This window comes from Pristis pectinata, chromosome 16 (genome assembly GCF_009764475.1).
Source record: "Pristis pectinata isolate sPriPec2 chromosome 16, sPriPec2.1.pri, whole genome shotgun sequence".
NCBI lineage: Eukaryota > Metazoa > Chordata > Chondrichthyes > Rhinopristiformes > Pristidae > Pristis > Pristis pectinata.
Window position 1 is genome coordinate 18,085,214 of NC_067420.1, and position 144,179 is coordinate 18,229,392.

The 144,179-nt window shown below is 39.8% G+C and overlaps 1 protein-coding gene across 3 annotated transcripts; it reads left to right on the forward strand.

Moving 5' to 3' along the window:
• The first annotated feature begins 3,559 nt into the window (after nucleotides 1-3,559).
• On the forward strand, nucleotides 3,560-72,435 carry LOC127578752 (ubiquitin-conjugating enzyme E2 variant 1-like). 3 transcript variants are annotated; one of them, XM_052031169.1, is made up of 8 exons: nucleotides 3,560-3,759; nucleotides 11,043-11,162; nucleotides 14,227-14,318; nucleotides 18,714-18,858; nucleotides 26,317-26,529; nucleotides 64,492-64,640; nucleotides 66,087-66,212; nucleotides 67,461-72,435. In XM_052031169.1, exons 1-8 carry the CDS (start codon nucleotides 3,588-3,590, stop codon nucleotides 67,605-67,607), a joined length of 1,164 nt encoding a protein of 387 aa, XP_051887129.1. In that variant the 5' UTR covers nucleotides 3,560-3,587; the 3' UTR covers nucleotides 67,608-72,435. The 3 variants fall into 3 exon arrangements, with proteins under 3 accessions (XP_051887129.1, XP_051887128.1, XP_051887127.1); XM_052031168.1 differs by lacking the exons at nucleotides 3,560-3,759; nucleotides 11,043-11,162; nucleotides 14,227-14,318; nucleotides 18,714-18,858; nucleotides 26,317-26,529 and adding an exon at nucleotides 40,439-40,562 and having other exon boundaries at nucleotides 67,461-72,431; XM_052031167.1 differs by lacking the exons at nucleotides 3,560-3,759; nucleotides 11,043-11,162; nucleotides 14,227-14,318; nucleotides 18,714-18,858; nucleotides 26,317-26,529 and adding an exon at nucleotides 40,567-40,741 and having other exon boundaries at nucleotides 67,461-72,433.
• The last annotated feature ends 71,744 nt before the right edge of the window (nucleotides 72,436-144,179 follow it).

The following is a 144,179-nucleotide window of genomic DNA, read 5'->3' on the forward strand; positions in this document are numbered from 1 at the left end:
GAGAAAGTAGTAGGTCACATGAGTACCAGATGCAGGAAGAGTACAATTCATTTAAATAGAAAAGGCAGTATGCTGTTAAGGAAGTCACATTGCCTCAGAATACCAGTGCAGCACAGCCCGGTGTTTTACTTGCCACGAGACAGGTCACACTGCAGTGGTGTTCAAGACCTTTAAGAAGCCAACACCCAGAAAGGACAGTAGTCTCTGTTTACCTTGGACGTTCAGTGTCAAAAATGTAGATTAATTAAGGGCTGGAACTGGAGAGCTAAGAGGTGGAGTTGAATATCTTAAATGGAACTTGATGTACACCTGCAGAGGGAAATGTCAACAAAATGATCCCTTCTCAGTAATCATGTGCATTGTGAATATTGGCTTGTAGCAGTATCAAAGTTTCAACACTTTTCATTGAGGTGTTAGGAATATCTCCAGGTAATGGGGGAAGATAGACTATTGGGTTGTCAGTTAAAAGAAATGGAACCAGTTACCTATGGTGATGGGGCAGGGCTATGTCCCTGCAGTCATGGGTAACAATTAGATTGAGTAATTTGAGTTGAGGGACTCTGCCCTGCAAAAAATTGCATCTTTGGGCAATGATGAAATTCCAGAGCCATTAAAGGTATGGAGTGCACTGACTTCACCAAGGAAACCACTGGTCAGATGGGGTGGGTGGCGCCAAGTGGTCTGGACCTTACAGATGAGGCCATAACAGGCTCACCAGTTGAAGTTCTGACATGATGATCATGGAAAATGGAAAAGTGGTAACCTGTTTGGCAAAGCAAGTGAAGATGGCAGGTGAGAAGCTCAATGCAGGGCGTTGCGGTGAGGTCATTTAAGTCAATAAGGGTGCTACCTTAGTGCAAGAGAGTGCACAGATCTTGGAAAAGCGTGTAGCATCTATTAGACTTCTGCTGCACACAGAGTGGCCAAATGAATTGAATTCAGCCTTGGGATAGGATTGTATTCTATCTAGAGGAGGTTTGGAGTCTAAAGATCCCACACATGATGTTTCCTCAGGTTTGAATGTACAACTGTTGACTCAATACACTGTAGTTAGATGCAGCGAGGGAGACTGAGAGAGAAAGTCAGAGGTGATGACTTGCTCACTTTAAAAGGTCCTGCAGAGAAAAAGAACATTCCAGTGTCCCAAAGAGCTTAAGTGAAAGCTGTGATGGGAAATAGAGTGTGCACAAAAGCAAGAAAATGGGAAGCATTAAGACAAATTTAAGTTAGAAATCGTTATTATTGGGTATGTAATATTTGGAATCAAGGGATATAGGAACGAGAAAGTGGTGCTCATTTAAAATATCAGGCATGATCTTTTTGAGTGGCAGAGCAGGTACAAGGAACTGAATGTCCCATACCTAATTCATATCTTATGTTCTTAATCATAAAGTGAACACGGTTGATAATTATACCAGGACATGCTGGTATAACTCAATACACATTTTAAAATCACATATTCTGAATGCCAAGAATAAAGTGCTTAGTAACTAGGGAAGGTACAGTATATTTAATTATAGAAGAATGGAGCAGTGTTGAGAAAATATGTTTTAACCCAAAGAGTAGCAGGGATTTGTACCCTGTGCCTGAAAGCAAATTAAAAAGCTTTCATTGTTTTCTGGAAGCATAGTTGAACAGCTATAACCAAAACAAGGTCTAAGAGCAGGGAAAGGGGAAAGGGGAATAACCTAAATTGTTTGATTTTTGGTTAACAGAGACAAGACGAACTGAATGTCCCCCATTTATGCTGTAAATCTCTGTGATTTTACGAGCAATCATTTTATGAGATGTGGGAAATGGAAGTTAATTGGATAGTAATTGAGGCCGATTCACTAGTAGCATTCAAAAATGAGTTAGATAAATGTTTGTAATGAAGGAATTTGTAGGGTCCTGGCATGAGGTCTGGGGAATGGGACATGATGTAACCATTCCATGAATCTATAATTCTGTGGAAAGGCACAGGAATGACTTAATAATGGTCTTTAAAATTATGCAGAATTACAATAGTGAACACAGATAAACTGTTTCCATTTCAAAGTAAAGTCAAAGTTGAGTTTATTGTCATATGCACAAGTACATGTATGCACAGGTGCAATGAAAAGCTTACTTGCAGCAGCATCACAGGCACATAGCATCATATAAGCTGCATTCACGAGAAAAACATAAATTAAATAAACTATACACAATTTTTACAAGAAAAAAAACACAATTAGAACAAACAAAACAAAGCGATTGTTTTAGTGCAAAGTGATCAGAGTGGTCATAGTGTTGCTAAGCTGTAGTGGTGATTAGGGTTTTGCCAGTTGGTTTGAGAACCGAATGGTTGAAGGAAAGTAGCTGTTCTTGAGCCCAGTGGTATGGGACTTCAGGCTTCTGTACCTCATGCCCGATGGTAGCTGCGAAAAGATGGTATGGCCCAGATGGTAGGGATCTTTAATGATGGATGTTGCCTTCTTGAGGTAGCACCTCCTGTAGATCCCACCGATGGTGAGGAGGGATGTGCCCATGATGTATCGGGCTGAGTCCACGACTCTCTGCAGCTTCTTATGTTCCTGCACATTCGAATTGCCGTACCAGACCATGATGCAACCAGTCAGGATACCTTCAAAAGTACATCTTTAGAAGTTTGTTACAGTGTTCAGTGACAGGCCGAACCTCCTTAACATCCTAAGAAAGTAAAGGCACTGGCACGCTTTCCTTATGATTGCATCTATGTGCTGGGCCCAGGGTAGGTCATCTGATATGTTAACGCTAAGGAATTTAAAGCTGCTGACTCTCTCCACCGCCGATCCCTCAATGTAGCCTGGTGCATGTTCACCCTCCGTCCCCTTCCTGAAGTCAACAATCAGCTCTTTCAATCAGCGCTGCCGATGTTGAGCGAGAGGTTGTTGTTGTGGCACCACTCAACCAAGTGTCCTACCTCACTCTGGTAGGCTGACCCATCGCCACCTGTGATTCATCCAACAACAGTGATGTCATTGACGAATTTGAAGATGGCATTGGAGCTGTGCCTAGCCACACAATCATGTGTCTATGGAGAGTAGAGCAGAGGGGAATAGTGTCATCGTTGAAAGACAGTCACCCAGAAATCCATTTGGGAAATCAGAACTAACTCCCCTATCTCAAGTGTGGTTAGATCATGGGACTCACTATCATAGGGAGTGGCTCATTTGTAAAGTATAGATAGACTTATAGGGAGGCTGAGATTTAAGTGTGGAGACTGCGAGCAGCTTGAATGCAGCACACACTTCAGCATGGATTGGCCCAGCCGAATAGCTGTTCCTATTTCCTATGTGAATGTGGGATTATTTTATGACCGAATGGCTCTCGACTACTTACCATCCAGACAGCTGGTACCAAGCTCTCATTGGCCAAAGCGCTAACGGCGCCGCCCGACAGGTCAGCCAACCGGTCAACTCTGATTGGTCATAAAGATTCCGGAATAGGGAAATGTCGATTGGCTGCACTGAAGCTACCTCAGGTGCAGACATGCTGATTGGCTACAAGATCCGGCGTCGGTCCCTTATTCGACAGCGACGTTGCTGATTGGCTAGTCCGGCGCGCTCGGCGAGTGGCGGAGGTTGAAGATGGCGAGTGCGGGGCTCAGCTGCTCTCCGAATGTCAGGGCGTCCATGGCGACCGAGGATCCGGCTTTCGCCCCTCTCGAAGGCGGTCGGCAGGAGGAAGGCGAGCTCGCCGTGCCCCGCTGGGGCCCTCAGCATCCCGGGGCTAAAGAGCTGGCGCAGTTGTACTCTCCCAGTGAGTGAGTGAGCGAGCGACAGGAGATGGGGCGGCGGCGGCTCCCCGGCTCGGAGCCCCAGCCCAGGCCGGGCGGCATCCGGTCGCTGACTCGCTGCTGGGCCCGTGATGGCAGGGAGCCGGACGCGGCTGGGAATTGGTGGGAGGGTGGAGGCCGTCTGATGCGAGGAGAGACCAGTCAGGACGGAGAGCTGTTGGAAGGGGGGGGGGGGGGCGTCCTACGTGACTAAGGCGACGATTGGGGGTGGGGTGTCTCCCAGGCAGTAGGGTGGGTGGTCGGTCGGTCAGGGATGGAGATCATTATACAGTGGAGGATAGCCTCCTCCGAAATAGAGAGGCGGAAGCAATGTTGGGGGGACGAGGGACGCCTGTAAGTGGATGGGGAATAGGGGATGTGGGGTGGTTAAGGGAGGAGGAAACTATCCCTGGCGGTGGGGGAAGTTGTGGGCATGGGGGGGTTGGTATGGAGGATTTGAGGATAAAAGGGATTCTCCTTTGATAGGAACAGATGTTGGCGGTAGAAAGAAACTCTTCCAATAGACAAGTAAACATTATACTAGGCTTAGCGAACAACTTAAGTAGGAGTAATGGAGAGTTAAATGTGACCTTTTTGAACATGTCTGAGAACAATTGAACATATCTGAGATGCAGTAAAAGGGAGGGGAATAGGGTGGAAGACAGGGTAAATTAACAAAGTGTTGATGGTGTAAATCCCCAAAGGATAGTAATGTGAGAATTAAAGAAGCAAATAATGATGCTGAATGAGTTGCAAATTGGAACAGCAGACTGTTGAACACAGTGAGTTTGGCGTCTGGAAGTGGGGAACTCTTCCTCATGCTTGCATCGGAATGGGAATGATACTGTGGGTGAAGGATTAGATTATCAAATGACTGACAAAGAACTGCTTATGAATAGAAAGGTAGTGTTCCTTAAGCACACAATGCAGTTTCCTCTACAACAGGAAGCTGTGAATGTTGTGTACTGCATAGTTACTGGGATCACTGCTGTGCAGGCAATCTGGCATGAATCACTCAGTCTGGTGTGGAGAGGCTCTCTGAGGGCGGGTTGTTGGGCAAGCAGTGTGGCCCTTGGCACTGAGATGTAGGGCTTGGAACTCCACCTTGGTTAGCATCACCAGTGTAGGTAGTTACTAGGGACTGGCAACTTCTACTGTGTCAACAGATGGCTTGGATCCTACAGTGTTACTATTGCTGAACTTCTTACCATAGAGAAATCTCTGGACTAGGAGAGCTGTACAAGGAAAGAGAAAGCAGGATCCATCATATCCAACAGGAGATGAAAGACTATAGCATATGGGCATACTTTATACACATAAACAAGCAGTCCCAAACAATGGCACAGACCTGAGCACCATACCATTTGCCCTATCCCTCGCAGGCAGCCTCTCCACACCAAGCCTTCAGGTGATTATGTTGGGGAGTACCAGCAGAGTGCAGGGATTCGTGTGAGGTTCCTGGCACAGCACTGAGCAACTCAAGATAATGTCTCTTTCAGTAGATGGGTGTACTTGGTGTGTTTGGACTGGAGGATTAAGGATGCTGTAACTAATCAGTGCCTGCAAAGTACCAGTGTATCAATTAGAAGATTTCTTGAGGCTTCCCTCAAAGGCAAGGAATTAGTCCTTACAAGGGAAGACAAGAAGACTAGATTTGGAACACTTCATGTTGAGGGGTAGGAATTTTAGCTTATGGTGGCAGAATATGTCATATCGTATTTATTGCAGATGAGCCAGATTTTTATTTTAGTGTTTTGAGTCTATTCTCTTGTGTTCAATAAATGTAAGGTCATTAAAGTAAATGATTTTAATCTGGGATTTTACTTCTGTTTTGGGAATTGTTCCATTTTCTGTTTTTCTTTTGCTTGTGCATTATGAAATAATGATTGTAGTTGTAAAGCTAATGAAGCGAGGTAAGCTTTATCTGTTATGACTAAATTAATTTTCATGATTGTGGGGGTGGGTGAGGAAATGACCAATAGTCAGGCCTTTCATTAATCTACTGTCTGTGCCATTATTTAACTTTAGCCTAATCTAATTTGAACATTCTTGCTGACAAAATTAATTATCATTTTTAACCCATCTGATTTCCTGCTCCTACTGTTAATTTTAGTTGGAAGCAGTTTTAATTTGTTCTCAGCCTTTAAATCAATGTAACCTCTAGATTTTAAGGTTGATTACCACAGTCTTTGATTATGAAATTGTTAAAGTAGATATGTGCTTATTGCCCAACTTCAGAATAGAGATGGAGATTGTCTTTCAGAAGCAGAGCTATAGTGGTATGTAAAATGAGTCCATTTTAAATGTATCTTGACCAATAAATGATGCAGAATTGCCATTGCTGATTTTGAATTTAAACTGTTTGCTAATGACCTGCAAAATTAATTCTGATGAATTTTGTTAATATGTAGTTATTTTCTACATGAATTGTGGCTGTTTTATTGTTCAAGGAAATGTGACAAGGCTTTGAGCTGAATGAATCTTGAAAACAAGCTTTGAGCAGCTTGCACAAAACGAGTTTGCCTTATTTAACATCTGAAATGACTTCAGAACTTTTTTAAACAGTATGTTTTAATAAGATTGATGCAGTCAATTTACACAGCAAAGAAAATGGTAATCAGCTTAATGTAGGTTTTGGAATTTCTTGCTAGATTACAGATGAGATCTTCCTTGAATTTCATTAGTATCTGAAATCATTTTCTGCCCACCTAAAAGATATTTTGAATTTTAAACATTTAACAGTCCTTTCCTATAAATTGTGAAGATTTTCTAGTTTCTGACTTGTATTAAAATTTGTCACACTCCATCATCAGCCATTTGGACATAAATCTTTCCCATAATCGTCTCCATTTTGCTGCTTCTACCTTAATCTTGTTTAAAAAATTTTAAAGAACGGACCTTTCAATGGCCAATCTAATATTTTCTTTGGCTTTGTTTCAATTTGTCTAATAAGACAGGTAATCAAATTGAATTGCTTGTTTTAATTGAGATGCAAGGCAAACAAAATCACTGAGTGATTGAGGTTCAAGCAGAAGTCGATTGGGAGAGCCTGTTTGAAGGGAAGGGAATGAATAGCAAGTGGGAGGTTTCTAAGACTGTGATATCAAGGGTCCAGGAGCAGCATGTTCCTGTTGGGGTGAAGTGTAAATCTGGCAAGTTTAGGGAACTTTGGCTGTTGAGGGATATTGAGCCTCTGGTAAAGAAAAAGGAAGCATACATTGGGTTTAGGAGGTCAGGGGTGAGTGAATCCCTTGATGACTATAAAAAAGATTAAGAATACTCTTGAGGGAAATTAGGAGGGCAAGGAGGGTATGAGATGGATCTGGCAAGTAAGATTTAGGAAAATCCCAAAAGGTTCTGTAGCTATATAAAGAGTAAAAGGGTGGTTAGGGAGAGTAGGTCCCCTTGGGGATCAGCAGGGCCATCTATCCCTTGAGCTGCAGGAGATGGGTGGGATTTTCAACAAATATTTCTCCTCTGTTTACTGAGGAGAAAAGTCATGGTTGATCAAGAGATGAGGGAAAACTAGTGGAGATGTTTTGGAGGAAATTCATTACCAGGGAGGAGGTATTTGGAGGCTTGCAGGGCATTAAGCTGAATAAATCACCAGGGCCTGACCAACTTCATCCTTGGACTTTGTAGGAGGCTGGGGAAGAAATTGCAGAGGCCCTTGTGGAGGTATTTGCATTGTTGTTAGCCACTGGTGAAGTTCCCAAAGACTGGAAGGTGGCTAATGTTACCTTTCTTAAAGAACAAAACAACATGGACAAGCCAGGGAACTGTAGGCCAGTAAGCCTGATGTCAGTAGTGGGGAAGTTACTGAGGGACAGGATCTGCCAGCATTTGGACAAAGTTGATCAGGAGTCAGCATGGCTTTGTGCATGGAAAGTTGTGCTTGACAAATCTCTTGAAGAGGTAACCAAAATGGTAGATGAGGGTAGGGCAGTGGATGTTGGCAAGGCCTTCAACAAGGTCCCGCATGGTAAGCTGGTCTGGGAGGTTAAGTCCCATGGAATCCAGGTAGAGCTAGTTAAGTGGATTCAAAATTGGCTCGGAGGTAGGAAGCAGAGGGTGGTTGAAGGTTGTTTTTCAGAATGGAGGCTGGTGGCAAATGGTGTGCCACAGAGGTAGGTGTTGGGACCCTTGTTATTTATTATTTATATAAATGATTTAGATGTGAATACACAAGGCTTGGTCTGTAAGTTTGCAGACGACATGAAATTAGGAGGTATCTTTGATACTGAAGAAGGTTATTGTAGATTACAGGGGATCTTGATCAGTTAGGGAAGTGGCCTGAGTGGTGGCAAATGGATTTCAATACAGATGAGGTGATGCATTTTAAAGTCAAACCAGCATAGGACTTGTATTATGAATGGTAGGGCACTAGGGAGTGTAATGGAACAGAGGGACCTAGGATTATAAGTGCATAGTTCATTGCAAGTGGCATCACAGGTAGATGGGGTAGTGAAAAAGGCATTTAGCACACTGGCCTTCATCAGTCAAGGCTTTGAGTATAGAAGTTGGCATATTGGTGAGCCTGCACTTGGAGTACTTTGTATGGTTTTGGTCGCCCTGTTTATGAAAGAATGCAGAAAAGATTTACAATGATCATGCCAGGACTAGAGAGTTTTGAGTTATAGGGAGAGGTTGGCCAGGCTAGGTCTTTATTCCTTGGAACGTAGGAAACTGAGGGCTGACCTTATAGAAATGTTTAGAAATATGGGAAGCATAGATAAGGTAGATGGTAACAGTCTTTTCCTCAGGGTAGGGGAGTCCAAAGCTAGGGGGCATAGATTTAGGGTGAGAGGGGAAAGATCTTTGCACAGAGGGTGGTGAGTATATGGAAATGAGCTGCCAGAGGAAGTGGTTGAGGCAGGTACAATAGTATCATTTAAGAAGCACTTGGATAGGTACATGGAGGGGTGTGGCTTGGAGGGATATGGGCTGAATGCAGGAAGTTGGGACTAGCTGGGTGGGTGTCATGGTCAGCATGAACTCGTTGGGCCGAAGGGCCTGTATCTGTGCTGTATTGCTCTAAACTCTGACTGATTCAGATTGTGTATCAAGACAAATGGAATATTAAAGTAATAGATCCCCAGGAATGGTAGAAGGTGCAAAATTGGTCCTTCTGTTAAGAAAGTAAATGCTACAAAACACTGACTCAACTCTTTAAATATCTGGAGAATTCTGCACATTGTGGTTGTCAATTTTAGATTACTACTCATTACAGAGCAGTATTTTGGGATTGAATTATAAACTTTCTGCATGGATGCATCCTGCAAGTTGATCCTGAAATGTGGTATTGGTTTATTATTGTCACTTGTACTGAGGTACAGTGGAAAAACTTGTTTTACACACGGTCAATTCATTACACAGTGCAGTTACATCAAGTTGGTACTGAGTGCATTGATGTAGTACAGGTTTAAAAAAAACAATAACAGTACAGAGTAAAGTGTCACAGCTACAGAAAGTGCAGTGCAATAAGGTGCAAGGTAACAACAAGGTAGATCATAGGTCATAGTCCATCTCATTGTATAAGGAAACTGTTTAATAGTCTTATCACTGTGGGGTAGAGGCTGTACTTAAGTCTGGTGGTACGTGCCCTCAGGCTCCTGTATCTTCTACCTGATGGAAGAAGAGAGAATGTCCCAGCATTCTCTGGTTGATGACTGCTGTGGTCTTGGTGGGCCAGAGGGCCTGTTTCCAGGCTGTATCTCTGATTAAAAAATCAAAGATCTTCTAACCGTCATTTGTGCATATTGGCAGATATATTTAAGAACTTGCCATTAGGGAAGCTTTTCAAGTTTTATTACACTTCCTGTTTCCTTGCCCTTTATGATGTGGAGATCAGAGCTAAGCATACTTCCATATGATTTGTATAAGTTTCGCATCTATTATGCTGAAATGAATCATGATGGTTTCATGGCATCGCTACTTCTCATTGAAATCCTTTATCCCAATCAGGCATTTATTATCTAACATGGCTTCCTTGTCCCTCCTACCCATGTGTATCACTTCACATTTAATTTGTGTTGAAATTGATATGCTGTTCAAATACCTAATGTTTCCTTGTACGTTGTCATTTTCATCAGTGCTATCTGTAGCTAGTGCTTGAATTTTCCAGTTTTAACTGATTTATGATCAAATGCCCTGATGATGACTCAGTTTTTCTTAAATTCATTTTTACACTGCTACAAAATATATCAAGGTTTTATTTCCAACCAGTCATTTTTGCTTTAAGAATGTGGCTTTCAAAATATGTATATTGTGCATAAAATACTGACTATGTTGTTTGTCTGTAAAAACCTAATACTATTTTGGTGACTTGTCTAGATTCCCTTGGTGGAAAGGGAAGCCCCAAATAGAGAAAATGCAGTTGGCGATGAACTACTATGTCATTACAGTTTTAGTTGCAATTTATTTTGGAAACTTGCACTGGATTAAAAATGTTATTTGCTAGAAATATTTTTTTAAAAAAAGTCAAAAGTACCTATAAACCAGGAATTTAAAGTTCTACCCCTAATAATGCCTTCAAATTTTGGTGTCTGAGTTTTGATATTTCAAGTTGTAAAAGTTCTTTGTCAGGTAACAGCATTTTAGTCAAATATAACAGGAATTAGAGTTGAACATGCATGCACTGATGTCCAAGGATTTCATATTTATATTTGTGGCTAGTATGAAGTTTTGTCCAAATAAAGTCTGTGCAGATTATTTGAGTCAGTGCTGTGAATATTGCTCTATGTAGTAATCGGTCAACATTTAGAGCACATAAAGACGGTGCAAATCCATGAAAGCCACTAACACATGACTGTGGTCTTGGGTTTCTTTGTGGCTTTCCTGAAATTTGCTGGAGCCTGGTGAGATGTAGTTGTTGGACTTCAAATTGGACAGTGTGGTCTGATTCTGTATTAACCACATTTGAGATAAATGGTCTATGCTCTAAATCTTGGAAAGAATCAAATGAAATGTTAATTTTGGTATGACTTAATCTCAAATCCTACGTGTAAAATGTTAAGTATTTTCCCTTTATCTAGAGTCCTTTTGAGGCAGTAGACAAGTTTCCCAAACTGGAATTGGGGGGGGGGGGGGGGTTAGGGGTGGCCCTAGTAGGTGGTAAATATTAAATGTAGAAGGGTGGGTGCAGTTCTAACTTGCGTAATATTTTTTTAATTACAATGAGGCATGATCTTAAGATGTGATTCGTATTAAAGAAGGATTTCTAATAAGTAATACTTTGCTCATTAAATATTTCTATTTTTTCCCTAAGTGAAACGATTCCAGGAATGGTTGTGTGTTATTTTAAACATTACTCTCATGAATTACAACTTGTATCATCTGGTCATAAACTTCAGTTGGGACCACATTCATCTGATTCTTATTGGAATTGGTAAGCAAAAGTTTTATTGGGTATAAACTTAGTTTGTAAACATTTAACAATGGAATTATGGTTCATGAAAATGCATCTAATTATTCTGTAAATGGAACTTCCCATCAAGATTGTTACAAAGACAATTGTTTCCATTATATTGTCTGCCTTCCACCTCAAGCAGTCATCCTTGTTACTGCTGTAGTTACACATTGATACTTGAGCTAACTGACTTGCTTAAACTTTGCCTTGGATCTGTGCAAACGATAGTGCCATGAGTCTGTTTTTTTACACAATTGTGTATGCAACTTGTTGCTCATTTTCATTATTGGCTACCTCAGTAAGTAGTAGTCATGTGAAATGAAGTTGGTGTCTGAGGAATTGGATTCATTTGTCTGTTAATACAGAACCTGGAACAAGCCCTTCGGCCCACAATATTGTACTGAGCTAATCAAGCTAGTAATTAAATGCCTAACTAAACTAATCCTTCTGCCTACACATTGTTCATATCCCTCCATTCTTTGTACATTCATGTGCCTCTCTAAGAGCCTATTAAACACTACCATATTTGCCTCCACTACCACCCCTGACACCTCTGGGGAGGGGTGGGGTAGAAAAACTTGCCCCCATTCATCACCTTTGAACTTGTCATATTACTGCAAAGGTAAATGGCTACGAATCTTGTCAGTTGTTGGTAGATGTGCTCTTTTATCTTGGCTGTGCTAGAAAATGTTGCTGAAGAGTGCTGTTTGGGTGGGATATGTGATGTACAACTTGGGATCCATGGCTTGTGTGTTTTGGTTTGCAAATCTATTTCAGGAGCTAATTTTCTTAAATTTGAACTGGTATAGGTAAAGACTTTAGCTTGTCAAATTGGCAAAAATAAAAGTCAATTTTAACACTGGTTAAGAGCAACAAATAAATACAAAAAAAAGTTTGTATTTGGATCCCACTCCTGAGAAGTGATTATAGTAATCTAATGACATTTCAGTGCAGTTCTTCTTCCTTTTTGGGCTAAGAGAAGATTTAAATGAGAAAATGTTAAACTGAGCAATGCTGGGTTAGAGCTATGGTAGCATAACTTGGTAAAGACGGGATGAGTATTGAGTCAGTGGGCAGTGTAGAATATGATGTAGATAGTGGAGTTCATCCTTATCTGAAGTATATGGAGGCTGCAGGATGAAAGGATGGCCTGCAGTTCATTGTGTCTGGGAGTAATGAAAGCATGGATGAGTGTTTAAGTTGGAGATGGAAGTGTCCAAATTGGGCTGTACATTGCCAATTATTTATGAATACATAATACTTTTGTGCTAACAAAAGTAATTTATGGCCCACATCTTCTGGTCAGAGCTGAGCCACCTTTGTTCACTGCTAAATTATATGCTACCAATACTTTGTGTGGATTCTCCCAATGAGAACATTCTTTCAAAGCCTTGCCAAGGTCCTGTGGGGTTGGAATGAAGAGCAGGGCAGAAATTACAGAACAAACCTCTTCTTCAAAACTTCCGAGCTGGCTGTCAAAACTCGCATTTGGAAATGTTCACTTTTTAACCTGTGACCCTGATTCATTGAGGGGCTGGAGTTGGTGGAGAAGTTGTAGGATATATTCTGGATGGCATAAATTATGGCTTTAGGCTCACTGACTTTTGCTGGATGAAATTGCAGCTCAGTAATGCTGTTGAAAGCCTCAAACCAAGGTGAGTAACGTAATTGAAGACTTGTAGATTAGAAATGTTAGAGTTTGGACTTGCTTGGATGTGAATTATTCTAAATATTTGCATAAAGCACTAAGCTATTTAAATTATCTGAAGCTTTACAAAAGTGGTCAGTACTCATCAGTGAAGTTGATTCAAATAATCACAGCAGTGTTCAAGGCTATAAAACTTAATGCAAAATTTCTCTTCCAACACAGATGGGAATTCTTTCTTAACTAAACAAGCTTACTCACCAGATAAGGTGACTATGGCACTAAGTATGACCCCACCAATCAATTATTAATAATGCTTGCTTACACAGTCCATCTCATCAGAGATGACTTGTTCTCTTAAAGTAACAGCTACAGCTTTTTTTCCTCCCCTGGTTAATGAACATTTACTTAACAGATCTTCACTACAAAGAAGGTTTTTACTTAATTTATTGCTTGATGAAGGTTTGGTTTTGGTGCAACAAAGAGTAGAGAACACAATGGGAGACCTCCAAATGCAGGTTCTTTTTTTAAATTTTTTTTAACATTTAACAGTCTTGATTGGATCAATGGAAAGGAATCTGCTAAATAAACTGGGGAAAATAAAACTCTTGAGCATCTGGCAATAATAGCAGTTTGATGAATGACTTGTAAGCTTCAGCTTGTCAAAACAAGTGTGGCTTTGCTTTTGATTTACGGCATCCTTGCTGAGAGGAGATTTTGACTTTCCAAACCATCCACAGCAGCTGGTATCTCCTTTGAGTTAAGGGTTTGCTGTACCTTTCACTTTACCTTTTTGCATAATGTAAGGTTCTTTAGGAACCTAACTCCATCAACAGGGGAGAGCAGTGCACATAAATATTTCTTTCTTTATGGAAAGACATGGGTACTTCCAAAAGTAATCGGGTAGCAATAGAGATGTGGCCTGGTTGAAAAATGACATTAAGAAAGAGACGAGTCCATTGCTGGAAGTCCCCAGACGACTTCAGGTGTGTGTATGCATACGGTTAAGTTTTTGCTATTTGAACAATGTGATTTGGTGACCAACAGTGTAAACTGTGGTGATGCTGTGCTGATTCCCTTCATCTCTAAGTCCAGAATGGTGGGATTCTGTCCCTCAGTTTCACCACTTTTAAATCCTCATTAATCATCCTTGAGCTATGTCACTTCAAAGGGTTAGTAACTTTGGAATATGCCTCTAAATTAAGTGCTATAGAAGTGAGTTAATAAAATGGAAATTGATTATTGTAGTAAGTAACTTAACATTCCCATGGCTATTCATTTTATTTAAAGGACATTTTTAAAATTGTTTGCCAAATGGTGTAAGTGTGTCATACCATGTGTAAGTTAAGAATTAAATCATTAAAGAGATTCGTTCTAATTGTAATTTTTTTAAACTAGTTGCAGGGATGGTTACTGCTGACTTTGCTTCAGGATTGGTCCACTGGGGAGCAGACACCTGGGGTTCTGTTGATCTTCCTATACTTGGCAAGGTATATAATAGGACTACATTCTTCAACCTTTTCCTCATTAATGAATATTCTAGTGTGCATCTCATGTTAATACACATGTATCACAAGTCGGGTTTGTCTGTAGCTTATGGACTTGCATACTTCAAACCAGTCAAATGTAATGTGTGGAGTGAGGGTATAGACTTATCTTCCAAATGTTTGTGGATATATTTACATTTTTTAACACGAGTTAACATTTTAGCTGGGCGTGCATCATTACTTTTAATGAGGGGAAAAGGCATAATCTTATGAAATAATATTTTAATTTTTTTATTTGGGGAAGGTTAAGTGAGTTGTGGCTTATTTTGTTGTGCTGTATTTGTTATAGCTCACAGGAAAGATTACATGTCTGTACATCTGTCATTGACTATGTGTCACTGCATATATTCAGAAGCTAGTTTTATTCAACTATTGATAATGGCATAATCAATCCAATGATTGCTGGACTGTCTTGGGCCTTTTATCCACTTCTATGAATTCTGGTTACATTTCTTTCCATTGACACTTATTGCAAGTGAGGGTTAAGTGGATAAGTAGAGCAGAAATTAGTAGAGCTGTCAGTAGGATCAAAATCAGGAGCTTGTGCCTGAATCATTCTTGTGGAAACAATGGCAAGTAGAAACTGTTATAAATAAACTCTTACCTTAAATATTGGGGAAGCTGAAATCTTTGTTTCTTAATCTACAAGATTTTTTTCTTGATTCTTTCCCAGCTATTCATTTAGGGTGAGCAAGATGGTTCTGCTGAAATTTCATTGATCTAAAATGTTAACTCCCCCTCCCCCCTGAATATTTCCACTATTTTCTTTATGGCACTGCTTGGTCAGCTTAGCTTCAGGTGCTGTGTTCTGTTTGTGGCTAAAAGAATATTCTCCTGTATCTGCAACTTTCTATCCAATTTCCTCTGCAATTTAAACCCTTAATGTTTCTCTTGCCTCAAAACTGAGTGTCCTTTGTCTTTTTTAGTCATTATTTTTAAATCTCAAGAATATGCATCTTCTCATCGCTGATGTCCTTACTGACCTTGAATGTCTTTTTCCTAACACACTAAATGCTTGTCTTTTGATGTCTTATTGTTGTATGCTCTCAATATTTAACCTAAAATCTTTTATTCCAACTTGTGCCCAAAGGTCCTCCACATCTGAGCTCTTGTGCATCTTGCCCTTGCACACTAATCAGTGTTAATTTCCAGCAAAGCTTTCAGCTGTTTGGGTCTCTTAAACTTGTCTGCCTTGTCAATCTGTCCGAATGCTCTTTTTGCTAGCTTTATCTCTTTTGTGTAATACATTTGTGGTCTTTTATTGTATTAAGGACACTAAATCTGTATGATGATGGTGTCAAATTCCAACTACTTGGTATTATGACAGTAGGTGTATTGTTTGCATTCCCCATCACCCCTTACCAAAAAAAAGTGCCCTGCAATGGTGTGGTCATTATTAGCTGGTTGCAATGAATTATTCCCACTGCAGACTACAAACTGGTATATCCACCAGTTGTTTCTATAATTGCAATCTATACTTTAGGCCCATTTTATGAAATCCTGATTTCTTCCACCTGTCTAAAGAGCAGCTGGTTGAACAAATGCCCTGCAGCTTTTATTCTCCCAGTCATCTTTGTAATTCACTGGAAATGGTAATTCTAGATCTTCAATTCCTGTATAGACAATGAGCTGGCTGTTGCTCAACTTGAAAATTGGTTCCGAAAGTTTCAAATTGTGTTGCTATCCAGAATCTTGATGTGCACAAATAGATTTTGAAAGCTATATTTTGCTGGCTATTGAATCACAATACTTGTCAATTTAATCTTTTGAGCAAAATTGATTAAGTGGCTAATTATTGCAAACATCCAGAACATGCCTTCTGCAGCTGTTCAAAAGCAGGATGCTATCCCACTTGGAGTGGATATTTTAAAAAAGTAAAAGTTAAATTAAAATGTTCGTTTTGTGTGAGGTATAGATATTAATCTGTGCAGCAGCTGCTTTAAAAAAAACTAAACAGTTCTCCAAATGAGAAAGCAAGGAAGGAGAATGATGTAATTGTGGGCTGTTGGATATGATCTCTTTAGGACTAGTTTCATTTTGACAATCATTAAATCATATTTATATTTTCTGTCAGCAGTGAAGGAACATGCTTGGGGTTCATTGTAGCCACCCAGGCATGCATTTTACTGGGCTTTTGAGCAACAACATGGAAGATCCAACTTGGTGCAGCAATGAATTGGAGGAGGATCTAACTCTGGCAAATTAGAACTGGGGATTCGTAGGCAAAAACTTTGTTGCAGTGGTGGCTTTAAGATAATTTGTATGGAGACTAGGTACAGTCTCCAAAGTTGTCCTTCTGAATGAGAAAGTAAGACAAGTGGTTAATGGAAGGACTTGTCCTTTATGAAACACTCAAGTACAATCAGCCAGTGCTCCAAGGATCAGAAGATTGTGTGTGATTGTATTGAATCATTTTAAGACTCTATGGAGACTTAGCAGGGTAAATGCTGTGAGCTATTTCTGTTGATTGAGGGAGTGGGGTCCAAGACTAGGATGCATACTCTTGGCATAGAGGGTTGGCTATTAAAGACATCTGGAGAAACTCATTCTGTAGGGATTGTGAATTTTTGAAATGCTTTATCCCAAGGACCTCTGAGTGCTAAGTCATTAAATATACTTAAAGGCTGAGATAGCTTTTGGCCTATAGTTGTTTTGAGGGTGACACATAACAGGGAGGAATGGAGTAAAAATCCTATTGAATGTCAGAGTGGTCTTGGGGGGCATATTGGACTAAACCTGCTTTTGTCAGTATATATACACAAGGGAAAAACAGGCTGAATTTTTTTTAAAATGAAAAATAAGAACACTGGTTCTATAGGTGTATCAGCAGTTTAAACAATGTGCACAACCTTTGGCTGTCAGACCACATCTGGCTAAATCTTTCAATGGCCCATCCCAATGTAGGGCTGCTGGGGAATTGTCACATTATCAAGAGAGATCACCTGTTCCTTCAACCCTATTCCCACTAACCATTGATCTGGCAACTTCTCTTCCTTGTCACTCTGATAGTAATGGCCTCTGCTTGGGTACTGTCCTCTTTTCCCCATCAAATCTGCATCACTTCACACAAACAAATCTGATCATTATAACCTTGTGCCTCATCTTTTACACAAGCATGTGTACAACAGTGCCCAAGATTGGTGTTGAACCAGAGTCCTTTGAACTGAGGCTGTGGCATGAACTGCTGTACCATCACAGCTCTGATCAGTCATCAATGAGTTTTTGTGCGATTTGTAACAATCAATCCATTTTTTTCTCATTGACTTTTTCGTAGCCTTTGATATGATAGACCACCCACTGGTCAGAGACGTATTATATACCAACTGGAACGGTTTATACTTGCCTAGTTCCATTCTTATTTGTCCAATCATAACTAGGGATTTGCCTGCAATAGTTTATTTCAATGCCCCTGCCCTGCACAATAATCTTATTTCCCAACAATTACTAGGGGTTTCTACATGTTTTGTTTTTCTCATCTATATGCTGTGTCTGTGATTTCACTTTGGGAAAAAAAATCAGTATGCCAGTTTCAACCTGGATATTGATGACACTCAGCTTTGCTATTTTTGAATCTTCCACAGCCAGTAAATGCTGACTCTGTCCAGCATTCTTGTCCTTAATAAGCAGAAATTAAATACTGGGAAGAATTAACCTATGGCTTTTAATCCCTGTCACAAACTCTGCTGCCTCGCTGCAGATGTATTGCCACTTCTGTACCATACTATATCTACAAACACTTACTTCCATCTTTGTAACACTTCTGACTAGCATTGATCAGCTGATTTGCTGAAAACCTTGAGTGTGCCTTTGTTATATCCAGATTAGACCATTTCAACCTACTAGCTGCCTCTAATGTTCTCTCCATGGAATTGAGGTCCTCCAAACTCTGTATCCTAACTTGCATTGAGCCCCATGTGTACATCATCTTGTATTTGCTGATCCACCCTAGCCCTTGGGTAGCAATCTAACTTTTTCTGGGATACTTAGTGGACAAGTACTGTAACTTCACATTTTTTTAAAATCCTGGAACTATCTGCTAGGAACTGCTGTAGTGTATTTGTAGCAATGCAGGGTTTCTTGGAGAGCAGTTTTGAGTTTTCAGAATACTGTGCATCTATGGTCTCTGAAATTATTGCTCTCACTCATTAAAAGAGAATGCTGGTAACCTTGGTATTATTCCTTTGTTAAAATAAGGTATATCTGTGCTTTTATATGCACCTTTTAATTTTGTTAGCATACTGAGCATTTTTAAAACAAATGCAGGTATGATTTGGGTGCTAAAAAGGTTTGCATGGTGTTGGTATATTGCTTTGTCTGTAATGTTTCTTTCTGTTCTAGGCTTTCATTAGGCCATTCAGAGAACATCATATTGACCCCACTGCTATAACAAGACATGATTTCGTAGAAACAAATGGTGATAACTGCATGCTTACTGTGATTCCCCTGGCTCACATGGCATACAAGTTTCTTACTCTGTCCCCAGGTATGTTGATCTGCTGCTTTGACTTTCCTACATTCTTACTCTGTCCCCAGGTATGTTGATCTGCTGCTTTGACTTTCCTACAACTGCAATGTAATTGAGCCGAGCTGGTGTTGTGTGTGCTAATACTGGAGGAAAACAGAAATGTAAACCCAAGGGATGGTGGGCATTTGGACCATTCTTCCACAAATGGCAGATTAGTTAGTTGATGGATATTTGATTGCCACAGTATTGATTTGGGTGGTGAGTAAGAAAGTTGGGTATAAGGAGTTGGATTGTGGATAAGACATGATATTAAATGCCGAAACAAGCTCAAAAAAACTAAATACTTGCAACCACTTGCAGGCAAAAGGAAATGCTTCTCCTTTGAAACTAGGCTAAGACAATACCTGTAAAATAAGCTTTCATTTATTTGTAACCTCCCCTTGTTTCTTCATTTCACTTTCCAGCAGGTCTCCAGGGAGTTTAATGAAGCAATCAACTATTGTGGTCCATTGCTAATGAAGTTGACATTTGTTCTAAAGTGACATTTTAAAATCTGTACATTGCATATTTTTCTTATTATAAAATGAGAGGGAGTAAGGAGATGCAGAAAGCCAGTGCCACACCCTATTTTTCTTTTTTAGAATGCTGTTTCATGCCCAGCTAAAGGAATAGTTGATACCTTTTGCAATCTAAATCTAATCTGTTATGCAACTATTAAGTTGGCTTCCAAGTGCTTATTTTAACCACCAATATGGGGAAAGGTGCCTGCTCAACAGTAACTTTTTTTGATAGTATGAGCAAGATTTGGAATAGGTTGGTGTCTGAGCACGAATCTACTTCCTACATTTTCTTAAACTATAGTTTTAATTGGTTTATTTTTGCAAAGCTTTAAGTGTGACTGTTACATCAACATTCTAATGTGAAGATTCCTGATAGGTAGGAGGCCTGTAGAAGGTGCACTGTGGATGCCTAGGATCCATATGTTGAACTGACAATAGGCACTACCTAGCAATGAGCAGTTCTGTTATAACTGCAATACTCTGCTAATGCTTGAAATGTAATCAGTTATATACCAGGTGAAAATTGTGATAATAGGATGTTCATAGGAAATATTATTAAACATTAGTTTGTTTTTTAATACCTTGGATGTCATTTTGAAGGTTCTCATCCTCCCGTTTTGTATAGAGCACAAATTAATGAAAAACACTACCTTCAGGGTTATTGGGTTTCCATTCTACTTTTGCTGAACATTATTACAATGAGTGAACAGAGGTTCATCATGTGGTACTGGGATATCTTTCTGGGGAAAGTTAATGAATTTTAAATGTAAGTAAATTTTGAAAAGCCTGATTTATTAAATGGGTGTAATTTACAACTGCTGAAAATGTGGTAACACTTCTGCAGAAGTTGTATTTTGGTTATGCAAGAGATTTTTGAAGCTTATGGTCAAAATCTCCACCTTGGTACGAGCCACTCAGAGTGAGAGCAACTACTTCGTCTGTGTTTATAGCTGAAAGGTTTCTTATTTCAGAAGGCTAGTTAATATTTCTTCTCTGACTTGGCTTTATAGAACATTCTTGCAGATGAATGAAGGTTATACTATATTTGTGATTACTATATATGGTAGTTCAATAGTTTGAAAATAATTCTAATCATCTAGGTAATTATGATAGGCCATCTTTAATTGATTATAATATGGTTCCATTGGGATTGAGTGATTTTTTTTAAACCTGATTAGAAGAATTTTCAAAGTTTTGGTAGCATCCATTAAACTCTTGGCATTAATGTTGTATTTGAATGTAAACTTTTTTCAAAGGTTTTTTTTAGTTTGACTCTGTCTAGAATAAATCTTTCTTGATTAAGATGTCGTAGCTTGCAAACCTATTTGAGTATAATTTGAAAAGGCATGACAAATGTCACCCAGTGGAATTGTGGGTATTGAAATCAGTTTATAGACTTGTACAAGTGTGGGAGACTGGAATATGGGTGGTGGAACAGGGTCATGAAAGAATTTGTATGTGGGGGTAGTTTTGATCTGGTGCAGTATGTTTTAAATTTCTACAGTGGATTTTAGGGACCTAGTGTGAGGAGAAAGTAGAGCTGGGATTTCCTAGATATATTGAAGATTTTGAAGAAAGCAATTAAGGAAGTTGTTAAGCAAGACTTTGTTATAATCAATCCTTTTGAAAATGCAATGATTCCAGCATTGAAGAGAAGGAATTTATAAAAATAGTAGCTTTAGTGATGAAATTCAGCTTGACTGCATAGGGTACAAAGAGGTGAAGCAAGTCTGAGTTAACAATCAGGGTTTCATGGAACAAAGAGCCCAAAATGCACAGGTAGTGGAAGAATTAATTAAAATGGTTAAAGCCATATTTGTATTGAAGATTTGTCTGGATATTGCCATAGTGCCACATTCTAGACTGAAGGGAAAATGAAAGGTAGAATAATAGTGGCTATCAATAAGGACTGCATAGAGGTCAAGAATAGAAATCAATGTGGGGCATGATGCCAGCTACTGTGTATATCAAAGATATTGTGACCACTGGTAGTGAAACTTGTGGGGGTGGGGCATGGCAGATTATACCCAGCACTTTGAAGACAGATTTTTACAAAAGCTAACATCTCCTGAAGAATCTCTACAGGACAAGGTGTATTCATTCTTTCCACATCTGCAATCTAAAGCTTTTGATTTGACCTGTTTGCTTAACTGCTACATAATGTAACAGTGCTATGGATGAATGAACTGGTTGGTGAGGAGTAACTTGCGTTTATACTCCCAAAGTTTAAATCAGCTGATAGTGTTGTGGTTTGCAGTTTCACTGTTGACATTTGTTCTACCCCATCTTTCATCTATTCCAAATGCAAACTAAACTTCACCTGGCATGTTGTTTTCCAATCAAGAAGCTGAATTTTTCAGCTAAGATGAAGATGTGTTGATTCAAGTTTTGTCCTTTATTTTTGAACAAGATAAAATAATAGAACCATAGAACAGTACAGCACAATACCAGCCCTTCGGCCCACCATGTTGTGCCAACCTTTAAACCATGCCTAAGACTATCTAACCCCTTCCTCCCACATATCCCCCTATTTTAAATTCCTCCATATGCTTATCTAACAATCTCTTGAACTTGACCAATGTACCTGCCTCCACCACCACCACCCCAGGCAGTGCATTCCATGCCCCAACCACTGGGTTAAAAAAAACAACTCTCTCTGTTATCTCCCTTGAACTTCCCACCCATTACTTTAAAGCCATGCCCTCTTGTACTGGGCATTGGTGCCCTGGGAAGGAGGCACTGGCTGTCTACTCTACCTATTCCTCTTAATATTTTGTATACCTCATGTCTCCCCTCATCCTCCTCCTCTCCAAAGAGTAAGGCCCTAGCTCCCTTAGTCTCTCCTCATAATCCATACTCTCCAAACCAGGCAGCATCCTGGTAGATCTCCTCTGCACCCTATCCAATGCTTCCACATCCTTCCTATAATGAGGTGACCAGAACTGGACACAGTACTCCAAGTGTGGTCTAACCAGAGTTTTGTTGGGCTGCATAATTACCTTGCAGCTCTTAAACTGGATCCCACGACTTATGAACACTAACATCCCATAAGCTTTCTTAACTACCCTATCCACCTGTGAGGCAACTTTCAGTGATCTGTGGATATGAACCCCCAGATCCCTCTGCTCCTCCACACTACCCAGAATCCTGACATTAACTTTGTACTCTGCCTTGGAGTTTGTTCTTCCAAAGTGTACCATCTCTCACTTCTCCGGATTGAACGCTATCTGCCACTTCTCAGCCCAGCTCTGCATCCTATCAATATCCCTCTGCAATCTTCGGCAGTCCTCCACACTATCCACAACACCAATGACCTTGTGTCGTCTGCAAACTTGCAAACCCACCCTTCTCCCCCCCCCCCCCCCCCCCCCCCCTCATCCAAGTCATTAATAAAAATCATGACAAGCAGAGGTCCCAGAACTGATCCTTGTGGGACACCACTAGTCACAGCCCTCCAATCTGAATGCACTCCCTCCACCACAACCCCCTGCTTTCTACAGGCAAGCCAATTCTGAATCCACACAGCCAAGCCTCCCTGGATCCCATGCTCTCAGACCTTCTGAAGAAGCCTACCATGTGGAACCTTGTCAAATGCCTTACTAAAATCCATGTAGACCACATCTACTGCACTACCCCCATCAATCTTCCTGTATACCTCAAAGAACCCTATCAGGCTTGTGAGACATGATTTGCCCTTCACAAAGCCATGCTGGCTGTCCCTAATCAGACCATGATTTTCTAAATGCTCATAGATCCTCTCTAAGAATCCTTTCCAACAGCTTGCCCACAACAGATGTAAGGCTCACTGGTCTATAATTCCCTGGACTACCCCTACTACCTTTTTTGAATAAGGGGACAACATTTGCCATCCTCCAGTACCATTCCTGTGGACAACAAGGACTCAAAGATCCTAGCCAAAGGTTCAGCAATTTCCTCCCTTGCCTTGCAGAGCAGCCTGGGGAATATTCTGTCAGGCCCTGGGGACTAATTTTCTAACAGCTCCAACACATCCTCTCTTGATATCTACATGCTGTAGAACATTAACCTTACCAACACTGTCCTCGGTGTCATCAAGGCCACTCTCCTTGGTGAATACTAAAGAGAAGTATTCATTGAGAACCTCACCCACTTCCACAGCTTCCAGGCACATCTTCCCACCTTTGTCTCTAATTGGTCCTACCTTTACTCTCGTCATCCTTCTGCTCTTCATATAAGTGAAAAAAGCCTTGGGATTTTCCTCAATCCTACTCACCAAGACCTTTTCATGTCCCCTTCTTGCTCTCCTCAGCCCCTTCTTAAGTTCCTTCCTTGCTACTCTATATTCCTCATGAGCCCTACTGATCCTTGCTGCCTACACCTTGTGTACACTGCCTTCTTCCTCCTAACTAGTTGTTCCACCTCTCTTGTCACCCATGGCTCCTTCCCCCTGCCATTTGTTCTCTGCCTCACCAGGACAAATTTATCCCTAACATCCTGCGAGAGATCTCTGAACAATGACCAAATCCCCATAGTACATTTCCCTTCAAAAATGTCATCCCAATTTACTCCTGCAAGTTCTAGCCTTATAGCCTCAATTTGCTCTTCCCCAATTAAATATCTTCCTGTTCTTTGCTCCTATCCTTGTCCATGACAATGCTAAAGGTTAGGGGGCAGTGGTTACTGTCCCCCAAATGCTCACCCACTGAGAGATCTGTCACCTGACCAGGTTCATTACCTAATAGTAGATCTAATATGGCATTCCCTCTGGTCGGCCTGTCAACATACTGTGACAAGAATCCTTCCTGGACACACTTAACAAACTCTGCCCTGTCTAAACCTTTGGTACTAAGCAGGTGCCAATCAATATTTGGGAAGTTGAAGTCTCCCATGATAACTGTTATTTTTGCACCTTTCCAAAATCTGCCTCCCAATCTGCTCCTCACTATCCCTGCTGCTACCTGGGGGCCTATAGAATACTCCCAGTAGAGTAACCACTCCTTTCCTGTTCCTAACTCCCACCCATACTGACTCTAGAGAGGATCCTTCTACATTATCCACACTTTCTGCAGCTATAATAGTATCCCTGACCAGTAATGCCACCCCTCCTCCTCTTCTACCACCCCCCATCCTTTTTTAAAACACTGAAATGCAGGAATATTCAATATCCATTCCTGTCCTGGTGACAGCCAAGTCAATATCTTAGTCCCATGTACTTATCCAAGCTCTCAGTTCATCACCCTTATTCCTGATGCTGCTTGCATTTAAGTAAATGCACTTTAGCCCATCCACCTTTCTACTTTTATACCCTATACTCTGATTCTCCTTCCTCAAAGCCTCTCTACATGTTAGATCTGACTTTACCCCATACACTTCTTCCACTGACCTACCCCTCTGGTTCCCATCCCCCTTGCAAACTAGTTTTAAACCCTCCCAAACCACAGTAGCAAACCTGCCTGCAAGGATATTGGTTCCCTCGGGTTCAGGTGTAACCCATCCACTCTGTACAGGTCCCACCTTCCCCAGAAGAGATCCCAATGATCCAAAAATCTAAAACCTTGCCCCCTGCACCAACTTCTCAGCCACACATTCGTCTGCCATCTCCTCCTATTCTTACCTTCACTATCATGTGGCACTGGCAGCAATCCTGAGATTGCTACCCTTGAGGTCCTGTTCTTCAGTCTTCTGCCTAGCTCCCTAAACTCGTTCTGCAGGACCTCGTCCCTCTTTCTACCTATGTCATTGGTACCAACATATACTACGACTTCTGGCTATTTTCACTCCCGCTCAAGACTGCTGTGGACCCGATCAGAGACATCCCAGACCCTGGCACCTGGGAGGCAACATACCATCTGGGATTCTTGCTCACGTCCACAGAACCTCCTGTCTGTTCCCCTGACTATTGAGTCCCCTATCACTATTACCCTCCCTTTCTCCTCCCTTTCCTTCTGAGCAGCAGGACCCGTTCCAGTGCCAGAGACCTGGCTTCTGCGCTTGATCCCTGGAGGTCATCCCCCTCAACAGCATCCAAAGTGGGAAAACCTGTTACTGAGGGGAATAGCCTCCAGGGTCCTCTGCGCTGTCTGCCTGTTCCCTTTCTCTTTCTCTCCCCTGACAGTCACCCATCTATCAGCCTCCTGGACCCTAGAAGTACCTGCTCTAAGGGAGGTGACTGCTTCCCGATGCACAGCATCTACACATCTCTCTCCCTCCCTGATGCTCCACAGTGTATGAAGCTGCGACTCCAGCTCATCCATTCTGAGCAAAAGTTCCTCCAGCCTAAAGCACTTACTGCAGATGTGGTCACCATGTACCACAGCAGGGTCCACTAGCTCCCACATCATGCAGCTGCAGCACATTGCCATGTCCTCCATCTGAACTATTCTTTCCCTACCTAGCTTTATTCTACTTAAAATTTATAACAACGACAGTTAAACCTTACCGTATCAGCTACTCACCTGCCTTGCCCCTTTACACCTAAGCCCATTGAGCCAAAGCCCAATCACACTGCTCCCTCTCTCTGCTGCCTGCTCCAAACACTGCCTGCTGGATGTGGCAGTCTTTTTAAACTGTTTATGTGCTACTGACTGACATGTGCCTGCACAGTCTCTCCCTGCTATCCACGAACCATAGGAGGAAAACTTTTTGTAAGTCCTTGGCTGCTTCCGCTCACTCACATCTTGCTCCTGATCGAAAACGAATGCACACCTATTAAGCACCTAAGTCAGTTAAAGGTTTTGAAAGTGGTTACAAATTTCAAGAACAAGCAAATTGATGTTTAGTAGGATTTTTAATATAAGCCTGTTGTAAGATATGACTGGGAGGTTGAGGGAGAGAGTATTTGTGATATGGAGTAGGTGTTGCATGCATAAGACTTTGTTGTATAGCTGTGGTTTTTCTGCTGAGATGATTCTAACTGAAAGATATTTACTTTTTACAGAGGCCATCTATGCTATTTATCCTTGGGAATGCTATATCTTTTCTCTTGGATTATTTGTGACACTGACGAACCAAATTCACAAGTGGTCTCATACATATTTTGGATTGCCTTCATGGGTCTGCTTTTTGCAGGAGTGGCATGTCATTTTACCACGAAAACATCATCGCATTCATCATGTATCTCCACATGAAACCTACTTCTGTATTACCACAGGTTAGTACTTGGAATTAGTTGTGTGTAAACTTGGAAACCTGCATTTGTTCAAATGTTGTTAATGCATTTGTAGTCATCCATTTGTAACCAATTTTCTGTTGCTGCTGTGGTCTAACAATCTGACCTGGAGTGGGGGGGGATAAAAAAGAAATTAGAACAATTTATCCATGGCTCTTGTCTAATCTAGGCTTTAAGAAGGTCCTGCTTCCTGCTGTAAGTGGTAAATATCCAGCCAGAGAAATGCAATGGCAACTGACTCAGCCACCCCATCCAGGCTTTCTAGCTGTATGTGAATGTTTAAATACAAAAATATTATCTTGGCACTCTTCTTGCAGCCATTTTTTCTCTATGGAGTCACTGGACCAAGTCTAAACTAACACCACTGCAAGTTCATCAGGTAGATTTCCCAGTCTGCCAGTGAGTGGCAGTATGCTGGCATTCCATCACTAACTCCATGAAGTGTTCAGATTGCTGTCATTGACAGCAATGAAGGCCTCACAGCAATTGGGGCATCACCTTTGCATGCACTTGAGTGTTCTGAATAGTTCCCTGGGAAGAGAGTGACTGTTCCACACAGAATTGCTGGCATTCCTTCAAAAAAAAAAGTCAGGCCAGCAGCTTGCTGCTTTGGAAGAGGTAGGTTAAATTGCTTTACGTCTGCAATATTTCCATTCTTGACCAAATGTGGTGGCTGGTGTTATGTTGAAATGTGTCGATGAGAACCTTGACTAATTTTTAGCCTGCTGTAGAAAATGTGGGTTATTGTGGGAAAAATGTTTGTGTAGTTCTTTAGTATTGCTCCTCCAAAATGACCAGATTTTCATAGCAACCCACAATGCACTTTCACCAGACCAGCTTTTCATAATCAGTTAGACACTCCTGGCTATGCCAGTACTTGCCTTTTTGAGAAGGTGGTTCTCAGCTGCCACCTTGAATTGTTGCAAAGTTCAGTGAGCTTTGCCCTTGTTACCCATCAAAAATCAATCTTACCAGGGCTTCTTGATGCTGCACCTAATCCAGTACCTCCTTGTCAAAGGTGTCCAGCAATAGCCAGAATATAAATGATTCTGTTGCCTTTGATTAGTCTAGTGTTCAGTCACTTTTTTTGAGATGCAAAGTGAATCAAGTTGGCTAAAGACTGGCTTTTGTGATGGTTGGGTCCTTGGGAGAAAGCAGGTGTGAAATGATGCAGTGCTAGGTTTTGTATATGGCCAGGTTCCAGAAATGCAAAAAGTAATATGAAAAATGATTAATTAAATTTAACTGTGAGGCATGTCTACCATTTTTAAGAAAAAACCTTGGAACCTTTTAATGTTTTATTTTGAAGGTTGGCTGAATGAACCCCTGGAGAAAATAAGATTCTGGAAAACTCTGGAGGACATTATCCAGCGATTAACTGGAAATAGACCAAGAGACGATGATTTAAAGTGGGCTCAGAAAACAAAGTAAACTATGCCAATATTTTGACTGTTTAAACCTTTTGCCAACTAATTGCACCAGCCAAATCTATTACTGCTTTCTGAAGATGCACTCTGGAAATGCACAACACTACAAAAAAGGACGCTCATAAAACATGATATTTGAAGGAACTTCAATGTATTTGGATAGTAATCATTAGATATAAACATTTTGTGGTTCAAATTAACATTCAAGTGAACGCAGAATGTGCAGTACATCTTAATGCAAATAGTCACTAGAAGTATTCTTGGGACACTGTTAAAGTTATGAGAATGAGAGGCATAAGGGGTAAATATTAAGGATTGAAATGGTCAGAATTGCAGGGTCCATTTGGTGCTTGCTTGTTTTGTATATTATATTGACAAAGCCTTAAATTTTTGTTTGCCAGAGATATTTAACTAATTATTTTGAATGTATATGTATAAAAACTGCATATTATTAAAAATTGTACTTACAAGTGCTTGGGTATAGTAATGAACAATTGCAATGAATTACTTTAATTGTGGCTGTTTAAAATGCAAGAAGAATTTCATCTCTTCAGAGAATGGCTCAATATTAATGTTTCTTGTGTCTCCAATCAGCCAGTTAGTATTTTCTATAACAGACTATTCTGGGCACTTAAAAATGGAATTCAAAAGGCTCCATACCATGGGTTTCCAGAGCACTTGCGAACCTAGAAATACACTGCACTTTCTGCATCAGGAATTTGAATTTGTTTAGTTTGACTTTCAAGGGCCAGTTCTTGAAATGGCTTAATGTACTTGCCAAATAACAAATTGAACCATTCATAATACCTCATATTTGTGAATCCAATATCTGGAATTAAATATTTGCCTTTTACTGGACATAGAATACAAGCTCTTTAGTTTGATATTCCTGAATATTAGTGCAGTCAATTTAATAGTCAGAGGCTAAGCATTCTGACAACTTTGAATCTGCGTCATTAGAAACATTGCTGTTATCTGAATTAATAAAATATTTCCACTCCTAGGTTTAATAATTTTGTATAGTCCAATTATTATATTTACTTGTTTTCTCAACCCATTGAGAGACTTTCTTCCCACTCCATCCTCAAGAACCTCTCCAGTCTATTCCCAGCTTTTTGCCATGGTGGGGGAGAGGAGTCTCAATTTCAGCTGTCACTCTGAATGGCAGCCCATTGTATATTTTCTGTCTTGTCCCCTCTTGGTTTTTTCACATGTCCCTTCCCCTTTTTTGTCTCCTGTTTGCTTTATCATCCATTAATGTGTTGGGTACAAATGAGATGACAGCCTGTGACATTGTATTGATTTCTCTACTTTGTAAGATTAAACTTGACTGCTTTCATTTTTGCAAAGCAATTTTATTTTTGTATATTCAAGGATCGGTATTTAATGTCATAAAGATTTTTTGCCAATTATTCAATCTCCTAGCTTTAACCAACTGTTCTTGGCTAAAGTTATGTTGTATCACTTCATAAAATTCCTCAGCACTCCAAATCTGGTCAATCATCATGCTTTTGTTTTTAAATTTATATTCCTGGTAAACTCAATCGTAACCAGTAATGAATTTAAAAGAAAAACTAAATGCAACTCCTGTATTTGATTTGTAAGGTGGTAAGATTTAATAAATGTATAAATTAACATTAAAATTGTGTAACACTGGTTTTGACTAATGTTTTTACATTTATTACAAAGCATGATTCTATGAAATTGAATGTATGGTTAACAGTTGAACTGAATCTTTTGTTTTTCCATGTTATCAGTCATTTATAAGTTGGTGCAAAACAGTAAGGCACTCCTATGCAAATCAGGACAATTCATTGGTTAATTTTGAGAATGGTTTGAGAAACTAGATGAATAGATATGTTTTCTAAAAAAAAATGTATTGCAAAGAATAGTACTGTAACACAGCTTTGATTTGTGCAAGCTATGTCCAATGGGGAGAAGCCTTGTTCTTGTGTCTGGTTTTAAGTTTTGTCACAGTGACTCTTCTGTTCCTAATCTTGATCCTGTTTACTTTAACTCTGAACAAATGACAAAGTTCTAAACCTTCACTGGACATGTACCAAACCTCTCTATTGTTTATTTCATAGGCTATCAAACCTCGATATGAGAGATTTGAGTTGGCTAATGAGAGGTTTTTTTATCATACACAAAATATTCCTAGAAGATTGCACAGTGAATGTGTTTTGGAATTGGTAACAGTCTTGTTAATAAACAGACCAATAATTTTGTAGTGAGAAATTACTCGAAGGTTGGAAGTCTGATCAGACTTGGTTATTGCTTGCATTCAGGTAGAATGGTAGAGCAGGCTTGAATGTTTTCTGTCTTGTGTTCTTCCGCCAGCCCTCACATACACCCTGGGGTGTGCGGGGGAGAAACTATTGTTACAACCCATATTATGCTGAATCTGATCTTCGTAACCTAATGCATTTTTCTTGTTATTAACTTAAGTATTCTATATGTAATATGTACACCTGAACTAAGGTACAGAAAACAAGTACTGTAATTTTATAATTCACTTACACTTGGGGGGAAAAATAAACCCTGGGCTCAAATGGTAATGCATCCAGTGATTTTGCTTATGGGAATAAGGTTGCTCGTTATCTATAAATATTAATATGCAGCCAGATAAGAACAGCACCATATGAAATTGAACTTCTCTATGAATTCTTCTGCACGTTTTTGGTGAAACATGACCAATTTTGGTTCAAAATACTTTTGATGCTAAAAATTTGAAAAATACTGGCTATATATGGGCCATTGCATCTGTAGAGAAAAACTATGCTACCTATCCCTAATCAGTCATTACCTTTCCAAATGCAAATAAATGCTGTAGTTTCCTGGTTCCACAAAATTCAGTGTCAGAAGTTTGCAAAGGAACATCTAAACAAGCCTGATGCATTTTGGAAACGTCCTGTGGACTGAAGTTAAAATAGAACTTTTTGGCCTCGATGAGCAAAGGTATGGTTGGGGGGGGGGGGGGGGTGGAGAGAAAGGAGAGGAGAGCAATTTCAAGTCTAATTAAATTAACTTTATTTTTAAAAAGTTGGATTGTACAAATGAAACAATAGAAATTGCAAAATAAGATTACATGTGTTACATCTTTTCAGACAATTGTATAGATTGGAATTTTGTTTTAATGGAACCAGAGTAAGGACTCTGGTCTTCAATGCTTCTTGGAGTTCAGCTTCCAAGGGAAATACAAGACCAATTTTGAAGCAAAACCTAGAGATTTTTGCATAAATTGAGTAACCAAAAATCACTGCAGAAAAAAATGCATAGAAGGACAGTGACAGTGCATCATTATCCTCCAGCCTTCTGGTACTCTCCCGTGGCTGATGAAAATACAAAAACCTCCGCCAGGGCCCTGGCAATCTTCACCCTTGCTTCACAAAACTTAAGATGCACTTGGTCAGGACCTGGGGATTTATCCACCTTTGCATTTTGAGATCTCCAATACCACCTTCATAATGTTGATAAGTGCCAGGATATCACTGTTCTAGATGGCATGGATTTAAGGTGAGAGGGGGGGATGGTTTTAATGGGGGTCTGAGAGAGAAATCTTAAATGCAAAGAGTAATTGGAATCTAGAATGAGTTGCCAGAGGAGGGAACAGTAACAGCATTTAAGAGGCATCTGGCAGGTACTTGAATGAGCAAGGCATAGAGGGAATTAATGCAGGCAAATGGGGTTTGTACAGCTAGGCATGATGGTCAGCATAGACACAATGGGCTGAATGGCCTATTTCTATGCTGTACAACTATATGACTAAGACTCTACAAGACCTGCAGTTGAATTTGCCTTTCAGAATCATTTTTGGTAATAGAATAAGCGGATGAGGAATGTTATGCAGTATGTATAATCCTTTTGTACGCAATCAAATTTTCCTGGTATCCAAAATTTCTTTCAAAGGAATTTCATCGCACCCTGGTGTATAAGAACAGTAAACTAATCTGAATCTGAGGCCAGACATACTGCAGCTTGCAGCCCTTGGTTTTAAGATGGAGATGAAATGGGATTGCAGGAAAAAACAATAGGAGAAAAATTATTCCCAATGCTGTCTATGCTTGCTTTTAACACATCTTTTCAGCAGAGGTATTGGAACGATTTTCACTGTGGGGTTGCTGAAAGTCATTTGTCATAATGCCATCTTTGTTTGCCTGCACCAGTATTCATTTCATAACTGGAAGTGCTGCAGCCCCGCCACACTCCAGCTTCTTGCACTATTGCTTTTCAATATAACTTGCAACTTTCAATTAAGACTGCTGACATGTCAGTTGGTGGCACACTTACCAAAGTGAAGGGGTTGTAGTTCAAGCTGTACTGCAGAATTTCCTAGATTGACAGCTATGTGCACTAATGAAGGAGTGCTATGTTGCAGGAGTAATCCAGCATCTGTGGTACCAAACCAATGGGTCTTCTGACTCTTCAAGTGTATGTTAAAGATGCCATAACATTATCTGGGTATTCTTTGTTTGCTTTGGCTTAATTTCCCTTCAAATTCATCAGTATCCACCAAAATCTATCTATATTCATTATAAGCCCTACAGTTGAGTTTATCCCCTCCCATCCCGCACCCCATAAGGACTAATGCATTCTTTCAGTTTCTCTATCTCCTTCATATCTGTCCTGATTATGAGACTATCTACAGCAATGCCTTTAAGATGTCTTCCCTTCTCCTTGATTGTGGATCTCAATGGTGCTGCCTCCACTTTCTACACACCTGCTCTCATACCCTTTCTCCTCCAGCCAAAACAAGAATTCAGTTCCCCTTGCCCTCACTTTCTACCCTGGCAGCTTCTACATAATTACTGTCACCTCCAACAGAATTCCATGACCAAGCATTTCTTCTCCCCTGCCCTTTCAGCAATCCAAAGGGACTGTTCCCTCAGTGACTCCTTGGTTTAGTCTTCATGAATCTCTCCCCTTCTCTGCAGAACTTTTCCACACAACTGCAGGAGATGCAACATCTGCTCTATTAATGGAGTCTCGAGAGACTGCAGATGCTGGGATCTGGAGCAAAAAACAAACTGCTGGAGGAACTCAGCAAGTCAGGCAGCATCTGTGGAGACAAAGGGATGGTCGATGTTTCAGGTCAAAACTGCATCAGGACTTTTTTTATCTGCTCTTTTACTTCTGGCCTTACCACCATTCAGGGACCCAAACTTTCCTTCCAGGTGAAGCAGCAAGACTTTGACTCTTCTGGTTTAATGCACTGCATTTGGTGGTCACAATTTGGTCTCCTCTACGTTGGGAAAAACCAAACATAGATTGAGTGACTGCTTTGCAGAACACCATTCAATTCACAGGGATGACCCTGAGCTTCTAGTCTCTTGGCATTTTAACTCCTTGTGTCACTCTGACTCTTACCTCTCTGCCTTCTGCCTCCTACATTACTTCAACAATACTCAATTTAAGATTAAGGAACTATGCCTCATCTATCATCTGGGCATGTTATAGACTTTGGGGCGTATTTGAATTCAACAATTTAGGTACCCCTTTTTTTCTCTTTTTCTCTTTTTATTTTCATTTGTTTATTTTTTTTCTTTTCTGTCTTCAACTGCTGCTTCTTAAGGTAATTGTGAGTTTTACATCTTTGTTCTGCACTCTACCATTTTGTCTGTTCTCTCCCCCAACTCTTCTCTGCAACTTAAAACAGAGCTGTTTCTCACTTTTCCAGCTCTGATGAAGAGTCTGACCCACTAATGCTGCCGGATTTGCTGAGCGCTTCTATCATTTCTTGCTTTTGTTTCAAACACCATCAGGTTAGCTGATCATTCTTCTCATTCAGTGCTTGAGAAATTTGCAATAGGAGCATTGGCAGAAATGTTTGTTCACATAACAAGTGACAAGGCCCTACCAGATTCATTACTACTTAAGTATGTTGGGATTGACAGTAGACAAAATGAGCTCCCATAACAATGAACTATTTTATCTTTTGAGCAGGTTCCCCATCAATGAAAGGTGTGCTTGATAGAAAAAGATGCAACTTAATTAAAGTTCCTGTTTCAGTTTCTTGAGGTACACAGAAAATGTCAAATTTCAGAATCATGTTATCCTGCTTCTGCTATTCCATGCTGGTTGAATCTCGGATGTAGCATAATTGTGTTGAATCTAGAAGCAACATTTGTTCATCCCTTCTTAGTAAGTCTTGCATTATCAAACATATTTACATTGATAAGGAGGACTGTTCCACAGCTTTAGATACTGGTGATAATTCAGAGTTCTGAGCAAAACATTTCTAGTCAAATTATAAATGTGTAATTTGTTTTGAAATTAACTTTTACCTTTGCTAAGGCATATTGATGTCACTCATTAATTTGGTAATTTAAGTTCAAGTTCTTTGTTGTCATAGGCAAACATACACAGGGTATAAATGCCATGAAAATTAGTATTTTGCTGCTGCAGTACATTACAAACATGACAGATAAGTAAACATAAACTTAAATTAACATAAATTATACATAACTTACACGTGCACAAAAATAAACAACAAAATAAACATTGGTAATTGGTTTATTATTGTCACATACCAAGATACAGTGAAAAATTTTGTTTTGCATGCCATCTGTACAGATCATTTCAAAACTTGGGTACATCATGGTAGTGCAAAGGAAAGAGCAATAACAGAATGTAGGATGTAATGCCACAGTTGCAGTTACAGAGAAAGTGTAGTGCAGGTAAGACAATAAGGCGCAAGGTCATGATAGGTAGATTGAGGTCAAGAGTTCATCTTTATTGTACAAGAGGTCAGTTCAAAAGTCTTATTACAGTGGGATAGAAGCTGTCCTTGAGCCTGGTGGTGCGTGTTTTCAAGGTTTTGTATCTTCTGCCCGATGGAAGGGAGGAGAAGAGAGAATGTCTGTGGTGAGAGGGGTCTTTGATTATGTTGGCTACTCTCCTGAGGCAGTGGGAAATGTAGGCAGAGTCCATGAAGGGGAGACTGATTTTCGTGATGGACTGATCTGTGTCCACAACTCTCTGCAATTTCTTGCAATCTTGGGCAGAGCAGTTGCGATACCAAGTTGTGATGCATCAGGAAGGATTCTTTCAATGGGGGATCTATAAAAATTGGTGAGGGTCAACAAAGACATGCTGACTTCCTTTAGCTTTGTGAGGAAGTAAAGGTTCTGGTGTGCTTTCTTGGCCATAGCTGTGATTGGACCAGGACGAGCTATTAGTGATGTTTACACCTAGGAACTTGAAGCTCTCAACCATTTCCACCTCAGCATCATTGATACATGCAGGGAATGTGCTTCACTCCTCTTTCTGAGATCAATGACTAGCTCTTTTGTTTTGCTGACATTGAGGGAAAGATTGTTGACTTGACACCATGTCACTAGGCTCCCTATTTCCTTCATAGATAATGACATTAGTGCAAGATTGAGAGGGAGAAAAAGAAATATAGTCCAAGGTAGTGTTAGGGTTTTCAGGTCTGTTCAAGAACCCATCGGCAGAGGGAAAGAAGCTGTTGTTGAACCTTGAGGTATGGGTCATCAGGCTTCTGTACCTCCTGCCTCATGGCAACATCGAGAAGAGGACATGGCCCGGAGGGTGGGGGTCCCTGATGATGGATGTTGTCTTCCTGAGACATCGCCGCTTGTAGGTGTTCTCAATAGTGGGGAGAGCTGTACCCATGATGGAACCAGCTGAATCCACTACTCTCTGTAGCATTTTGTGTTCCTTTATGGTTGGAGTTTCCATACCAGGCCGTGATGCATCCAGTGGGAATGCTTTCCACTGTACGTTTGTAGAAGTTTGTCAGAGTCTTCGATGACGTGGTAAATCTCCTTAAACTTCTTAGAAAGTAGAGATGCTGGTGTGCCGCCTTCGTGATTGCATCTATGTGCTGGGCTCAGGATAGGTCATCCGAGAAGTTGACACCCAGGAACTTGAAGTTGCTCACCCTTTCCGCCACAGACTCTTCAATGAGGACTGGTGCTTGTTCACCTGGCTTTCCCTTCCTAAAATCTTCAGTCAGTTCCTTGGTCTTGTTGACACTGAGAGCAAGGTTGTTGTTACAATACCACTCAACCAGCTGGCCTATCTCACTGCGGCATGCCACCTCATCACCATCTGTGATTGTGCCAACAACAGTGGTGTCATCGGCAAATTTGTATTTGGCGTTGAAGCTATGCTTAGCCGCACAGTGATAGGTATAGAGAGATATATTTCACTTGTTGAAAAAGGCTTTCATTTTTCCTCTTTTGTTACCTAGTAGTTTTTCTTCAAAGCATTTTAGGTTTTCTAAACTTTTCCTTCAATTGTATTTCTACTTTCTGCTTCCTCTTTATTTTTTTCATAGTTTGGATTTGACTTAATGTTTATTTCAACCTTCTTCGGGTTCTAGTTCATATCTCCAGCATTTGCACTTTTTTTTATTAATATTTGTCCAATTGAGGGAATCATGATTAAATGTTCGTAACAAATACTGTAAAGATTATTCTAAAATTGAAAAGGAAGGGGTAAAAGGTAAACATACTTCACTGGGTAAACAAATAGATTTGAAATGAAGCTTGGCTCAAATAAACTGGGGGAGAAAAGGTAGAAAACACACAGTTAATCATGCCGTACTTAACTTACGCTTTAACTTTCTACCTGAGTCTCAAACACTATCTGTAATGCTTGGGGCTGGTCACAGGCACCTTCACTGGGCTCCCAGATTCTAGGATTCTCTGCTCTTCTTGAAGGTTGGTCTCCTGCCCAGGTGGTGCTGGTGCCATCTTTGCTCCCTTGGATGGAGGCCTCAAAGTTGGCCTTTGCTGGCTGTGGTCTTTGCTGGCCTTGCTTGCTGCTGTTGAGGTTTTTCACTGCTGACCTCCAGGGTGGAGTTATTGCTGCTCTGGCTTGCTGATAGGGATTAGAGCATAGAACATAGAACAATTACAGCACAATTCAGGCCCTTCCGTCCACGAAGCTGTGCCAAACATGTCCCTACCCTAGAAATTACTAGGCTTACCCATAGCCCTCTATTTTACTCAGCTCCATATACCGATCTAACAGTCTCTTGAAAGACCCTAACGTATCAGCTTCCACCACAATTTCCGGCAGCCCATTCCATGCACTCACCACTCTCTGAGTAAAAAATTTACCCCTAACATCTCCTCTATATCTACTCCCCAGCACCTTAAACCCATGTCCTCCTGTGGCCATCAATTCAGCCCTGGGGAAAAGCCTCTATCTACCCTATCAATACCTCTCATCATCTTATACAACTCTATCAGGTCCCCCCTCATCCTCCGTCTCTCCAAGGAGAAAAGACCGAGTTCCCTCAACCTGCTTTCATAAGGCATGCTCTGCATCCCAGGCAGCATCCTTGTAAATCTCCTCTGCACCCTCTCTATGGCTTCCACATCTTTCCTGTAGTGAGGCGACCAGAACTGAGCACAGTACTCCAAGTGGTGTCTGAACAGGGACCTATATAGCTGCAACAATACCTCACGGCTCCTAAATTCAATTCCCCGATTGATGAAGGACAATACACCATATACCTTCTTAACCACAGAGTCAACCTGCACCGTCACTTTGAGCGTCCCATGGACTCGGACCCCAAGATCCATCTGATCCTCCACACTGCCAAGAGTCCTACCATTAAGACTATATTCCGCCAACATATTTGACCTACCAAAATGAACCACTTCACACTTATCTGGGTTGAACTGCATTTGCCACTTCTCAGCCCAACTCCACATCCTATCTCTGTCCCTCTGTAACCTCCAAACTATCCACAATACCCCCACCCTTCGTGTCATCCGCAAACTTACTAACCCACCCCTCCACTTCCTCATCCAGGTCATTTATAAAAATCAAAAATAGTAAGGGTCCCAGTACAGATCCCTGAGGTACACCACTGGTCACCGACCTCCACTCAGAATACGACCCTTCGACAACCACTCTTTGCCTTCTGTAGGCCAGCCAGTTCTGGATCCACACTGCAATGTCCCCTTGGATCCCATGTCTCTTCACCTTCTCCATAAGTCTCGCATGGGGTACCTTATCAAATGCCTTGCTGAAATCCAGATACACTACATCTACTGCTCTCCCTTTATCGACGTGCTTAGTCACATCCTCAAAAAATTCAATCAGGCTCGTAAGGCAGGACCTGCCCTTAACAAAGCCATGCTGACTATTCCTAATCATATTATACCTCTCCAAATGTTCATAAATCCTGCCTCTCAGGATCTTCTCCATCAGAATATCCAGCAGGATTAGTTATAACCCTGCTGTGCTCTTCCAAAAACTTCTTTTGGCTTGACCAACTGGATGGTCAAGGTGTGAGGGGCACTGCTAGTCACTTCAAGGGGTAATAGGTTTGGGGGAAGCTTTGAATACGACTCTCCAAATGAGGTAGAGGCAGGAAACCGAGGCTCCATTCAGTCTGCCTCTCTATTGTTTCTCTTTCCCTGGACTGATACTTATGTTAAGTATTCAATAACTAATCAATTGGACCTGCATTGTGGTCATTAACACCTGTTCTTGCCATACTATCACTAACATGTGAGCTCGATTGAATGTCTGACCCAGCTAGTTTTGTGGATTTGGATCTTCCACTAGTCTAAGGTCAGTTTACCCAACTTCCCCATGATTCCCAGCTCCCTGTTCTGAAAAGCTGCTCGGCCACAACTAAGAGGAGCAAGGGCAGAAACAGCATGGGAACACAACTACCTGCAAGTTCCCTCTAATTCGCACACCATATTAACATGAAAATGTACCACATTAACTTCATTTTCATTGAATCTAAATCATGAAACACCGTCCCCAACAGCACTGTTGGGAATATCTTCATCAGAAAGACTACAGTGATACAATAAAGTGCCTCACCATCAACTTCTCAAGGACAACTAAGAGTGTGTAATAGATCCAGGCCTTGTGTGTGATGCCCACATCTTACAATATTAATTTAAAAAAAATGAAATCTACTTTTTCTCCCCCAGTTTATTTAAGCCAAGCTTAATTTCAACTCGATTTTTTCCAGTGAAATATCTTTTAGCCCCACCTTTTCAATTTTTTGAATAATCCTCACAATATTTAGCAGGAACATTTAATCATGATTCCCTCAGCTGGGCAAATATTAATAAAAAATGTGCAAATGCCAGAGATATTAACTTAAATCAAAAGAAGGTTGAATAAACATCGTCAATTTGGCTGCTTAGGGAGCAATGTTATAAACTGAGCCCTTAAGCTGACATTTCTGTTCCCTGAGGCTGAAAGAGCAGCTGTTAAAATGTGGCATTTTCTACAGCTTTTCATTTTAGGTGCTCTCTCTGGATTGAGAATTTTAATCAAAATAAACTTTATTCATAATAAAAGACAAACTATATACAATTATAAAACAGTGCAAGCCTTTACATTCTTGTACAGATCATTCATTAGTGTGCTCTCTCTGGATTGAGAATGACTTGCTCCTGCTCTGGTTCTGCAGGTTCTGAGGTCAATGTGGGAAATGCAGACTCTTCCATAGATGAGGCAGGAGGTGCCAGGCAGTGATTGTGGTAATTTGTGAAGTGATGTGCTCCTTTCGTACTTTATGCAGGGCTTGTACGTACTTCCAACGCACAGACCTGAGTGGTTATTGGCCAGGGATTCCCGAAAGTAAATGTTGCATTTTTTCAAGGAGGTCTTGAGTACATCCTTGAATCTTTTCCCCTGTCCGTCCAGCAATCACCTCCCATGACAGGGCACGGAACAGTGAATGTTTTGAGAGTCTGGTGTCGGCATGGCAGTGTCATCGTCTGCTCAACTGCACAGGATGAATGTAACTAGGGCCTCACTTGCGGTTATGCTGGTCTGGGAAAAGACATTGACATTTGGTTTGTTTATCCTTCCAGTGAAATTGAAGGATCTTGCAGGGATGGTGTTAGTAGTATCCCTTAGTAATATGAGATGCCTGCTGCGGGTAATTCAGGCCTCTGAAGAATATTGAAGGGCAACAATCACTACTGCCCAGAAGACAATGAGGTTTGTCACAGGTCTGAGGCTCTTGACCCTTTTCCTCAATCGACCAAAGGCTACTCTGGCACATTTTAGGCAATGGTGAATTTCATATTCCACGTCTGCCTTTGCTGTGAAGTGGCTCCCAAGATATGGGAAGCAGCCACATTTTCCATGGTCTTGCCATGAACCTTTATTGTCAGACGGTTAGTGTGATGCAACAGGGCTAGGTTGGCAGAAGACCGATCTCCTGTGAAGTTAAGGGCCATTCTCTCGAACGACCATGTTGCCCGTGGCTTTGGAAATCGCCCTCTGAGCTACAATGGAGCAGACTGCCCTTAACGCAGAAAAAAAAACAAAAGTTTTAAATGCATTTAAACAGCTTTAAGTACATGCAAGTTAGTCTGGAAGAGGAAAGCTGGAAAAATGGTAAAATGCTCCTTGCATTAGTGCAATGCTCCTTCCGCTGAGAACTCGCTGGACGCATGCAGACCCCAGCTTCCATAAAGGGCACACGCCTGTCAGCGCAGTGCGCGCACAATCGCCCTCGGGGCTGTGGTGCGCGCCCCCGCCGCCAGTTCCCGCGTTTAATGACGTCACGACCGGCGGAGGTCAGCAGTGACCGGTAGCGACACAAGATGGCGACCACCGGGAGTAAGGGTGAGTCGGGGTAGAGGGTGTGGGTGCTCTTTTTGTTAAATTCCCCTCCGCTCGATGAGCTCTCCCATTCGGAGGCTGCTGGGGCGAGGGAGCCGGAGCCCCGATCCGAATGCGGTCTCTTTCCTCGCTGCTGGGAGCCGCTGGCTCCTGGGGAAGGGCCCGGGGAGCCGCGTCCGCAGGTTGGTCCTGGAGCCTGCGCCGTCGCTGTTGGTCTGGGGAACTCGCCTTGGTTTCCTTTCCATTGAGGAAACTGAAACCCGTCAACCGCCCGAACGGCCTGCCGTATTTATCAGCTGCACAGAAGGGGTGTGGAGAGCGGAAGCGCGTTTAATCAGCGATAAATCGTTCAGCCGGCGGGGTTTTTACTTTGTGAATGCCATCGTATTTTGTCGTGTTTTGTGGCAGACTGGCTCATCTCGGCAGAGGCAGGTTGCTGCTGCCTTCCCCCTGCCCGCACTCACTTTCCTGTGGGTGAGGCAACGCTGCTTTTTTTTCTTTGCCATTTTCTTGGGGTTCACGCTTTTGCCTGCAAGTACGTAGCACACGCAGGCCAGCGTTCTGCTTCCTCCACCGCCCTATTCTGGGCTCCCCTCCCCCTCGGGACCTCTTTTCCTCTTTATTAGTTTAAACCATCTGCTTAAATATTTCAAATGTAATTTGGACGTCCAATAGTAGTTTCTCTCTTCTGTTGCAATGATTTTGTTCTAGATACTTGCACTCATTCCTGCTATTGTGAAAATGTCTTATTCTGCAAGATTAATCAGTTAAATTGTTTTTGGCCTTTTATGATTGCTAATTTATATTTTAAATATTGCATTATTTGGAATTCAGCTTGAAATGTTAGTATTTAACTTATGGTTGCTGGCAAGATGTGATTTTTGTTTTTAAGCTTAAGTCAATTTTTCACTCTGGAAGTGGTCTGCTTTAGAAGCCAGGCCTTCATGATCTTACAATTTACTGTTTGACAATATTTATTATTCTGGGAGTTTTGCTTCCACGTATTTGAAACTGAGAAGATTGTTCTAGTTGGAATACAGAAAGGAGATGATACAGAAATGACAGTGCAGTTCATGTAGTTTGTTATTGTAGTTGATTATTTCATTGAATGCTAAAGAAACTAGAGCAAAAACTTTCCCCTCAATTTCTAAACCTCTTTGGAGATGCATTTTTATACTAGATGACTATTGAGTTGTCAATTTAACATTTCTGATCAAGAAGTAAGAAAGATAGTCAAAATAACCTGCCATAAGCCAGTTTTTCTGCCATTTACTGGTGGGCAAAGTTACAAGATTTTACTAAAATAAAATTAATTGCACTTTAATGTATGTGAAGAAATCTCTCTGCTGATAAAAGCACAGTGGTAATGTTTACCACTTGGGATGCTTGTAAATAAAAATACAGGTATGTGAATGTGAAATTGTGGATAATTTAGCTGGAGTATATAGTGATGAATATAACTGAATTTTGTCTTCCTGTGGTCAGTACTGTGTATAATGGATGTCTACAGTTGTTTATATTGGACAAACAGAAGGAATGTGATTATCCAACAAGGACTCTAAATAACTTCATAAGAAAGTCATTTAGCCACATGCATGGTAGTTGAAATTGAATGCAATTGAAAGGGATGTGAGTAACTCAGCATCAAGCAGAGAGACTTGGTTTATGCACAGATTTTAAAGTGGAAGAGAAAACAAAGTGGAAAGGGAAGTTGAAACTGGGGTTAAAAACACTGGAATGGTAAACTTCATTAAGGGCATAGCATTGAAGTAGAAGTACTGCTCAACTTGTTCAAACAGTTGCTTAGGCTGTGAGTAGAATACTTTAGTTTCAAATTTTGGTGCTGTATTTTAGGAAGATTGCTAGGATGAATAAATCTAAGGCAAAGCTATAGAGGAATGGAGTTCTTAATTACCATAAAAGGAGCAGCCTGCATAGCCACTTCCTGTGTTGTCTAATTCTACAGCATGTGCTTTTGGTGATTTTCCTCCCTCAGTAGCTTCCTTTCAAAACCAGATAAGTAAGTTTTTTGGTTATTTTCCTGCATTTGTCTTCTCATACTGGAGATCAGTTTTGTATTTCTTTTCTACATCACCTCTCTCCCCCCCCCCCCCCCCCCTCCGCCCCCGGAATTGATTTATCTTTTTCTGATGATGTGGTATTCCTAGGATGGAAAGAATAGTTACATACATGTACTGGAAATTTGTGAGAACAATATGCTGAAAATAACCAGATCTGCTGTTCACTGTATGGAACATTGATTGTTTCCACTATGGAGTATGGTTATCCCATTTTGGCTAATGCAGATGTTACTGGTGCTATTTATTCTTGCATCTTCTGTTTTTGTTGCATCATGCTGAAGATATGAAGTGGGTTAACCAGATTATAACTTGCTCCATTTTTATTTCTTGTTGTTTGATTAAATAATTCAGCATTTGTTTTGCAGATAAATGCTGAGTCTGTTAAAACTCCAAATCTTTCAGCTTCAACCTCTGCTATTTCTTCTCCCACTCATGCATTCTCTGTGGAAAATTTTGAAGTCTTATTTGTAATACTTTGTACCTATGTCTTTATTAATAATTACTGGTTTATATATTTTTGCCTACTTTTGTTTTGTAGGCTGTTAGCTATCTCTAAAGATATAGTTGGATGGTCTCCTAATTTTGAATTTGACTTTTTTTTTGCTTTAAGATTTTTGAACTTGTTAATTGTACTGGTCAAATACTATTTTATTAGGTAATTCCAGGATGGTTAGTGTGCAAAAAGTGAATAATCTAGAAACAGATCTGAATTATTTACCTTTCATAACCCTCATCTTGAGATTAAACAGGCTTCAATTTCAGATACAATATTAGATACAAGGTATGATGGAAACATTGTAAATATGCTCATTTTTGTTTGTAATAAAATAACTACAGTAGGTGCTTTTTGAAGGTAAGCTACAATGGGAGAAAGCAACTGCAAAAGATTCGGAGGTTTTTTGTTAGCATTTTCAGTTGTAAAACAACAGTCAATGAAATTGTCTTACAGATCAGTCATTACATGACGGATTAGGCTGTTGGGACTGGTTGTCTATAATTCTTATTTCTGTGAAAGGAAAACAACTTGGTTATTTGTTAAAGGCAATATAGACTGAGCTGTTTAAAGGTACTCGTTTGTTATTTTGGCCAATGAATTGGTATTGGCTTGGTGGATGGTTCTGAATTGGGATTCTGTTACAGCAAAGAAAATGCCTAATGTTTGGAAGGAGTATGCCGTATACATGCATTGTAGTTTGTTTTGGAGATCCAAGTTGCATCATAGCTTAATTTTATATGGCAAACTGAGGTAAGCTTAGTTCTTCAGCTCCTTTAACTAGAAAGCTTGGTAACTGTTTAAGTCATTAAATATCCCAACATAAACCGCTCCAGTTTCCTACATTACTTTGATTGCACTGTAAGTGGATAGATTGTGTTAGAGTACTGTATTTCACTCCTTGCATTTTAAATGTTGGTTGCTATTTATAACAGACTTGGCTCGGAGATAGTGCACCATTGCTGAGTAAGGCCATGAGTTCATGGAGATGAGTGCATAATGCAGGTTGATGGAGTATTGAGGGCTGCACTATTGGAGGCGCTATTCTATTTATGCTTGCTTGCCTGTCTGCTCTACTCTGCTCATTCCTTTCAGTCAGTGTTTATCCTGCAACAAATATCAAAGGGGTATTTGGTCATTTACCTTGTTGCATGCTTGTGGGACATGATAATTAAAAAGTGACTACTACATTTCACCACATAACAAGTACTCTTCATTGGGGATGAAGTCCTTTGAGTGTCCTGAGATTATGAAAGATCCTGGATAAGTGCACTTCCTGCAATCTGCTGGTGGTTTGCTGCTATATTAGAAACTTGTCTCCAAGAAATATAAATCTGGAGGAACGGAATAATGAATTGGGCTTTGGAATATTCTCAATGCATCATGATCGTATGTTCCAGTCTTCAAATGTCTTGAGGAATTTCTGGCATAAGGACATCTGGTCAAAATTTTAACCGATTGGGAAGTTGGCAGTTTCACAGGAGTAAGATGTATTTGTGTGATAAGTAATTTCAATATTGTTAAGATGGGCTTAAAGGTAATTTATGGATTTCCCAGCATTAATTCAATGACAGAAGTTGAGTAGTTTAGAATTGATTCCTTATTCCACTTTCAAACCGTTACATATGATGGTGTTAGTAGAAACTCCAAATTTAAGGACAAACCCAGATACCAATAATGAGGAGGCTTAAGAGTTACAGTGATTACATGAACTTTAGTATAACACTGTTACTGTAGGGCAGAACAAAGTTTTCAGTGTTTTTTGAGATGTTGAATGACCAGCAGTAGGAAAACATGCAATTGAATAGTATGACATGTTTACACCTTTATAGTACCTTGTTTCTGCTACATTATATAGATGCCAGGTATTTTCCAAAGGATGAGAATCCTCTTTTTCATCTAGCAAACATCATAGTAGTCATCTACAGACACCTGAGTCTGATCTTTGTTAGCCAACTTAGTTGTGGCAAAGAGAGCCCCAAAAAAAATTTAAAAGTTCAGTGCATTCATAACTGTAATTTTGAAATGTGCATTTTAATATTATGATGCAAAACTAACTTGTCCTTCTGTGTCTCTGTATATCAACTTCCTTCTTTATGGGACAAACCCCAAGAGTTAAAATTAATTTCTATTTACCTGGGAGGTACCTGGAATCATTCATTTGATAATATTTAAACATAGTAATTGGTGATATGGCTAGGTGAATTATTATTAGGTGATGACCATTGGGATTTATGTGCTTGCTGACCTGCATAATAGATTCCTATGGTTTTTTTGGTGACTGCTCATGGTTTTTGATAGTCCAAGTCTCAAACATCTACTGAATGCACAAACTTTTTATTAAGTGCACTTATTGAACAATTAACAGTGAATTATAAATTTTGATTTTGAAAATGGTGGCTGCAACTAAACCTAAAGATTTGTTCTCACTCTTCTAATGGTTGAATGTAAATTAATGCTGCTCAGAAATGCTTGGCCTTAAGATCAAAAATTATCATCATAACAGGTGTAGCGGCTTTTTTTTAAACTTTTCATCCATCCTTTTTGCCATTTTTGCTTGGAGTTCTTTCTTTGCTTCTAGAATATAGTTTGTAGTAAGAAAATGGCTTTTTAGTCTTTTCATACTGATGCCTTGTTTTATCAGAGAGACAATGCAAGACCTCCATGGCAACATCCACAAACCAAGCACTGGCACCTGTTAGGTTATGTCATTCAAGTGACAGACTACAACGATTTCTGCATTCCCCCGTGTGACTTGGACTGACCACCATCTAATTGACTCTGTTATTTCCATCTGCCTAATCAAGAAACAATTGCAGTAGCAGAAACAGAGTCACAAGAAAAATCAATTTAAAGTCTTGGGGGGAACCTGCAAATATGGATGCCTCGTGGACAATCTCGCAGCTCTTAACCAATAGGAGCTGCAAAGTGTCCACTGGGTCTATCTGTCAAGAAGCACTTTGCCTCTCTACCCAGAAGCACTAGGACTGATTTGATGGTAATGATCAGGAGACCTAGGAGCTAATTAAACACAATATGGGTGTTCTTGGATTGGAAGCTCCAGCATAGCTCAAGGGAAAAGAAACAGCTGAACAGGCAGCTGAAGGCAGAGGTCCAACAGAAAATCTATGATCTGGAGAACAGATGATTAGAAAGTGTGCAGGATGTTTAGTAACTCAAGCAGCCAATGGCCTGTCCCACTAATTCAAAATAAAAGGGTGAACTCTGGGGACAGATAGTTAACAGATGCTTGAAGGAACACTTCCATAACCATGACTCTATCCTTGGCATGACCACACTTGACTCCATTGCACAGTAAGCTATCAAGTCCAGCCTTGTCATCACAGCTGAATAATAAGTTAACATGAGCAGATATTAACAAATAATAACAAAGCCTTGGAAGAAAATATATTTGCTGAAGTATGTTGAAAGGCTTTGGTTCCAAATAGACAATTTCTTATACATATATAATATCCCATGTCTAAGGGAATGAGAATGTGCCAAGAGATCTGAGGTGCTGGAATCATGACAATCTTCAAAACTGGAAAAATCCAATGAGGTAACTAGAGTGATCTTCCTACTGTTTGCCACAGGGAAAGTTGTGACAAGAGTCTTCCTTGACCTCCCACTTCCCAGTGAGCAAAGAGCTTCTCCCTGAAATGTAATGTGGATTCTATTCCTCTCTTTTGATGGTGGGGGGGTGGCAAGAGCTGTGTTAACTATGGTACACTGCCTTTTTAATCTGTTAAGGACTTTTGACTCTCAATCCAGAGGTCAGGTTTTGCTGCCCACAGATATTCATCTCCCATCTTATCTCCGTCATTATAGACTGCAATGTGTACCGAATCTATCTCAGTACAATCTAGTAATAGGCAAATATATATCATTGATTCGATTTAATCTTACTCACCTGCTTCTCTAAAAAGCTTCCTTCTGGAGCAGAGCAAACCAGACTCCAAAACAGATATTCTGTTTGGAGCTTCGTCATCACAGCAGATTACCAGGAGGACAGCTGAAATAATTTGGAAGTGCTGAAATGCATCCTTGGGGGAGGAGGGGGAAGGAGTTTGACATCACCACCACCACCTTGTAGAATCTCTGATCAGTGGCTCTTCAAAACAGGAATATTCTGAATGGAATTGAGAAACCCATCCATGTGCACAGAAGCCCACGATAAATGAGAAGAATGCTCCGCATCCCAACTACCCATATGTCTGCCCTGTCAAGCACCTCTGCCTCACTTGTGGCAGAATCTGCAGGTCCCACGGTGGCTTCTAGCCACTTCAGAACCCATAGAACAGAAATAGGAGCAAGTCAGTTTTGATCCTGCAGAACTGCCCAAGAAGACTGGTTTATAGTGGTGCCTACTAAACTAAGTGAGGGTTTGTAAGTGCACCACACTGGGCCTTTTATCTTTTTACTTCAATATGGACTGATGCATGCTTGTCAGATATAGAACTCCTGCTTTATGCTTCACCCTCTCCCAGTTTGCTAACTTGTTTGGTAATACTAAATAGCACTGGTTCTAGTTGCGTGAGCTTATCTCACTGCACTTTAAGGATCAAATGTAGGAAGAAAACTGAGCTTTAGTTCCACTTTGCTAATTAACTGGTGGTGCTGTGTTGCAACTTGATTGGGAAAGATGTGTGAACCAAGTGCCCTGAATTACTTGCTCAGTGTTACCCAGAACTCAAGCTATGTAAACAAAAGCACTCAATACTTTTGCATAAGTTTTATCTCTATTTATTATTGAGGGACACCAGTGCTTGTCTTCCTGGGTGCTGTCACTAATTAGAAGGGAAATGCATGTTGTGGCATTAATGAATGACTAATGTTCATTGTTCTTGAGTAAGTTTAGCATAGCATTTTGTTAAGTTTTTCAAAAAAAAACTTCCACAAAAAGCTAATGAATATTTCAAGCTGGCATCAATTGTATTTTGACAATTTTTGGTCTTTTGTTTTGCACAGAGGTTTAAAAACAAATCTCAACTGTGCGGTATACTAGTTGTAAATATGTAACACTGCATGTTTGAAGTGGAATTTATACCTCTTAGTGTTAAATTTATGGAGGATTTGAAATAAACCATGGTGATAATAAATACAGTTAACCTTGATTGTGTATTTTCTACTTGGCACAATTGAGGTAGTTTTGGTCTTTCAGTGTGGGACTGGATAGATATGCTCATTAATGTGACTGAAAGGAAGAAATAACTCTTGGGTATGATGGTACTTTGTTTGACAAGCTGAGTTGCCTGCAACAAAAGATTGGATAAATGGCCAGTAACTTATTTTTGGTGTTAGCTGGCAAAATTAGAACTCTATATCCATTGGAACAGTCAGTATCGTATCTTTTGGTTGAGATTTAAGTGCCCTCCACCCTCCATGTGTGTCTGGAAAATATTAAACAAATGAGCCTTCCCAACCTTGGTTAGGGAATTCCAAAGCTTCATTACCCTCTGAAGAAATTTCTTCTCATCATTTGTCCTTGAGGGCCAAATCCTATTATGAGAATATAGTCCTTCTAGACATGGCAGTCAAGGTTACTACTGACTTCACATCTATCTTGTGAAACCCCTTAACTCTTGTATGTTTCTCTGAGTACCTTTTCATTCTTCTAAACTCAAGTACAGGTCTTTGCCAGTTAATGGTAGAGTTCTGTTCCTGTGACCGGTTTGCAAATCAGAAATGCAGCTGTGAACACATGGCAGAAGATGCCTGCAGCAGCTGGTAAATGCATTCTGCTGGTCTCCTAAATGCTCATTCATATGTTTGGGCTTTACATAGGTTGGGCATTCGTAATCTGACTTGGGGTGTGGGGAAGGGGTGGAGTCTCAAGATGGGAAATTGAGGTGTTTCTTTTTTTGGGGGGAGAAAAGTAACTATACTTTTAGAGCTCAAAGTTGGTGAGAAGAGAATTTCAAAGTTTTAGTTCTTCTGCAGTTATTTATGGAAACTTGGAAATTTGGTATTTACTGGCTAATACACTGCTGTCAATAATTAGGGTGGGATGTGGCCTATCACTTGCAGCAAATCGTCTGTTTAAAGAGTCATAGTCACACAACATGGAAACAGGTTTTTTTTTTGGCCCATGCTGACCTGTGGCCACCCAAGAATCTTCCAGCTCTAGTCCTGTAGCTTTCTATGCCAAGTGATTCAACTTTTCGTCTAGACACTTGAATGATGTAAGTGACTTTGCTTCCACCACCCTCCGGGTGAAAAAGGTATCCCTCAGATCCCTCTAAATCGTTTGCCCCTTACCCTAAATGGATGTCTTCTAGTTTTATTCACATTTGATGCATCTTTATGCATCATGACTAATGATGTCACAAGCTTTGTTACTGGAGAATTGCCTGATCTTCCCCACTCTAATGTTTTCATTGTTTGCAACCAAAAATATGTAAATGTGAAGGAATGACCCCACAAATTTTAAGGTCTGTATTTACAGTAATTATGGATTGGTAAACCACTTTTGTTTTAAAACCCACTGGCATTTTGTGCAGCATCCTAACCTTGGTTCATTTTTACACTTTAAAAAAAATCTGTAAATATAAGTTCCTTTAATTTTCATTGGAAGCAGTGTGCTGCAGTCTTTTCCAGAGGACTACCTGGGAGCCACTAATAACTGTTTCTGGATTTCAGTGTTTTGCATGTGCTTACTCCAGAATTTGCTGTCAGGTTTTCCATTATAACAATGAATACTGAAAATTTCATTTTTTTTCCAAAACCATTTACTTTCATTTAATGTATAAACAAATGTATGCAAACTAGATGCCCACAAATTATTTGCATGTATGTACATATTTACAACTATTTTATCAGTGCTTTCTGCAAGATGAAGCTGCTGGATTTTTCTCTCTTTCCTGGTGCCTGCTTCCTTCTAGACAAGCGACAGCAAGTGCTTAGCATAACACCACTTAACTGCAAGAATGCTGGCTATACTAACCCTTGTATTCCGTTTAACAATATCATAAGGATACTCCATATTGTTAACACGGTGCTCCAAGATGCCTTGCAGCTCCTGGAACCTGTTTGGTAGTGTTTAAAAATAGCAAGTTAGCCCATATTCCACAATTTTCATTCTGGAATTACAAAAGGTATCCCATATTTCCTTGTGCATGGGAAGCCATTTGGTCAATTTGAGTCTATGCTAACTTGCTTAGCAATTCCATTTTCCCTCAATGTTGCCTGTAACCTATTCTCTCTTCTCTGCTTTCTCCTCCTCCTCCCCTGCTTGAATTCTACCACTTACCTATACACTAGGCAATTTAGAATGGCCAGGTAACCTACCAATTTGCACACTTCTGGGATGTGAAAGGAAACCTGGAGAAAATCCACATGGTCACTGGCAGTCAGAATTGAACTGATTGCTGGACTATGAGGCAGCTGCTCTACTAACTGCCACTCACCCTGTTATGATCAGTAGTCCTTCATAGCTGATTTTCTGTAATAGAATGTGAGGAAAATATGCCAGTTGACTTTTGATATTCTTGAGCTTGTTCACAATAACTGAACACTTGATACCCTCAAGTGTTGGTATGTTGTGCAATCCATTGGGTTCCTCAGACCTCATCTGTTCACTTTATTCTGATTGGGGTCTTCGTTTCCAAGCTGTATATTTTAGGACAAAACAAAAAGTGCCACACTATGACCCTGGCAGTTTGCATTTTATACAGACCTTCAAACTGGGATCGAGTTGGTTGTTTGATTAGGTGGATTAACCTGTAGCCAATAGAGACACTTTGTGGTCTCCAAAGCATTAGTGGCTTCAGAGTTGGAATTTTTACTTGAAAGAATGATGGCACATCAGTTGTGCACTAAAATAGTTGAAGCCTGGTGGGTTCATTGAAAGTTGCCATAGCAATTCTGGACGTCGTGAATTGCATCATGCTTGTAACGGTCACAATAGGTGCGTTGATGGGAAATGAATTTTCAAAGATATTGCAAGGGATCTTTGCATATCTTTGTTCTTCAGTCCACACCAAACAAATTTTGAATGCTTGCACTGTGTCCTGTTGCTAGAAGCTTCCAGACTCGGCCAGAGCCACTCCCCTGCTCCAAAATGGATAATATGCCAAGGGCTGACCAAATAGGATTGTGGAAGCTCTTGCACTGAGATAATGCAAAGACCATTAAAGCTGATTTCTCTAACTTCTGGTAACCCCCACCCCTTTTTCTCTCGCACCGCCCCCCACTCTATTCCTGTGGTTCCCTTTCCCTGCCTTGATGACCTGCTCATCTCCTCTCCTCCCCCATCCTTTATTCCATGGTCCACTGCTCTCTCCTACCAGCTTCCTTCTTCAGCCCTTGGCCACTTCTACCTATAACCTGTCAGTTTATTAAATCTTCTGCCCCTCTCCCATCCACTACCTTCCCCCTCTCACCTGGACTTGCTTATCCCCTGCCTGCGTGTACTCCTTCTCCCACCCACCCCACCTGCTTATTCTGGCTTCTGCCCTCTTCCTTTCCAGTCCTGATGAAGGTTCTTGGCCCGAAATCTTGACTGTTTATTTCCCTCCATGGTTGCTGCCTGACCTCCTGAGTTCCTCCAGCGCTTTGTGTATTGCTCCAGATTCTAGCATCTGCAGAATTTCTTATGTCCCTATTAAATTAAGGTTTCTGGCTGGGAGCAAAAGACCAATGGTCAGAATTGTTCTTGCCATTTACGTCACCATGATGTACTAGGAAAGAGGATGTTGGGAAGCAGTGTCAAATGGAATACAGTGCATGCAAGAAAACAAAAGCGGATCTTAATCAGAATTTTGAAGCCTGATTTGGTGTTAAAAGAATCAACTCTATCTTGGCTAACATTAGAGAGTCTGGGGCATCCTGCCTCGGGTTGTTTTTCTAAGCTTTGTCAGTACTGAGCAATGACACCAACTCCCAACACTTTTCTACCAATATTTTCACACCAGCAAGATTGCACTCCACACCCATGCAAAATACTCTCTCATTTCTTTCTTTGATTTCCACAAAGATGAGATTGCAAAGGACTGATGCATACTAAGGATTATATCTTGGAGTTTACATGTAGTGATGTATTGGAGATTTTTAGAAGGTTAATCCAAGTGACAATATCGGTTACTCTTATTTGGCATGTGACCATGGTATGACCATCCCTTTGTTATGCTAACATTGGCACGAACCATAAGAGAATATGCTTTAGTGGAATCTAAAAATGTATTTTTAAAAGGAAAAATTTATACGCAATTACACTTATTCATTTGTTATCTCTTTTCATCTAGATGTTCCTAAAGCAGTTTTGGCTATTGCATCAAAAGATCTATTGATTTGATATCAGATGAGAAGATGTATTCATACTGGCCCATAATTTCATGTGGTACACCAGTCATTTGTTTGCATTAATGCCTTTTGACATATGTCAACACAAGCATAAAAGATTGGAATGTAAGTTGATGTTGGCAGACATGCACCTCTAGAAGATTCCTGCTTTATCCTTTACCCAAAAGCTTCTCAGCAATGCTGAGATGGGCTTTAATCAAAACAATGCCCAAGTCCTATATTTTCCTTCTATGCATTTTTTTCTGTATTAGTAATTTTTGGTTTCTCAATTTATGCAAAAATCTCTAGGTTTTGCTTCAAAATTGGTCTTGTAGTTCCCTTGGAAGCTGAACTCCAAGAAGCATTGAAGAAAAGACCAGTCCTTGCTCTGGTTCCATTAAAACAAAATTCCAATCTATACAATTGTCTGAAAAGATGTAACACATGTAATCTTATTCTGCAATTTCTATTGTTTCATTTGTACAATCCAACTTTTTAAAAATAGGATAAAGTTAATTTAGTTAGACTTGAAATTGCTCTCCTCTCCTTTCTCCTCTTTCTCTTCCCCACACCAAATCCCCATCACCCCCCCCCAAAACATACCTTTGCTCACTGCGGCCAAAAAGTTCTATTTTAACTTCATCAGTCCACAGGACTTGTTTCCAAAATGCATCAGGCTTGTTTAGATGTTCCTTTGCAAACTTCTGATGCTGAGTTTTGTGGTGAGGACACAGGAAAGTTTGGAGTAAAAAGGGTGCAGAATATCATGAAAAGAACACCTCTCCAACTGTTAAGCATGGGGGTGGATTGGTCATGCTTTGGGTTTGTGTTGCAGCCAGTGGCACGAGAAACATTTCACTGGTAGAGGGAAGAATGAATTCAATTAAATACCAGCAAATTCTGGAAGCAAACATCACACTAGGTGATAAGAGGATGGCTTCTACAACAGGATAACAATCCTAAACACCTCAAAATCCACAATGGACTACCTCAAGAGGCACAAGCTGAAGGTTTTGCCATGGCCTTCACAGTCCCTCGACCTAAACATCATCAAAAATCTGTGGATCGACCTCAAAAGAGCAGTGCATGCAAGATGGCCCAAGAATCTCTCAGAACTAGAAGCCTTTTGCAAGGAAGAATGGGCAAAAATCCCTCAAACAAGAATTGAAAGACTCTTAGCTGGCTATGGAAAGCATTTACAAGCTGTGATACTTGCCAAAGAGGGTGTTACTAAGTACAGACCATGCAGGGTGCCCAAACTTTTGCTTTGGGCCTTTTTCCTTTTTTGTTATTTTGAAACTGTAAAAGATGGAAATAAAAAAGTAATCTTACTTAAAATATTAAAGAAATGTGTCATCTTTAACTTTATGCCTTTTGGAAATCAGGTCATCTTTTACTTGCTTTAGCTATTCAAAGTAACAAATTTTGACCAGGGGTGCCCAAATTTTTGCATGCCACTGTATAAGTACCCTTGTCTTTTCTGTTTCTCTTTTATTTACCTTGTGTGACAGAAAAATACTTTAGATTTAGAACATAGAAAAACTACAGCACAATTCAGGCCCTTTGGCCCACAAAGCTGTGCCGAACATGTCCCTACCCTAGAAATTACGAGGCTTGTGAAATACATATATTGGTTGACAAGATTAAAGAAATCGATAAAAAATATTCTGATACTCCGAATCTGGAGCTTTTTAAAAAGAGAACAGAACTCCAATTACAACATAGTTTATTATTAACATCTTCAATTGAAAATCTACTACTTAAAAACAAAAGTCAATTTTATATACATGGTGACAAATCTGGTAAATTATTGGCCAACCAATTGAAAGCTACTTTATCTAAATGTCAGATTAATAAAATTTGTAAACCAGATGGTACTTACACGATCGATCCTGTTCAAATCAACAAACCCTTTCAAGAATTTTATTCTTCTTTATACCAATCAGAATTCCCTGAGGATCTTGCATCAATGTATGAATTTTTAAGAGATCTGAAGATTCCCCAACTATCTTTAAATGAACGTTCTACATTAGATGCTCCCATTTCGGAGGAAGAAATAAAGAAAGTAATATTTTCAATGAACTCGGGTAAAGCACCCGGCCCTAACGGATATACAGCTGAATTTTTTAAATCCTTTTCTGATATTCTTGTTCCCTGGTTACCCAAAATTTTTAAAGATGCCCTATCAGTGGGTAAACTACCACAATCTTTCTATGAAGCAACTATTTATTTAATTCTTAAAAAGGACAAAGATCCCACTGATTGTGCATCTTATAGACCTATTTCTTTATTAAATGTAGATTCCAAAATATTTTCCAAAATATTGGCCTTTAGACTGGAAAAGGTTCTCCCACAAATTATCTCTGAAGACCAGACAGGATTTATTCGGAATCGTTATTTACATTTTAATATCAGGAGATTAATGGATATTATATGTACTCCTTCATCCCAAATTCCAGAATGTGTTGTTTCACTAGATGCTGAAAAGGCATTTAACAGAGTCGAATGGGAATATCTATTCACTTCAAAAATTTAATTTTAGCCCTAAATTTATATCTGTGATTAAAATGATTTATTATACACCTATGGCTTCAATACTTACTAATAATCAAAGATATCCTTTGTTTAGGCTTTTTCAAGGTACTGGACAAGGTTGCCCGTTAAGCCCTTTATTATTTGATATTGCTTCAGAACCCTTGGCTATTGCACTTCAGGACTCTTCAAATGTATGTGGCATTACTCGCGGATAGATGATTCATAAGATATCTCTCTATGCCGATGACCTGTTACTTTATATTTTTAATCCGGATGAATCTATCCCCGCAGTACTATCACTACTAGTTCAGTTTAGTGTTTTTTCTGGCTATAGATTAAATCTTAATAAGAGGGAACTTTTTCCATTGAATATGCAAACCCCAATTTATAGGCAATTACCTTTTAGATTGGTAACTGACTATTTTATGTATTTAGGTGTTAAAATTACCAAGAAACATAAGGACTTATTTAAAGCTAATCTATTGCCTTTAATTGACCATGTTAAACAATTATTTACTAAGTGGTCTCCACTGTTGTTATCATTGGTAGGCCGAATTAATGCGATTAAGATGAATATTTTACCAAAATTTTTATATTTATTTCAAGATTCCAATTTTTGTCCCGAAATCTTTTTTTGACACAATTGATTCTAAAATTCTTTCATATATTTGGCAGAATAAAAACCCAAGGCTAAGTAAGAAATATTTACAAAAATTAAAAAAGGGTGGTGGTTTGGCCTTGCTTAACTTTAGATTATACTATTGGGCAATTAATAATAGATATTTAATTTTTTGGATACAAGATTCTGATGTAATTCAATGCCCCAAATGGGTATGCCTTGAGCACCAATCAGTTCCTGACTTTTCAGTAGTTTCTATTTTAGGTGCTTCTCTCCCTTTTGTACTTACCAAGTTAAGTAAACATACGACTAACCCAATTGTTAAACATACAATATGAATATGGTTTCAATTTCATAAATTTTCTGGATTGAATGAATTTAATTTGTCAAGTCCCATTCAATCTAATTTTTTCTTTCATCCATCTAGAGCTGACTCAGCTTTTTCCATATGGAAAAGGAAGGAAATAGTATGTTTTCAGGATCTATTTATTGATAACTGTTTTTCATCTTTTGAACAATTGCCTAATAAATATAATTTGCCTAGATCACACTTTTTTCGACATTTGCAGATTAGAAATTTTTTTTAAAAACTACTATACCCTCTTTTCTGACACCTTACAAAATTGAAACTACGGAAAAAATTTTAGGTCTTAATCCTTATCAGAAGGGCTTGATAGCGATAATTTATGATTTAATTATGAAAATACGTCTAGAATCATTAGACAAAATTAAGAATGAGTGGGAAAGTGAACTCCAGACATCTATACCTATAGGGACTTGGAAGAAAATTCTTCATTTAGTCAATACATCTTCAATGTGTGCCAGACACTCGTTGATACAGTTTAAGGTAGCCCACAGGACCCATATGTCCAAAGATAAGTTAGCTCATTTCTATAACCATATAAATCCTATATGTGATAGATGTAAATCGAATGTGGCTTCTTTGACACACATGTTTTGGTCCTGTCCTCTTCTAGAAAAATATTGGAAAGACATCTTTAACATTATTTCAAACATATTGAAGATTGATTTACAACCTCGCCCTATCACTGCAATTTTTGGATTACCAAGGATAGAGTCTGGCCATTTATCTCCTTCCGCTAACAGTATGATTGCTTTTGTTACATTAATGGCCAAATGATCCATTTTGCTTAAATGGAAGGATCCAATACCCCCTACTACTTCAATGGTTTTCTCAAACTATATCATGTTTAAACTTGGAAAAAATTAGGAGTGGTACTGTTGATCCTTTGCTTAAATTTGAAGATATTTGGAGTCCATTTATTCAATATTTTCACATGATGTAGATCCCCTTTCAATAACTTTCCAACTTGGAGGAACAGACTTGACAACATAATATTGCTCTGTTTCTACTGAGAAATTTTAGCCCAGTTTTTTCCCTTTTTGTTGTTTGTTTTTCTTTTGAAAAGTTTTTTTGTTTAGTTTCTATTGTTTATAATTTTTTTTATTGATTTGGGTTTTTTAAATTTATATAATCTTTTTCTTTCCTTTTATATTATTCATTTACTAAGAGATCGTTGGATCTACAGATTTTTTTTATATTTTGTTCTTTATGATTATATATGCTATGATTGTTATCCTGATCTCTTTGTATTACATGTATAAATATTGATGCTATATATCAATCTGTGTTAATTTGAAAACTAATAAAAAGATTGAAAAAGAAAGAAATTACTAGGCTTACCCATAGCCCTCTATTTTACTCAGCTCCATGTACCTATCTAACAGTCTTTTGAAAGACCCGATCGTATCAGCCTCCACCACCGTTTTTGGCAGCCCATTCCACGCAGTCACTACTCTCTGAGTGAAAAAACTTACCCCTGGCATCTCCTCTATATCTACTCCCCAGCACCTTAAACCTATGTCCTCTTGTGGCCATCAATTCAGTCCTGGGGGGAAAGCCTCTGACTATCTACCCTATCACTACCTCTCATCATCTTATACACCACAATCAGGTTCTCCCCCCCCCCCCCCATCCTCCGTCTCTCCAAGGACAAAAGGCCGAGTTCCCTCAACCTGCTTTCATAAGGCATGCTCTGCATTCCAGGCAGCATCCTCGTAAATCTCCTCTGCACCCTCTCTATGGCTTCCACATCTTTCCTGTAGTGAGGTGACCAGAACTGAGCACAGTACGCCAAATGGGGTCTGACCAGGGACCTATATAGCTGCAACAATACCTCCCTGCTCCTAAATTCAATTCCCCTATTGATGAAGGACAATACACCCTATGCCGTTTTGACCACAGAGTCAACCTGCGCAGCCACTTTGAGCATCCTATGGACTCGGACCCCAAGATCCCTCTGATCCTCCACACTGCCAAGAGTCCTACCATTAAGACTATATTCCACCAACATATTTGACCTACCAAAAGTGTCTACCGAATTTCCCTTTCATAAAGCCATGCTGACTTTGCCCTGTGATCATGCTTTATGTGCCCTCCTATCACTTCCTCGATCACGAACTCCAGCATTTTCCCAGCAATTAATGTCATGGTATCTGGTTCATACCTCATTATCTTAGTAGTTTGTCAATCTGTTCGAATGGTTCTAGAGCTAGGAACTTGTGGTGGATCATAACCAAGATGTGTACTTTCTGTAGACACTCTTGGAGCAGTAGGATGTAAGCTCTAACTTTCTGTAATACTGTTACTTAACTACTGTAAGAATTGTGAAGATTATCCCAAAGTATTTCGGGGCAGTTTCTAAGACTGGGATCCAGGTTGAAGTGGTGTGTATGAAGGGATGGTGCATCCAGTCCTTGAACTCCTTGGTGTTTGCTGATATAAACTGTCAAAAGTGAAGTTCTGCTTGGATACCAAATTTTGAATGGACCACAGTCCATTCAAACTTTATTGAACCCATAAAAATTTTCCATGCTTGATTTGATGTGAGGCACATAAGCTGGTATTGATCAAATACTGAGGATGTACAGTATTTCTAAGTAAATCATCCTGACCTGGATGATAAAGTGCTGAACTGGTTGCCCTTAAATGTGGTGGTGAGCCACCTTGATCTGTTGCAGGCCCTCAGTTAAACATAGTGCCAGGATGCTGTTGGGGAGAGTATTCTGGTATTTCAATCCAGCAAAGTATTTCCTAGTTGGGATTGCGACTTGGAGGGCAACCTGCAAGTAGTGGTGCTCCTGTATGCCTGCTGCCCTTTATCCTTGGTGAACATCACAGGGTTGGGAGGTGCTATTGGAGTGGACAAAATGCATAACCGCAGTGCATTTTGTAGATGGTGTCCACTCCAATGCTACACTGGTAGAGGGGATGAATGTTTAATGTCGTGGATGTGGTGCCAGGCAAGCGTGGTGCTTTGATCTGTGTGGTGTTGAGGTCCTTATGTTGGAGCTTTTATTCATCCAGGCAATTGTTAAGTATTCCACCATGTTCTTGCTTTGTTCTTTGTAGATTGTCAAAAGACTTCGGGGTGTCAGAAGGTGTCTTGTGTTGTAAGATACCAAGCTTTATGTGGCTGGTCCAGTTGAGTTTCCAGTCAATGTTGAGCTCCAGAATGTTGATAGTGTGGTACTTGGTGATCATAATGCCATTGAATGGCAGAGGTGGGTCATTAGACTTGCTTTTGATGGAAATGCTGATTGTGTGGCACTTATGATGTGAGTGCTGCTGGCATGTTATGATCTCATTCCAGCAGGTTGTCTAGTTCTTGCTGCATGCAGCCATAGACTGTTTTAATTTCTGAATATTTCCAAATGGGATTGAACACTAGCCATTAGCAAATATCCCACTTCTGGTATTGTGGTGAAAGGAAGGTCATTGGCACAGCTAAAGAAGATTTGGGCCTAGGACATTGTCCTGTGAAATTATTGCAGCAGTGTTCTAGGGCTGACCGTCAGCAACTGTACCTTTTTGTACATTGGAATGTTTTCCCCTTGATGCCCATTGATTGTATTTTATTAGGGCTCCTCAAATGACACATTCAGTGGAGTGTTTTCTTGACGTCAAGGGCAGTCACCCTCCTGTCACTTCCTGAAATTTGGCTCTTCAGCTTATTACTTGAACCAAGGCTGTGATGAGATCTGGAACAGAATTGTCGGTGAAACCAAAATTGGATATTGGAGACCAGGTTGTTGGTGAGCAAGTGCCACTTGATAGCACTGGCAACACCTTCAATCATTTTGCTGATGATTGAGAGTAGACTAGGCAATGTTCCATATGCAGTAGGGTAGATGCCTGTGTTTCAAGTGTACTGGAACAGCTTGGTTAGGGGTGTTGGTAGTTCTGGTGCCCAGATGATTGCTCAATCTGGTGTGAATGCTTGCTTGCAGTTGTTGCTGCAGTAATGCTTCCTATATATTTCACTGATCTCGCTCGCATTATTTTCTGTTCTCTTTCCAGAAGCACTAATTGAACATGTGCTCCCTTGAATTCAAGGGACACTGTCTTAAATGACAGTTTTGCCATTAACAACCATTATTTGAGTGGACCTTGCTCTCTCCGATTAAAATTGCTTATTGTTCAATCTGAATGTAAAGATGATACCCACTTTTTCCTCTGTGGCAAACTATTGTCTGTCCTCTCTTCTCTCTGTCCTCTAAGTACAGGGACCTTGGTCTTCTACCTCCTAACTTTGAAGGCATCTGATTAACTTCTGGCACTTCCACTCCCCTATTCTACCAGTCTGAGCTACCTTTTGGCATTCCCTTCCATCCAAGTGCTGAACTTGACTTCCTCCCTATTGCCAAACTCCAAGACTATCCTCCTCCTCCTTCCTCAATCCTATTACCACCAAACTCCTAGTGTCTTTCCAAGGCCTTGCTTTTCTCTCAGCTCTTTGGATATGCTATTGCATGCCAAATCCATGCAATTTTCCAGAACTCCATGGACAAATCCCTCCAATTGGGCATCTGCTACTGACACAGTAATGAAGTGGGTATTATCAGACTCTTAAATGACAATCAAAAAATTGCAGACGTTTCCATAGATATTGTCTGACCTGCTGAGTGTTGCCAGCACTTTCAGCTTTTGTTTGTAAATGACGGCTTGTGATTGATAAAGTAACTATGTAGTTGATCACGCCACTCTTCCAGTGTTTCTACATTATAATTCTGCTGGTGTGCATTGATGACACTTTCTGTTTAAACACTCAGCTTTCTCCATCCTTGTCTCTAATTTGTCCAACTACTTGTCTAACATGTCCTATTGATTAAATAGAAATTTACTTTCCCTCTAACTCCAAGAATAATCCAAATTTTCTTCAGCCTTCATTATAGACCAGGAAGGTTTTGCTTTCCCACATTATGTGGGAAATATGGCTTCTCCCGATCTGGATAGCAGTTGGGTCAAGTTTTTAAGGCTGGGAAAAGATAACATCATTCTTAATCATTGTCATACATCTGCTACTGAAGGAACATGGATTTGCATGTCATTTGACCACAGTGGTGAACTAAATTTTGATTGCTCATTGACTTGCCAAAAAGCACTGGCAAAATATACATATTTAGAATACTCAGTAAATCAAGGTACTGAAGTTAACTGATACTGTAGGTTGTATTAGTTGAGCAATGATTAACAATAGATTTATTTATATTGATCAAATACTTTTTGAACTTAAAAATTTATCTTTAAATACAATCAATATTGAAAGCTATTTTTCTAAAATTATACAGAATCCTAATTTGATTTTTTTTTTGTGAATGGATTCCATAGTGACTTATTGCTTGAAATGGCAGGTAGGTGTATTAAATAACACAGTTGGATCATTGGAGCTTTAAATTGCAAGCAGTAACTTAATAAATACTTCTCCCAATTTTTGGGGAGAATTTCAGATTTATCAAATGTTTCAAGATGCATCTTCCTACCTGCTTTGGCTTTAATGTTGTTCGCTTAAAGATGTTGTAATCTTGGATCATAATAGAGTAACTTTTAAAGTCCATAGTCTATTTAAAAACTAATATTTTAATAGCCATAAATTTTGAAAGATGAAATTTAAAACTTAATTTAACTCCAAGAAGGGAAGGTTCAACTAGCAAATAACTTGTGCCAGTGGAATCACAGTTTGGGGGGTGGGGGTGGAATTGCTTTTAAATTTTAAACAACAACAAAAATATGAAGATTTTTGCCCATCTACTTTTTGTTTCTGCTAGATTGTTGAAAGGGATCAACGGGGATGGATAAATGATCTTGTCTTTGAGACCTTCTCTTTGACTTCAGACCTACTAAACTGCTGGTTAAGAATAGAATTTTGGTAATCCACTAAAGGTGTCTGCTCTCCAAGCGCTTGACATTCAAAAATCTTTTTTTTTAACCCCCTACAGCTCTCCCCTTAAATCTGGCAACAGCAGTGTAACATCCTCACCAAATCACAGATGGCAGTCTCAGTGAATGCTGTCTGTGATCTTGTTGTGTTCACTACACAATGTAGAGTGAAAGTATGCAACATGCTGGAGTTCAGATGCAGGTGCACAGTCCCCAGGGGCATTCCATAACTTGCTGAGTTAAGGGGGCACTATAAAGTTTTCTAACAGGCCTCTCAGCTTAGTTGATGTCTTCAGTGCAGCCTCGTTCCATTGAATGGGCTCACCGATCTTTAATATGTTAAGTTTTCCAGTGTTTTTAACTATACTTGTTTAAACTCAGTTTCAATGTCAGAGACATTGAAAATGATGAAAAGAACCTGTTATCAAAGGACATCAGGCAGGCTGTGGGTCCTTGGGATGAATGCCTGGAGGCTGGGTCACCAATTTTGACATGCTGTGCTCATGGGACAACTGAGCAACTAAGTTCTTTGAATATGCTGAAACAATTGAGTTTGATGCCTTGTCACAGATTCCACTTGTTACTGATTGTGCCCTCTGGTGCTCTGCCAGGTTGTATGAGATAACTTATAAATTCTGTCCCCAACTGAACTTGTATTTCCCACCTTCGCCAGAAAGAATTCCTCTCATCAATCTAATTGATGTCCTAGTTGACCTATGCAGTCAGCCAGCTCATCCAAAATTCTGCTGAATGTATCTTGCCGTCCTCATCCATTGCTTCTTTCCTTGCCATTGCATTAGTTCCGTCTCCTAACATCTGTAAAATTCTCTTGTTGAACCACCAGCCATGTGAAACTAATGAAATTTTCATTATGAAAGAGCAAGAGTTTTTAAAGTTTTTTTAAAAAAAAGCCAAACAAGATTTGTTTATAGAGCTATTAGATGAGCCACTGCTTAGAATATGGAATCAACTAACTTTGATCATTACATTAGGTCTTGCTTTCAACTTGTAGAGTATTTGTTAACTATAAATGGCTGTATTAATTGAAGATCTAAGATGTACTTTGGCAGCAATTTACAGTTTTTCAAAATAGAGCTTGTTTTTTAAATGGACCCAATAACTAAAATGTACAAGGTGGATTAACTAATTTGAATCATTGATATACAGCTAGTAGAATACACTTCATTCAAGTTAGAGGACAGTATTAGGGGAAACTTTGTGTTTGTTTTGTGATTCATTCACACTTTAATCTGGACAGAAGTTCTGATAGCTAATAATTATGAATTATTTCTGCCATTGCTATGAAAACTCAACTTTGCCAGAAGAATGTGTTGCTTCCTGTAGGTTTGTGCCAAAAAGAAAAATACAGGAAGTAAACTATGTAGATGTTAGTATTTTGCAGACCAGTAGTACATTTTCATCTATGAATTTCGCACTATCCTGTATTTCCATAAATAGCTTTACATTTTTTTGCATCTCTAGATTTGTTTCTTTTTGGCAAGAAAGGTTTGAGTGGAATCTATTATTCTAGTATTTGTACAGTATACAGCATGTATTTCTAAACTTTTACCTTTTTGAAGGCATTAGAAATTAGAGACGGACCAGTAAATCTCCGAGACCTGTTTGCCTTTTCAGCTTAACTAAAGATGGAGAATATGGCATTTACTGTTTTACTAATCAAACAAATCTCTTGACAAAGTTTTTTTTAAAGCAAGGTTTGGAGGCACCTGTGCGGATCAAACTTTTTTCATCCTTCAGAGCTGGTGCATGTGGCAAAAATAACATCTCTGCGGCACTTTTTTAAAAACTAGTTTGCTCCATCAAAGGGATGTATCCTTCAGCATTTTTATGAATTGTCTTCCAGTAATTAAGGTGTGATTAAAGGTTATAATGTCATGTCCCACAATCCTGTAGTCCTGTTGATTTATAAGGTGAATTCAAAGTGAATTGCCATTATCAGTCTTCTATAAAACACTAATATTTCAATATGTTGTTTAAACAGGAAGCATTTCATGATTTTCCCAGACAACATCCTTCCAAAGCACAAAGCAAGGCTTGAGTAATTTTATGAATATTGTCTCTAAGCTTTGGGTTTCTTGCTGACCTTGTTTCCCTCTTCACTCAAGATTACCTCATTGTAGAATTGTGTAATTAGGTAATCAAATGTGTGAAGATGCATGCTTTAAATTTTTGTTGTACAGAGATAAAAGTTCAGTGGCTTTACTGAATGGAAAAGTATACGTCTATTGCATTGAAGAGAAAGTGGCAAATTGGATAGAAAGCAAAGGGTAATGTTCAAAAGGGAGCTTGGAACTGGAAGACAGCTTTGGGATTTGTCTCTGTGTCCGTCCTTGGCTTTTCGTGGTATCTTTTTAGCTAGCATGGAATGGTGGGCTGAATGGCCATGTATACTGCAAATTTCTCAGTCTTCACATTAAATGTATTGTAATTTAATTTGGAAATTAACGATAAAAGTTTTGCTTCAAGTGTAAAACTAGTCAAAGCAAAAAACTGCTACAGATCTGAAATAAAAATGCTGGAAATACTTAGCAGATCAGACATCTGTGGAAGAAATCATTAATGTTTTAGGTGGTTTCTCGCTGCACAGATGCTGCCTGACCCCTATTTTTGTGTGTGTGGGAGGAAAAAAAAACATTTAGTTTAAATTGTATTGTCTGTTGCAGCTGTAACAGTTCCACGTAATTTTCGCCTTTTGGAAGAACTAGAAGATGGCCAGAAGGGAGCAAGTGATGGGACAGTAAGTTGGGGACTTGAAGATGACGAAGATATGACACTTACGAGGTGGACAGGGATGATTGTTGGACCTGCCAGAGTGAGTAAGGTTTTAAAAGTGTCATTGGTTGCAGTGATAATTATCTAGTTACCCAGGATTTGTATGATTTTTGAGTTTAATGTTCTGTGTTAAGAAATGCAGAATTTTGGAGTATAGAAAAGACGTATAAACTTCCAGATCAGGTTCCGTTGTGTATTTTTTTTAAAAAATGGAGCAGAAGTCCCTTTTCCTTTGTTCTAGATTCATTTAGACTGGCTCACCTAGTTCAATTACATGTTCATATTTGTTCTAAATTTCCTGAAGTTCTTGCCTTATCTATCAGCTGCAGACTCAAAAATTAAAATGACTGTGCATCTATAAACTTGAAGTGAGTGCAGTTGTGGAATGAAAACATGGTTTCGTCACCTCTTTTAGAATACAGATGTCCTTGAAATAAATTCAAACTTTGTATTAGCAATTTTTATCAGCTTGAGGAATGTGTGTTTTTTTTGAGTGCATGTCACCTTTTGTAGCATCATGCTATTTAGCAAATTATTTCTAGAAATGGGGGTTCCACAATTTTGCAAATGAATTTTAGGTGAACTGAAGTTTAGTAATGTATGCTCAAATTTTCGTATTTCATATTTGCAACATGGGTGGGGGCCATTCAGCCCATCTACTCCATGATTGCTCTCAGTTCAATCCCACTCCATTTCTCTAACCTATTTTCTCATTTCATTCCCATCAAATCCACCATGATTTGTCTATCTTCTATATACACTAATTTACAGTAAGCAACTAATCAACCAGCCAAAAGTCCTTTGGGAATAAACTGGAGCACCCATGGAAAATGCACATGGTCACTTGATGCAAGTCAACATAGCATCAGAGGTCAGGACTAGAGCTGTGAGCCAGCAGTGCTACCTGCTGCAACTCTCTGCCTACTTGCTTAACATTTTTTTTGTTCTGCTTTTTCTCGTTTTTCTGATGATCTATGAGCCTAATTACCATGAATCTGGATGGCCAGATTCAAATATTAATTTAATTTTAGTTTGCATTTCAGGATGCTAAAGTTACAAGGTGATTTAAATGCTACTTAACAATATGATTCACTGAAGGAAAACTGCCAAAGTCAGCAGCACACTGGAGAGTTGTTAAACTTCTGACTGTTCATTTCTGTTGAAAGCTTTTTGAGCTGTTTCAACTTTCTCAATGGTCAAAATGGAAGTACCAAATGAAAAATACAGTTTGAATCCTCTGTTCTGAAATGGCAAACATTTTAACTGGAATTCGAGGTGTAGAAATTTTCTAATATGGAGACATGAGATTGCAGATGCTGGAATCCTATTTCAGGATTTTGACCTGAAATTCAACTATCTCTCTGCCTCCACAGATGCTGCCTGATCTGCTGAGTTCCTTCAGCAATTCGATTTTTTTTCTTGTACAATTATCTGTATTTTATTTATTGTAGAACTGTGTAAAGTTAAAACATTTTTCTTTTTACAGACAATTTATGAAAATCGAATATACAGCCTTAAAATAGACTGTGGACCTAGATATCCAGAGGTAGCTCCACATGTTAGATTTGTAACGAAAATAAATATGAATGGAGTAAATAGTTCCAATGGAACGGTGAGTCTGTTTACCATTAGAGCATTTTTGACTGTCTTTATAATCTCATTGTCACTATACCATAGTATTGGAAAAATCCTTGGTAAATTTTTGAACAAGAATGAAGATTTAGCTTGACATCTCGATGCTTAATTTTGATTGAGAATTTAAACTTTTGAAAAGTTTAAGTATAGATATCTTGGTCACATGTACATTGAAACACAGTGAAATACATCTTTATGCATAGTGTTCTGGGGGCAGCCCGCAAGTGTCACCACTCTTCCGGTGCCAACGTAGCATGCCCATAACTCCTAACCTGTATGTCTCTGGAATGTGGGAGGAAACCGCAGAACCCAGAGGAAACCCACGCAGACACGGGGAGAACGTACAAACTCCTTATAGACAGCGGTGGGAATTAAACCCGGTTTCATTTCTGATCTATGCTGATTTTTTTTTTTGTCTTCCTGGAATGGTTTCCTTTGACATCTGGCCCACCAAAAATCTTTATCACAACTATAAACTGATAACCAAAAAGAGGATTTGGAAAATTGAGTACAACTAGGAGTAGATAATTTTAAACAAGTTTTCCGCACAGTTACATTTTAATATTGGTCTGTCTTTTAATTGTACCAATTTAGTCTTTTCCATGATTTGAATGGGTTGACAATATAGCAGACCTGCAATAACTTAAATGAGATGATTTTGAGTTCCACTTCTATCACTGATTAGGCCTGAAATTTGTCTAACCTGAGTAGCATGAATTGAGTTAGTTTAGGTTAATCCACAAGATGGAGCAATTCTTAATTATGGAACACCAACTTGAGGAAGATGCCCTGCTCCAGCCTACAGAGTGCATGTGGAATATTTTAATATTGTTGTGTTCATAGTACTGCACTTAAATTTGTCTTCTGGTTAAGGCAGTTTTTAATATATTCAGTAATAGCATGGCATTATTTATCACTTGTCCCTGATTGAATTAATTTGTTTTTTTTGGACTTTTTAAAGACATTGTACCCTGAGGCATATTTTGAATATCAGTTGGAAATGTTAGTTGTCTGATGCTTGTCATAATATATAGGATCACATAATTGAGCTTGAAGAATATTATTAAACAGAAAAATTGTTTAATATAACAAATTATTGACCTGATTTTCGGTCCTGTATTTAAATGTATAAAATTTAAGATACCCATAGTTCCTTCCTTTAAATCAATTAAAAAGTGAAAATGTATGCTTCAGTTTTGTAACTTTTGTATTTGCATTTTTCCAGGTGGATCCAAAAAGCATATCAGTTCTAGGTAAATGGCAGAATTCATATAGTATCAAAATTATTCTGACGGAGCTTCGGCGTCAAATGATGTGTAAAGAAAATGGGAAACTTGCTCAGCCCCCTGAAGGACAAAGTTACAGCAATTAATCTGGAATCGTTCCTCCCTCAATTCAAGCTTACTTCATTTTCCACCGTACCGTAGTAATTTTTTTTCTAGGCGCATCTTGTAGATCTCAAAGTACTGGAAAAAGAATAATTCCCATTAAAAAAGCAATTAATCTTAATACTGTAAATGTAAGCCAATACTAATTGTTTTTGTTGGACAAAAGTTGTATGATAACACAAATAATCTTGCGCGTAACCACTGTCTACACAGTAGAATTTTTGTTGTCAGGAATTATCTATTGAAATTAGTACTGTTGAGACCAGTGTGGCACATTTAGCTAAAGCTGTGAATATGCACATCACACAGACACTTGCTGCAGGTTTGCCCTTTAAATTATTGTCCCTTTGCAATAGTATTAAAGCTCAGGGCTATTTATTAGAGTCCAAACACAAAGGTTGGAATGATCAGTACAGTATTGTTTTCTGGTCTCCATCTGCCAATGGGATTTATCTTACTTTCAGAGCCAACTTTTCCTTTGTGCTGTCTCTAGTAAATGCTGAACACGGCTGATGTATTTTGGACCACTAACCTTAGTTTGCTGTATTGTGGATGCAAGCTACGTGTATAACTATTTGGTGCGTCCAGAAATTTTTTGACATTCATATTTGTACAAAGCCACATTTTAAAGCAGCAGATATCATCACAACTCTTAAACAGCCATTGTTTCCATTAAAAGCATATTTTGTTGAAAAATGTTTAAGATATTAGATGTATGGATATAACAGTCTCGGAAATTAAAGAATTTAACATAACTTAATGGTATTCTATTGATAGCCTTTTATTGTGTCAACCTAATTTTGAAATATTAAAATTGTGAATTAAGGGTAATACATGGATTATATTTAAGCTAAATTGTAAATGCATTAGCTTTGTTTGAATCAGAAGTACAAGGGCATATAAAATGAAAGACAAAAACATCTTAAATTCATCATTTAAGCTTTTTCTTGTACTTTCTAGTGGACTTAATACTAGTGTCTTGTACTGCACTTAAGGCAATTGTAATAGAAATAAGGCATTTAAAATATATATTTGGATATGTTTGCGCTACTTGTATCTTTTGGAAGTTTGTCTGCATTAGTTGCAGAATTTGAATTGGTTTCTGTATTCCTGCTGAACAGCAGTTCAATAACTTGGAGCAATTGCTTTGTTTCTGGGACTTCAGCTAATAAGATAAAACTCATTGACCATTGCACAATGTGGCTTGATTTATATGAAAGCACAATCTGGTTCTCCGAGCTTGAATCCACAAACTGGACTGCTTTTTCTTTGTTTTAATTGATAATCATGACTAGGAATAGAAAATGTTGCAGTAGTCCATCTAAGGGTGTACTGCTGTTGGCCCATGTATTATTCAGGTGAAAGCTTTTTGGTCCCCTAGTGTCCACATCTACTACCACCCCTATTTCCACTTCTGGTTTTCCTTAGTGCAGATGTCATCCTTCCAAGTTGAATTGCAAGATTATTCTGGTTTTTGATCTGCACTGTATGACAAACTTCCTGTCATCTGTTTCTGTGCTGAAATTTTTTTTAATGCTACCCCAGATTCTAAGTCTTACCACAATTCCCCTGCAGTGACACTTCTTCAGACAAAAAAAAGGCAACAATGTTGATAACTTCCTCTTTTAAATCAGAGATAAAAATTGGAAGCCAGTGTTCACCATGCAGCCCATTGACCCTGCTTTGTCATTTGGTAAATGCTACATTAGTCCTGCTTTCCCGTCCTGTCCTCATTGTTTGCCTTTGATATCTGTTTTTAAAAAAAATTATTGATCTCATTCTTGTATAGATTAGTTGCCCTTAAGGAATGAAAATCCAAAAAGTACATGTCTTCTGAATGAAGAAATTTCATCTCCTCTTAGTCCTCAATAGGCAAGCTCTTATTCTGAGAATATTATTGCAAATCTTAGTTTTTTCAGTTGGGTAAATCAGCTTCTCAGCATTTACTTTGTTAAGCCTTATATAATCATGAAGTTGGCTGTTATTAAGTTAGGAAAAACATTTTAATGTGTTTTTAAGGGTTTTTACATTGAGAATTTCTTCTAGAGATCTTTGTATTCACAATGATGAGTGAATTTTCTGCCCAGTACCTAAGTAAATGGAGAAATCTGGAGGTGAAATAAAACCTTTTACTGTATACTCCAGCTACTGAAATTTTACAGCTTCTTCCAAAAGTCTGCAAAATAAATTATGTAATCCTATAAGGCAGGCTGGAGTTTTGGACCAGCAAGTGTTTTATTTGCATAGGGCAAAAGAATGAGCAATAAAAAGTGACAGGTGAAAAACAGACTTGCCTGTCTCAATTTTCAATGCAACTCTTGTTCAAACATAAACATTAATATTAAAATGTGAACTTGTCAGTAACCTGGAGAATATTTCTCAGCTGTAGCTCCTGCTTGGCTCATCATTTTAAAGATGTTCATTTGACTATAAGATTGTAAGCAATTGTATCGAATAATTCCAGGTGAAATGCGTTTGTTTCCCCCCCCCCCCCAAAAAATGAAATCTGATCTTTGAAGTATCCGTAAATGAAAGATGTAGCAGTTTTCATTATTGCATTTGTTCAAATAATTAATCACTGAATAGTACATGCATTAAAAGTGGCAAAAGATATTTGCGCATATTGTCCCTGGGTTGATTAACCAATTAAATGTTTTGTACCACTGTGTGGGCTACAGCAACTAGCACCTTTTTGGAATCCTTTCCAAGAAACATACCTAGTAATGCAAAGTGCAGTTTAAATTTCAGTGGTTGTTCCTTTTTTAGTTGTTGCCTGACGTGCCTAGGTGTATTTTATGCCAGGGCTGGTAAACAAGATGTTCTATTATATAGCACTGAGTATACAATGTTCAACATAAATTCCATTCTTTTTTTTCTGAAACCTGTTCTTGAAATATTCAGGCCTGATTTTGAACTTGGGCAATTCATTTCCTTGTGTATATTTTGCCAAGCAGTTGGACCTTGGCTGATTTGTGTCTCAACCCTCAACATGCATGGAAGAAATTATTAATATATTTTGAAGTTTTCCATTAATTTTAAATGTCTTGGAGCACAGGGCAGTCTATATCTTAATGTAGAAATCTTGTATTTGTTAGTCCATTAAATACTTCAAACTCTCCCTGAAACCCCACACAGTAAATAAGAATAAATCATAGTTCCTAGATTATCTTTGTTTCCCTATTCCATGCTGCATTCTGACAATCTGCCCTCTTACTTTGATATGATTCTCTCTACCTGCCTGTCCTACACCATCTTTATGCTGTCACACTGGTTTATTCCTACTTACAAAGCATTCATTAGAAATTAGAAGGAAATTTATTTCTCCTCTGTGTTTTCCATTGATAACCCTTTAACATAAGGAAATACCAGAGAGTAAAGTAAGATTTTTAAAGAATAAAATTTGAATACAATGCTGGGAAGTTTTTAAAAAGAAATGCCATTAAATTGATGTACACCGGAAAGGAACTGGATATTTGATAATCAAGAAAGCTTCTTGGCAATTTTCCATAACTAGGATGGTACATATGAAGGCCATATGAGAAAAACCAAGGTGGGTTCCCGTAGCCTCAGTTCCAGCCTACCCCAACATTTCATCTGGAAGCACATCAAGGTTACTGCAGTTAATTAGTACTTCTAGGATGTGAAGATAAATTGATTTGGGCTCCTAGATTGATTGTCTTTCATATTTCACTTTACAAATTGGATGAAGACAGCATTAAACTCAGCACTACCTAGTCTTCGTTTAATTGATTTTTCTTAAGTTTTAATTTCTAGTTTCATTAATGCATATGCTTAACCAAAGTGTGACAAAGCAATTTGCATAAAACAGGCATGTTGCTGAACATTAACCCTGTGAAACATGAGCTGTGTTCAGTGGGAAGTGGACGCGATGTGCATTGTTTAAAACATCAACTTGCAGTAGGATGGCGAACATGCAGTTTTATAAAGGGTGTCGAGTGAAATAAAAATCTAATGGGCTACTGTTCAGTGGTGGCTTCAGAAGTCAAATATATTTATTACATCAGGTTTTGAATAATTTTCAAATCATGATTCCATTTTTCTGTAATGAGGATTTCAAATGCTCCTTTGCATATGTGAAAATCTATATAATCAAATGCCTTGCACATTGCATCTCAAATGCATTGGCAAGAAATGCTAATGGTAGTTATTCCTTTTCCTCTATGAACACTTGTGCCAGGTAATTAAAGCTGTGGCTAATTCCAACCTTTTCGTATAATTTTCAAATGGCAATGTTCCTTTGCATACTGATATCTATATAATTGAATGCCTTGCATGTAGTATGTAGAATGTATGACACTTCAAACTGTCAAACCATACAAAGTGCATGTGATACTTCTGATTAACTCACATTCACTTAATCACTATCAAGAGTGATACTGATTACCAGAAATAAATTTTATTTGAAGGTATGATTGACATTTTAGTTTAGTTCTGAAAGTTATTTTAAAATTTTGCATTAAGGCATCTGTATTTTCATTCATGCATTACTTAGTATGAGGTGCAGTAGCATCTCCATTTATATTTGGTACTTATAGCATCTACAGTTTTCATAGGAGTCCCTTTTAAGGCTTTCAAATGGCGGTATTGTAGTTGTGGGAGCAAGAATTAAACCACATTGTAAATGCACCTTGTAAGTCTGCTTGCTGAGTCTTAATACCAATGTGGAACTGCTTGGGGATGACTGGGGATACTTGTGTATGCTTCCAATATTGTGCAGTGGAGTCTGCCATATTGTTGTTTCATCTTGAGCAATTTCATGTAGAGGTGGTTTGAATACTTGAGATACAGTGGCATGCAAAAGTTTGGGCACCCCTAGTCAAAATTTCTGTTACTGTGAATAGCTAAGCGAGTAAAAGATGACCTGATTTCCAAAAGGCATAAAGTTAAAGATGACACATTTCTTTAATATTTTAAGCAAGATTACTTTTTTTATTTCCATCTTTTACAGTTTCAAAATAACAAAAAAGGAAAAGGGCCTGAAGCAAAAGTTTGGGCACCCTGCATGGTCAGTACTTAGTAGCACCCCCTTTGGCAAATATCACAGCTTGTAAGCACTTTCTGTAGCCAGCTAAGAGTCTTTCAATTCTTGTTTGGGAGATTTTTGCCCATTCTTCCTTGCAAAAGGCTTCTAGTTCTGTGAGATTCTTGGGCCGTCTTGCATGCACTGCTCTTTTGAGGTCTAGCCACAAATTTTTGATGTTTAGGTTGGGGGACTGTGAGGGCCATGGCAAAACCTTCAGCTTGTGCCTCTTGAGGTAGTCCATTGTGGATTTTGAGGTGTGTTTAGAATCGTTATCCTGTTGTAGAAGCCATCCTCTTTTCATCTTTGGCGCTTTTACAGACGGTGTGATGTTTGCTTCCAGAATTTGCTGGTATTTAATTGAATTCATTCTTCCCTCTACCAGTGAAATGTTTCCCGTGCTACTGGCTGCAACACAAGCCCAAAGCATGATCGATCCACCCCCATGCTTAACAGTTGCAGAGGTGTTCTTTTCATGAAATTCTGCACCCTTTTTTCTCCAAACAAAAAGTTCTATTTTAACTTCATTAGTCCACAGGACTTGTTTCCAAAATGCATCCGGCTTATTTTAGATGTTCCTTTGCAAACTTCTGACACTGAATTTTGTGGTGAGGACCAAGGAAAGGTTTTCTTCTGATGACTCTTCCATGAAGGTCATATTTGTACAGGTGTTGCTGCACAGTAGAACAGTGCACCACCACTCCAGAGTCTGCTAAATCTTCCTGAAGGTCTTTTGCAGTCAAACGGGGGTTTTGATTTGCCTTTCTAGCAATCCTATGAGCAGTTCTCTCGGAAAGTTTTCTTGGTCTTCCAGACCTCAACTTGACCTCCACCGTTCCTGTTAACTGCCATTTCTTAACTACATTACAAACTGAGGAAATGGCTACCTGAAAATGCTTTGCTATCTTCTTATAGCCTTCTCCTGCTCTGTGGGCATCGTTTATTTTAATTTTGAGTGCTAGGCAGCTGCTTAGAGGAGCCCATGGCTGCTGATTGTTGGGACAAGGTTTGAGGAGTCAGGGTATTTATAAAGCTTTGAAATTTGCATTACCTGGCCTTTCCTAACGATGATTGTGAACAAGCTATAGCCCTAACAAGCTAATGAAGGTCTGAGACCTTGGTAAAAGTTATTGGAGAGCTCAAATCTCTTGGGGTGCCCAAACTTTTGCATGGTGCTCCTTTCCTTTTTTCACTCAAGATTGTACAAAACAAAAACAATACACTAATGCTTAAAATGTTGAAAAGAAGGTTTCATCTTTGACTTTTGGAGATCAGTTCATCTTCTATTCAACTATTCCCAGTAACAGAAATTTTGACCAGGGGTGCCCAAACTTTTGCATGCTACTGTAGGTGATATGAGTAAAGTACCAATTGAGCACTTAACTACTCTAAAATTACATAATTTTAGTTGCTTACGAATGAAAGTTGATAGAAGTATCCCATCTCAAATATGACGCTAGGTTTCTAGCTGCTAAGCAGTCTTCCTTGAGCTTCAGAATAATTGAAAGGGTGAGGATTTTAATTAGTCATGTTGTGTAAGCCTGGGTGTTCCACGGTGAGTGTTTATGGGAAGATGGACTAAATTAGTTAAATGTTTGAGGATAAAATTAATTGAAATTTCCATTCCTAACTTCCAGGTGAGTTCTACTATGCCTTTTATTCTGCCTGAACCAGGGAAAGTTGCAACGTTTTTTACACAACTTTTAGCAAAATATTTTGTGGAGCTGTTTAATTTTAACCCCCCATAACATAAGGTAAACAATAACTTGTTCGGGAGCAAAAACTTCAGTTTCCCAAAGGGAAAGAGAAAACATACAAGAAGCTGGCAGAGTTTTACAAACCTGCAGAGTTTTAATGATGGACATTGTCATTAGCATAATTCCAACCCCATAGGTTGTATCAGTAAGAGTTTTATTCTATGAAAGTGGTGTTAGGAGTGCAGGAGCAGAATATTGCAATTTGCATGCAATATTCTAGCTGTGATGTTATTTGAAGGATCACGAGAATTGGAACACATAATGAAACACAACCCCCAACCAAATTATCGAGGGTGGATCACTGTTGTGCTGAAGTATTTTGATGCATAGGCAAATCAAGGAGATTGAGCTGCCACCCTAAAGGGGGAAAAATTGACAGTTTGTTATGTTTGCCACGTACTTGCGGGAAAATTGGTGGGGGGATGGTATTGCTCTGTGAGCCAGCATTGACTCATTGAGCAAAAAGGCTTCCGTCTATGTTGTAAGGAAGAGAGGAAATCATGGTGAGGAATACACGTGTGATGGAGAAGGAAATTGTTGACTGTAACATTTGACCAGAGTGACAGGAACATTAAACATTAATAGACTTTTGTTAAGCACTAAATGTGATGAATCTTAGTCTCGGCTTGCATGGTGCATTCTTGATTCTGAGTTGGAATATTTTAGGTTCACGTTGCAGACTCTATACTTCTGGATAAAAATCTAGGCTGATGCTACAGTACTGGGAGAATGTTGCTTGATTACAAATGCTGGCTTTCAGGTGAGACCTTAATCCGTGACTTCATCGGCAGTCTTAATGGAGGGAAAGGAAATTGTCTCATTCTCAGGGTTGTTATCCCTAGTGGAATGACTAATATTTACCTCAAAATATTTCTAAAGCATTATTGGGCCACTGTCATGTCTGTTGGTTAGATGTTGGTGCATTTTCCAAATTACAAAGTGATTACATCTTCAAAAACACTTCATTGGAGTTAGAGCTTTGAGATATTTTGAATGTAATGTTAAAGGAGCTATATACTATAAATGCAAATTTCTTTATGATCCTGAATGAAATATACTGCTCAATTTGTTGCCTCTTAAAAATCAAATGAAAAGATATCTCTGTAGTATTTGGGTTTTTCTAAACTTGAAACTGAAAATTTGATGCTTTTAATAACTTAATATGAAATACTTAATCTATGAATTGGCACCTTTTTAAAATCTGGAAATGTAAAGCAATCAATTTATTGTTTGGTAAACAACACTGGCAGCCAGCCTAATTAGATACTGATTTATTTTTTCTTCCAACTTGGAAATTGTTTTGACAAATCCAAACTATCTGCGCAGTTGGACACATAACTAAAGACAACATCTTTTTGCCTTCATGGTTAAATGGTTATGACTATTTTAGAATGGGTCTGCCTGAATTGGATACATTTTTAGTCATGATGAACGATTTTAAGAACTAGACAAATAGATTCAGTAAGGGTGGTGGAAGGATCCCAAGGAGAAACAGTGCAAGTGAACAACTGAAAAGAAGTGCTAGAGGTGATGACACTGTCAGAGTGGAGGTAAGGTGGATTGCTAATAGGTTTTATCAGTACCTCCTGGGCATCAGAAGCCTTGGCAGAGTGCAACAGCTCTTAGCATTTAAGCAGAAGTATGGCAATGCAGCAGCAAAGGTGAGAAAATAAACTAATTAAATACTCTAAAATGCTATTTTGGTAGATGGAAAGGAGTTTCCTGCAACAGGCAACATAATATAGCAAATGTGAAGGAGACTATAAGTTGCATAGTTATTTTTAAGTGAGCCTGAGTTGCAATTAGATAAGCTGCCTATCATTAAATAGCTTTCAAAAAGGCCAGACATAACAGGATGGGTCGTGTATCACAAAGCATCGATGAGAAGGAGAAAGGCTGAGCACGACAACCACAATGTGGATCAAGACATTATGGCACAGAAAGTGATCCAAATGAGAGGAATAGGCAAATGATGGTAATGTAGCATTCTGTTGTAATGGTCATTGATAAGAGTCCTTTGTAGCCATGCTGCCTACTCATTGCTGGGTTAAGGGACGTAATTTAAGGCAGCTGGAGGGGAAATTCAAAGGTGGGTGCTTAGAGAAGGGAGGAAGTCCAGTTATAGTGATTCATGTCAGAATAAAGTTTAAGGTTCTAAAGAACAAGGATGAGGAGTTGGGGGTAAATTAAACAACAGGATCTCGAGCAGAATAATCTTTGGATTATTGCCTGAGGCATATGAAAATTGACACAAACTATTAATCAAAGCTGAAGTTGTTTGGGCTCTTGTGAGGTACTCTGGTGTTAAGAATTGTAATGTAGCAAGGATCACCAGGTTTGTATAATTTTTGCAGGCTATTTATGAAAATTGTCTCTGATTTATGAATTCCTTCTATCCCATGTGGCCAATTGCCTGCTACTTAGCTGATAAATGAGACTGAATACAGAGGAAGAACATCCCCTGGTAGTCATCTTCCTCCTGCTGTCCTCCACACTCGGCCTTGTTGCCCCTCAGGCTCTGGGTCTCCTTGCTCTATCTCCAGCAGCAGCTGCCATCTTCAGTTGGCAAGATTGTGCAGCAGGCAGTCAATGGTGATGAAGTCTCCACATCTGCTTGGAATGTACTGCAAAATGTCCTTGAGCTGATGCAGACACCAGCATTGACAATTTTAAGTAACCCAAAATTAATTGGCAAAAGGATATACATATAAGCTAAGTGAATGAAATTCCTACAATGCACAGAATTTCTTTCCAACCTACCATGTAAGAAGCCCAGTAAGGGAAGATTTGCTACTCAATCTGGAACAAATAGGATGAACAGAGGAATATTTGGGTAAAGCTGACAATGATACAATGACAGATACTTGTGAAAGACAATGACAAAAGCTGGCGTAATATTATGCAGAACAGCTGAGTTTGAACAGCCAAAATAGAACTTGGATAAATAATACAAACAATACTGGTGTGCAGTGATGTAGAACATCATGATGTAGATGCAGATTTAAAGCAGTGTTCAACAGATTCTGGGAGAAAGATATTTACTAAAAAGACAAGAACACACTAAACATTAATAACATCATGGATAGAAAAACATTGAGAGCATAGGACAAAGTATGTGGGCAGGTGCAGACAGCATAACAGTGTAAAAGATAATAGAATGTGCTTAGAAAACAAGTAGGAAGTTGAAGAGGAATTATGAAACTAAATTATCAAGGAACTGAAAGCAAAGTGGTTACATGTTCTCTGGGTTTATAAGCAAATGAAGTCTGTGTGAAAATAAGGCTACTAAGGCTTGGAACAAGATAGAGACAGCAGTGGCAAAGCATAAAATGATAACATTGTTTCGATATTTACAAGAGAGTCACATTAGGTGACCTGACGTCAGAAGTAGAGATTAGAAACAATATAAACACACTCAAAACAAGAAAAGGAGCAATCCATGCATTTTGAAAGAAGATGGGAGAAACACCTGAAGGACTGCATCTATCTAACAATAAATGCAGTAGTGCCTCGCTACAGTGGAAGTGCAAACTTTTACAAATGTTGTAAAGCTAGTAATTTTATGGAGCCCAAAAAGCATGTGAAAATGGTGCTGGACAGGGTGGGGTCCTGTGCCATTTATCAGATGAGAAGCCCAGGTCATCTGATGAAGCGGAACAGGTGTTGAAACTTTGTGCAGCGAGGATCTTTCCTCTGTTGGTTCTGTATTTGAAGTCAGGATAGGCAGAGATTTCTTGCCCAATTATATTGTAGGGAATACCATCAGAGGAAGAACTGTAGCTGTTTAAGAAGTTGACTCACCATCATCTCAAGGGCAATAAATGTTGTAAGCAACATCTGCATCTAGTAATGTGAATTTTTAAAAAAAGGCTACAGACAATTGTGGGTAGAGAAGAGGAAAAACAGGCCTGGAAGTAGGAGTTGACGGGTTGAGACTATAGGTGATTATGAGCATCCAATGGTCAAAAGCTTCTTGGGTTGGTGGCATCGGGGATTGGAAGCATACTGCATTAGGGGCTGTGACAATGGAAATTGGGGGATTGAGAGCACTGAGGCTTTAGAGCATAGGGGCTTCAGAAAAATGGATAATAAATGAAACAGTAAAAGTGGATTTCAAAAGTGACAGCTTTGTTTGGCTGGCATCATTGAGGTTAATGAAGAGTAGACAAGGGTAATATGGTCATAGCAGGACTTTGTAAAGCTGTATTATAAATATACATCAAAGCCCGAGGAGTTGGAGTAAAAAGTAGGACAATGGAAAGCAACTGCTTCATGTCAGAAAACAGATTAGGGTTAAAAGGTGTGTCGTAAGACACATTGTTTGGTCCTCCAAAGGTCAATACTGAGTTTGATAGATTATTGGACTACAGGGGAACTGAGGATTGGAAATCAGGCAGGAAATTGGAATTGAGGCCAATGATCAGATTGCCCATATCCTTATTAAATAGTAGAACAAGAAAAGGAGCTCCTGGTCTTCACTTCTGCTTCTTTCATCTCCACTTGTTGGGGGTGAAAACAAAATTGAGAAGAAATTTCTTCACTTAGTGTGGTGGAATTTGTAATCATAGGGAATCTTTGAAGTGAATAGCAAATTAACATCTCGGGAGGTGTGGTAAATGTGAGGGAGATGGAAACAGGATGTTATGGAGGTAGAGTTTGAGGGTGAAGCCAAGTAGAGCGTAAACACAGGCTGAATGAACTATAGTGCTGCTATTTATTAAATGTATATGGGATATGGTCCACTCACATGGATGTTCATAAATATTTGGAAATCTACACTTAATTATTCTAGTGTCTTTAGGTGTAATATTGGATTACAGCATAAATTTGTGGCTAATAAATCAGATAATTATTTGTTCTAGCCACCAGAGGCTGTAAAAGACAGATTCAACTACATCAATTTATCTATCAGCTGTTACTGATAACATGGCAATCGGATTTTCAGGAACAACAATGAAGGAATTCAACAGAACAGCCCAGATTTTGTGATTGTGACATTGAACTCTCAGTATTTGAGGTGTAAGTAAACTTTTATTGATGTATTAAATCATAATTACTGCTTAGCAAACTCTAAAAATCTAAAAATGTGACTCCTTCAGATTATTTCAGAGTATAATGGATTTTAAAATGAAGCTGTGATTTCTTTTCTTTTAAATGCTTTGATGTTGGTGCATCTTTCTGAATCTCATCTGTGCAGTGTATTTTTAAGCATGAACATTGATATTTTCTGTGTCATAATATATGATCCTATTGGATGGCAGAGTCATGTGGTGTGCATGCTTCTCAATCAATATAATAGTTTCACAGATATTCAGGTTTTAACAACAGCTTAGAGAGATTCAACTAAATTTGGTTTATAGAGTTGAATAATATAACACTTGAATCAAAAGCATCACTATGATATTAGCAGAAAAAATACATTTCCAAGTAAAATGATAACTTTCACTTTGAGTCTGCTGAACAAGTCAGCACACTTAAGGATGAGGTAGAAATTGTAAAAAAAAAGGTTTGCTGAACCAAGAGATACTCGGTTGTTATTGGTGAAGGGGATCTAAAGTATCAATGTAGGTCAAATTATCACGTGTGAGAAGTGTGCCCAGCAGCAGCTGCTGGCTGACCGACCGCGTCAAGGAATCTGAGCTGGAGTTGGACGCACTCAAGATCATCCGAGATGCTGGGAGCATCATAGAATAAGAGGTTTAGTGAGGTGGTCACACCTAATGTGCAGGCTGTAGGTAGTTGGGTGACCACCAGGAAAGGTAGAAGGATTAGGCAGACAGTGCAGTATTCCCCTTAAACAAGTATACCATTTTGGATACTGTTGGTGGGTAGGGTGGGGGTGACTGGGAGAAAGCAGCAGCTAGGTTTGTGGCATCAGGACTGGCTCTGAGGCTCAGCAGGGAAGGGTGAAGGCAGGTGGTACTATAGTGATAGGAGACTCCATGGTTAGCAGAGCAGGTAGGAGATTCTGTAGCTGCGAAAGGGACTCCAGGATGGTGTCCCTGGCACCAGGGTCAAGGATGTCTCTGAGTGGTTGCAGAGCATTCTCAAAGAGGAGGGTGAACAGTCAGAAGTCGTGCACATTGGAACAAATGATACAAGTAGAAAAAGGATGAGATCCTGCGGAGTGAATATAGGGACTGAAGAAAGAGATCTAAAAAACAGAATCTCAAAGGTAATAATCTCTGGATTACTCAGTGTTACGAGCCAAGTTGCTACTTGGTGAATGTTCCTTTAAGGCACCTGAACAGTAGAGTTGTGTGTGTGTGTGTGTGTGTTATCTACAAGACAGCAAGACTATAATTGGAGTGTACTGGCTGTTTGGACACAGAGTTGAAGAGAGAGAGACACACTGACTGTTGGTCTCTGTATCTATGGATGAAGAACAATAGCTGTGTCAGTCACTACAATCCATGTATGGATTTTTGGAGCAATCAAGTGGAGTCCACTTTGTCGTTAACCTGTACTGGAAAGCAGGTATTCTTGTGGGCGGCCACGTATCGAATGCTTTCGGGGTGGCAGATACTTCAGAATAAAGCAATGGAGATCTTTGGTGATTGAGGTGTCGTATGGGTTCCATCGTGGAACATGTGGACTTCGTAAATTCTCTCTACGTTTTCTCTCCAGTCCACTGTGGTTTTGCAAAAGCTTTTGCTCACGTCCTACCTTATAACTTGCTGAACTGAACTTTGAGAACTATTCCTAGACTTGGGGTTTGGGAATTAGCCACACACACACTTTGAGTTTGTTAGTTTTGGGGTCAATGTTTAATATCTAATGTTTTTACTTACTGTTACAAGTAGTTATTAATAAAATAGTTTCTGACACTTATACATGGCTCATTGTGTTTCTATTGTTGCTGGTACATAACATCAGTGACGTGTGCTAGTGAGGGTAAGAATAGTTCAATATGGCAGATGAATGCATGGCTGAAGAGCTGGGGCAGGGATTCAGATTTTTGTACCATTGGGAACTCTTCTGGGGCAGAGGTGACCTACATAACAGGGAGTGGTTATACCTGAACTGGAGGGAGACCAATATCTTGGTGGGCATATTTGATAGTGCTACTGGGGGTGGGCGGGGTAAAGGTCCAAAGCAGCAGTGAGGCAGATGGGAGACTGGAAGCTGATACAGAATTTGACAACAGTAAGTTCAATGGACAAGATGGTACAAGAGCATGGTTTCCTGAAATTGGTATCACAGGTAGACAGAGTGGCGAGGAAAGCTTTTGGCATGCTGGCCTTTATCATTCAGGACATTGAGTATAGAAGTTGGGATGTTATGTTGCAGTTGTACAAGGAAAGACTGTTGGATTAAATTGCATTTATTTCAATGCAAGAGGCCTGACAGGTAAGGTGGATGAACTTGGGGTATGGATAGCTACGTGGGACTGGGATATTATAGTCATTGCAGAAACATGGCTAAGGGAGGGACAGGACTGGTAGCTAACTATTCTAGGGTGCTATAGGTAGGACAGAGGTGAAGGAAAGAGGAGGGGGAGTTGCATTTCTGATTGAGGAGAACATGGCAGTAGTCCGGGATGAAATGACTTTGAGGCTTTATTGGTGAAGCTGAGAAATAAGAAGGGGAATGATCACCTTGCTTTGATGGTACTATAGGCCCCAAATTGTCAATGGGAATTAGAGGAATGAATATGAAGGGAGATTGCAAAAAGTTGCAAGAATAATAAGATTGTCATTGTAGGGGATTTTAACTTTCCCAATATAGACTGGGACTGCCATAGTGCTAAGGGTTTAGATGGGGTGGAATTTGTTAAGTGTGTTCAGGAAAGTTTCCTCAGGCAATATATAGAAAGCCCTGCTGGGGAGAGGACAAAGCTTGACCCAGTCTTGGGAAATATGGCAGGAAAAGTGACTGAGGTGACAATGGGGGAGAACTTTGACACCAGTGACCATGGTTCTATCAACTTTAAATTAGTTATGGAAAGGAACAGATCTGGTCCACAAGCTAAATTTGGGCAGGGCAAATTTTGACGGTATTAGGAACTTGCAAAAGTTGATTGGAGTAGGTTATTTGTGAGGCAAGGGACATCTGGCATGTGGGAGGCTTTTAAAAGTGAGATGATGAAAATTCAAGGTCTGCATATTCCTGTTAGAGTGAAGGTCAAGGCTGGCAGGTTAGGGATCCCTGGATGATGACAGATATTGAGGCTCTGGTCAGGAAAAAAAAGGAGGCATAGGTCAGGTGCAGGCAGCTGGGATCATGTGAATCCCTGGAGGAGTATAGGGGATGCAGGAGTGTACTTAAGAAGGAAATCGGGAGGACAAAAAGGAGATGAGATAGCTCTGGCAGAGAAGATTAAAGCGAATCCAAAGAGATTTTATATTAAGGGGAAAAGAGTAACTAGAGAGAGAATACGGCCCCTCAAAGACCAAAGGGGACACCTTTGTGTGGAGCTGCAGGAGATGGGTGAGGTCCTCAATGAATATTTCTCCTCTGTTTTTACCATGGAGAAAGACATGAAGACTTTGGAACTTGAGAAAGTTGATGGGGATGTCTTGGGATAGTCTGTATCACAGAAGAGGAGGAGCTGGACATCTTAAAAACATATGAAGGTAGATAAATCTCCAGGGCCTGATCAGGTATATCCAAGAACACTGTGGAAGCTGAAGAAGAAATTGTGGGAGCCCTGGCTGAGAGATATGCATCATCTTTAGCCACAGGTGAGGTGCCAGAGGACTGGAGGGTAGCTGCTGTTGTGCCATTATTTAAGAAGGGCTTCAAAGAAACCTGGGAGCTGTACACCAGTAAGCCTAACATCTGTGGTAGGTAAGTTACTGAGGGCGATTACGAGGGATAAAATATGCATGTATTTGGAAAGATGGGTTAATTAGGGATAGTCAGCATAGCTTTGTATGTGGGAGATCATGTCTAGTGAATTTAATTGAGTTTTTTGAAGAAGTAACCAAGAAGGTCGATGAGGGCAGGGCAGTAGATGTGGTCCAGATGGCCTTCAATAAGGTTCTGCATGGTAGGCGGCTATGGAAAGTTGTATCACGTGAGATCCAGGGAGAACTGGCTAATTGGATACACAATTGGCTTGATGGTAGGAAGCAGAGGCTGATGGTAGGAAGGTTGTTTTTTGGACTGGAGGTCTGTGACTAGTGGGATTCCCAGGGCTTGGGGCTAGGCCCATTGCTATTTATCATCTATATCAATGATCTGGATGAGAATGTACAAGGCACGGTTAGTAAGTTTGCAGATGACACTAAAATAGGTGGTGTCTTAGACAGTGAAGATGGTTATCAAGAATTACGGCAGGATCTTGATCAGCTGGGTAGGTGGGACAAGGAATGGCAAATGGAGTTTAAGTTGGATAAGTACGAGGTGTTACATTTTGGGATGACAAATTAGGGTAGGACTCGCACACTGAACGGTCGGGCCCTGGGGAGTGTTGCAGAACTGGGAATCTGGGAATACAAGTACATGGTTTCCTGAAATTGGCATCCCAGGTAGACAGGGTGGTGTGGAAGGCTTTTGGCATGTTGGCCTTTATCATTCAGGATATTGAGTATAGAAGTTGGGATGTTATGTTGCAGTTGTACAAGTGTTGGTGAGGCTGCATTTGGAATATTGTGTTCATTTTGGTCAGCCTGCTATGGGAAGGATGCCATTAAGCTGGAAAGAGTGCAGAAAAGAATTACAAGGATGTGACCAGGACCTGAGGGACTGAGTTATAAAGGGAGGTTGAGCAGGCCAGGACTTTATTCACTGGAGTATAGGAGAATGAGGGTTGATTTTATAGAGGTGTATAAAATCGTGAGGGGTGCAGGTAGGGTGAATGCTCTGTCTTTTTCCCAGGGTTAGAGAATCAAGAACTAGAGGGCATAGGTTTAGGGTGAGAGGGGAGATATTTAATAATCTGAGGGGCAACTTTTTCACCCAGAGGATGGACCATATATGGAATGAGCTGCCAGAGGAAGTGGTTGAGGCAGCTGCATTAACAACATTCAAAAGACACTTGGGTAGGTACATGGAAAGGGATATTTGCTAAACGCTGGCAAATGGGACTAGCTTAGATGGGCATCTTGGTCAGCATGGACTGGTTGGGCAGAAGGGCCTGTTTCCATGCTGTATGACAGTGACTCCAAATTATCTTAACTTGAAATGAACCAAGTCTGGATGTTGAATCACAAGATGAAGTTCTGTTGGAGTTCGATCCAGTACAGGCTTCAGGAGGTGAAATGCTAAATCTAAGCAAGTACGACAAATAAACATAATCTTCAAATTCAGAACCAAGTAACAGAAAAATAGATCTGGCACACAAACCTGCAAGGTGATCAAGAAAATTCCAAAAACCAGTTGCTATACTAAACTTATTCTTACTGCTCATTAAAGGTGTATTGATATGTTTCTTGTATTTGATTGTTGCTTTAGTAAAATAAAGGAATGGTATAAAGTATCTGTGTGCATAGAACATTCTACTTTCTCTCTAGCTATGTGCAAGTTTATATTGTGATCCTATTAGACAGCAGAGTCATGGAGTTGCCTAGTTCTCAAACAATGCAACAGTTTCACAAATTATCCCGTTTTGCAGAAGTAGCTTTGAGACACATCATGTAAATAGTGTGGTGATTTTGTAAATAAACCTCTGACACCATAGATGTATAATTTCTCTGTCTCAGTGAATTCTGGAAAAAGTGCTCTTTTCTTCCTGATTTGCTGTCTGTCAGGCACATTGAAGACTTTACCATTGTTGGGACCCTTTATAGCAGATATTTATAGCCAGCATCAGAAATGGGCCAATCCATGCCAAGGTGATCACTAGAACTTTGTTGGCAGCTATAATCATTGCTTTGTTCCTCAGCAGAAAATCTAATCCCTTTTAAATGATAATTTTATGCCTTTCACTGTGTAATGCAAACCAGAAATGTTCATATTTGTGTGCACATCATTAAGTCTTATGAACAACATATTAGGGTTAAATCAGTTTTCTTACACCTTCTGTTGTAAACCAATAGATTTTAATTAGATTTAAAATCAACCAAGTGTGTATGGAGAATAAGATCAAATAGGACTGAAACATTACTTATTAAACAGAACTGCCATGGGTTTGGATCTGGGAATGAATTGTGGGCCATAGTTTGGGATACTTCTGCATTAGTATTATGCAAAAGTGTTTCTTGTTAGTTTCAACAATAACCAAAAATAGAAATTTAAATAGTGCTTAGTAATTTCTTTGAACTACGTGCCAAAATACATAGTTGCAATTAACTTGGAAAGGAAAAGCTTTATACATTGAAGCAATAGGGATGCAAATAGGCAATATGATAGATCTTTCAACAATATGCAAATGATGATCCCTGAATAAATACCTCTCTTCATTTTTTAAATACACAATGTTGTGATAATATAAACAATAATTAAACATACTATGTTTAACAGTTGTATCTCTTAATCTATCAAAGACAATTATGATATAAACACATGAAACTTGAACACAAATCACCAGTTAATATATGAAGATGGAACACAAAAGGCTCATTTATAGTGAACAGCAGCAGACCCCTTTGTTCTTTAATTAGATTTTTAGATCACAAAGGTTGTAAATCAAAAATAGGTCAAAAACTAATCCATTTGATCCAAATATATTTGCAATATAGCTAATATCGATTCAGCTGCTATGAAATTCTGTGCTTCAGGTATTTTTTTCAGAATTGATTGTGAATTAGTTGTTTGACTATCAAATATCAATTAAATGTCTTTTAATAAACAGTAAGCCTCCCATGCAAGTAAATAAGAAATGAAAAATGCACATAACAATGATATGATATACATTTTAAGTGGTTAGGGACATTTATATATAACCTCTTTAGCTCACCTAACTGTGATATACAAGAAGTCCTGACCCAAACCATGAAAAACCATGGGATCACTTTAAGTCACTGGATTTCTTGAGAGATGTAAAATATTAAGAAGCAGAACCTGAAGAAAAAGTAGCAGAAAGTTCCCAGGTATTTAACTAATACTTAATGTAGTAAAAAGTAGAAAGGGACAGGTTTTATCCTGTTGCCACTTTACCTTCTCAATACTTTGAGTAATCTTGATAAATTTAAGGGACTTCCATGCAATATTTTGCATCTTAGGTGTTATTTCTGGCAAGGTATAGTGTCAGTAGAAATCTTGACGTGACAGAAGACGCATTTGAAATACAGAATCATAGAGATATATGGCATGGAATCAGGCACTTCATCCACTGAGTCCATGCTAACCATCAACCACCCATTTACAGTAATCCCACATTAATCCCAATTTTAATTCTCCCCACATTCTCCTCGACTCCCCCAAGATTCTGGCACTCACCTATACACTGGGGTCAATTTCCAGCGGCCAATTAACTATACCAACCTGCATGTCTTTGGGATGTGGAAAGAAACTGAAGCACCCATGTGGTCACAGGGAGTACATACAAACTCCACACAGGAGGTGCTCGAGGTTAGGATTGAACCTGTCTCTCTGGCGCTATGAGGCAGTGGCTCTACTAGCTGTGCCAGTGTCTTATCAATCAATATTTAATATTTAGCAGAGATTGCTGGACAATGATCGAGATGCAAGCATTAGTAAATTTCCCCTTCACCCGAAACGGGCAGGCAGCCAGTTGAAGCATCTATGCTGCTATCTGAACTGAAATTGGGTAACACTGCACTGAACAGGCATGAATCTTAATCCATTTTTGTTTTCTAGGATTCAGCAACTATCTGAGCCCATTTCATTAAGGAACAATATGATCCTTTATTTCCTGCTTTTTAAAGAAGCTTCTCTTACCCTTACCATCTCCCCCCTTTGACAAAAATATAAGATATAGATTGAAAGGTATGTCACTTTGATGTACAGTTTACTATGTACTAAAAATAGGAATCTTCTCAACTCAACTGGTTGTTATTGTAAAATATAAGAATATTTACACTGCAAATAACCATAGCATCTGTATTGAGCATTTTCATTAGTTCTGCTTCATGGTTCTGTTTACACTTGATGGATATCATATTCCTATGATTCAACAAATTCTGAGTATATATTACTTCAAAAGTGTCCACAAAGTAATGGTGTGAAACCAGTGTTGATTCCAAATAATTCAATGTAATGCTACAAAAGTGAACATGTGAACTAAAACACAAAACGTGTTATACAATATAGCTCTCTCTCAAATCCTGAGAACTCATTCCTTGAAATTCTAATCAGCTACAATGAAACAAATGGACAAAAAGATGAGCCCCACATTATTTCAAATGAGCTAAGATTTGTGGCAGTGATGTTTCATTTAAGGAAGTTAGAAGTTTTTGGTAATGTTGGTTGGAGACAGCAGAGGGAGCTGCTGCCTTTGAATATCATTTGCGGTGAAATCTGAACAGGAATTGCTTTACATATAAGAAACATTACTTCAGGTTCTGCTACAACTTCTGTTGCTCACAGATCAGGCCTTGCCTTACAAATGATAAGAGTCAAATAAGGCAGCAAAGGTGCTTAATTAACTGCAAAGTTAGAATATAGGTCATTATTAACAATTTCATAAAAATGGTTTATTGAATGCTGTGAACTTTTGTAACATTGTAAAAATCAATGTACAAGAACAGAACTTCTAAGACACTAGATTGGAAACTTTATTGGGGAACTAGCATGTTTCATAATGCTCAAGGGAACAAAGCTATGCATATGATTTATAAATTAATAAAAATATAACTATTATAGTTTTGAAGGGATCTTGGGTGTCCTTAAACAATTACTGATTTTGTGTTAGAATAATAATTGGTAATTAATTTTGGCTAGATTTGGCATACTAAATGTGGAAAGGAAACTTCAGTGTCTGGCTCTCTTCATTTTAATGTCAATGTTGATGTTAGCTTTACATTCTAATAAACAATATTCTCACTGCTTCTTGGTACGTAAGTACTTATAAAGGAGATGCATGAAAAAATTGATAAAATATAGGGAATGGGACTGATGAGGTTGTTCATCTGGGTGCTGACATGGACCTAATGGGCCAAATGGCCTTTTTTTCTATTGTATTATGTAAGGAAGACGGAATTTTTTTTAACATTGTATAGCACTAGTAGAGTATAATGGAGCACTGATGTTTAAAATTAAATTTTAGCAAGTAGAATTTGTGACTGTAATCACAAGCATAAAGTTCAATACAATATTTCTCTTGATTCTTTGTTCTCTGCTTCCATCCACCAACCGGGTTGGGTTGTTTTCACATATGTTATTAAAGCAATGTGTTTGGGTAAACTTCCTGTCCAATTCTCTTTTCACAATCTACTGCTTATATTTTTCTCTTTATTCATTTTTTGAGAGGTGGGTGTGACTAGCAAGGCCAGCATTTGTTATCCATCATGAATTATCCTTAAAAGAAATGATAATAAGCCACCTTCTGAAACACTGCAGTCCTTCTCAAGTACACCAATTATATAAATACTGAACATTTTTGATGTGGAGATTTGCCACTCTTATTTCAAAGTGATGTTGAAACAAGTTAACCTTACTTGTACCTATGAATTCGTGGAGTATGTACACTCCATAATCCCTTCCTGAGCAAGGTTCTTTCTGTTCCATCACTGAGTGCTATATTATTGATACTTCTGTTCTTTGTTTTGAGGTTGATGGATAATAAGTAAATATTGCAAGTTTACAATTCCTATGTGATGGTTGTTGTTTTTTTGTTTGAAAGAAAGGAGCACATTGCATCATTATCAAGTGCAAGGGACAAGTTTGGTATGTGTGTCCTCAGGCAGCTGCCTGACGTGTGATTAGGCATTTTTAAAAATAATTTAGTGCACTTTAAAATAAAATAAATATTCTCTCCTGAGTACTTCTGGCTGAAATATATTACCATGCTCATTGTTGCCTCTCAGGAATACTTTGGAAAACTGAAACCCTGTATCCAGCATAATTGTACATAACATGATGGCTAAAGGCTTGCTATTTAGTGTTCATTTTAACTTTATTAGATTTGGTGTAAAATAGAAAAGTCTATTGTTATAAATTGGTGTATCCTGAGTAAATGATAAGCAAGTTACTGCAGTAATGAATTCTACCTTTTTACTTACTTTATTCAATAGAGTAATGATAGTTTTATAGCAATAGGTACAGATCATCAGTAAGCTATAGCTTTGACAGATAGACAGGCTCAGTAATCCATGTAATCCTCTTCATGTTTTACAGCCCTTAAAAAGGCTTAATGAAGACCTTAACTAACAATGATGGCTGTTTGAGAAGAGAATCTGGGCACCAGATTAAGTGAAATTTATTATGTTGTTTCAGGTTGTTTGCCAGATGTTCCTTAGATGCTTTTCAGGTTGTTTGATCAACAGCAAACAAGGTTTATTCAAAGATATTTAAGAAAAAAATGGGCATTGTCAGCATTAAACTTTCAATTCTAACATTCAGCAGTCCCTTAAACTGTAACGCAATCACTGGCAACTATGTTATTTTTCTTTTTAAAAGAGAGGATCATTGATGTTTTCTGTAGAATATTTCCATATCCTGCGTGGGCCAGTGTTGGATTGCCACCTGCTATTGCAGTGTACGACTGGTCCTCCCCCTCATTTCTCTGGCGCCAGAGCAGTGTGGTCCCTGCAATGTGATTATTTGTGTTAGCAGATAATTTAGCCCAGCAGACACATGTGCCAAAGCTGCCTGTACCTCATAATGGTCTTCAACAAAAGCTACTTTTATGGCTCCCTCCTCTCTATTTCTTTCCAAATTGCGCTCAGATTTTGTGTGAGGAGATTATTTTTGTCTGTTGCTATGAGAAACTGTAGTGTTTATGTTGTCTTTAAGGGGATACCAGATTGATTCAATCATTTCAGTAGACTTCTGACATTTTTTTTACATAGAGATTACACTTCCTGTTTAGTTACAATTAAGTGGAAAATAAGTTGATGTTGACTCTACTACATTGCTTCATAGAAAGATATATTACCAGGTAAAGACCTGGGAATATTTTGTAATGGAAGCCAATATACATAACGCTAAGGGGGAAAAAATTACAGCTTTCACTTAATATTATTTCAGTAACTTTATACGTAAGGCCTGCATTTAAAACCATTACGAATTCATTGTGAAAATTTAAATTGGAAAAACATTTAAAATGGAAAGAAAATATGTTGTGAGAATAACACAGGCTTACTCAACTGTATTTATTTTTGTAGTTCCAAGCCTTAATTGATTGGTATTCAGAAATATTCCAAGGCTATATTCCTTAGATATTCACAATTTTTCAATCTATTTTCCATTTACCAGCAAATTATTATTTTTTTCCTTTCTTGCCAATTTTCTCCCATTTTCTTCTGACAGCATTTGCTGAGAAAATGAAAAGCATTTTGTTTTAGGTGTGCAAGTTTGCACTGAGATGCTAAACCATTTGGTCAAAGGCCTGCTGCTGGGAAATTCAGCAGGGCATAAGGCCCTAGGTGTTCTCGTTACTGAACAGGCTTTGCACAATTAAAGGTTCATTAATGTGGAGTGTGTGAAGAAAATCAAGTGAATCCAGTTCAGGGCTGAGTCAGGGTCCAGAAAGTCACATGGGAGATAGACCCTAGAGAGACAGTGAGTGAGAAGGAAGGATTGGGACCAATCATTGAGTAGAAGAACCGGAGAGGGGATCAGTGTTGGTATTGGGCTGGGCGGTTGGTTGGGGTAGTCAGTGTGAGAATTGTTCACTGACATTTGGTATCTGTGAGGCTAGGGCCCTTTATAGTTAGAGTGGGGTCTAAGGTCAAAGGGTGGGGGAACTGGTAGTGGGGGAGCACAGTGATTGGGGTTAACAGATTGATGTGCATGGGGAAGTTATGTCAAGCCAGTGATTGGGAGGTGGGTTAGGTTGAGTCAGCAAGTGGATGGCTGGTGGTGGTGCAGGCAGGAACTACAGGCTTGGGGGATAGTGGGTGCTGCCAGCATAGGATGAAGGGTAGTGGGGTCCATGTCCGGGAATTAAATAAGTACATTACTCCAAGGAGTGTTACCTGGAGCCAGGTTCCCAGCAGTAGAATGGGCTCTGCACAGGCAGAACCCCTGTAATTAAAGCTAAAACAGACCTTACAAATTCTGTCGAGTTTGCTTCTGCATGAGTGTCCTGTGGAGAATGCAGGCCAAGATAAATCCCTGGAGCAGCATCTGGCATGCCCTGGAAACCGCTGCACTTGTGCAAGCTCCACAAGTCAGGTACATTCTGGCATCTCTCCAACAATGTGAAAAATTGTCCAGGTATATCCTGATCACACAATTGCAGGTCAAATTTAATCCAGCTACAAACCATCCATTTAGTCCACTCTCAATCATCAGCAAAGTGACAGAAGATGTCATTGATGGCACTATCAAACAATAGTTCCTCACAAGTAATCTGCATACCAGTGTCCAGATTGGGTTTGCCCAGGTGTATTAGACACAGCCTAAATCCAACCATAGATCTAAGAGCTAATTCTGGAGGTAAAGTACAAGATTAAGTGCCCTGGTATAGTTGAAGTCAGTGGGCATCAAGGGGGAAATATTCCAGTGGTTGGAGTAGCACCTTGTGCAAAGGAGGACTGTTGTGGATTTGGAGGTCACCCGTACCATTCCCAGGACTGAAGGAGTTCCTCAAAGTGTGTCCTCAGCCTAACCACCATTAGCTGCTTCATCAGTGACCTCACTTCCTTCAAAAGGTCAGAGGTAAATTGCACAATGTTCAGTTCACTGTTCATCAGAGAATGTAGCAGTCCATGCATACATACAGCAAGATTAAACAACGTTAAGGTATTTGCTGATAAATGGCAAGCAACATTCACACCATGCAATTGCCAGAAAATAGCCATCTCTGACAAGAGTCTAATCACTAACCTCAGACATTCAGTGGCATTACCATTGCCTAGCTGGAGGTAGTAATGGAAAGCTGAGCAGAGCAACCGGATTGGGGAGAGGAATAGGGGTTGCTGCTGGATAGAGGGGAGAAGAAGTGTTTGCTCTCATAACAAGTGAAAGTACTCCAATCTCTTGAAGGTTGAGTGGTTTGGGAGCTTTGCTGGAGAGTGGACCTCAGTGCAGTCTTCTCTTCTAGTTTCATCAAAACAGTAGATGTTTTTGAAACATAGTATTTTTATGATTAACTGAGCAAACAAAAGGATTTGCAAACCAAATTGATGCACAGATGTCTGGGGCATTTTGTGAGAAATACATTGAAATACCATTTTTCTTAAACACTCAGCATTTCATTTTATTTGCTTACCAGAGTCAGCACTGATGGATACATCATGTTTAGTCCAGTGTTGTGGAGGAATTCTTCCAGCTTGAATCTTGTCATAGCACTGGACTACGTCCTGCTGAGCTGATTAGCCTCTGCCCTGCCCTAAGATACTGCCTGCGGTGTGGTATAAAGGGAACAGGACTTGACCCCTTGATGCTGCGGAATTTGTTAATCCAGTTGATTGTCATATGACTTGTTAAGATGCTCAGTTTTTAACCCTTTAAGTTGTGATTTTACACTGTGTGACATATCTTCACAGCATATAATGAAGAAATTAATGTAGGGAATGAACTCCTTGCAAAACCTCACTCAAAATTACAATTAGCATGATAATACAGGATTGCTTGTGTTGAGTGGTGTACATTAATCATTTTATCCTTGCAAATATCATGGGAATTTTTGTTTATAAGGAGAGCTGAGACTTTTCTGAATAAGAGAGTTAGTGTGGCCCAATATTATGCATTTACCCAATCCCTTGTCTCTGTGATTTTGTGGTTCAGATGTCTCTTCAAAGCACTGCCCTTAGCTTCTGCAACCACTTTCTCCCACTTCCTCCCGTATTCTGTCTTCTTCCAGTAGTTTGCAGACCCTCACCATTAAAGCCCTCAATTCGTTCACTCCGCACTGCACCCCAGAACATCTACCCCTCACTCCCAGAACACCTTCCACCCATCCCTTCTTCCTTTTCCAATCCCCTGATTCTTCCTAGGTTTCTGACACCCCTTGGTTTTCTCTCTTGCCCCATGTATTTCTCTGACACTGTCCATTTTATACATAGCCCTCTGTTGATGCTCAGTCATCTTCAAAGTCTTCTGGAACCCAGAAGGGAACATTGCTGAGCATGTATTCCCAATGACAGCGCACTCCATGTCCATCTCTTCTCCTTCCTTACTTCCTAATTTCCAGCTCTAACCTATTACCATTTCCTAAACACCACCCTGTCTATGACGTAACATATCTCAACCTGTCCAACCTCACCTTAAATCTGGGTCATGTTGGTTCTGACCTGTGTGCATGATATGGTCCTTGGAAAAGAAAATTGCAGGCAAATGGTATTGGGGTAGATTGGCAAAAGGGTTAGTATGGACTTGGTGGGTTGAAAGGACTGTTTCTGTGCTGTACAACTCCATGATCTCCATGACTCATTGAGATATCAAGCTAAAGAACTTGTATGAGAACAGTACAGAAAAAAAAGGAAGGAAGAGTGAGTGAGGCAAATTGATGGATAAATGATTGCAGACACACAATGTGAAAAAATGTGTGACAGTTGATCAGAGAGGAAGGGAAAGTAAAACAATAGGAAACAAAAATGGAAGATGGCATAAAGAATGAGAGTAAAGAAACCAGAGTTAAAAGAATTCAGAAAAAAAAATTTGAGTAAATGGAAACAAAATAGTGACATGCTATACATTTGTGTTTAGTGGGAGCTGATATATAAAATTAGTTGCTATGTTACGCTTTAGTAGGAAGGAAAAACTAGTAAAACATGAGCTTTTAGGTAAAGTATCAGACAAGTTGAATGTATGATCTGTGTGCAAATATTGCGTACAAACTTTACTCATTAATTGAATTCACTATTTGTATTTGTCTATTATTAAAATTTGTTGAATTGATTTTACAATGAATATTTTTAATTCAAATACTTCATTAATGTATGTAAGTAAGTTTTTGAACATTATGCTTGTGTTAATCTTTTTTTTTATCCTGAACTGAATGCTTTCATCTCAATGATTTAAAAGGAACCTGTTAGATCTTGGTCATCATTGTTGAACCAATTCTTTTGCATCCTTTATTCAGTGAGATTTTTATATTAGAACCTTAGCCCAGTGCAACGGTTTGTTGTTTGTTGCTAAGGTGGATCTCTGCATAACCAAAGCAGCTGTTGTTTTATGTGGGGTTGGCATTATTCTGGAAGAAAAATGATTGTAGTGTCCTTCTTTAGGGATAAAAGTTTTGTTGTCCGTTTCTCATTGTTTATAACAAGTGCCGATGTCAATGGGACTGTTAAGGATGCAATTTTGCTCTAGTTTGCAACAAACACATAATGGTGAAAGGATTAGCTTCAAACTGTGTTACTGATTGTACAAACCACAAGGCATGATCACCAGGACAGCATCTTGTCTCCTGGGTCCCTACTGAGCTGGTGTTGAGGTCACTGACCTTACAACAAATTAAAGGACAAAACACTTTTTATCCAGACCCTCAAACTGGTGGCAGCCCTTTGAATGGATTCCTTTTAAGAGAAGTAACTGAATAATGTTTTACTGCTGTTGAGAATGACTTTAGAACCCTTCCAGTCTATTGGATCTGCACATGCTGTTGCAAAAAAAAGACTCTGCACATTGAACTTTGATTACATTTCACAGACTTCTGAAATTCCAGTGATAGTTCTGTGGGCCTGATCCAAAATAAACAATGTATCCTATTTCATTCAGAAGCATAAATATAGTCTTAGATATATTTATCTTAACTACAAATATAAGATTAATTTTGATAGCACAATATGTCTGCTCCCAGGACGTGCCCTCAGTAATCTTCTAGTGTCTGTGCACCTTGCATTTTGGATGGCATTGTTTCAATAGGAAATAAATAGGATTTTATATTTATTTATACTTAATAATAAAATTAGGGAAAATATAAAAGCTCTTGATAAATTTGGAACTCCATTCTAATTTAGGGCTTTGTTGTACCGCTAATTTTTACATAACTCACTGCACGTGCAGGCTGATGCCAGTGCTGACCATGTCATTTTACATATATATGAGTCACATAGTCAGTCATACAGCATGGACATAAGCCCTTCTGCCCATCAAGTGCCTGAAGACTATCCATCACCCATCTACACTAATCCCATTTTTTATTCTTTCCACATTCCCTTCAACTGTCTCCAATTCTACCATTCACCTCCACACAATCTACCAACTCACACATCTTTGGGATGTGGAAGGAAATTGGAGCACCCAGGGGAATCCCAAGCAATCACAAGGAGCAAAGGAAGTCAGGATCGCCACTAGAGCTGTGAGGCAGTGGCTCTACTAGCTCCACCACCGTGCCTTCCCCTTCTTGTTCTCAAAACTGTGGCTTGGCATTGTAAGTGGGAACATAAGTTGGATCAATGCCTTTCCCTTTCCTAAGTGAAAATGCGCAACTCTTCATGAGGATTTATTAGGCAGCCTCATGGGGATTGGCCACATACTTCATAGGAAATTAAGATCAAATTTGCACTGTTCAATGCATAATAGAGCATTTTGGCCATCAATAAACTGTACTGCTAAGCAACCTCATTCTTTTTATTACTGATTTTATTGTCAGATGAATGTTGTAGGCTGTTACTTTCATCAATGTGAAGACTTCATTATCACAAAGTTAAGATAAGCAAATTCTTCAGTTTGAAAGATACTTTGATGAAGATATCCAAATTCTATTCTGATCTGCTTGCTGAAAGAATTCAACTGATTGTAGTTACAAATGTTAAACTACTGATGTTTGTGTAACACTTGTAATTCTCATGTTGTCATCTGTTTTTATATTTAACGTACCCCACTGCCTTAACCACTCCCAATGGAAATACATTCCATACCCTTGTGTTTAAACTTCTAAGCTCCCTCACCATTCTTGTGTTGAATTTTTAATGGTTTATTCCTTGTCATTGATACCCCAACGAGAATAAATTTTCATTTTCCATTCTAATTAGAGTTGCCAATTTGGAAAGAAATTGTACACAATTGTTTTCCTGTGGGTCCATGCCTACTAGAAACATGTGTGAGCCTGCCTAAGCTAATTTATCTTAGAACCCTTGCAGTTGGCAGAATGAAGAAGTATTCATCCCAGGTCTTGATTCAATCCCAAGCCTTAGAAATGAAAAGATAATGAGATAAATTTTTATGTGGCATGGTTGGCATTGCAAACCAGAGGGATTTCCAAAATTTAGCTGAATTCTGAAATTACAACAGCATGGGTACCACCCGATATTTAAATATGACTAACGACCTTACTAATATATTACCCATTACTAATGTGAAGTCAGGTGATAATCCAATTTATAACATAGGCCCAATAAACCCAGAGAACAATCATCTTGTCCACTCCCTGTAGAGGCAGAAAGCCGCACCCCCTCACAACAGCTCCACTTTGCTTCACAATCAATAGGGTGTAATGTGTTTCTCTTTCTTCCAACTCTCAACAGGTTCTTTTTGTTCACCTTTGCAACAAGGCACCTCTTTCTCTTCCAAGTACCCTGCTCGGTCATCTCTCTCTTTCATTCTTTGTCCAGCTGTTTCTGAATAGCCCTTCTCTTCGTCTTCATCCACAAAAGTTTCTCATTTTCTTACAAAAACTGGACCTTGCTCTTATCTTGCCCCAGTGACTGTCTCTCCTTTTCTCATCTCCCATATGTTCTCAAATCAATTTCTCACATTTTCCTGCATCCGCAAGACATTGGTTTCACAGACTTTCTGTCTCTCTTTCTCCATTCTTCCTTAGGATGGAATAGATGCTAGTAATAAAATGAAAGAAAGTTGATAGATTTATTGCAAGGGTAGTTTTGGAAAAAAAATGCCCTCAGTTAGCAAGAACCTTACCTAATCAAGAAATGACTAGTGTGGAAGGCAAAACAATGAGGTAGAAATTAGTCTGGGCTTAAACAGAATGATCCAAGTGTGTCCCAGAATTCAGCCTCGATCCGTGTTCCCAACAGCTGATACCAGTTGCATTTCTGCAGGCTGACGAGAACAACACTCCTTGGATAGATTTTGGAAAACGATTGGATCCGGAAGCAAGTATGCTGTTGCACAGTTTGTGGAATTAGGGCCACAGAAAACGTAATACTAAAGAAAAATGTATCACAATTTTGTGTGGAAGTCCTGAAAGACATTGAGCTAGGTAAGACTAATGGGCTTCTGATGTGTTACACTCCACCTAGAGTGCATTAGTAAAGAAGTGGGATCAATACCTGAGTATATCAGGTATTTGATGTTCTCCTGCATTGTGCCTGTTTTACACCCGAGATCCAACTGCAATGAATTCCAATATCTACTCACTGATCCAGGATCCACAATGAATTCATTGACAGTTCAGTGCATATGTTACATGTTTTGGATCTGTTGCTTGAAGTACAGCTGGCATATTTTTAGTCCCTTCCATTTTAAGCACTTGGATAAAAAGTCTTTATTCAAACTTACTATGCCTGTGGAAATATCCTGCTTCACTAGTTGGAATATGTGACAAATGTAAGCAAGATGTTGGAAACACACAGCTAATGAATGAAGTCCTGTGATGAGATGGCAATCAGAGGTCAGTGCTTACAGCGTGATGTATCTGCATGACCTCCTTTAAGATAAGGCTTTCTGAAAGGTCATAATACTGTGATACCTCAGTATGCATTTCTTTTCTGGTATCAGAAACACTGCAAAGAAGAGGATGTGACAGCCTTTTTCAAATTTCTAATGATTTTGGGAATTGCGCAGCTGTTTGGAATGTGATCATTCTGCACTGAGAGAAACTGATCTTAAATTGACCTAAATCTGCCTAATTGAACTTTGCAAGCAGTAAATGTCTTTCTTGAGGATTGAATTTTACTATAAACCATGGAAAATCGGAGCCTGTTTCTATAACCCATATATTAATGTAAATGATATTCAAGCAAAAGAGAACTTCTAACTATCCTGAAAGATAAACAGGAGAACATTTAAAAACTACTTGTAATAAAATTAAAATCATGCCTGTCTAAAATAAGTGAAACAGTAAAGAACTCCAGAAATATGGGGTAAGATATTCAACTCAAGTCGAGTTTATTGTTACGTGCATGTACGGTGACGTACAGGTACAATGAGAAACTTGCTTGCAGCAGCTACACAGGCACGTAATGATAATAACAATAATTTAATAATAATATAAATGTGGTAGCATTCCCTCCCCAAACTGAGAAGTTTCTGCACTGTGACAGTGACTAAACTTCAAAAATGCTTAATTGGGAAGAGGTGCTTGGTGATGTCCTGAGGGAAGGCAAGGTGCTATATAAATATGTCTTTAACTGTAGCAGACTGGATATTTGATCTGCTTATTTATATACTTGCAACACGTTTAATTAAAATGTTTTAATTACTTCCTTTTCAACAACATTATCCATTTATTTACCCATCTAACCATTACTACAACTCAATCATTGTTCACACAATTCTTGTATCAAGAGTAAATTCTCCAACGGTTCTCTTACTAATTCTTGAGTTCCTCCTACACAAATTAAAACTTGTTCAAAGCTCTGTCATCTCTGAACCTGCCCTAGACCAACTCCCACTTATCCTTGACAATCTCCACTGTTAACTGACTCAAAATTCCTCAATGGGCTTTCTCCATTAAGCCTATTCTTGTCCCATCTGTGCAACGTGGGTCCAGCAACATGTCAATAGTAAAATTTTCACACTTGTTTTCAAACCCCTCCCTGACCTTTCACTTACTTATCTCTGTGAAGTTTCTGCACTGGTTAGATTTTGGACTTTTCCACAATTCTGATTTTCATCACTCTATAGCTGATGCACTCAGGTTTGGCATTTCTGCCCTAAACCGCTTCACTATTCTACTTTATTGAGATGTCCCTTAAAACATGTCTTATTAATCAAGATTTTGATAACTTGTCCTAACTTCTTATATTGTGAGGTATGTTCGATAGCTGCTATTGGAAAATGATAACTTAAGATTACAAGGTTTCTACCACGTTAAGAGACTGTGGCCAGTGTTTAAGTCTTGTTGCATTTTTGTACCATGCTGGCAGTTAATTTGAGACCAATTGGCACAATAAAAAGTTGAAACCCTGCGTCTAAATGAGAAAATGAATGATGGTGATATTTAGCTGCAGAGACTGACTCAGATAAACACACAAGATGTACCACACTGGCAACAGGACGTGATATATGAAAGGCCAAGCTACAGAAAGTAAATGTGAGTGAGATACAAATTTACAAAATGGGCATTTCTCAAAATTAAAAATTACCGCAATCAGAAAGGAAGCTCAGGACCAGATAATGGATCAGGCACAAGTGGGATATGTTGGAAATCTTGTGATATATGATGAAACATAAATGATTTTTACCATTTTCTTGGCCATATTTTTTAAGGCAAACAGCATTGTACTGGATGATAATGGGAAGAAATCATGTCATTAGTAGAGGTAAGCTCTGACATTTACATTTCACTAACAAACATGTGGCACCACAGAGCACAATAAACATTCCATTTGATGAGACTGTTGAGAAGCTAAAAGCACTCTTCAACCCAGCATTATCCACAACATCTCAGAGACTCATACAACATGTAAACAGATCCTTTGGACCCACTGGTCCATGCCGACCACGATTTCCATCTAAGCTAGTCCCATTTATCGGCATTTGGCCCATGCCCCTCTAAACCGTTCCCATCCATGTACCTGTCCAAGTGCCTTTTAAATGTTGTTATTACCTGTTTCTGGCAGTTCATTCCATATACTGGCCACCCTCTGGGTGAAAAAGTTGGCCCTTAGGTTTCTATTAAATCTCTCCCCTCTCACCCCAAACCTATGTCCTCTAGTTCTTGATTCCCTAAACCTGGGAAAAAGACTGTGTGCATTGACCCTATCTATGCCTCTCATGATTTTATACACCTCTGTAAGATCACCCCTCATTCTTCTACACTCCAGTAAATAAAGTCCCAACCTGCTCAACCTCTCTCTATAACTCAATCCCTTGAGTCCCAGCAACATCCTCGTATATTTCCTTGGCACTCTTTCCAGCTTAATGCATTCTTTCATATAGCAGGGTGACCAAAACTGAACACAAAATTCCAGATGCTGTTTCACCAATATCTTGTACAATTGCAACACAACATCTCAATTTCTATACTCAGTGCTGTGACTGATAAAGGCCAGGTTGCCAAAAGCTTTCTTCACCACCCTGTCTACCTGTGACACCACTTTCAGGGAACCATGTACTTGCATTTCTAGGTCCCTCTGTTCTACAACACTCCCCAGAGCCAGATCGTTCACTGTGAAGGTCCTACCCTCATTTGTCTTCCCAAAGTTCAACACCTCACACTTATCTGAATTAAACTCCATTTGCCATTCCTTGGCCCATTTGCCTAACTGATCAAGGTCCTTCTGTAAATCCTGATAACCATATTCACTGTCTACAACACCACCTATTTTAGAGACATTTTCAAACTTACTAACCATGCCTTGTACATTCTCATCCAAATCAATGATTTAGATGACAAATAGCTATGGGCCTAGTACCAATTCCTTTGGAATACCACTAGTCACGGGCCTCCAGTCCAAAAAACAACCTTCCACCATCAGTGTCTGCTTTCTACCATCAAGCCAATTGTGTATCCAATTAGCTAGCTCCCCCTGGATACCATGCAATCCAACTTTCCTTTGCAGCCTACCATGCTGACCCTTATCAAAGGCCTTACTGAAGTCCATATAGACTATGTCGACCACCCTGCCCTCTTCGACCTTCTTGGTTAGGTCTTCAAAAAACAATCAAATTCGTGAGACATGATCTCCCATGTACAAAGCCACACTGACCATCCCTAATCAACTCTTGTCTTTTCAAATGCATGTAAATCTTATCCCTCAGAATCCCCTCTATAGTCTTATAGTTACAAGTTTGGTACTTGCAGCCAGGTGCTAGAGGAGGCAAATGGGAATTGCATCGTCATTCTGAGGGACTGGGCTGTATAACTTCAGCACATTCTAAAATAGAGTGTTGAGGAACAGATCAAGTGGGTGGGTTAAGAGATAACACAGGCCAAGCTCCTTAATTTACTTTTGAGAAGGCAGTGGATATTGTGGACTTGATGAAAATCAAAATGTGAAGGAGCTTCAGTCAGGTCAAGGTAAAGATGTAAGTTTATGGAGCAAAGCAAGTGGGGCAGTAATGACTGTGTCAGTTGCATCTTCTCCATCAGGACCTGGGTGTTATAGGCAATTCTGGCTGGAAACCAGCAAAGCATTTGGAACTTGAGAGGCATGAAAACTGCATGTCACATCATAGCAAAAAGTAGGAGGCCCTATTTCTAATGTTAAGGAAACCATGCAGATTCTGTCTGCCCAGTTAAAGTTGTTAAGCTTGTACTAAAATTGTAAAACAGAGACAGTTTGTAGAAGACAACAGACCATAACTGACAGAAAACTGCAGTCCATGGATTGCTCAGATGCAAGGAAAGATGCAAGGAAAATGCAAGGAAGTAATACTTTGCATACCATCAAAGTTCATGATATAGAGCAAAGATTGTTGAATAGTCTCTGCATCACAGATGGCAGTGTCACAGCAGACTGCAGCAAATTCACAACTGCCATTAAACTAAATGGTCAGGACCTTATCTTGCAGGTGGATGTAGCAGCAAACTATTCAGTGATGGGGTGAGATACTCCCAGATGTTGCATACAAGTTCTGCTAAAAAGGAGTAAGATCCTATTACATACACACCTCTAACAGAGTGTTGGGAACATGAGGGGAAATGAGATGCACTGAGGGCCAGTTGGTGGAGTTGATGGTTGCAGCGGAGTTTACGTAGAAACAATGTTGGATTGGGGAACAGGGATTATGTTTTTCATCTAATCAGCACATAAAAGTAGAGTGGAGTCAGGCAGGGGCACCCTCATCTCAATGTTTACTGGCATTACCTTCAACTAGCCTGGTTAGATACAAGAGGGAGGCACCAAGCAACTCAGGTTGGCAGGTGCTGCAGAAAGGTTTGCTGGAGAAAACGAGTGGTGCTGATGCCTTGTGAAAGAATATATTGAATTCAAGGTACATTGAATGTAGGGAAAGATGTGTACCAATTGTACTTACTGTATATGCTTTCAAAACTCTGCTACCATTGCTTGCATCACTTCATTTTCTGTGAATTGCCTTGGGATGCTTTTGTACATAAAAAGCACAATACTTGATGAAATGTGTTTTCAGACTTCTTTTTCCCAGTGATTCATACGTGTAATTTTTATGTATTTGGCATCTCGCCCTTCCTTGGGATTTCTCTGATATGTGTATGTGAGTTTAACCATACAATAATCATTCTTTGTGGAAAAACACTTCATCTTTCAGTCACTTTTTGTAGAAATCTCTGCTTTGCACATGGAAATCTTTAAGGTTGAACATCTGTAGCAGAGGTCATGTAAATCAGAGAATTGTTTTCTCTCTGACAAAACTTGGTTTAGTATCATTCCAGTATCAGCAGAGAACAGATGAGTGAATAATTCACCTAAAGCCTTAATGTCAACTCCATAAAACTTTGGCAGAGGTGGCGTTAACAATTATCAATATAAGCAGATAAATTTCTTCTGTAGCATTCAACATTATATATTAATATTAAACAAACACACACACACACACACACACACACACACACACAGTATGATTGTTCATTTAGAAGCCAAAGTAAAGCTAAAGTCTTATCCACTGTAATAGAATCAATTACATTAGTATAAGCGCACTTCTGTCTTGAGAAGCTCTCAGTTTGAGTTCAAGATGTATGGACATCAAAAATGCATCCGAGATCTTCACACAGCATGAGCCCCAGACAGGATTAAGATGAATGGTGGTGGGAGAAGGATGTTGGCTGGGAAAGGTAGGCAAAGAGAAATGGAAAGGATATGCGGGACAGGTCAAAACACAGAGATATGATCTAAGGGTTAGCTTTTATGGAGTGGAGGTCATATTGGAATATTGAAAGTACGGGATCTGGCAGATATCCAGGCTTGGGAAGTTTAAATCTTGATCATGATGATCAAATTATTGGATGGAAAAGCTTATTGGAGAAGAAAGGAAAACCAAAATAACCTGTTTCATCTTTATTAGAGGAATATTCTATTCAGGAAGGAAAATAAATGGCAAAGAAGACTCAAAAATCACAAGACAGAGTTTGCCGAGGAAAAGCTTAAAGCTCATCCTGCTGACATTAGGTTTTCTATTTAATGAGATATTTCTGCTGAGTCTTACATTCTTCAGCAACAAAAGTAATGGTTCTTTCAGAAATTTTTTTTTGATGCTTAGAACCTGCCATCAGTCAAAGGAATGCATGTATTGGGAATTGCATCTCTTTCTGAAACTCTAGAATGCACTGATCACTTGTGGCACACTGCACAAAAGCTGGAGTTGTTCTCCTTTGGATCAAACCAAGGATTTGAGCATCATGTAGCCTTAACTTTAACAGCAATAACTTGCACAGTTATACTATCATTCACCTGGTAAAAACTCCCAGAGACTACTGGGAAGGTAAGTGGACCCAAGCAGGCAAATAAAGAGAAACAGGTTGCAATAGTCAAAGGCACAATCGAAGAATTAGGTGACAATGAAACAATTTGAAAGTTGTGAGAAAGATAATGCCAATGGAGCATAAACCTGCACAGTTTCAACTGTGGAGAAAGCCTTGTGCTGGCTATTAGCTTATGAACACTTTTTTCTTAGGCAGGATATCTTCACATCTGTTAAAATGTAAGGGCCATTTTCTTCTTAGAGGCCAGATTTAGTCTTGCCCCTTTATTGTTTCAAACATTAATCTAGTTAATGGATTTGAAACATTTTCCACTGTGTGACCTGGTCCCCAGTTTAGTTTTGATCAGAGATGCACCACACAAAATCTGTAAAACAAATCAAGTCTTGATATGTGCGAGCCCGCAAACAAGAAAAACTAACTTTTGCTGTTAATGCAATTTCTAGGTAATTGTTACATTTTGTAGTCCAATCAAAAAAGGGGGTTTTAGAAGAGCATTCCAGAGTATACAGATTAGGTGGCTGGAAGTCTTGCTCCTGACAACGGAGCAATGGGGTTGCATAAACACATTGAGTAGGTCAAACATTTTTGGACATTGGAAGATAGGAATGTGGAGGATGAACCTGGTTGGATTGTGGAGCGGGGTGGGGAACAGATATAAAGGAAGGAGCATGAATATAAAGAGTTTCAAAATGAGGACAGAGGTTTTATAATCAAATATCTAGGGGTAGGCACTGCATGGAAGTCAAAGTCAAAATTGAGTTTATTCTCATATGCATAACTATGTGTGTGCACAGATGCAATGAAAAACCTACTTGCAGCAGCATCACAGGCACATAGCATCATATAAGCAGCATTCACAAGAAAGACATCATTAAACATAAATTATACACAATTTTTACAAGGGTTTAGATTATTGTTAACTATTCAAGTTTCCATAAAAGAATGTCCATGATTAATCAACAAATGCCTTTTGCAGAAATTAAAAAGTCTATTGCTAACAGTCCATCAGATAATGGAATCAGAGACCACCAAGAAAATATGGAATTACAAAGAGAATTCGAAGGGAAGGGAAATATTATCAAGATAATTCATACTACTCTTTTACATTCAGCATTATTACAAAATTCGGAGGGCAGATTATGAAGCTTTAGTACAATAGCTCTTTTGGAAAAAATCTGTACACCATCCCCTAAAAACAATGACCAAATCCACCCTCTTATAGTTAAATGATTTGAACAATTGTAATCAGATGAATACTTGCAAGGACCTTCATGAAAATGATTCGATATGACACATTTTCTTTACTTGCAAATACTGCACTGAAGCTCATTTTCTTTCTTGACCTTTTCATTCTTTATTTTGCTGATTGAGGTAATCATGTTGTGTACAACCCCATTTATGAACTTTTCTTTTCCTATTGGCCTTGATAATATAGAGCTCTAGTGGAAAATGGATGTTTAATGTTCCTAGGCAGGGAGCAAAAGGAACACAGTCCATAGTTGCTGAAGCTGTGTTTTACTTTTCAGTAGAATTTATCCAGAATTGACTAAATCAACACAAAGATCGAGAAATTTTGAGCGTCACTTATGTGCAGTGTGAATTGAGCTTTTGTGTTTTTTTTCACCAGTTTCTCATATTGTGCTAGAGATGGGCCACAGACAGAACTGGGCATGCCCCTGGTTGAATTAGTTACTATGGTGAGTATCCACTAGTTGCACCAGTTGAAGGTCCTTTGGGGAGACTTTTTATATTAAGTTAGTTTTATAAACCAATTGGATAAACATTCTGAATATGATTTAAAAAAATTTACTAGGGCATGCACCAATGTAGCTATTCCCGTCCCCACCTGTTTTGTGAAAGGGTTTCTGACCCGAAACGTTGACTAATTTCTCTCTCCAAAGATGCTGAGTGATTGGCTGAGTTCTTCCAGCATTTCTGTTGTTGTTTGTTGAAGATGTTAATGTTTAGCATTTTGTCTTGTGGTCTTCCTTTTCAGAAAATGCAAATGGAGGTGTATTCATTGGAATATCCCTAACTGGACTTCAATGAGCAAGCCAACAGTTTTAGTTTTACTAACAATCCAAAAGATGAGTCAGTGTCGCTTTAAGCAGCTTTTGAAAGCTCTATATAGTGTCTATTATTACCTTATCCAACACAAGTTGAGGCACTTGGAAGCAAACTGTTGCTAAGACTGTCATGTTACAACAATAAGAAACAAATTGGAAGAAGAAAAATCTCTTTAGCAGTGCCTATTAATTAGGATGCTTAATCTATTGGGTGAGACTTCTTTCTTCCTGATTGTATTACAAGGAGAACATCTTTTACCGATGTAAAATTATATTGAGCCTTATTTGCAGTTTGTACTCAAGGTCCAAATGTATGCCAGGCATTAGGGCTGAACTATTAAATGCTACATGAGTCAGGCATACAGTAAAGGTTAGGCAGCTGTATGCTAATGTGGGAAACCAATACACATCAACAAATTGGACACAGTCTAACATATAAATGGCCCCCATGTGTCTTCCTGCAAATACTTAGCATTTCATATGTTTATAAACTGTATTTCCCAGATTATTTCAATCATGATTAATTGTGAGAAAACTTTGACCATAGCAATTAAGTAATTCTTGCACAGTCTTAAAACAATGGGTGGTATCTGAGATAATTAAAATCAATCATGTTACATTGCACCACCTTTATTGTATTCTTTCCTTATTTGATCATTGTGTATACTATAGCAATTGATGGCTAACCACCACATCAACAACAACTTTTATTTAAAGAGCACTTTAACATAATAAATGTTCCGAACATTTCATAGAATCAGTAAGAGCATAAAGGCTGAATCTTCTGAAGGAGAAATGCTGGCAGTTGTGGCCTTCACATATCCACCAGGCAGGGCTGAGAGAGGAGGATTCCTGGGAATGAATGAATGAATGTCCTCGTACCTGTTCTACCAATGGATGGAAAGCCAGGGAAAGGCTGACCCGGACATAAGAGGAAGCTAACAAATCAATGAGGCTGGAGAAAGAGATGGGGGGTGGTGTGGGGGGGGGGGGTAGTGCTTGACCCCACCATCCTTCCACACAGCCTCCCCACCACCACCACTGGCTACCACTCCCAGCAGACAAGCGAAGGAGCATCCAGAGGGGACGTGGTGGAACAAGTGCTGGGAGAGCTGGATCTGGTCCATCACAGCCTGTGAAAGGCCTGGTGGGAGGAGGATGCAACTGGGAAATTGGTATGGGGTTTCCTGGAATGTATTTAGGGACAATTCAGAGTGTCAAAGACCAAGGGAACTGTAAGTTTACCTGACAGTCAAAAAGCTGACTTCTGGAGACACAAGAGAAAGCAGATGCTGGAATCTAGAACAAAAAAACGAGCTGCTGGAGAAATTCAGCGGGTCATGCAGCACCTGTAGGGGGAAATGGCCAGTCGACATTTTGAGTTGAGACCCTTCATCCGGACTGAAAGAATAGAGGGGAGGTAGCCAGTATAAAGAGGTGAGGGGGTGGGTGGGGTAAGAGCTGGCAAGTGATAGGTGGATCCAGGTGAGGAGAGGTTGATTGGCAAATGGAATTAGGTCAGCTGTTCTGCCAGCGGTCAGGTCAAATACTCATGGTACTTGTGATCAGGAAGTTGCTGCGCAGTGCAGGTTCTAACCAATCTGCTGAATGCGAGTTACTCCTTGGAAGCTTGTGCTCAGGGGAGATGAAGAAACAGCATGGTCCCAATGGTGTGCGATGGGTGAGTTCAGGTGGTTTGCTAGTCTTTGCGAGATCGGCCCCATGAAGTGGGAGCAGGGGTATAATAGACCCTTGACTACCCATCCATTCAATAAGATCATGGCTGATGGTCATTTTCATGCTCAACCCTTATATTCATTCCACTCAACTCTAAAATTTATCGAATGCCCAAAATTGACATCTAATAAAGTGATATTAAGACAGATGAAAGAAGTAAGTTATTAGAAGCATCATAAGGTAAAAAAAAAGAGATTGAAGGATTGGAAAGTTTTGGGAGCAACTTATAACGCCTAAGGCCTTGGCAGCTGAAAGTCATTGTTGTCAATGTCGGAGTGATTAAATTCAGGAATGAACAAGAGACTGGAACAGGAGGAGTGCAGACATCCTGCAGAGTTGTAGTGCTGCAGGAAATTACATGGGGGGAGTTGAAGACAATGAAGGGAATTTTAAAATCCAGGCCTGGCTTAACTTGGTGCCAGTGTAGTTGAGAGTTGGGACCCTGGCAGCAGAGTTTATGAAGGGCAGAAGGAGAGACATCAGCCAGGAAAACTGTGATATTATAGACAGAAGCAACAGATGGGGTGAGATAAGGATACAGTGCGGTTCAGTTGCAGTCAGAGAGAGGGATGAGGTCAACTAGGCAACAGATTCTGTGGTGTCTTCCCAATGTTTAGTCTGAGGAAATTTCTGCAAATCCAGAACTAAATGCCAGACAATTTAAAGACAGAGGGAGAGGGAAAGAGAAATGGTGGTCATTAATTGGCTGTCGTTAGAGAGGTGCGTTTTTGGCGAGGCCATGGATGAGAAATAAAAAGGGCTAAGCTTGAACTTTTGGGAGACTCCAGATGTAATGTTGCTGGTGTGCAATAGAAACCATTGGAGCTGATTCTCTGGTTACGACTGGATGGATATGAATGAAGTAGATGGGTGCAATTGTATATGTTTTTTTAAGATTATTTATTAAGGGGATATGGATGTCACTGGTAACATCACCCCTGAACAGCCACAGAGACATGTCAACCACATTGGTGTGACTGCAGTCAAAGGGATGGCAGATTTCTTTCCTTATGTTTAGTGATCCAGATGTTTTTTTTATATAACAATCCAGTAGTTTCATGGTTGCCAAGAACAGCTTTTTTCAAAAATTCCAGATTTATTTGATTACTTGAATTTAAATTCCCCCGCTGCCAAAGGAAATTCAAAGCCACATCTCCAGGTTAATTAGGGTGATTGTCCAATAGTTTAACCACTCTGCTCCCATACACCTTACTGAATGATGACAGAGAAGTGTGGAGGATGATGGTGTTGTTGGTCGCAACAGGTCACTAGAAGATTAGTAAGTGCTGTGAGATATGTAAAAGCAATGAAAATAATCTATCTTCTCTTCCTTGATCTTCATTCCGATGTCCCATAAGAAGTCTTGTATGAAAGCAGAAGCTTTCTCGAAAGCAAATAACATTAATTGTCATTCCATTTAATCTCTGCAATATTATATTAGAATAATACAATAAGTTTATGACAAAACCACATGTCTGAAATGCACTATTTAACATGTGACCATGGCAACATTTTTATTGACAAGAAAACAAAGTAGTTTGATACAGCTGGGAAACTATGAATACAAAGCCACAGGCTCAGTGACCAGCAGCATAAACCCATCCCAGAGGTGCATGCAAACTGGTGGGATTTTACATTGGATTCTGGATAACATGAGAATGAACATCTTGGAACCCTGCAGTGAAGAAACGTGACTACTTATCAAACATCCAGTGACTATACAAAAATAATATAGTTCCCACAAAGGGTGACCCACAAAGTTGTATGATGGAAAATATTTTGCTTAGCTGCAAACTTAAATAGGTAGCGTGAGAGCCTGACCTGAGCTAATTTCTTTTCCGTGTCTTTTATTCCTATTTTCTCTTTTTTTTTGCTGACTGGAGAAATAATCACAGGGATGTTATGCATGATCCCACTTTTTTTTTTGAGTTCAAATAGCCTTGAGAACACAGATTGTTTTACATGTGATTTCACTTACTGTACCCTAAGGTCCTCCTTGTTCTAGGGGCTGTGCTGCAAAGTAGTTTTAAAATGTACTGAGTTTCTGTGACTTTCTTTTGGAAATTCTAAATACCCAAATAGTTTCATTAATAATAAAGATATAAAAATAAGTACTGTGACTTGATAAAAAGACTCCTTACAAAATGATTATTTATAGAAAATATCTATTGTGCACAATTTTATAGCATTGCTCCTGCCAGTAACATTTAATAAGTTTGGAATCCAGATGGAACATTGAATCCCCAGCCGGAGAACTAAACCCAATCCCCAGCCGGAGAACTAAACCCAATCCCCAGCCGGAGAACTAAACCCAATCCCCAGCCGGAGAACTAAACCCAATCCCCAGCCGGAGAACCCAATCTAAACCCAATCCCCAGCCGGAGAACTAAACCCAATCCCCAGCCGGAGAACTAAACCCAATCCCCAGCCGGAGAACTAAACCCAATCCCCAGCCGGAGAACTAAACCCAATCCCCAGCCGGAGAACCCAATCTAAACCCAATCCCCAGCCGGAGAACTAAACCCAATCCCCAGCCGGAGAACTAAACCCAATCCCCAGCCGGAGAACCCAATCTAAACCCAATCCCCAGCCGGAGAACTAAACCCAATCCCCAGCCGGAGAACTAAACCCAATCCCCAGCCGGAGAACTAAACCCAATCCCCAGCCGGAGAACTAAACCCAATCCCCAGCCGGAGAACTAAACCCAATCCCCAGCCGGAGAACTAAACCCAATCCCCAGCCGGAGAACTAAACCCAATCCCCAGCCGGAGAACTAAACCCAATCCCCAGCCGGAGAACTAAACCCAATCCCCAGCCGGAGAACTAAACCCAATCCCCAGCCGGAGAACCCAATCTAAACCCAATCCCCAGCCGGAGAACTAAACCCAATCCCCAGCCGGAGAACTAAACCCAATCCCCAGCCGGAGAACTAAACCCAATCCCCAGCCGGAGAACTAAACCCAATCCCCAGCCGGAGAACCCAATCTAAACCCAATCCCCAGCCGGAGAACTAAACCCAATCCCCAGCCGGAGAACTAAACCCAATCCCCAGCCGGAGAACCCAATCTAAACCCAATCCCCAGCCGGAGAACTAAACCCAATCCCCAGCCGGAGAACTAAACCCAATCCCCAGCCGGAGAACTAAACCCAATCCCCAGCCGGAGAACTAAACCCAATCCCCAGCCGGAGAACTAAACCCAATCCCCAGCCGGAGAACTAAACCCAATCCCCAGCCGGAGAACTAAACCCAATCCCCAGCCGGAGAACTAAACCCAATCCCCAGCCGGAGAACCCAATCTAAACCCAATCCCCAGCCGGAGAACTAAACCCAATCCCCAGCCGGAGAACTAAACCCAATCCCCAGCCGGAGAACTAAACCCAATCCCCAGCCGGAGAACTAAACCCAATCCCCAGCCGGAGAACCCAATCTAAACCCAATCCCCAGCCGGAGAACTAAACCCAATCCCCAGCCGGAGAACCCAATCTAAACCCAATCCCCAGCCGGAGAACTAAACCCAATCCCCAGCCGCAGAACCCAAACTAAACCCAATCCCCAGCCGGAGAACTAAACCCAATCCCCAGCCGGAGAACCCAATCTAAACCCAATCCCCAGCCGGAGAACTAAACCCAATCCCCAGCCGGAGAACTAAACCCAATTCCTAGTCTTGGCTGATGATCAAATTTAGGCTTCCCTTGGTGAATGCAGAATTTCCTAGGAATAATATTACTTAACATTGTTTATTAATTGTGCTGTGTCATGCATGGGATGGGTGGCTGGCTGAAATTGATAAAGTAGCAAATAATTTTTGTTCTTTTCTAGAAACAATAGTGGTTTAGTACACTCAAATGGGTGTAATCTGGAGCAACAAACCATCTGCTGGAAGAACTCAGCGGGTCGAGCAGCGTCTGTGGGAGGCAAGGAATCGTCGACGTTTCGGGTCAAAACCCTGCATCAGGACAGAGAGTGGAGAGGGGAGGTGGCCGGTAAAAAGAGGGGAAGGGAAGTGGTGAGACAGCAATCTGAGGTGATTGGTGGACCGAGGAGGGGTGAAAGATGACAGGCAGGTTGCACCAGGTAGGGGAAGGGAGGGAGCAGAGTTGGGAGATGGTGTCAGGTGAATGATAGATGGAGGCAGACAAAGAAAGAGAGAGAGAGAGAAAATGAGAGGCAAGTGGAGCGAGATGGGGTCAGGGGACTGTGAAAGTTGGAGACAGCTGCTGGAGGGAGGTAATCGGGAACACAAAGTGTCATCAGTGTTGGAATCTGATAAGTAAAGAAGGTGATAGTGGAATTTTCCATGTAATTTTGCGATTGTATGTTTTTCAGGGGAACATTTTTGACCCGATGGCATGCTGAGACACTCACAATGTAACTCTACAGACGGGTGACATTCAAATTCTCTTCTACAGGTCTCACCATTGATGTGTTCGTCATCGAAGAAACATAGAATCCTTCCAGCACAGAAGAAGGCCATTCAGTCCATTGAGTCTGGCTGTTCTTTATAAACACAGACCAGGGAGTAAATCATCAGGGCAGTCCCAAATGGAAGTTAGATATTTCTTTACCTAGGAGGGAGAAATCAGAGGAGAGATCAGCAATAAGCTCCCTTTGTGCATCTTCTAGAGGACGGTCATAAATCAATAATAACAGAGGTTCAGTTCTTCCAGCTGACCTCTCAAGAGCGAAACTAATAAAATTAGTGAATACGGGTATTATTGAAGTTTGATTGAGATAACTTTCCAAATGGTATAAGACTAACGGGCTGTGTGGAAAGGCCGATACTTGCACTGGCATCTTTAATGCATTGGATAGGCCACATTGTCAATGAAACAACCAATGACCTTTAGCTCCTGCCATCCTTTTGGGATGTGCCCTAATTTGATAGTATTGACTTACAGTTTACAGAAGACTCCGTGCACCTAGTTGGTGAAGAAATTATAGAGCCTTCCCTTTCTTCACTGGTGAAAAATCTTCCATCAACACATGATCCTGGATCAGTTCCAATGATCCAGGTTCAATCCTGACCGCTGGTGTTCTCCATGTGGAGTTTGCCCATTTTCCCTGGGAATGTATGATTTTGTTCAAGTGCCCTGGTTTCCTCCCACATCCCAAAAAATGTGTGGGTTAGTATGTTAATTGGCCACTGTAAATGGCCCCTAATGTGTTGATGAGAGGTAGAATCTCAGAATCAGAATCAGATTTATTATCACTGACAATATGATGTGCAATTTGTTGTTTTGTGGCAGCAGTACAGTGCAAAGACATAAAAATTTATAAATTACAAAAATAAATAAATAGTGCAAAATAAAGGGATAATGAGGTATCATTCATGGGTCGTTCAGAAATCCAATCCAGTGCGAGGTTGTTGTTGTGGCGTCACTCAACTAGCAAATCTGGGGGAACCTGGGCAATTGGTGGGACAGTGGGGAGAATAAAATAGGTTAGAGTAAGATCAATGTAAGAAATGGGTGCTTGATGGTTGACATGGACTCAATAATTCAAAGGGCCTGCATCTCTCTCTTACTCTGTCTTTGCTGATGATGGTGAAGTCCTGTGAAAGGATTAAGGCCGCTATCCATTGCACATCTATTATCCAATGGATCACTTTCAGATTTTTCTACAGTAGACATTTAATCCTCTCCACTAGTTGGTCCATTCTTTTGAGGTCTGATTTTCCACTGCATTGTAGGTCCCAAGATGCTACAGTGAGACCCAGGTACAGCTTGTGTATAATGTCCCAGACTCAGCACTAAATTCACTGTGGTGTTGGCTGAATTTAAAGACTCGGCAGTGTCTTTGCAACCTTGAATTGAATGTACTGCTAGAACAATCCTGGGTCTCTCATTAACAGGGTCTGTAATCCTTCCTGTAAACCCAGGAGATGTTGTCTTGGCATTGTTAATAAGAAGTTCACTAAATTTGAGGAAACATCATGTGGATTTGGATTCCCATTTTTCCAATGGAGTCCCAATAGCAGTCCCATTCTGGATTTTGATATTAAGGTGGATGATGAAGGATGTGTGTCAGACTCTGAGGAAGTCAGAGAGTGTATGCAGAGTGTATGAGGTATGCTCCCAATTAATTATTGGGACCTCTACTGAAGTCCTGGTAATAGTCACGTAACCAAGGAACAGCATGGAGAGTTGCTTGCTATTTGGAATCAAAGCTCTACTGAAGATCTTCCATGGACTTCCAGCCCATGGAGTCCTCAAAATCTGATTTTTTGTTTCATTGTCCCACATAGTGCTGTGGCTGTTAAAGTGCAGATGTACAGATGCTGGAAATCTGAAATAAAAATAGAAAATGCCAGGAAAACTTGGCAGGTCTGGCAGCATCCGTGGAAAGAAAAACGGTCAAGGTTTTAGGTCTGTGGGCGGCACGGTAGTGTAGTGGTTAGCATAATGCTATTACAGTGCCAGTGACCCGGGTTCAATTCCCGCCGCTGTCTGTAAGGAGTTTGTACGTTCTCCCCGTGTATCTGTGTGGGTTTCCTCCCACATTCCAAAGACGTACAGGTTGGGATCTGTGGGCGAGCTATGTTGGCGCCAGAAGAGTGGCGACACTTGCGGGCTGCCGCCAGCACATTCTCAGTAATGCAAAAAGATGTATTTCACTGTGTGTTTTGATGCACATGTGACTAGTAAATAAATCTCTAATATCTCTCTCCCTGTGACCCTTCATCAGAAAACTGCTGTGAGGAAGGGACACAGAGCTGAAACATCGTTTGTTTCTATTTCCACAGATGCTGCCTGACCTGCTGAGATTTTCCAGCTTTTCCTGTTTTTTGAAAAGAGCTGGACTGCTAAGTGCTTTAGTTAAACTGGGACTAATAGTTAACTAACTAACCTGGGGTCAGAACTATTTTCATCTGCTGCCACAGTCATTCAGGCAGCTGTCTCTGTCATTCACTTCATCTCCATTAATTCCCTGAGATCTCAAAATAAGTACTAAATTTTAGAAACAACAAGAAGTCCTCTTCCATTGCTTAGTGTCATTGAGTGGAGGGTAGTAGAAAACTCACTTCAATTCAACTGAGGAATACAAGTAAAAAAATCATTCATGAATGTTAGCGGAACTTCAAGACTGAATTGTGGCAATGGAGTTACTGCCAGTTATTTGTTATTTTATATATTCTGTAAACGTTCTGTAAAGTAAAGTTAGATGCTTGCAGAGCCGAACACAGTAGTACATTCATGCTCTATGGTGGATCAGTAAGGTGCAAGTTCCTAGTGTAATTTCACAAGCCCTGAATGTTCCATCCCAGCTTTATGTCAGGTTGGGGGATGGGGGAGGGAGGAGGAGAGTATTTAGAGGGGGGTCATGCCAGGGAAATGCTGATCAAAGAACTGTCACTTCCCCACAGAGAGGGAGGGCTGGACCTTGAGTCTCCTGGGTTGCTGTCTCACACTTCAAGCAGCCAGATCAATAAAGGAGGAGGATTGGTGTGCGAACATGCTACTGCTTGCCTGAGTAATTGGTTAAGCAAAAAGACCTTAAAAAAGAAGAAAAAACATTGTCTTAAAAAGAAATAAAGTTAGACATTGACAGTAGCAATTATAACTGCTGATTAGGATTTGTCTGGAGTCCAATTGTAGGTGGTTCCAGGAGCTATTATGGATGAAAGGAGTCCCATCTTTATTAATACATGATATATACCATGAAAACCATAAAATATAATCAGAGTGAATAGGTTCATCTGCTTATATGGAATTCTATTCACATATTGTGGAAAAGAAATCCATCTGGATTCTGTTCCCATTTAAAAGGGTGAGGGAGGGAGGAGGAAAAATAATTTAATAATGATGTAAGAAATCAAGGATGAAAACGGCTCGGTTATTTCCAATACTTTTTTCCTCAACATTTTATAACATATACAGCTTATATAATATTTGTAGGAGAATTATATTTACATTTAAGCAGATGACCCCAATTATATTAAAAACTGCAAGGGTAAAACCCAAGCATTTTATAACTTCCTTACTAGTATTGTAATTCTGAAGAAAATACAGATTAGGTGGCAGGTTTTAGTCTGGAGCACTTCCAAGCCCAGATGTTGTTGGGTGACCAGAATGTGCCTTAATCAAGAGGGCCGAGGACTGATGGACATTCATCGTGTCCTTTCTGTGCTATGAGTTGCAAGTGCTGGTCATTCCTTTGCAGACAGTTTGTCTAAGTGAAGAGATCAATGTCAGGTATCCTGTCTCATTGACAATGGTCCTTGGGTAAGTCCCAACAGTGGACAATTGGTATGGTGGGGATGGGGGGGGGGGGGGTGGTTTGCTACAGGCGAGTGCTTGGTTGCAACTCCTGTTGAAACAGTGGAGCACATGGTCTCCTCTTGGTTCTACAGCAAAGAATCTCAAAAGATGTCCAACTAAGTCACCTTTCACCAATAGCTGCCATTGAAGAATTAGTTCATGTATATTTATGCCCAAGAAAGAGACTAATTTCAAAATATATTTATTACTTTACTTAAAATGCATTGTGCTGGAAAGACAATTGGTGCAACAGAGATTGGTCCTGAATGCACACAACTGCAATTGCTAAATGCAAACTAATAATGGAATGTTTGAATGACTGTATGTGTTCCTTGGCGGTGGGCTTAAAAGCCAAAGGAACAAGTTTGTATCTTCTTAGTTTGGCTGTGAAATTCAACAATAACTAGGACAGAAGCTAATTTTACAGCTATTCTGTGACCTAAACAGTCTTGTGTGAGCTATGAAAAAATATTCAGTACTCACAGGGTTAACTGAGCCATTTGTATCAGAAAATTGTGTTTGAAATTTCACTGGGAGTGAAAAAATACAATACAACTGAAAGGTTTTGCTAGAAGATTTAGAAAATTGAAAAAAAATAATCCTTGTCTCAAACCACAAACTTATTCACTAACTCCTTTACATGACTGCAATATTTCTCTGTTTCAGCATCGCATGCTGTTATGCATAACACTAATCATGTGAAATGTACTCAAGTATGTGAACAACCAGAGTGCTGTGTGATATACAGACGTTTCAGTTTAAGCCAGGCAATAAAAGTGACATTTATTCTCTGAGAATTTCACAGCGCTTACCAGCATCTCTGGAAGCTCTGAGACTGAATATCTGTGCTCCTTCCTGTATCCTGCGCCAAGAGCACCACTGTGGCGTTCTACCCCACGGATTGATGAGCCCTGGGATGCCAGTTCACTGCGCTTTGCAGCCACTCTGGAGCCAGCACACATCTGGAGTGCAGTAAACGTACCCAGAAGCAAAAAGCAGCTCTGTAAGGGTCATCAGTACAGAGAGCGGCCGCTGACAAGAGGCGCCATCCCAAACCCACATGCATTTCCTTATGTAAACACATGTGGCCAAAAGGCATCTATGGTCACCCTTTCCTAACTGGGTTATATGAAACGGTTAGAACAGCTCGAAACAATGTCACCATTATTGTTCAAACATTCTTGCAACCAAAAAAAACCTTTTTTTCACACAACACAAAACTGTCCTTTAAAGAGAACAATTGCACTCATTGTAGATTCAGGATAATTAAAAAAAGTGCAGCATCACAACAGTGACATTGTATACTTTTAATGCTATTATGGAGCAATTTTAAATGAAAATATTGAATTAGTTTATTTCTTTTTCTCTTTCATTTCTCTCTCTTTCTCTCTCTCTCTCTCTCTCTCTCTCTCTCTCTGCTTCGGCTTTTCACCAGAGCTATAATTATACGTTTGTGATAACTGTCCAGGAAATAATTTTTTTCACACAAACCATCAACTAAATTGGCTGTCTCCAGAGTGCAGCTGGCAAACACTTGAAGGAAGTGCTTGTGGTACTGTGTGCAGTTCAACACACCACCATACTGTTTTAGACTCCTTATAAGGACTTGTGCATGTCTTTATGTGCTTTTTATTGGTCGCAGGAGGAAAGGTTGTCTGATCAGCATAAATCAACAAAACATAAAATGAACTTTTAAATGCAAAATTTTAACAATGTAAGCAATTTATTAGAATTACAAAACAGCGGGGGATAAATTCTCGCCTAAACTGCCTGTTTTTGTTCAGCTCTGGGTCAATGGGTATCTTAGAATGGAATCTTTTATGATTACAAATAAAATACTGTTTGACTTACATTTTTGGTTTACATTTCATTAGTGCTGAATTATTGTGCAACACTTGAACTCAGAGGCTCGAGACAATTAATGCTTCTTAAATAATAGGGTTTAACCCCTAAGGTCCCAGTGCCATATGTATTCATCTGAAAAAAATTACAATAGCTTGTATTTAACTTCTGCTCTGCTGTGTTCCTTGAAGAAGTCTTTGTTTAATCTAGTAAATGTTCTTACAGCATGAAATTATATTAATATTTATCCTCTACATTGCAAACAGTGGAGTAAAAGCTTTATGAAATTTTATGAAAATGAAAGCTGTCAGGAAGAGAGAAGTGTTTATAATTGAGATAAGAAATGTTTTACCCTATGGATCAGATATCTAGATGTTGGATAGATTCTCGATATGATTTACTTTATTGCTGTAATTTTAGTTTTGCATGCATGAGCATATGTCAGGCCAGTGTGCCCCACAAAGCACTTATTAAAGAAAAACAGGCAGCCATGTCGCAAAAACATAGCAGAATAACTTCTAGCCTCCATTACACACAATTATTATAACATAAATAGCAGTCCCAACTTTAAACTAGTCACTGAATGTACAGTTGTAATGACAACAAAACTGTCAGCACTTACTGTCAGGACCGTGTAAAACTGACAGCAACATACAGAGTTAAATGCAGAAATCCGGATGTTGCTGTCAGTACACTGCCCTCCACAGGCTGTGCTGTTGCAGTCTGCAATCAACATCATGAATTTCAACCTTTTCACATTAAAATGCTCTTGAAAATGTTCAACCTTGTTGAACAGAGTTTTTAGCATCTTATTCATAATTGCTGTTTAGTTGTTGTTCTGCTCTTGATAAACTATTTTTATTATGTGCCATATCTTCCATTCAATCACAAAAAATCCTAGATATATAAAACAATTTATTTTTTGTTTGTGTAAAATATCACCGTTTTTATCCTACTCCCAAGTTTATGCTTCACACTGTTTTTTTTGCTTTCTACGGAGTGAATAAAAAATGAATTAGGATCAGTGCTTTGAAAACTTCATTTCTGAGAGAATTTTTGATTCTAATTGGCTGCTTAGCCTGCTTGATGATGTCATGGATCCTAGACACCACGGAACTTCTCAAGATGGCACCAGGTTGTAAATCAGATTGGATATCAAAACATCTTTGAGTTTAATGGAGAGCAATGTCTTTCTGTTATCACTGTCAGTGAATTCTGAGGCAAAATCTCAAGTTGTTGAAGTTATGTGAGCAGAAACATGTTAGGGCTAGTCAGTAAAAATCAAACAAAATCTGCAATGCTGGAAATCTGAAAGAAACACAGGAAATGCTAGGAATACTCATCAGGTCAGGCAGCATCTGTGGAAAGAAAAACAGTTAATGTTTCAGGTCAATCACATTTCATTAACTCTGTTTCTCTTTCCACAGATACTGCCTGACCCGATGAAGGCTTCTAGGATTTTCTGTTATTACTAAAGCCAGCTAGATTTGGCACTTAGTCAAAGATTGACAAAATATTTATTATTCATTTCTTGTTTGATCAGGGTTGTGCAGTGGTGCAGCTGGTAGGACTGCTGTCTCATAGCTCCAGCGGTCTGGGATCAATCTTGACTTCCAGTGCTTCCAAAAGGAGTTTGCACAAGGGTTCTTCCTGTGAATGCATAAGTGTCCTCTGGTACTCCAGTTCTCCAGTTTCCTTCCGTATCCCAAAGATGTGCAGGTGTGATTAATTGGCCGCTGTAAACTGTTCCTTGTGTGTAGGTGGGTGGTGGAATCTGGGGAGAATAATATGGGATGATGCAGATGATGGAACAGACTTGGTAGGCTGAAGGGTCTGCTTCCATGTTGTGTGAGTCTAAGAATCTTGCTGAATACTTCATCCAGAATGGCTCTGACAGTGCCTTCTATTTATTTGCTTTTATGTTAAATTTCTGTAAAACTTAGTGAATTCAAAGTCATTAAAGCATTTTGCAACTTTATTCTGGGATACTTCCATAACAATTATAATCTGGAATAAATATATTGCTATAAAATAGTTCCAGAATATTTATCAAACATATAACATTTGAGAATAAATATTGTTCTGGTGCTGTTTGTTTAGTGGATTGTGAAACTTGTGGCTATGTTTTGCAGAAAATGTCCGTAAATATTCTTCTGTCTGGCTTCTGGAGCTAAATGGACTTCTGAGATTTTGGTTTCACTGTTTTAAGACAGAATGGATCACGAATGGTGGGGTGGATTCAAACTGAAAGTTGACCTCAGATTAATGATACCTTGCTTTGAAAGAAGTGCAGGTTTGAAGACTGATAAAACCTTGTTTGAACCTTTTTATCAGGCCATAGTGCACATTGCAAAGCTCCTGCTGTGCTTTTTAGAACTCTTGTTTACTTTGTGACCTTTCTGTTTTAAGTAATTGTATGGTCTTTATTGAAATGCATTTGTTTGATGTGTCCTTCAAAGATTTCCACTGATATTGTATTGATGGAATTGAAAGAAATTTAGTCTAAATATGGACATGTAGCATCAGAAAATTTTTTGCTTAAATCTATGATACATACCTCCTGTAAAAAGTGTTAAAGCACAGAAACTAAAAGCTAAATTGGCTTCCTGTATCCTTATGTCTGCAACTGAGATTTAGAACAGCTAATGATAAATCTCAAATTTCTATTAACTATGTGTTAAATGAAGACATCAGACATTTGTTGCCACATTTTAAAAACCCATTTGGGATTGTTTCTTCCCAACAACCTCAGATTGTGTTTTTTCCACCTTCAGGCTCTCTCATATCACACACAAAGGACATGGTCCATCGGTAGGTGCAATTGACTCCCAAGTCTTGGTCTGTTTTGTCATGGGAATGTAACTGATAGTAGCCTCAGGCAACGCGCCAGTTGTCTTTACTGTCTGCCCCAAGGGAAAGTGTCTTGATGTTTCTCTCTGATAACTGGACAGAATGAGAAAAACTTACCCAGTGTGTGTGACTGAGTTCATCTCCCTACTGCCTCTCAGTGACAGGCAAGGGATCAGCAACCTTGTGTCAGCTGGTATCGCTTTCAACTGCATACCACTTCCTTCAGGTGCGTAACTACTCGAAGTGATGGAGAACAGTAAATAGTGGTTTATTCTTGTATCCCACAAATTAATTATTGGTTAACTTGAAGATGGTGTTGATGGATGCAGCAAAAAAATCACTTCCTTTTTGTTAAACTCTTCTTTTTAGAAGCTGAATCAAGCACTACAAAGTCTTTGCATCCTGTGTTTTAAATGTCCTATCAATAACTAATATCCCTGAATTTCAATTCCATGTCACAGATAATCTTTGACCTACTGCACCACCACTAAAAGCTTTATCAACGTACCTGTCACCATCATCCTTTCTTCTGGCTTCCCATCTTTCATAAACAATTACTTATCTAAGTTTCAGTTGGTTGTATTCTGTTTTGCTGTTAGGTCCTGTTCAGTTATCATCTAGTTCCTGTTGTCTCCATGTTCCCCAGTGCATTGAACTGAAATTCCTTATCCTCATCTTCTGTATTTATTGATGTATTTATTATTACCATGTATACTGTTTACTCTGTGAGCTTCACATTAGCATGGAATTTCATTGTACCCTGGTGTGTATAACAGTAATCTGAATTGTATTCTTCTTAGGCAGTCCCTCAAGATAGGGAACTCTTGCTTCCGTTCCAGTTCTGTGGTTTTGAGTTGGCTGATGAGATCAATGTGGTAATCAGAGGCAATGGCTGATGGGGGTTGGGTAGTTTATGAGTTGGTATGGTCCTTCCACCACCAATATAGAACTTCTGTGTGGCCATGATAACATGGCCTTTGAGGTTCTCAAATTAATCCTAAATGCTCCTTCTGTATTTCAAGTGGTCATGGGCTGGAGTTCCTGTGAATCATTGTAAATGTTGTACTTCTTCAAGGACGCTTTGAGCATATATTTGAGTCTTTTTCTCTTAATCTCCTCCCATAGCCAAACTTGGAATACAGCATCTATCATCTTTAAACTATTCATGGCCTTATGCCCAACAGTCCCTCTCACTTTGCACTTTAATCCTCTGAACCTGATGTTGTAAATCTCAGTCCTATGCTTCATTGTTTGCTATGCAGCTAATGATATCAGGGTCCAATTGTCTGCAACTTTCCCACGCTCTCCATGATTTCCTGCTTTCTCCAACATTGAATCCTTTTTTTAAAACCAATCATCCAACTAATTTTTGGTCAAAGCCATAAGCCATCATTCTTTCTTTTTATTATCTTTTTCCTTTGGTTTAAGTGTTTGGGCATTTTCCAAGTTAATGGAATATGTAACCGCAAAAGCTTTGTTGCTTCGAGTATTCTTGTCTCTGGAGATGGAGAACCTAGAATACACTGCTTCCTAGTCAAGAATAAGAAAAGCCTAGCAAATAGATGTGGGTGAGTGCTACAGCTAATGAGAGAAGAGTTCATACTCTCCGATATACTTATGTTTTTGCTGCACACATCTAGAGGCAGTGACTCTATAAATGACTCTCCCTGACAACACTGGGGCTTCCTGCTGGATGTAGAGAACCAATTGCAGAGACGAAGGAAAAGCTAGCAAGGTTCTTGACTTCAAACTGAAAGATGTGAAGAGGCAATTGAATCATCTTGCTGTTTATTTGAACCCAGTGAGAAGTTCCCAAACATTTTCAGTTTGAGTGTGCCCTGTGTGCTGTGGGAGCTCAGTAAATTGACAGCCCCAAGATAAACTGGCCACTATGTTTTGCCTGGGAAGCTGGAAGATTCAATCTCACAAGGAAGGAGCATTGATCAGCAGTGAAACACATTTTTGTTCCTTGTGGTGCTGCAAAATAAGAATTAAACATTTCTTCAGGCACGTTTTAAGTGATCCCCAATAGTTCCTGCAAATAACACTGGCCAGTCCATTCTCTTGCTACAATTGGGGAGAGCCTGTGTGGCATTAGTCCTGCCCATTGTTATTTCACAATTATAATTGGGCTGCCACAATGGACTTGGAGTTTGACTTTTCCTGAAACATTCACAAAATCGACCTGAGAAGGTGTATGAGGTGGATCTTGGGCTTCCAACTAGCCTTAGAGAATCTATTCATTTTACCTCATGCCATTGAGCTAGGAAATATTCAGAAGCGTATTTCATTAACTGGTTTATTTGCACAGCAGTTTCAATTGAGGTACTCATCAAATGCTTCATTGTCACGGTCTGAATTTAATGGCATCACTCCTTTCCTGACAGCAAAGCTGACAAATGGAAAGGTAAAATCAGGCAGGGATGGTTTCAGCTCGTGACCTATTAGTGCCCTTTTATAAAAGAACCCTCTATGAGTGAGGAATCCATTAGCAACACCAATTATAGATTTTGAATAGTTGGGGTATAGCATGGATAAGTGAATCAATTTTTCTTTAACTGAATTGTAACCAAATACACATCTGAGTATTTGTTTTGTAATGCTACATACCTGACCCAGTGATGTACTGCATTCACACCAGAACTTCTAAACTACAGGTAACATTCACCGTTGGGATGCCTGTCTCTGACTGGTGATTATTATGACTCACGCTGCCAATTACAGCACAATTTTCAGAGATTTTGGTTATTTTTTCAGTGGAAAAGCCAAGATTAGGTGGCAAGGATATGGTGCGGAGCAGCAGTACTTTGGGAAAAATATAGGAAATGAAGTCAGTAATGATTAGATGAGTATTATAGGAATAAGATGTGAAGAGTCTGCAGTCTTTTGAGTTTAGAAGGTTGAGAGGTGAAACGTGCAAAATTCTTACAGTGCTTGACAGGCCCAACACAAGGACGACATGTGCCGTGGTGCAGTGTTGAGGGATCACGTCACAGAATAAGGGATCAATCATTCAGGACAGAGGCAAAAAAGGACTTTCTTCTCCCAGACAGTGATGAATTTTTGAAGTTGTCTACCCAAAAGTGGCATGGAGTCCCAACTGCAGAGTAAATTCAAGGCTGAAACTAAATATTTTTGAATAAAGAAATCGAGGACCATTGGGTTGTGGTATCAGGGTAAACGGTAGACCAAGCATGAGAGGCTGAATGTCCTACTCCTGCTTCCATTACTTTGTTCTGATGATGAGAGAATAAATCACACTGGTTATTTGAAAACTCCAGTAATGAAGCTGCAGGCTGCTGTGTATCAGAAGAGCAACATCAGGCTGATGTGATCATCCAGTGAAAGTCATCTGGAATGGGAAAACAAGTCAAGTTTCAGGGCCTGATTGTTCCTGAATGACTTGTGTTGGATGTGTGCCGGAGAGAAGGTCAGCAAAATGCTGACTGATCTATGAACACTCACTAGGGGCTAAGTTGAATAGGACTGGAAATAGATGCTGGGATAGCAATGTGTGATTAACCCATTTGATGACAGTGCAAAATACATACAAAATTCTTGCAATGACCAAGTAGCCAGCTGCCACCAGCTGAGATACTGCTGGCCTTGGTACATATACATGTCGTCCAATATTGTGAGTGGCCAGCACCAGCTCAAGATCAAGATCTCATATAGCTCTTTTTGCATGTCAGTGTAGAAGAACTACTTCCCAAGGACATGGTGGATAGGCATCTGCTGCAAACTCACCTCTCCCGTCTCCTTCTCTAGCAGGTAACCCTGCTTTACCAGCCCTCTGCTCATTCTCCCTACAATGCTATGATCTAAAGGAATAACTATCAAAAGCACAATGTCCACCAGCAACAATCTAGGCTAAATTTTAGATGTAACTTCAGCCAAAGATTCCTTTATGGACTTTCAAAAATCTTTTTCCAAACTGCAAACAGCCCCATTTCTCCAGAGCCAAATCTCCTTTCAACAGTCACGAAAATAGCTGCAAGTGATTGCTGATTCCTTTGTGTGATGCATGGTTTCTTTATGCTCCCCAGTGCCACTGTTTGCACAACATATGGTGTTAGCTGCAATGCTGAAGTCCAATTTAACAGCTGAGAAGTAACTCACTATTGACTGATATCGTGATCTGCTTACTCTGTATATTTCTGGTGGACAGGAGTGCAGAGAAACCAACCATTCTTCCAAATGTGGCTGACATTGTGAGAGGCATTAAAATCACGAGCTTGTGTGCATCATGCATGGAATTACAGACAAACTGGTAACCGTAACACTCTAACAAGGGATCCTATAGAGCATTATTTCCTGCTCAGTGCTGTGATATGAAAAATGATGTAAGCTAATGGTGAGATGCTGCTGTCTATGGAACTGGATTCAAAAGAACAAAAAGCAAAATTGGAATGAAAAGTAATAACTTGAATGTGAACTCCACAAGACGCCAGGCAGCCATAAACAACTTATCCTGTGGGGACCATAAATAATATCTCATCCAAAAACTAAAGGAATTGTTTTTGTTCCATTGGGTCATAGCAGCTCTCTGGAAATGGAGAAAGGTGGGTAGATGAGGTCTAAGAGGAAGTTGAAAATGAGGGCCATAATTTTGCTTTCACCCTATTTGGGAATGAGGAGGTTGGGCGATGATACAATCAATGGTATCGTTGTGCCTTGTCTTAGAGTGGTATAGGTTTTAGCATTTTGAATGTTCAGACATGGAAATAGATCCACTAAAGGAGCTGATAATCTATAAACTATAGTTTTGGTGGTGGAGAAAGTGAAATGGAATAGTGGGGGATAAAAACAATACTTGAGCAAATCTGGGCCAAATTAACATCGGGATGAGGAAAAAACTATCACATTATAATTAACACACTCCTTAATATGGAAAGGCATCCCATCGAAAGAGGAAAGAAAGTGGACATTGAGGCTATGTCGGAGAATTAGCTGAAGTGACTGACAAATATGAAACACTTTATATCATACAATATTCTTTAATAATGATAGCATATTCATAATAGTATTGGTGAGGATGGGGATATTGGACTTCATGTTGTGTGGCCTGGATTTTAGTATTTTGAATGCATGAAAGGCAGATGTCTTGTTACATAGGACATGGGATACAAGAATAAGAAGGACTTGCTGCAACTGTACAGGGCTTTGGTGGAGTACCAGGGACAGTTTTTCTCTCCTCATTTAAGCAAGGATATACATGCCTTAGTGGCAGTGTAATGAAGGCTCACTTGATTAATTCCTGGTATGAGGGTTGACTTATGAGTAAAGATTGAGGAGAATGGGCCTCTGCCCATTGGAGATTAGAAGAGTCAGAGATGATTATATTGACAGATTCTGTCTCTTTGAAGTAAGAAATATACAGTTATGATGAAAGGTCATTGACCAGAAACAATGAGCATCTTTCTCTCCCCGTAGAAGCTGCCTGACCTCCTGAGTGTTTCCAGCATCCTCAGTTTTTATTTCAGATTCTGAGGTGATTTGACAGGATGGATATTTTGAGAACGTTTCCCTGATGTGAAAACCCAGATCAAGTATTTAAGACTGATATGAGGAGGAATTTCTTCTCTCAGATGGTTGTGAATCTTTACAGTTCTCTACTCAGAGGTCAGCAGAATTAATAGTGGATTACGGGTCTCGGTGATTGATCAGGGGTCATGGGGAGAAAGGTTGAATTCAAAGATTAGATCAGCTATTATCTTACAGAATGTTGGAGCAGACTCAAGGGCCCACTCCTGCTCCTATTACTCATGTTAATCTGCATCAATGTCATCTTTTGCCACCTGATTCCATATGTACCCGACCTCAGGTACAGAACAGCAATGAGAAATACAACTAAATCAGCCCAATCCCAGCTTTGTATGTTGTAAGGAAAATGGAGGCAGGAACTGATGATCCAAGTTCTATTTTTTTTTGAGTTGTAGAAGATCTTATGATGCAATTTGGACTCATAGTTTTGGAACACCTCTGTAATAGTATGTGTCATTTATGATATTTTAGAATAACAGTGCCATTGCAGCATTGTTTCCTGCTCTGTTTATAAACCAGGTGGAGTTTTTCCCCAAATAATGTTTCATTTTGATGAAAATATCCCTTTAGTTTTGTACTTTCTGTAATTTAAAGGCAGTACACAGAGGTAATAAATTATGACATCTGTGACACATCTTGTTGCAAATTACTTTTACAGCTCTAGTATTCATTGATGCTGTTCATAGCCACCACAATAAAAGCAACTACTTAAGTTCTTTGCTGCTTAGAAACAGTACTGTAAGGGAAACTTAGTGACCCAAGTAACTTTCCATACTTTTACCAAATGCTATAAGCATAAGTATTTCCAGAGTACGATTCTGTATATCGAATTAGCTTTTGTCAGTCTGGGCCTTCCTACATCTGTGTTAAAATTTATCTCTGATGAGTTTTGTATTAAGCCACTGCAGTTATAAGTTTGTTTATTATTGCAAAGGAGAAAACTTATCATGTTTCTTATAAAAGATGCTAAGAATCATTTTCATTGGCACTTATTATTGTGGAAGTGAATTCAACGTTTTGGACAATATCGTATGGGTGAATACGGTTCCCATTTTCCGCATAGCAAAGTCCCACCAGTGAACTGTTCTTGGCGGTGCTGGGTGAGGGAAGAGAGTTGGCAAATGAAATTCACACCATGGTACGTACAAGTGACATCAGAGTCCAACTGGTTGAATGACTGATAGGAAAGCAAGAAACCTGAGGAAGTGAGCAAGTTTCTTATAAACACTGACTCAGTTGTTGCTCCACTGAGCTCCTACAGTGTTGTGATATTTAAATGTCAAATCACTTTCCCGGCTCCTGGCTTCTACTGCAGGGTTTAAACTGTAACACTGTATTTAAAAGAAACATCACTCCCTCTCTCTACTAAAAACTTAAATGTTTGCTCAACCCACTCCTTCTTAGAGACATCAATATCCTATCCATCAAATTCTGGGCAATGAATTACTGTTTGAACTAATCACTAGACCAACTGTATTCAGTTCTGAGTAGTTTGGATTTATAATATTTTACCATCATACATTTGTCAGTTCTGCAGCATAGGATCCACAAATCATAGGGTGATCAATTTCAGAACTGAGATTATTGGCATACCTGGAGCTTTCCAAAATACTTTAGAACAGTTTTAAATTGATTGAAAACTATTAGGATAACAGACTCTGGGGCTAAATCACCTCTTTATTCAAAAGTGAACTCCATTTGACATTAAACTATTCCAAATAAATACATTTTAAAATGCTGATTTTATGTTTGCATTGCGATATGCTTAGCCCCTCTAATCAAAAGTTAATTGTTTGGTTTGAGTTGGGAGGAGGTGGGAGAGTTGGGGTGGGGGGTGCATGGGGGTGGAGGGGGAGGGAGGATATGTAGAGTGCCGAGCAATCCATGGCCTGTTCTCCACCTGTTGTTATTCTGGTCTGGCCCAATCAACCTGCTAGCCAGACTGGAGCCAGCGACCATCTGGAATAACTGCACTGTTTATAAAATTGACATGGAGTGGCACCCCAGGGCCCTGACCTCCCACACAAATCTGGAAATGATTAAAATGAGCTGGCTACCTAGTCACTGAGTGCTCCATGCTGAGAAATACCCACTGAGGAGATTTGGAGTCTCTTGTTAGTCTTGTTGTAAATTAAATACCTCTGATTTGTTGAATGACTCAGTCCTTCTGGGAAATGTTATCTGTTTATTGGTGTGGTGTTCCTGACGTTTACTTCCATTTTTTTAAATTTGCTAAATGTGTGTGTACGCTTTCTTTTCCCAGGATCTCTTCCAGCAACTATTTTAACAATAATCCTAGTATCACAACCTTAATTATTTCACATATTCTCCAAGGCACTGTAAAGGATAAATACTGTAGAGATCCATAAACTCTAACCTAAGAATCTGTCGGACTTAGTTTTGACTGCACAGAAGTTTATCAAATTTAGGAAATCTTTGTATTCCTTGTGTGGTGTTTTTATCATTGGTTCTTTTTTCATTTTAAGAGCCATTGGCATCACTGGCATCACAGAGATCTTCCACCATTTTATATATTTGTTACAAAAACAAAATGGAAGATTTGAGGTGATGAAGTTGGAGAGAAAATGTAGTAAAGCTCTGAATAAAGAAAAATAATTAGATTTTATGGTCACTCAGGAATATTTTCTATATTCATAGTTCTCTGTTGTCATTCTCAGAGCTTCCATTTATATTTTGAAAGAAATGGTCTTGTATTCTCTGCCTCAACAATTAAAGTGACCTATGTGTCATTTTTCCACCTTATCTACCTGTCCATCACCTTTAAGGATTTTTAGACATATTTGTCCCTCTGTTATTCCTCAATATCTTCTCACTTATTGCATATTTTCCTGCCTTTTTATATGCACCTTCCCACTCCCAAAATACGTTACCTCACACATTCCATTTACCAGTTCTTTGCCTAACTGACCAGACCATTTACGTCCTCCTGAAGTTAAAAGCTTTCCCCCTCCTGGCCTACCACATGGCCAGTATTTGTAGCATTTACAAGCTTCTTTATCGTGTCTGCTACACCTGGTACTAAATCATTAACATAATATAATAATAATATAATAAAAAGGACAGTGAGCAAGGATGCAACCTTGTGGAACTCCAATGGTAGCTGCCTTCCAGTCACAAAAAAGCCTGTCAATCAGTGCCCTCTGTTTCCTATGCTGAGCCACTTTTTCAATTTTCCAGTCCCACTTGGATCTGTACATCTTTACATTTTTGATCAGCTTGCCATGCCAGAACTTTGTCAAAAGCCTTTCTAAAATCCATGTAGACTACATCAAATGCACTACTTTCAGCTACCCTCCTTGTTACCTCTACAAACAATTCAACCAAATTAGTTAAGCATGAGCTTTCTTCAACAAATCCATGATGACTGTCTCTGATTAATCAGAATCAGGTTTATTATCACTGACATATGTCGTGAAATTTGTTGTTTTGCGGCAGCAGTACAGTGCAAGACATAAAAATTGCTATAAGTTACCAAAATAAATAAATAGTGCAAAACAGGAATAATGAGGTAGTGTTCATGGGTTCATGAGTTCATGGGTTCAGCAATCTGTTGGCGCGGGGGAAGAAGCTGTTCCCAAAATGTTGAGTGTGGGTCTTCAGGCTCCTGTACCGCCTCCCCAATAGTAGTAACGTGAAGAGGGCACGTCCCAGATGATGAGGGTCCTTAATGATGGATGCTGTCTTCTTGAGTCACCCCCTCTTGATGATGCCCTGGATGGCGGGAGGGTTGTGCTCGTGATGGACCTGGTTGAGTCTAGAACCCTTTGCAGCCTCTTTTGATCCAGTGCATTGGAGCCTTCATATGAGGTGGTGATGCAACCAGTCAGAACATTCTCCACTGTACATCTGTAGAAATTTGCAAGAGTCTTTGGTGACATAGCAAATCTCCTCAAATTCCTAATTCAGTAGAGCTGCTGGCATGCCTTCTTCATGATCGCATCAATATGTTGGGCCCAAGGTAGATCCTCTGAGATATTGATGCCCAGGAACTTGAAGCTGCTCACCCTTTCCACTGCTGACTCCTCAATGAGGACTGGTGTGTGTTCTCCTGTCCTACAGGAATGCGAGGTTGTTGTTGTGACACCACCCAACCAGCCAATCTATCTCACTCCTGTACACCTTCTCATTGCCATCTGAGATTCTGCCAACAACAGTGGTGTCATCTGTGAATTTATAGATGGCATTTGAGCTGTGCTTAGCCACACAGTCATGAGTGTAGAGAGAGTAGAGCAGTGGGCTAAGCACACATCCTTGAGGTGCGCCTGTGTTGATTGTCAGCGAGGAGGAGATGTTACCACTGATCCGCACTGACTGTGGGCTCCTATTAAGGAAGTCAAGGATCCAGTTGCAGAGGGAAGTACAGAGGCCCAGGTTTTGAAGCTTGTTGATTTGTACTGAGGGGATGATGATGTTGAACGCCAAGCTGTAATCGGTAAACAGCAGGCTGACATATGTTTTACTGTTGTCTAGGTGCTCCAAAGTCGAGTTGAGAGCCAGTGAGATTGTGTCTGCTGTAGATGTTGTAATTTTTGCCTTTCTAAATGAAAGTTTAGAGTGTTCCTTAGAATCAGTTTCAATGTTTTCCCCATGATTGGTGTTGAACTGTCTGGCTATAATTACTTGTTTTATCCATTCCTTTTTTGAACAGTGGTTCATGTTAACAATCCTCCAGTTCTCTGGCACCACCCTTGTAGCTTGGAATGATGGGAAAATTATGCCAGAGCATCTGCAATTTCCTCACTTGTTTCTTTTAGCACATATTTCATCTGAGCCTGGTGATTTATTTGCTGGCTTTTTATTTTAAAAAATTAGGTTTTTAAGATTTAGGTCAACCATGTCATTAATTTCTACAGTTGACATCACTTGGAAAAAGTCATTACAGGTTCTTCCCAGGTTCATAACCCCAACAGTTTGCAAGTCGGAAATGTAACGGTAAACCGAGTTCCCAGGTGGCAGCAGATGCCTGTAGTCCTGCAGCAGCTGGCAAATCCATCCCGCCAGTCTCCCAAACACTTGCTCGTATGTACTGGTTGTACATCAGTCGAATGTCCATAGCCTAAGGAGGACCTGTAATACAACTCCTCTCGCTGTCCCTAGATGCTGTGCAGCTAATGAAGTAATTTTGAAGGATAGTTACGGTTGTAATTTAGGAAAAGTGACAGCCAATTTATACACATCAAACTCGCATAAATGGCTATATGATAATCATCAAGCTATTTGGTTTTAATGATGATGTTAACTGGTGAATTAGCAATAAGAAAGAAGCCCAGGAGAAACTTTGAACCAGTATCTTGGGATCTGTGCAGCACTCCTTCAGTACTGTACTGAAGTGCTCATATAAATATTTGTGCTCAAGCCTCTGGAATGAGACTTGAACCCACAACTTTCTGACTAAAGTATGAGATTGCTATTGGCTGAACCATCATACAGTGCAGATGGAAAGAAAGTGGCCTATTGCTTAATTGTGTTTTAATCCAATCCACACATTGAGGTAAACCAAATGTGCAATCTCTGTGCAATTACATGTACTGTGGATTATCAGATTTACACTTTAACAGTTTATTAGAATGCATGGTTGAGGTTAATATTGATTCACCTTTTACGTGTGTACTATATGCAGAAAGTAGTCACTGCAATTCCAATTAAATTTAACAGAAGGCTTTTGTTATAAGATATTTGAGTTTTACTTTTTGGGGTTTGGAAGAATTATCTTGGTGGAAAAACTAATCAATGGCTGACCTAGTGCTTTTTGCCAGGATAAATTTTCTATCTGCGCCTAATGCGGCTTTCTCATGCTGTGAGCTCAGGGAGATTGCCAAGTCTTGATTTTGACATCTTGAATCATTAAACGTTTATCTGCAACTACCATATAATCTTCAATGCACCACATGGTCCAAGAAAATGCATAGGCTCAGCACATTTCAAAAAAATTTCTTTGGATTTTTTTTCCATATGCCTCAATGTGAGGTGGCACATGTCAGAACATATGACAGAAACACAATACAACTGCAACATCAACTTTAACCATTTTCTCTGCTCCTATATTAAAAGTCTCTATTAAATGAAATGCAAGCTATTAGAATTGACTTTTGAGAAGATTCAATTGGCTTCTTGCTGTGACTGCATTGAAGTCATTGGAACCAATTCACGGAAGTGAAGTTACACTCACACATGTTACTACATTGCATGACACCAGAGGGCAAATTTCTTTATGTAGGAGATAAATAATTCCCACTTTGTTGGTTGCATGGATGGTGGGATTCTTTAATTAGGTAATAAGGAAGGAGAAATCTAAGACTGCTGGCTGAAATGAAAAGATTGTTTAGAAATTGATCTGGATGAATAAAAACTGCTGTAATTATACCACTTATGTTAAATTTGAGGACATAGGATGCTGGCAGAAACTTAGCCACAGAAGCAGACTCTTCAGTTAAATTGGGTGCGGTGATTGTTATTCCCCTGCACTTGTTCATTGTGTTACAGACAACACACCAAATTAATAACACCTGCACATTGAAATAATTTCTGCCTGCAGTCAATGCTAACAAATCAGCAGGGTGGAGGGAATATTGTGAGTGAAATGCAGCAGGTAAACCTAGCTCCTGCTGATTAAAGTACTTCTTAACGGGGATTATACTGTGGGTGGAACAGGTATTGGTGGCCATACAACGAGGGAATTGTTACTAACTGGATGCAGTCAAAGTCAGAGAAGATGTGGAATCCATGATGAATGGAGGGTTTGGTGTTGCAGTCAAACATCTTCACTAGAAGCCCAGATGTCTTAGGTGCCTGTCTTTCTTTCTCTTTCTATTCCTGACACTGCTCCTTGGGAGCTGTAAATGGGAAAAGCGGAGTATTTTGTATGAAATTACCAGAGGAAAATACTGGAAATCTTAAATGAAAATACTTAAAATGCTGAATGTCTTCAAGTGTTTAACTCCGTGTTGAGTCTGGGGTTTTTAATGTGTCTGGTCAAAGAACTATCAGATAGTACTTTGAACTTATGTTGAGCTTCATTAGAAATGAAGAGCAGAGAGAGGTCAGAATGGGAATGGGATGGATAATTAAAGTGACAGGCAATTGGAAGCTCAGGGCTATGCTTGACTGAATGGAGCTTTTCTACAAAACAGTCACCCTATCTGTATTTAGTCTCTCCAGCGTCGAGGGGAATGTATCATGAATTGTGAAAAACAAAGTGACAGAAATATAGGTAGATCGCTGTTTCAGCTGCAATGGGTACATGGGTTTGGATGATGGGAAGGGAGGTGGTAAAAGGGCAGTTGTTATATTGTCTGTGGTCGCAGGGGAAGGTGTCGAAAAGAGGGTCGGTGATGTATACATTAACCAGAGTGTCTCTTCCGAATGCTGGACGGGGAGGAGAGGAGGTGATGTGTGGCATTATGTTGAAACTGTTGAAAATTGTGGAGGGTAATCCATTGAATATGAAGGATAGTGGAGGGTGAGGACAAGAGGAGTGCTCTCCTGGTGCTGTTCCAGAAGAGATGGGGTGAAGGTCCTTTGGTCGCAATTGAGGTGAATCTATAGCCGAGGAGAAATGAAGACACATCAGATGCATGGGTATTGAAAATGTCATCATCTGAATGGACACAAGGGAGCTGGAGACATTGGAGAATGGGATAGACTCCTTACCAGAAGCAGAGTAGGAGGAAATGTGATAAAGGGATTAATGAGAGTCAGCTGGTTTGTATTAAGTGCTGGTCACTAATGTAAGCCCTTAAATGGCAATGAAGAAGTCAACAAGGCAAGGGTAGAGTTAGAGATGGAACAGGTGAAATGGAGATGAGCAGAGAAAGTGATGAAATGAAGGCATCATAGTGAAATGCTGATGTTTCACATGTTGTTCACTTCTACCTTAGCAGTTTGAGATTGTAAGGGCTCCTACTGCTCAGCTTCCAGGCCATGCCGTGTTCTGATGAATCCTTGTCTGAGGGCAACTGGTCAATGAAGAAGCCTTTAAACGAGGAAGAAGTTACTCAGCATTTGTCCACGCAACCTGGAACATTTTGTAACTTGAAACAATGTTATAAACCACCAAATATCAGTAAAATATTAGAAACAAGCAGAATAAATCAACCAACTACTAATGTAGAAGTTGTTGATGATCTCCTTCAATATTGCTGGTGAAGTGATGTTTGCCCGTTTTATGGCTGAACACGTGTCCAGCCATGCAAGATTAACAGAAGCAGTAATCTGGATTCTTGAGCTCCAACATGCTAATGCTGCCATCAAACCAACATTGCACATTGACAATGTCTACCTTGTCTGCTTCTCCTGATGGATGTTCACTTTGCAAGCGGTTTGCCCCATGTGATTAGCTCTACATGATTAACTCTACAAAGGTGTACATGCACCACAGATGTTCTCTTGACACTCTAAGTACATATTGTCCAAAGTGGGTGAGGTAACCATCCCAACTTTCTGCCTTCTTTGTTTCATAACAGTTCATTATATTACACATTCTTTCATAAACCCTGTCCTACATATTTCTGCAAATCTTGTAAATCGCAGCGTTTCCAGTACCGATGTCCCAGAGAATAGATGTGCCATTAACACTTATGCAGATTCTGCAGTATGAGAAATTTGGAACATTTTAATAGCTTGAGCAATTCTAGATTCTGCATTAGGAGCACCTGGTATAAATTTGAATGGCTCATTTCCTATAGTGGTCTTTAAGCTGAAGGACTTTAAATATTAATATTTATTGAGATGATATTGAAGATAGAGTTGAACATTATAAATTTAAGAATAGGCACCATATAAGAAAATAATAAATCTGTTTATATATGCCCCAACATACAAAAGAAATACTCCGGAGTATGGTGACATACTGATTATAATGATCCAGTGGTACAAATTCAAATCCTGCAACTGCATCTGGGGAATTTACATTCATTTAATTAAATAAATCTGGAATAAAAAATTATGCCTTGGAATTGGACTGCAGAACCCTGTCTTTATGGACTAGGCAATATTCATTAACACATGCCGAACAATTGGCGTTTAGGGTGACCACTGATTGACATCACCTCTTGCGAAATACTTATTTGGAGTGTTGACAGCTGAAATCGCACACATTTTTCTAGAATATTCACTGGCCATTCATGGGGAGCTATGTCTTCATAGCATTACATTCAATGCAACTGTGCTACTTAAAGGGCTACTCATACACTTGAGCCTTCTGCAGTCCACTGCCGAACACTCTGAACGCTGTCCTGGGTGCACAAGACTGCTGTGAGATGAGATGCTCTGCTGCTTCTGCCATTTCTGACCTTAGAAATGTAGAAGGCTGAACAGACATGCCCAGGGACCACAAGGGAAGAATGCCACAAGTCTGCAGACCCCACCTCCTGAGAATGCTCAGGGAGGGAGGGAGGGGATAGAGGGGTCAGTGGACAGCTCTAACTCTCTGAGGTGCAATGAATATCTGGGGGTAAGGGCATCTGGGGGCTAAAGGCATCTATGTCAGTTGTGACAGAGATCTGTGACCATTCTCTGACAGAGCTCCAGCTATGCATTAGTAGCTGGACAGTCCTGCCTATAAAAGCCACCATCACCCTGAACCTCCTTGCATCTGGACCATTCCAGGCAATCTTTGCCGTATTTCCCATGTTGTTGTACATCACATCATTAGGGAGTTCACTCTCTTTGCAAGGAAAATGGATTATTTCTCCTCTTCCTTAAGCAGAGACCATCAAGCTGATAGACACATGGATTGGTGTGATTTGAAGACTCAGGCAGTGATAGGCTGTCTTCATGTTGCACTTGGGGCTCCTCTTCAGAGCCTGAGCACTACATAAACTGCAACATACTTTATGAATATACAGTTTGTGGTCAACCACGAGGAGAAATTTATGATGGACAATGTTGCTTGCCGTTTTTCAGTTGTGACTCAACAGAGAAGGCTGTATCTTGAGGGAATAAGAGCTATTCCATCCTTCCCTAGCTTCTGATTACTGTCTGTGATCTAGATGACTACCTTTATAATAACTGGCACAGGGCCACCAGTGAAAAATGCCATCAGGGTCTTCGATTACACCATCTGCACCTCTCCAGGGGCACCCTGCAACATTAGCCAGAGAGAGTTGGACAATTTGTTGTCATCAGCTGCATCCTCCTAACCTTTCTTTATCATGGAGGGACAACATTTGGCCTCAGCCCCTCTGGTAGGAAGACAAAGAGGAGGAGGTGGGTGGAGGTGGTGAAAAAGATGGAGGAAAACTCATAGCAGGTGTCAGAGCAGGGATTCTTGGCAGATCAGGGCCCATCTGATTCCCCAGAGATTGTCTTGAGGACCTACTCCATAAGTTGCACACCCAAGCAGGGATGGTGGATTCCCCTCACTGGAATTCAATGGCTAACGTCCCGTGCCAAGAAATTGCAGTCTGACCCACACTCTCACTTCAGCTGCAGTAGGCATCATTTACTCTCACTTCTGAATCCGCTAAAAGCTTATACAGTGCTGACAATAATGGCTGCCCAACTTCACTGAGGCACAGAGTGGTGCCTATATGGCAGGCAAACAGTGCCAGGGAGGGAATAATGATGGTCCCACCTTGAAAAGGTTTCTCTCCCTGAAACAGCCAACCAATCCTGTGGTTCTGAGAAAATGAAGGTCTTAGTTCTGCACACAGCAAGTCTCACACCTAATACAAAAATACGATTCACCCAATGGCCATTATTAGTACTGATGAGGCCTTAAATCTGCAGCCTTCTCGACTAACATAGCACAGCCGTCAACCTTGCTGCAATCACTTTGACCAGCAATTGGAGTGCAGCATTAAAACAAGAGAAACTTCTTATCTGAGTGACAGTTCATGATTACCTAGCCAGCTGTATGTCTTCATCTTCAAAACTCCATGCTATTTTTTGTTTACCTGTGACTTTCCAAAAACGGGAAGGCTCAGCGGACTGTGGTCCTTCCCTGTGGTGTGAAGGAGTTCAACCCTGAGAACACAAAAGGGGGGAGGAAATTCAATTGACTCAGAGATGATTGACTGGCAATGAGTTATTAGCTGAGTGGGGAATGGTCCCTAAGGGCTCAGTGACATATGTGACTTCGTGCTAATACTTGAACTTGGTAAAGTAAAAGTCCTTCATTCAATGCAATAGTCAGAATCAAGTGGACTTGGCCTGCTGCCCATGGTCCCCACCCATCAGCTGAGGGCTGATCAAGATGACTGTCCACATTGGGAGTCGAAATGTGCCCTCAGTGGCCAGTAGGTCTCAGCTGATGACATGCTAAGGCCCCATCCCAGAATGCCTCAAGAGCCTTTGACAGGAGGCAAAGCTGTCAAAGATTTTCAATATTCTCTGACATTCAGAAACTTTTGAACATTATTAAGGTAATAACTTAAAAATTCAAATGTATTTTAAAAATTAAAAAAAATAAAAGCTCCATAAAATGATAAGAAAGAAAATTAAGTCATTAAAATACAATAAATAAAGAAATGTAGCAACTTACTGTATTGTGGAGGGCCGGGGCTGTCACGTGACAGCACTGCCCAGTATCTGGTCGAAAGACACACCACTGTCAATCAAGGCTTGGCTCCACCCCACCCATCAGTGCACACGACCATTGGCCCCTTTAAGCACCTTTGTACCTGGCCTCGGGCCATTGGTCTCCGGTGATCAATTAGTCCTTGCTGGCACCGGGCCATTGGCCCTTTTGAAGTACATGGGCTGGACCCCCGCCCCCCTCCTCCCCCCAGCCCTCCAGCAGTATAAAGAGTGCCCCATGTGCTGGGTTGGGTCTCTTTGTTGCCCAGGAGGAATCGTGAAATGACGCTGGAGAGACTGCTGGTAAGCTGTACACTTCGACAGGGTTAGAAGTGTCTTAAGTTAGTATTCCCGGTGGTGTGGAGCTGTACCTGCACTGAGTCAAGGGGTGGCGGGTAGCGTATTGCTTTTCCTTGATTGTTTGTACCCAGTTTGTTTTGTGTGTGTGTGTGTGTGTGTGTGTGTGTGTATTTTACCCTTGTTGCAATTTTCCATGCTCGATATCACCAGTGCGTGTGTGTGTGTGTCACCCTGTTACCTTTTCCCCATGTTTGCCTTTGTAAATAAATCACTTAACTCTAAGGCTGTGTTCAGAGTCCTTGTCCTTCGAGAACTCAAAATTGTTTCACAACACTTACCTTTTTCTTCATATCTGCAGGCTGGGAGTCCCTATTCAAGTGAAGGGACTTGGACTTTATTTCAGATGTATCAGGCATAGGATGGGAGTGGCAGATTCCTTAGCACAATAGTGGGGAACTGGGCTCTGCTGCTGGACTACACATGGAGTCTAGTGACAGATCGGCCACAACAAACAGCTCAGTGACACAACTCAGTGCCAAATCTTGGCCTGCCCTAATGCAAGGAGTGGAGATAATGAAAACCTCAAGCCACTGGGCATCTTCAGGTATCCTTGCTGTTGATTTTCCAAATCTAGGGTATTGAGTGCAAACTGTCTGTGTTTGCTTCATTATGTGTAAAAGGCCAGAAGGCGTAACTAATGAGGAAAGCTGCCCTTTTCATTACAACTTTCCTCCTCCCAGCTAAGGAACCACTTAGAGTGATTTCATGTAATTGTTAAAAATAAATGGTTGAGCATGCACTGGAAAGGAAGTGTCGAGATGTGCATCCTCCATAATCTGAGTGAGTATCTTGCACTACCCATCAGATTGCTCTGATAGTCTGTGCAGTCTATGATTGATGACCTTGCCATCAGAATGGCTTCATCTCTAAATCTCCATGTCTTTATTGTTTACATGTGACTTTCCAAAGAATTCTCAACAACATGGTTGAGAATTCTCATAAATCATAGTTCTTCCTTGAAGTATGAAGGAGTTTGACCCGGAGAAAATATAGGATAGGAAGAAATGTCCTAGAGAATGAGACAATATGGGTGCTTGGCAATAAGCAACTGGTGGAGTGGACTGTCTTTTAAGGTTGGAAAACGGAACCAATTAGTGAGGGAATGGGTTGGCTAGTGTGTGGCATTAAGCCACTAATTGTTACGATTTGTACATTAACAATTTAAAAGCAGCGTTGCATCCTCAAAATGCCCATTAACATTTTCCCCACTTCCATGTCTGAGCTGCATCCAGATGAGTAGCTGCAGGCTAACTGCGCAGTGAAGGTTTAATGTTCCTTTTTAGGTGTTAGTGAATTTCTAAACACTAATACTCATAACACTGACCGCAAAACTACTAGATTGTTGTAAAACCCCTCCTGATTCAGTTGGGAAGAAAATCTGCATAGTAATGTGGTTGATTTTTTAACTGCCCCCTGAAAGGCCTAGCCAGCTATTTCAAGGGCAATTAGGAATAGACCTTGCAAATGATGTCTACATCCTGTGAAAGAATATTTAAAAAAAGGAAGAAAGGTTTTCATTAGAGCTAGAGAAACAAAGGACTGCAGATGCTGGAATCCAGATGAAAAACATGATGATGCTGGAGGAACTCAGCAGGTCAGGCAGCATCTCTGGAGAAAAGCAGTTGGTCAACGTTTCGGGTCAGGACCCTTCTTCTGGACTGAAGATAGGAAAAGGCGATTAGAGCTTATTGTTTGATTTTATTTAACTCTGAAAACATGAAGTTCACCATATTAAGAATTCAAGAGAGCTATTTTGAGGGAGCTGGAGAATGGATCCCTGGAGGAGGAGGCAGATTGTAATTATCATTATGTTTATAATTTTTTGAATGGTTTTAACAGGAAAATAACAAGAATAATGAGTAGCGATAAATAGGATGCTTAAGAAGGAACAGTATTCTGGGACTAATCAACAGAACTTTTTCAAGCGACAGCAGGTAATCTATGCTGATCTACAGCACTGATCTACGAGTAAAATGGTGGCATGAAATCTTCACCCTTGCCAGGACGATTAAGATCAATCACATCACTTGCATAAGCTGAATGATCATTGAATCAAAGTCCAAGTTTCTTGGCCCTTGCAAAAACCTGTTGCACTGTTGTGGCATAGTGCGCCTGTGACTGTTTTGGTTATAGGCCAGAAGAAGTTCAATAGTGCTTGAGGCTCAAGTTGTCAGATGCTCTTGAGTTGATCATACGTAGTCTTGCCTTCGATCAGTGCAGATCCTGTGAAGGAAATTGGGTAAATCTGGGCAGCAGCCAGTTCTGGTAGGGTTGGGAGTGGACTGTGGGTAATGGGGAGGATCAGGATTGGAAGGGAATTTGGGGCGACTGGCTAGAGGTTATCAGCAATGGAGGGAAGAGCCTGCCTTCACTGCTTAGAAGATTGGGCCTGGTCAAATGATCTCTGCTCTGGTCGGATGACTAGGGAGCAGGAATATTTGGGTTAGTTGATGGGTGGATGTGAGTCAGATGATCATTGATTGGGGATGGTCAGGTGAATGGTGTGGTGGATGGGATTGAGTTAATCAGTGGAAGGGGGATCAGGACAGGTGAGGATCGTAAGCCTACAGTGGTGGAGGTTGGGTGTTGTGATCAGTACTGTCATGGGTTGGGGAAACAGAAGGTGAATTGGCAAGTAAAATACTTAAAGGTGACCTACCTGTGTCAGGTTTTTGCTTCCAGGCTGGAGCCTGCCAAGGGAGATCCCCTTTAATTCATATAGAAACAAGCCTTGCAGGCACAGTAGAAGCTTCCTTCTGCAGGATGGGCTTGTCAGCAGTGTGGGCCATTCAAGTGAAATGAAAATCCCATGTCCAAAAGTCCATTGCATGTTGCTGGACACCACTCTTCATGTCTGGTTTTCTTCATATGTCAACACATTAGACACACAGAGGAACATGGAATAAAATTCAAGTCATGCTACAAGTCCCCAATCTTTGCCCACATTTTATTTTTCACGGAAAAAGGATGGTGTAGCATACATAAATGTGGCCCTACATGACCAGTTTTCTAGGGGAGACAATGGAAACAACATGGAAGTAATCCTTTCAATTTTTGACTTTGTGTGAGCTCTTGCAAGAACAGAGCAGCTAGACACACTCCCCTCTCCTTTCCCTACACCACTCTAATTATTTTACCATACTTATCTATCACAAATTGCCACCTCATTCCTTGTCCCCATTGACTGTACCCCGGGGCACATTGACTTGCAAATGGGCTCTCATTTTCTTAGGTACCATTGCTGAGTAGTTTATCTCAAAACGAATGAGAATATTTCTGTTGTACTTCCCTTGAAGGCCAGAGGTGATTTTCCAAACCAATGTAATGCAACACAGATGGAAAATACTTACATTTGTCCCTTGCATTTGGAGGAGACTTTGGGACTGCATTCTAATTTGGAGTTTTGAACTTCCAAATAAATACATTTGATGAAATTCTAAGGTGAATTCAAAGGCAAATATTTGGGGAAAAAGACTTCCGGACTCCAGTCTCTTGTGAGGTGATGTAAATAGGCAGTAGAATATATTCCCCTGGTCTATTGATGCCATAAAGCATAGATTAAAATTTCCCCAAAAGAAAGAAAAAGCATTTTCCAGTTAAACAATTTAATGTAGCTCATGGGTATAATAAAAGAAATGCTGGCAGCAAGCTTCAGCCTGTAATTAGAGGACTAATGATAAGCTTACTGTAGAAGAAAATCCTGAGTGTACAATAATATTCCAAGTTGATGGCTTCAATCATTATACCAAACTCCGTCATTTCTGTAACCTTCAAGGTAACAATACTTCACAGCTCCAGCCTTTGACTCCACTCAGTATTTCTATGCATTCTGTAACATTCACAAGCAGTTGCATGTCCAATGTGTGTATGTTGATACCTTTTAACATTTTTCGTGCTTGGTGGTTAAAGCCTTGGGGTTTAATCATGAAATTAGTGCAAATTTCAGCAGTGTTTTTTTATAAAAGCGAGGGCGCTGGTTTCTTGGTTGCTGTGAATGTGGCGTGTGAAAATATGGTGGGAAAGCTGGGTTTTCACAGGAAGAGCAATACTGCCTACTAAGTGGCAGCAGCTGGTCTCCTTGATGTGCTGCTGTACATAAAGGAGAAGCATGTTTAAAAAATGTTTGTGACATTAAAATTGTCTTTTTCCTCCTGTTTTATGAGCACAAAACAGCAGTCCTTACTTTTACAATTTTGGTTAATTATGAATGAAGACTAATCAGTGGGTCAGAATGATTTACAAGTATCACCAGTAACAAGGGGCTCAGCTTTTGACAGGAGAAAAAAGCTTCCACAGTTGATATGTTATCAGGACACACACTTTCTTCTGAATCATCCTATAGGTATTACTCTGGCAGATTCAGATAACTCTGGGATCAAGAGTAGATCATACTCTATTGTTAAATATTCCAAGATACACAGTTGTTGCTATGTTGCAAAAAAAAACAAACTGCTGGAGGAACTCAGCAGGTCAGGCAGCATCTGTGGAGGGAAATGGACAGTTGATGTTTCAGGTTGAGACCCGTCATCTGGATGGGATTGTTGTGTTGCTCGGGAATCCATTGTACAGTCAGGCCAGGTTAAAACCATAGAACCATACAGCACAAAACAGGCCCTTCGGCCCACCATGTTGTGCCGTCCATCAAACCACCCTCACAATATCTAACCCTTTCCTCCCGCATATCCCTCTATCTTACATTCCTCCATATGCCTATCCAACAAACTCTTGAACCTGTCCAATGTATCTGTCTCCACCACCACCCCAGGTAGTGCATTCCATGCACCAACCACTCTCTAGGTGAAAAACCTCCCCCTGACATCTCTCCTGAACCTCCCACCCATAACGTTAAAGCCATGCCCTCTCGTCTTGAGCACTGGTGCCCTGGGAAGGAGGTGCTGGCTGTCTACTCTATCTATTCCTCTCAATATTTTATATACCTCTATCATGTCTCCCCTCATCCTCCTCCTTTCCAGTGAATAAAGCCTCTCCTCATATTCCACACGCTCTAATCCAGGCAGCATCCTGGTAAATCTCCTCTTCACCCTCTCCAACGCCTCCACATCCTTCCTATAATGCGGTGACCAAAACTGAACACAGTACTCTAAGTGTGGTCTAACTAGAGTTTTGTAAAGCTGCATCATCACTTCGCGGCTCTTAAACTCAATCCCACGATTTATGAAAGCTAACATCCCATAGGCCTTCTTAACTGCTCTATCCACCTGTGAGGCAACTTTCAGTGAACTGTGAATATGAACCCCCAGATCCCTCTGCTCCTCTACACTGCCAAGTACCTTGCCATTTACCCTGTACTCTGCCCTGGAGTTTGTCCTTCCAACGTGTACCACCTCACACTTCTCCGGATTGAACTCCATCTGCCACTTGTCAGCCCAGCTCTGCATCCTATCAATATCCCTCTGTAAGTTCCGACAGCCCTCCACACTATCCACAACACCGCCGATCTTAGTGTCGTCCGCAAACTTACTAACCAAGCCTTCCACCCCCTCATCTAAGTCATTGATAAATATCACAAAAAGTAGAGGTCCCAGAACCGATCCCTGTGGGACACCACTAGTCACTGCCCTCCAATCCGAGGGCACTCCTTCCACCACAATCCTCTGCTTTCTACAGGCAAGCCAATTCCTAATCCACACAGCCAAGCTTCCCTGGATCCCTTGGCCTCTGACCTTCTGAAGAAGCCTGCCATGAGGTACCTTATCAAACGCCTTACTAAAATCCATATAGACCACATCCACCGCACTACACTCATCAATCTTCCTCATCACCTCCTCAAAGAACTCTATCAGGCTTGTGAGGCAAGATCTTCCCTTCACAAATCCATGCTGGCTGTCCCTAATCAGTCCATTATTCTCCAGGCGTTCATAGATCCTATCCCTTAGAATCTTTTCTAACAGCTTACCCACCACAGACGTAAGGCTCACCGGTCTGTAATTCCCTGGATTATCCCTACTACCTTTTTTGAACAAGGGGACAACATTTGCCACCGTCCAATCCTCCAGCACCATCCCCATGGACAACGAGGACTCAAAGATCCTTACCAGCGGTTCAGCAATCTC

Bases quoted from the DNA above. Each gene is read 5' to 3' on its own strand.
- LOC127578752 (XM_052031169.1), top strand. From the start codon at position 3,588: ATGGCGAGTGCGGGGCTCAGCTGCTCTCCGAATGTCAGGGCGTCCATG. The intron at 3,760-11,042 runs GTGAGTGAGTGA...TTTTTCCCTAAG, and splicing joins GGCGCAGTTGTACTCTCCCA to TGAAACGATTCCAGGAATGG. The intron at 64,641-66,086 runs GTGAGTAAGGTT...TTCTTTTTACAG, and splicing joins TGATTGTTGGACCTGCCAGA to ACAATTTATGAAAATCGAAT.